Source organism: Furipterus horrens, unplaced genomic scaffold, assembly GCF_987537825.1.
Source record: "Furipterus horrens unplaced genomic scaffold, mFurHor1.1.pri manual_scaffold_7, whole genome shotgun sequence".
Taxonomy (NCBI): domain Eukaryota; kingdom Metazoa; phylum Chordata; class Mammalia; order Chiroptera; family Furipteridae; genus Furipterus; species Furipterus horrens.
The window spans coordinates 137279660-137411335 of NW_028327177.1; the positions used below are offsets into that span (position 1 = coordinate 137279660).

Consider the following 131676-nt stretch of genomic DNA (forward strand, 5'->3'; position numbering starts at 1 on the left):
TCAACCCAAGAACTTCAAGGAGAAAACATGCTAGAATATGGGGAAGACTAAAGGTAGATGCTATTAGGATACTGTGTGATCGGCGTGCAAAGACAATGTTAAGGATTGTTTAATAGGAAGCCCAATGGCACTTTTGCAAAAATAAAAGTATACTTAGAGAAAGAGCTTTGATCTTTATTGTTGTATTTGCAAAATGGGATGGTGTATATTTTCTGGTAGATGGAAAAATGTCATAAGACAATATAGTGCTTGTCTATGTGTTTCAAAAGAAAGTTTGCAGGAAACAGTCATCTGATAACCCAAGTGCTATTAATGGGAGCCTCAAAATAGGAGCATTAGCAATGGTGCTGGCTTCCATTTAACCAAAAACTCTGCTATGGATCCGTAAAGGAATTGCAAAGAGCCCCAGAACACACATCACATACAATGATTCATACTTGACCTGCAGTTCTCGTCTATAGAAACTAATGGCTCAGGACTGAAGGACATTTTTATCAGGCACACCTGAGAAGGAAGACGATCCAACCACTTAATAACTCTATTCTTTTACATTCCTACATAAGAGAGAAGAGGCACAGTTCCAGGTTAGCCATTTAGTGTGTGAATTATATATGATTTTAGATGAGACTCTTTAGACTAGAGACTCATCTCTGTATCTAACTGTTGGACAGGGTGCAATAAAAATACATTTAAGGCCCCGTGGTAACAGCAACGGTCATTAAAATTGTACTTACTACTACTTAAAGAAAAACTCATAATTGAATGAGATTGCTCTGGTCTCACTGTAGCACTCCTATATGGAGTTTGGAAAGGGCCAGCTCCTAGTGATATAAAATACATTTTGATTGCTTGTCTACATTTGGGTAGATGTCTGAAAGCTACTGATAACATCAGGGACTACCCAAGCAGGATTTCACTTAAGAGGACAAAGCATAGGATAGAGGAAAATGTAAAACGTCATAATGTTCTTGTCTCATTTCAATTTCAGCAATAAAACGTTTCAACACACGCTTGCAGGCTCAGCACTCTTGTGTGTGCACCTCGAGACTTCAGTGCATTAGAATCTGTGCACCCTAAGAACTGTGTAAAGATGTCAAGATAAAATGACTTACTGTCACTGTGGAACTGTTCCAGTTTGCTGAGGATGCGGTCGTCACACCCATCACACAAGCTCTGTAGATGAAAACCCAGAATTAGGCCAGGGGACAAAGGCAGGCAGGATGCGTTACAGGGGAGATATAGTGAACCAAGATGTGAAACATTCGTTTTGAATTGTTCTAGGGCAAGTGGGAGGGGGCGGGAGCAGGAGGCTAGGAGAAATCCCCAGCTCACTCCCAGAACTCTTCTTTCAAACCATTAGGCAAATTCTTACACTGCAGGGCAAAACTTCGCATTCTTTGGCAGTGAGTGTTCTGGTATAAAATAGCCTTTGGCATACTACCACCTAGTGGCAATGAGAAGAACTCAAAAGCTTTATTATTTTATTATTTTTTAATTTTTTTAAGTGCTTCCCAGACAAAGCAAAGCTAAAGGAGTTCATCATCACCAAGCCCTTATTATATGAAATGTTAAAGGAACTTTTTAAAGAAAAAGATCAAAACTATGAACCATTAAATGACAACAAACTAACAACTACCAACAACTGAATCTAAAAAAGAAAAACAAACTAAGCAAACCACCAGAACAGGAACAGAATCGTAGGTACAGGGATCATTTGGAGGGCTATCAGCTGGGAGGGGGAAGGGGAGAAAGGGCGAAACGGTGCAGGGATCAAGAAGCATAATTGGTAGGAATAAAATAGACAGAAGAATGTTAAGAATAGTATAGTAAAGGGAGAAACCAAAGAACTTACATGCATGACCCATGACATGAACTAAGGGGGAATTGCTGGAGGGAAGGAGGGTACTCAGTGGAGGGGAACAAAGGGAAAAAAATTGGGACAACTGTAACAGCATAATCAATAAAATATACTTTTTAAAAAAGTATTGGAAAGAGTGAAGCTAAAGAAGTTACATGCAGGACCCATGGACAAGAACTAATGAGGGCATTGTTGGAGGGAAGGGGGTTACGAGGTAGAGGAGGGCAAAGGGGGAAAATTGGGGCAACTGTGACAGCATAATAAAGTATACTTAAATTTTTTTTAACTCATTGGAGCAGAGGAAGAGAAGTTTATGCAGCCTGGGGACCTGTTTTCTTTGCATTCTAGACCCTCTCTGAGGAGGGGCACTCCACTGGACTTCAATAATGGCAGAGCAGACTGCCCTCATTTGAATGATCCTGCCCCCCTTCAAGATCTCAGGGGAGGATAACAGTACCTATTTCTAAGTTTGTCGTGAGGATAAAAGTGACCCATACGTGCTGTGACCGTGCCTGGTGCAGGTCAGCACTCAGATATCTTTGCCAACAACCAGTGCTACACATAAAAACTCAACTCCCCAGCTCATTAGAGCTAAACCCAGCCAGCCAGGCTCGTCTGGCTGCCTTTCCACAATTACCCACGAATGCAGGCAGCCAAAGCGGTGGGCAGAGGCAGCGCTTCCACTGGGCAACGGCAAAAAGTCGATGAAGAAAAAGCTCCCATTCTTTCCCCTATTTTTAAGACCATGATTCCTTCTCTGACCTCCAAATGGAATTACAATTTTAACCATTTTGGGTTTCACAAATACCTCTGGGAGGTAAAACAGGGTTCACCGGAAAAACACACACACGATCTTACATTTGATTTTGAGTGGTTCACTGACCCTCAAAGCTAATACTGCCTCATTTGGAGACTGTAGTGTTCTCTGGAAAAAAGTGACAGGGGACTTATCCTCTGTCCCCTTTCTTAAGCCCCTTGCTTCTGGCACTGGGGAAGGGTTGTTGGTGACTACGGGGCCTGCTCCTATGTGCCCTCTGCCCCAGGTAAATAGGCTTGCCACTCACTGGGAAAAGGTGACAGATAACCTTTCCGCTGCTGTAGCCATTTATGTGTTTTCTCAAGCTGGATTCTCTGTTCTCCAGACCAGGAAAAGATGCCTGGGGCTTCCCTTGGGCAGGATGACAGCTAGAAGCCAGTGAGAAACGGCCTAAGAAATACACTGACATTAAGACCCCAGGTAAGTGCAGATTTTAAACAGTAACATGAGCAATTGTCCAGGCTTGCCAGCAGGCCTGGCTAACCATATCTTCATGAAAACCACACCTTCTACTAAAGAACTGCCTAACTAAGGGTGACCAGAGCTGTCACCCACTGGAAACCATGGGGCTTTCCCCACCCCGTCAATACTTGTGGACCATGGCAGCTGTCAGGTTGCAGTATTCCTTCTACAAACTGAAGAGCTGAACATGTCTCACTGTGATTTTAGAGGTGTCCTTAAACGTAGTTTTATATAGTTCTGTAATTTTAGAGAGACATGATATGGTCTGGATAGGGGGTATGCATAAACAGTCTGTCCTTCCCTGGTCAAATACATCACATACCCACGAGACCGTAGCATGAAGCAAGAAGAAGAGAGTTGGTTTTAAGTGGAAGTCTTTTGAGTTTCCTTTTCTCTCAAGAGAAGCTAAAATTTCATTTTAAAAATTTGGTCTCAATTTTCCTAACTTATGAGCAAGCCAAAGAATACCTCTGTGGACATCATGCCACCCACTAAGTGTCTCCACCTCTCTAGTTGGCCGTAGTCCCCGCCTTTCCCGTTTGTCTCCCAGGCTTCAAAGCCATCCTTCGTAGCTGATGTTCTCTTTCATGATCTCTTTATACTTTGTTCCTTCTGTCTGCGCTTTCATCAATTCCTCCTTCGGTTACATCCACTGCTGTTTATTCTATAGATGTGCTCTTCAGCTGTACTTTTTCTCATGTTTCCGCTTGGGTCTTTGAGTTCTCACTCCTGCCTCATGCTGCTAACACCGTTTGTTACATCCAGTTCATTGATCCTCCCTATTGCAGGTCCTCGATCATCTGTTCCAATAGTTCTGTTTCAGAGGGTTTGTGTTCTTCACTTTCTGGTCTTTTAGCTAATGGTGCTCCTCCAGTGTCTCATCATGGAGGCTATGGGCTACTTCCTGGAAGGTGTCTGCCACCCTGCCTGTAAGAGGTTCTGGAGTGGGCTAAGAGTCAGGTTCTCCTCTGGTCCTCGTGAGCCTAAAGGATGGGCAAGGGAGGATCCCCAGGGACCACAGAACCACCTTGAGCTCCACCAGACAGTTCTCACCTTTAAATTTGTTGAAAGACATGGTCTTGGGGAAGAGGTGGAGGAGCAGATGCAGGACTGACCCTGGGTGGCTGGTCATCCCTCCCTTCACTTCAACTCCTCACACAAGCAGGGATTTTTGTCCGTTTGCTGCCTTCTCTGGGGACTGAGTGGCTGTTCCCAGTTCCAACAGGGAAGGAGCAGGCAGTGACTGCGCCCAGGCAATCTAAAAAACATGAAGAGAACCAAAAGGATTTCTTCTCACAACCATCCTCAGCCACCTCACATGTGACAGCTAGGGCCACCTCTCCCAGGGGTTCTCAATTGTTCTGTAAGTTCAGAGTCCACTCTTGCTTCTCACTTCTCTAGGGTTGATCTTTCTTAGGAGACCAACAGCCCACATTATGGATCTGGGTTTGACAGGAATCACCTACTATTTTTAAGGCAAGCCACACTTGCTACCTGCTTAACTCCTATCGATTTAGCTCTAGATGACTAAACAAAATCTTAAATAAAGGGCCTCAGTAAGAACTTATGGGGCAGTGGGGGACGGGGGAGCACCATCATTTCCTAAAGATAGTGAAAAAATGTATTTTTTTAATCTAGAAAAATGAGGCCTTGGCCATCCCACCTTGGCCATCCCACCTTGGCCCCAGGGTTGCTCTCCAAGGATTATAGAACTGAAGAACAGAGACGGGAGATGAGATACAAGGATGCTTATTCTAACCTATTTTCTTAGATTAGCACCTCGTATTGGAGAAATTGAGTGCCTAGGTGGTCAGCAGAGTGCAGAAAATAAATACCTACACACTATTTGCTGAAGAGGTGATTTGTATTTTGATCTAAAAACATTGAGAAAATCCGAAAATCTGAAGCATATAGGAACAATCTGACATTTTTGACATAAAATTTCAGTCACTGATAAATTCCCCAAATACCTTTTGGAGTCTCCAAAAAATTATTCGCATTTTCTAAGACATATGATGAGATTTAAGGAAGTCACAGACCAACAGTTGATAAGGTGACTGGATTGCTGGCTAGTTGTGATTCTCAACAGCCTGCCCACTGGACAGGAAGAAAGAATGTCACTTTCTACTCTCTGGCATCAGTGGCCAAACTTCACTGAAGGTTTCCTCTAGGACACAGGAGCCAGCAGTACATGACTACTTCCACACAGCAAATTTCTGTATCCTGGAGGTTTGCTGGGTACCAAAAAAGTGGTGTGGGTGCTATTGCTGGCAGAAGAGGAAAGAGAGGGGAAGGGAAAAAGAGTGAAGGAAGAGGGGAGTTGAATACACAACCTACTGCTGGGGTGTGCTTGCTTACAAATCTATCTCCCACAAGGCTATGAGATTCTTAGGGGCAAGGGAGTCTGAATTTCATAATTTCAGGCTCTGCCACAAAATACAGGGTGGGGCCAAAGTAGGTTTACAGTTGTGAGTACACGAATCACAGTTTATTCTCGTATTATTATTTATTATCATTTTCCATATGAACAACTGTAAACCTACTTTGGCCCCACCCTGTAAAAGCTCAGTATATGCTTGAGTAAAGGAGCCAACTAGTACATAATGAATTGGATCAGCAACTGGACAATTTGCTGCAAATTCTAGTGTCTCCCATGCCCTACACAGAAGATTCTAGTTTTGACCAGGTGACAAAACTCAAAGCTCACTGAACTTAAGGTCAATCTTGACCTTAATGGAACTTACAGCCTCTAAAATTCCATTGCAGGACCAATATAACCACAACCCAGGATTTTAAGTTTAGCTCTTAGGTGGATGGATCTCTAGTAAACTCAACTTTAAAACCAGTAACCCAACAGTATACCTCCCAAGTGAAGAAAAAGGACATAAATGGAAATTTTGGTTTCCATTTTATGTGCTACAGTAATAACCCAAAATTTTCCCATAATTGGTTTTAGAAATACAATAACTACTCATAGACAAAAACATAAATATATTACTTAGAAAAACACTGTTCCCAAAGGGATGCAATGAAAGGAATATGTGACTCTAGGTGATTTAAACGTCTTTGAGCCTTAATTGAGAAGACACTTCAGACAGGGTTGTAGTAATTAAAGAAAATGTGTCTAGTCTAGCACGGTCCCGGCAGAAAGTACTAAACGAAGAGCCCCCTTCCACAAATTGCCTCAGATAGTCTTATTACTCCTGATATTCAAAATAGCCTTCAGACATCTAGAAACAAATACCAAAAAAATCAGTCCAGTAAAAGGAAGGGTGGGGACCCAGTCATTAGCAGTTCTATGTTACAGAAAATTAGATGGAGAAAAATCATACATCTCACACATAGTGCCTGCCATCTTCATGGATGCATAATTCATAAGGTTATAATTAAAAGGTGATGGAGGTAGATTGCAGCTCCCCATAGAGGTGCCACTCAAAGCTCTAGCTTTAAGTGTGCCAACTGCTCTTGGGGACCAACGCCAAGAACGTGGTCGAATGCTTTCTGCCAAAAGCAATGATATTTTAATCATCATGGAAGGGCAAGCCAAGTGGGGCTCCTGAACCAACACAGCCTTTGGGATCATGAAGGAGTCCTCTTTTAGGGTGTTCTGAACCTGTGCCAGGTGGAGACAAGAGATAGATGGAGCCACGGCTGGAGAGTGGCCAGAAGGAAGTGACTACCTCTGAAAGAGGAGACTATTTGGAGAAATAACCCGGCCAGTTGGGTCCCTACCAGCTGTATCTATACATGAAACATCTGATTGTTAAAATAGCAAAGAGTACACACACTAAGAATTGGAAATAAAATCGAAAGAGGTCTGTTTCCTCAGTCCAAGCTAGCAATCTCCTGAAGGAAGGTGTGAAGTATTGAGTTGGCCAAAACATTCTTTGTTTTTTTCTGTACAATGGCTCTAGTGGTGCTTAGTTGTCTTAACTTCATTCAAAATACTTTTGTTAAATTGTATTGTGATGGCTGTCATATCAGCGTGCATTTTTTTAAAACTTATCAAAACTGGTGAATTTTTGTGCAACCATTTTAATACTGAAGATGGAAGAATATACGCAACATTTTCAGCATATTATGCTTTATTATTTCAAGAAAGGTAAAAATGCAACTGAAAGGCAAAAAAAGATTTGTGCAGTATATGGAGAAGATGCTGTGATGGATCAAATGTGTCAAAAGTGATTTGCAAGCTTTCTTGGTACCATTGACATTTTGGCCAAATAATTGGAAGATGTTTAGCAGCACCCCTGACCTCTACCCACTACAAGTAAATAGTGGGAGATAGCTGGCATACTCAAAATATCCAAATCAATAAAGTTATTGGTGAAAATAAAAAATATGTTTTTTAGTTTATAGAAAAAAACTAAATGGACTTTTTGGCCAACCCAGTAAATAAGCTGAACCATTCCATGAACTCACCACAGCCATCTCTGTCACAGGCAAGTGGTTGAGATGGCATGGAGAATGTAATCATTATCAGACCAGATCCCCCGATACCACCCTACCATTAATAGTTATGGGAAAGTCTAACAGCTGAACTTCAGTTGTAGAGTCTGTAAAGAGTATTCTTATTAATTTGTGAAAGCCCAAGAGTGGTAAGCTAAACCAGGTTATCAGAAAGTCCTTTTCAGCTCAATTTCTCCAGCACCTCCAGCACCTGGTACCTTAGGTCTAACTTAGTTTCCCTTCAGTACAGATCATACATGGTCTACATATTTGCTGTAGTACTCATCGTTGATTAGGGGCCTCTCACAAGCATATCTGGAATTATCTGAAGACTTTCAAATGCCAGAGGACCTGCATTTCATTTTTAACCAACACTGAGTTGCTACTGGGTTGGCCAAAAAGTCCATTTAGTTTTTTCTGTAAAATGATAGACATATTTTTCATTTTCACCAATAACTTTATTGATTTGGATATTTTGAGTATGTCAGCTATCTTTCGCTATTGGCTTCTAATGGGTAGAGACAAGGGGTGCTGCTAAAGATCTTCCAATGCATAAGACAGCCCTACAGCAAAGAATTATTTGGCCAAAATATCAATAGTAACGAGAAACTTCACAAACCACTTTTGACATGTTCAATCAATCACAGCAACTTCTCCATACACTGTACAAATATTTTTTGTGTTTCAGTTGTGTTTTTACCTTTCTTGAAATAGTAAAACATAATATGCCGAAAATGTTGCATACATTCTTCCGTCTTCAATATTACAATGGCTGCACAAAAATTTACTAATTCTGGTAAGTTTTTTAAAATGCATGCTGATATGACAGCCATCACAATACAGCCTAACAAAACTATTTCAAATGAAGTTAAAGACAATTAAGCACTACTAGACCCATTATATGGAAAAAACCTAAATGAACTTTTTAGCCAACCCAGTACCTTACAGAAGGCACTCAGTTAACTCAGTGTGAGTTATGAGAATGTATGACTTGCTTTCTGCTGTCAATGTGTTTGGCCATCTGAAGGGAGAGGAGTCACAGTAAAGGAATTAACTGTAGCTGAAAAACTATACTAAAAACATAATTCCCTTTATCAAAAATAGAATTTGGCATTAAAGACTTTTGATACACATCTGAAGCAAACACGGGAAAAACCAAGTTCTCTGGCTGTTTCATTCCCACCCACCTCTTCTGAGGTTGGATACAGTCTCATAAGCCAACCCAAATACTAGGGAGGAAGTACAAGGACATCTCCAGGTTTAACGTCAATGGGGTTCTCTCACTGAAAATTGTCTTTAGAGTAGCAGTGGCCTCCCATAGAAGGGAAAGAGAAACAGCCAGTGAGGTCTTGATGTGCAGGTGGAGTCGTGAGGCAGGACTTAGACTAGGCACTGTATCATTTTGGTTTGGATGCTTTGAGAGGCTGCATTAATGGCATCGGCTTGGTGGCCAGTAAGAGGTGACTTGAAGCCAGCGCTAACAAACCAGAGCAGGTGCCCAAAGAAGCACTACCTTTTTTTATTTAGTAATGTTCTCATTTGACAGGTCTCAGTCTTGGCTTGTCTCCAAATACATTACAGCCTTGAAACAGAATTAAAATCCAACACCTGAGCTGAGTTGAAAACAGAAACCCAGGAGTTTACTGTCAACTAAAATAGCAACCATCTGGCCTCTTCATAGCCATGACCAAAATTAAAATGACTGGGTGGTGTTGCCATGGTGATTCAGGTGCTACCATTGCAGACTGGCCTGTTCCCTTGCATAGGGCAACAAGGTTCCCAAGAGCCCCACAGGATACTGCACTTCTCTTCTTTTTTCTGATCATTACAATTCAATTCCAAACTTCTGTTTCTAACCAAAGCCTCGCGACCCATGAAATATACTAATGGCCCAAGCTCCTTTCAATGGCCATTGTACTGGACAGGCAGCATGATTTAAATAACCCCAGGCCCTGTGCCCTTCTAGGGATGATTCTAATTTTAGATGCAGAGTTCCCCCTGTTTAGGACTTCAAAACAAAGCTAAAATTCAACTTCTTAGTAATTTTAGAAAAGCCATAAAGCTAAAATACAAAAGAATAGCTTGGAACTAAAAGTTACTCCACTGAGGCAATTGCAAATTACCGATGACCTAAGGAGAGGCTTTTCAAACATGTCACAGAAACAATAGTTGGCTTAGAACCCTGCTCTTTCCCCTCATAACTGCATAGGACCCCATGATTCTTTAGAGCAAAGTTTGGATGGTTAAGGCAGTGGCTGGACTCTGCATTCACAGAGCAGATTAAATGCAGAGTTCATTTCTATGGAGACAGGGAGACCCACAGCTGACCTTAGCTCTCCTCCACTCTTGGGCACTCAGCTTTTTCTACACACCTGTTTGCTTAGCCTGGGCTTACCTTCTGAAGGTCATAAAGCTCTGATCACAGCTTCCGAGGCAGCAGGTTTTAAAAAGGACTCTAGGCATAGGCTGGGTTGCCCTATGACCCATGAAGGCAGAGGCTGCCGGCTCAGCGAGAGCTTTCACAGCCTCTAACTAAATTTCTTGCTCGGGAACACCTGAGAAGGAGGGGAACCCATAATTCCACTCAGCTGCTCCACACAAGGGAGGCTTCGTTTGAGCAACAGTGCACTGTTTCTAATAAGCAATCAACACTTTCACGGTTACAAAGAATATGTAGGTGGGTTCTTAAGAAAACTGGAGTGGCTGTCTGTGCTTTTCAGGAAGTATAGGGTCATTTCCCGGAGTCTAATGTGCCATGGGGTGAAACTACTGCCCAAACAGCACTTGGAAGCATGGGTTAAGTATGTGATACTCAGGCCTCATTGTACACGGGTCACAGCTGGGGAGCTTAGTAAGCTGCAAGTTGCTGGGCTATTAAAGTACCTGCTGGAATAGCTTCTTGCTCTGCCAATATTCACATATATACAGCAAATCATTAAAGTCAGAGAGAATGGAGAGAGCATATGGAAAAGTAAGCTGTCTTCAGTAATCATTTTGGTGGTGGTAGCAGCATTGATTTTGTAGCTCGGAGGGTTTAGTGTGTGTGACATGGGAGGGCAAATATGTAATTCTGAGATATTCTAATCTATCATCCCCTGTATCCTTGAGAACCAGGATTATCTATATGGGAGAAAAGAAATCACAGAGATAAGATGAAAGAAGTGGGAATCCTGCAGACATGAATTTGAAATAGAAGTGTTAGTATGAATTTGAAGTATTTTTATTTACCTTCCTAACTCTGTCTGCTGAAGAGGCCTAGAAACAATGATGAACCTGTCAGCATAAGGACCCATAGCACTCAGACTATGGTCTTGAAATATTATTTCCTATTAAAAGAAACCAAGCCTTCTTGGCCAAATGGATGATCCCAGGGGCAGGATAGGAAATGTATGAGATAAGCCTGGAACATAATATTACATGTCACATTATATATCATATATTATTGTGCTATATTATATTATTATAACTTGTAACTTCAGGGGATACATACTTGATTACCTCTTCGTTTGACAATAAGTAGCTTTGTAATATTTTTCTAGAGAGAATAAAGAATCTCGTCTTCCCTTGAGCATGGTCAATTATAACTTGTTCATAACTGATAGTTTGGAAGTATAAACATAATAATAGCATAATAATATATATAATGAGAAATTATAAATATAATAATGTTACATTACTTTTATAGATTTTATAATGTTTGTGTTGTCAGCTTTATAAACCTGTAATCTCATTTGATATTGAAGTTTCATTTCAGTATCTGGGAAGGAAACCAATTTCCAAGGAACTAAGGAGCAAGAGTATGGGTAGGTAGACTCAGAGGCATTTGGCAGGTAAAAGGAAGAAAGGTATGAGAGTTTGGCAAGTGGGGCTGTATGATGTTCAGATCACCAGTGTACGGATCAGCCTTGGAAAAACAGGGGAAGAGAGGCTCATTCTCTGAGACAGGAGAAAAGAAGTGAGAGACTAAATATGCAAACAGACTATAGGCAGACGCTAGTATGAAAATAGAACTCTGACCCACAACCTGAAGCAACCTGTCCAGGAAACTAACCCCTTTATCTACAGTAAATGGCCCAGGAAGCCAGCCTGCTATAAATCAGATGTGAGAGAAGTCAGACTGCTATCTAGTAACAATCCAGGAAGCTTACCAATAACTTCTGTAACCATCAGCCCCAAAGGACCGGGACTTGATTAAGAACCAACAACTTACCTAATTTTTTGTCTCCGCTTCCAACTTAGGATCAGCCAGAAAAAGCTTTTAGCTTAAAATAATCTTTATGTTAAAGAGGCATATCATGGGAGAACATACTCTGGTTTCCTTCAGGAGATACTCATTTCATTTTACTGTTGAGGAAACAGGCTCAGAGTGAACTTGGAATGAATATGTAGCCTGACATCCTTAAAATACCTTTTTTTCTAAATTCTCCTATTCTTAAACTTGTTTCCCTTTTCCTGTGGCTACTTACAAGCAGAAAGAAACAGAGACGGTTTCTAGATCCTTTGCACCTGCTGTTTTATTTTACAAAAGCTCGCTTAAACTGCTCGTCCAAGCTGCATCATTCTGCCTGCATCACGCGAATGCATAACATACGTTGTGTTCAAAATCCACAAGCTCCTCTTTAAACACACGAAATGCAAAGACTACCAGAAGCTATGTGCCCCGAGGGAGACACACAAGAAGGCAGGAGAAAGCGGAGGAGAAAGGCAGGGAAGAGTTTCCAAGACTAGCCTGTGAAGGGGCAAAGGCGCGACAGAGCATATGAAATCGGGGGCACTCCAGCAGTCACCCTGTGCGGTTTAAGGGAAGGGTGTGTGTAGTGTTCCAAGGTAGTTTTCTCCCCCCCCCCCAAAAAAAAAGATAAAATCATGACTCTCCTATAGACGTAAAAATGGGCGTGTGTTACAGATTTTATGTCTGTCATCAGGCAGACTTTAGAGCCACCAGCTCAGAGGGGAAGTCCAAAGAACGGGCGCGTGAACGACTCAGGAACCTTGAAATGCACGTGCAGATGGCTGCGAGCTGGCTTCTCCCCATGCGGGGGCGCGGGAAGTCAGCTGAAACTCTACGGGGCCGAATTTGCACGGCGATAGGTCGCCGTTTTGCACTGCTACCACCGACCGCTCACGTCATTGTAAAAACGTTGTAAAACAGGCCCCGCAGGATCAGAATCAGTTCGTGCAAAAGGGCGACTCCTACCGCATCGTTATCCGCGGAAGCCCAGCGTTCCCCCTACAAGGGCAGTGAGACAAAACATGGCCAACGCTCAGGAACCGCACCACAGAGCGGGAGATAGCACACGGAAGGGTCTGCACTTGGTTAGCTTTTAGTCTTCGAGCAAAGGGGGTTGTTGTGGTCCCACCGGGAAACGCCAGGATACCGCCTCCCACGGGGCACGGCCCGGCAGCGGCTGGGAGCGAGGCCCAACCAGCACAAAGATGGAGGGATGCACACGCGTCGGGAGGCTGATGCCGTCCGTCCGTCAGTCTGAGGGCCGGCGCCAACGCCGTGGCCGACGAACACGGAAAGTGGCATCAGAGATGACGTGGGTGAGGGGATGAGGTGGTGAGGCGCGTTGTCTCTGAGCGTTTGTCGGCTCCCGGCTCAGCCCGCTGGGGGATGGCGGTGCCCCCTCAGCTCACGAGGAGCGAGCTGTGAGGAGAGAGGCCGCGTTTTGCACATCCGGGCACTGCGGTGCCTACGGAACAGCCGAGGGAACACCCCGGAAGGGCAGAGGGAACGGGACCGCCGGAGGCTCAGGGTGGGGCTGGGAGCCACTGGCTGGCGGTGGTGTTCGTGAGCGGCCAGGCACACGGGGCAGCAGTGGGATAAGAGCCCCGAAAGGCCCCGAAAGGCCCCGAAACGTTCAGGCCAAGCTGAAGGCGCCTCAGGGACCTCAGGCAGCACCTGCTGAAATGAAGCCCAAGAGGACACTGACGGCTCTTCCGCACGTTGTGCCCCCCACCGTTGCCCCACCCCGGCCCGGCTGCCCACTTCCGCTTCCGGTCGGCCCTAGGCGGTGGATGATGCGGAGCATGCAGAAGGGCGTCCGTGCCCGGACGGCGAGAGCAGCCCTCGCGCGGGCGGTGGGCTCCTCAGCCGGCCGGGCGGAGGGCAGGGGGCGGATGCGGCGGCCACGGCCCTCAGTCCCCACGACGTCCTCTGGGCATGAAGGCGGTGCGCGAGGCCTGAGGAAGCGAGGGCGGCGGCCAGAGCCAGGCGAGGCGGGAGTCTGCGGCCCTGAAGCCGGGGGCCGTGAGGAGAGCAGACAAAAGAGGAGAATGGTGTCCCGAGCGTCAGAGGGAGAGGCAGTGGAAAGTGACACGTCAGGTGAGGTGTCCGGGGCTGGGAAGGCCGCAGCGAGGTGGGGTGTGGCAGTGCAAGTAGGCGGGGAGGGCCTTTGCACCTGCGGGATCAGGACGGCTTAGAAGCAGAGAAGGAGGGGGAGCTCCCCTTGCAATCGGGAAGACAGAAAGAAAGCACCCCTGGGTGCCTTTGCACCTCCGCGCCCTCCATCTTTGTTTTACCATTAGTGCTGAACTTCGGACAGCGTGGGCTTTAGTGATGACCCAGAGAGAGGTAAAAACAGGCGGTTGCCCCGTTAGGAGCTCCTGGTCGGGATTCCCGTAAAAGGGATTCCTATTAGTAATCCGTTTGGGCTCATGTGAAATGACCATGATGCTAGAGGCTTATTCAGGTTATTAAACTGGCTTAGAATTTATACATGTTCGTGTGCAGTTTCTTAACAGAAATGAGGGAAGTTTCAGGGAAATAAAAATGAATGGCATAATGTTTTTAAATTTTAAGTGGCATTGCTTTTTCCTCCTCAACATAAACTCTTTTCTGGTATGTTTTGTTGTTTTTGATCAGTCAAGGAAAAAAGAAAAGTTACTGGAGGCTCAAGTGATGATCCACAGCCAGGGACTGACCTGGTAAGAAAGGAATCTTTAACCAGTTCGGAATCTTTTCAGACAGTGGAGTGCGGTGAATTTCGAAGTGCAGCTGTCTTGCAGTCTTTGGGTAAGGAAGTTTTGGTAGATGGTATTAAAAGAAGAACTCGAATTAAAAAACTCAAAAACTTAGAAAGTCCACCTTTCAGAATAACTGAAAATCAGGCTACACAAAATACAAAGGTTGAATGCCAAGATGAACTGTACAAGAATACATGGAAATATTCTTGTAACAGCTTGTCACCTGAAGCAGAAAATAATTCCATTTTAAAATTACATGATTACAGTTGTTACCCCCATGTCAAGGATTGTAATGAGGAAAATAACTTTACATGTAAACCTGATGCTGGATGTGTTCATGTACCAGAAGATTTCTCGGAGTTAAAGAAAGAAACCCCTAGGAGTCTTTCGCATAAGAGTGACGCAAATAATATTCCTCAGCTTTCAAAAACTGAAGAAAACCTAATGGGAGTAAACAAATTATTCCTTGAAGAAACTGATTTATACCAAAGTAAAAGTAATGGCTTGCTTCTCTACCTTCAAAGTGAAAAAAATGAATACTCAGTAGAGGAGAGCAATGTCAGGAGAAAACCCAGGAAAAGAATGAAGATGTTTGAAAAAGGAGGTGAAATGGTTATCAAGATGAACTTCTCTAATGTGTGTAACAAGTCTGAGTTGCTGTTACAAGAAAACCAAATGGGTGCTGAAGGTAGAGAAGCAGAAACTTTAAAAATTTTGAGAGAAGTAAACCATGATACATTCTCTCCAATGGATCATTTATCAAATCTCCCAGAAACTGAAGGAAAAAACAAAAGTCCTGAGCATCATGTAAATACTGTGTTTCAGAAAACCCTTGAGCCACATTTGAAAGAAGAAACAAAGAATGTTTTCGAGCTCTTAGGATGTGTAAGCATGGAGCCAGAAGAATATTTTAAGTCAGTGAAAAGTTCAACAGTGAAATCACCTAGTGATTGCCATTCTATTGAAAAGAGATCATGGGAGGACTTAAGAAATGAAGCTGAAGAATCAGAGTTCAGCTGCCACAGAACAATTCCAATGACGGGTAAAAGAACTTGGCCTTGTTATTCATGTGCTAGAGTATCTGCTGAGTGTTGGAAAAAGACTTCCAAGCCAAAATCAAATTACTCTCTTCCTGGGTCTGGGGAAAGTTTTAGGCAAGATGATTTTCTTAAACACCGAACAAATCAAATTCACTTAACTGACTCCAGATTATTACAAAATGTCATGAAAGAAACAAACAGTGACTCTTCAAGTGAAGAAAAATTGGATTCTAATTTAAATTGGTTGTCTTCAGTCTCTGAAGTAGTCTCTACTATAGAACCTACTTTAAAGGTTATAAAGGAACCTATAATCAAAGATGATAAAAAGATGAAGTCCGAGGAACAGAGCAGAAGTGGGTCAGAGGTAGTTTCTAATACAACTGAAGATACCCAGTTAAATAATGTGACTCAAAACTTAATAGGAAGTAAAAAAAAGGATAGAGAAACTTTAACAAAAGTTAGTTTGACAGTGGCTTCCCATCATGGCCAGAAAGCAAATAACTCTACAGGCAGAACTATTCACCGAAAACCATGTATTGCTAAGCCGACACCTGTGGTTCCAGACTTGGTTAAAATATTGAACACAGGACGGCTGACTAATTTTAAAATTCCTTTACTTAAGAATAAAACAGAAAAAGGAACAGAAATAAATGCCAAGTCATCGGAGAGAAACGGATGTAGTAGTCCCTTGGAGATTCTTGACAAATTATCTGGGGCAGAGATAAGACAGAATAGGAGTAAAGAGAACATCTCTACAATAACTTCAGGACCTCAATCTTTGAACATACAAAATAGTGTCACTCCAGTGCAAGGTAGTTCTGACTCATATTGCAATAAAAATTCCTGTAATTTTTCTTCAAGTTTCTTAAAGCAAGGTAATAATAATAAACCTTCTAACCACATCTCTGAACCAGGCAATATTGTTTCTAATAAGAAAGCTGTTTCTCTCACAGTTGAAAATAATACGTTTTTTTGTGATCCTGGGTGTATAGAGAAAAGTCCTGCCTTCTGCTCTAATGAACAAGAAACATTCAAACAAGTTTCCTCTGAAGTTAGTGGTGGAAAAACAACTAAGAACTTTTCAGATATTAAAGTTATTCCAGATATCCTTAAAGCATATGAAGATGATGTCCTCTTAATTGATGTAATTCAAGATGACCCAGACCTCTTTGGAGTCTCCAATGAAGGTGAGCTCTCGTTTACTTCAGAGGTCCCCCTGATAAGCCAGGAGCCCAGTCTTGCTGAAGAGCACCAATCAACAGACTCCAAGCCCGTGGAACTTCCTGAAAAAAAAGAACTAAGAGATAACTTAAGGTATGCATGTTCAAGTATGCCTCTTGGTACTTGAGGGGGTTTCAAAAGTACTTTCTGCTCTTAGGTGTCACTAATTTATTTAGTGATCATTGAAGCTCCATTATGTTTTTAACCCACTTATTAAATATAACATAACATACTATTGCTGGGAAATTTCATTATGCTAAAACTTATAGTTTAAATAAAAGTTACATATGTGTTAGAAATTATAATGGAGCAGATTAACTGTCAAAAATTAAAATGGTGATTTAGTAAATGGCTTTTTAAATTACAGAGATTGCTTCCTTCAAAGTCAAATTTATTTTCATGTGTTCTTTAATTATTGTCAATATGCAGATATACTTTTATTTCAGCCAAGTTACTTATTAAGAATAGTGCTGTGTATTTTAACCCATTTTCTGTGACTTCTTTGTTAGATAAAAAATTTACTTTTGAGGGAACAGAGAAGTCTTGCAAAAGTCTTGGAAAAGTTTATTTGAAGTAATTCGAACTTGAAAGTAGAATTGGAAGTTAAACTAATTTTCAGAAAAGAGAATAAAATTTAAAGTCATGGTTTTAAATGATTATTTAGTCCCTGATGAGGGCAGGTTTGCCTGGTACAACTTTAAATGGAGGCAGGTAGTAGTCTTGAGCTACTCTGAGTTGGCCCAAATATTCTTTTATAATATGTTATATTTTACTAAATTTATATAATTCTTCAAGCTCTACGTTATATTTGTATATTACAATAGTTGAGTATTGTAATGTTCTGTCAACAGACTCAAAAGGAAATATGAAACACTTTCCACGAAGTTCAGTGGTACATGACTTAAATTTCTCTGGTATTCATAAAGTTTAGTTATTTTTATGATACCATATTCTTCTTGATGTTCTTAGTGTTACAAGAATTTGTAATTTATCACCACATAGAGTACTTTCTATGTGTCAAATGGAGGTCTAGGAGCTTTATCTATTCATTATTTTTAATGATGTAAGGAAGTAGGATGATAATCTGCCCATTTTGAAAATGGAAAAATGAAAATGAGTGATTAAGAGCTTGACCATTGTAGTCTAACCTAGGTTTTTGAATCTTTTCTTTGCCACTTTACAGCTATATGATCTTTTTATACTCTGGTTTCTCTTCAGATCGTATAAATCTTTCGCCTTTTAATAGATATGTGATCTTTTAGGCAGATTATTTTACCTTATCTGTAAAAAGGGAAGCTACTTGCTTCAGGACTGTGAGGATTAAATAAAAGAATGAATGGGAACTTTTTTTTAATATGGCACGGGTGAATAGTAACGGCTCAATAAACGGTCTTGAAGATTATTTTAACTCTTATATACCATGTTTCCTTTGAGGAATACAAAGGGAAATTAGAGTAAATCCTGCATTCAAGAGCAAACATTTCTGTTAGCTAACAAGATGTCAACAATGAGCTGTAGTCAAAGATACAGAAATGTCATGAATTGGGCAGGTAGTTTGTTTTTTATTCTCTTGTTGTTTTAGAATAATGGCTGATTTTGTAAAAATGATACATGTTCATTACATTAAATTGTAAAAGGGACAGAATTCCACCACCCCAAATTAATTGCTAACAATTTGTGTGCACCATTCCAAACATCTGTCTAGGCATATACCTGAATATAATTTTAGAACAATTGGATCGTGCTATTTTTTAGTAATAGCATTTAATTTTATTTACACTTAACTGGGTGGAGGGGAGATTGAAATGAAACTAAAGGAATTCCTGAATCAATACACTTCTCTTTTTTTTCTGAGAGTTTAGTCTTTTTTAAAAAGATTTTACTTATTTATTTTTAGAGAGAAGAAAAAGGAGAAAGAAAGAGAGGGAGAGAAACATCGATGTGTGTGTTTCCCTCTCGTGCACCCCCAACTGGGGACCTGGTTCACAGGCTGGCACTCAAATCCGCTGAGCCACACCAGCCAGAGCTCAATATACTTTTTTACCACAAGAAGTTAGTTCCTAAAAGGCTCTCTCAAGTTAATAAAAAGTTTATAAGTTTGAGTTTTGTTACGACTTTTAAAAATTATGTTCTAACTTCAGACAGCAGCATTTGCTTTCCTGATATGAAAAAATAAACATGCAATACACATTCAGTTTTTCTCCCAGTCTTGCCCCCCACATTTTTGTTAAAGTATTTTGTTTCATATTGGTAAACCTTGTGCCAATTACATTATCTTCAATAATCTGAGTTTCCAAAGACACTTACTCTTAGTTCTGTATTTAAATTGATTTAATCCTTGCCACCAGTCCTTTTTACTGTCCTTTAATCATGACTATTTTAATTCATTTCTTAGTTGGCTAGATTTCAGAGCAATTTTTTTTTTTTTCAAGAATGGTTCATGATTGCTGCGTTCCCTAGGATCTTGGCTACATAGAATGACTCTTGTCTAAGAGCAAATTGAGTATAACTTTCTTAGTTTACATTTTTCCTCCTTGCTGTTTCCACAATATGTCATGTATCCTTTTGCATATGTTTCTTTATCTAGAAGTCCTTTTCTCTTCATTAAGTTATCCTTCAAATCACATCTGAGATGTTTTTCTGCAAACTTGTTCCAATAGTTCTCTTGGCATGTATCTCAGTATATTTTGTCTGCTTGCATGTGAGCCGCCCACTATACTGGAAGTTCCTAGAGAAGTGAGGCATCTTCATTTGGGTCTCCCTCATGTCTAGCCAGGAGGATGGTAAATACTGAGTATATGGAAAGCAACTAGACGTACATGGGCCTTGTTCTCACAGCGCTTTTAGTCTATCAAGGGAGGCAAATAACTAAGCAACTATAATAAAATATGATACAAGTGCAAGATACTAAAGGTGTCCTGGTCAAAGTGTCATTTAAGATGAACACTAAATGATAGGTAGAACTGTGCTAATAGGTGAAGAAAAGTGAGTAGAATTTTGTCATAGAAGGAGTAGCCTGTAATGAAGACCGACAGGGAAGAGCAGGTCACAACTGAAAAACAGAAGTAACAAGCAATGAAGCTACAGAATGTGCAGAAATCTCAGCCATGGAGGGTTTTACAAATAGAATGACCATAGAATGTATCTTCTGAATTGAAAAACTTTTGAGATGGAAATGAGGAGGTATTAATAATTAATGTACTAGGATAACAGGCATAAACAGACCATCCTAGATAAACTAGAATTCGTGGCGAGTTTGAACTTTATCCTAAGAGATATAGGGACTCACTGAAGGACTTTTAAGTGGTGAGAGAATCTGGTTAGATTTACATTTTAAAACTCATAGCTCTGTTTTGGAGACAAAATTGGCAGGGAGCTATTGTAATGTTTAAATCAAAAGGACATGATGATTTCAAACAGAAGTGGGAGTGGATTTGGGAGCTTTAGGAAGTATAGATTGATTAATTACATAGGGTGAGGCCAGAGATAGGAGTTAGGGATGATAACCTGGTTTCTTTTATTTCAAAAAGGGGTATTACAATTCTCTGGTGCAAAGGGACAGGATTGGGGAAAGGGTGCCAGTCATGGGGTCAAATTTAGACATGTTGAGTTGGAGAGACCTTTGAAATAATGAAATGAAATGTTCAAATAGACAGATATGAGTCTGAAGAGGTATGAGTTAGGAAAGAACATACATTGAGGGAAAAATATTTCGTGTTTTCCGAAGACCTTGAAGAATGGTGCATATAAAATGTTCAGTTTTTCTTTTTCTTGGCTATTTAGGATAGGTTTAATAAAACCCATTTATTAAATGAATAAATGGTGAGATTATGGGTGTCTGTTATGTTTTATTCTATGTACTTTTACATATTTTGATGTAAATTTTCAAAAATGGAATAGTATTTGGCCATTTGTTTTTGAGTGGCTCCTATAGATGTGGTTTTCATTTGCTGAGCCTGTGCTATTGGCTTTAAGAACATTTTATCTCATTTAATCCTCACAGTAACCTCGTGAGTAGGTGGTATTCTCATTTTACAGATATGATTAGACTCAAAGAAGTGAAATAATTTTGCCACAGTTAACAGAAAGTGGTAGAACAATATCTAAACCCGGGTTGGTCTAACTCTGATCTTCATAGCTTTAACCTTAGGACCACACGTTGTCTTCAGAGACCACAAAAATAAAACAAAATAAAAAATAACCTCAAAACTGTTCTCAAACCACCTTTCTTTCACATTGGCAATAAGACATACATGCACATACTTGAGAGTAGAAGTTGAACATGAGCTTGTATTGGTGCAATACTTGAAAAAAAATTTTAATGCTTGGTATAAGTCATCAGATTCTCTCTGAGTGACAAAGTTTGAATGGCAGCATCGCTAACAACTGAAGCACATGGAATTAAAGAACCAAATTAGGAATCTACTTGCTTGTACTGGGTTCTGAGTCCCTGTATAGTTCTCTGTCCTTGGAGGACCTGAGCCTGATGTTCACCAGCTGCTAAAGCAGTATTATATCATGTTTAGAGAAGTAGATAGTTCTGCATAGACTATGTTAAAGCTCTGTTTGCTTTATAATAGAGTAATCCTTGTTCTGGATCCTGGATCGACAAAGTCAGAGATTTGTGCTTCCTTGCCAGCAGGTAAAATTTCACATTTTCAGAATATACAATATCAAAGTATCTGTTCATACCTTCATTCGGGCCTAATCAAAATAAATTCATTAAGATATGAAGCTTTTCATTTTAGTCTGTTAAACATATGTTTTATAATTTGTCAATTTTTTTCACTTTTAATTGCCTGGTTGGCAGATTAGATTTTGAAAAATTTTTTTTGATCATTTAATAAACTTTGTTAGACATTATCTACAAAATATAAATAATTGACTTTAGCAACTTTTCTAGTCTTATTTTGAAATTAAATCTGAGTTCTTTTTAAAAATTTTTATAATTAACCTCTAAGTTATAGGTTTAAATACCTAGGTCTTTAGAGGAAATAATTGAATTTGAAAGTTAATTTTACTTTGACTTCCAAGTTTTAAAAATATACTAAAAATAGATGTGATTAAGAAAGATTCTTAAATTTATCTTGATATGTCTCAATTTTGTTTTACTGCCTGTTCTTTTTATACCATATAATAGAGTTATTTAATAAAGAGGAATAATTGTTAATTTGATGAAAACTCTACTTCATATTTTTTCACATTGGACTTTTTTAAAAGACTCTCAATTCTAACTCATTTTTAGAATAATCTTTGAATGACTTGGTTATTTTGTCGTTTGTAGTTTGTACAGTTGGATATTATTTCTTTTCAGCAAATGAGATAAAACATGATTTTAAAGATGCAAACACTTCCTTACGAGAAGTTATTAATAAGACCTCTCAAAATGAAAAACTGGGAGACTTCAGTGAACACATCAAAACTTCAGACTTGGATGAAAAGGTACTAGGGGATCTTTGGCATTTTCTTTTTTATCTAAACAGTAGTACAATAATACAGAAATTCATCATAACAGTGTCATCAGATGACAAGTGTAACTGCTTTTTATTGACTAAAAGAATCATATTATTCTGGCCGTGGGATATATTGCTTAATGTTTTGCATAAGCTCAGTAATGCGGTTTTGGGAACTTTAGAGTATAAATAGGTTGATTTATAGGACATAGGACTGACTTACCACTTTTCTGCCTTTATATATGGTTTTCTGTGTATTTTTAGAAATGCTTTCTTACTAGTTTTATACTTACATATGTATACGAGGAAGAACCCCAAAATAATAGGAATTATGTTCTGAAGTGCAGGCCTCTTGTAGTACAGGCTTCCCCCGCTGACTGTGTGTTCTAGGAACCCATCTGTATCAATGTACCATCTGGCGTTGTTGTGAGAGGCTTCATTCAGCCTCAGTGAAATTTTTTTTGAAGACTCAAAGCGTTTGTCCATTTCATGATGGGTGATTTAAGAATGCACTTGCCGATACCCCACTGAGTGGCCATTTTTGACCAAAAAACGGCCTGACCCCTGTGCCCCACCCTCCTGTTCACCCAGTCTCATCCCAGGCGACTGTTTCTTTGTTTGTTTCCTGGGGTGAAAAAAGCCCTCAAAGGGAAATGTTTTGCCAGTGTGGAAGAGGTGAAACAAAAAATGGCAGAAGCACTAAAATGCATCAAAATCAAAGTTCAAAAACTGTTTTGAGCACTGGGAAAAAGCCTTGATAGATGTGTTGCATCAAATGGAGAGTACTTTGAAGGTAACTGAAGTTTAAACATGTAAGAATAAATATACAGTTGTTTTATAAATAAATTCCATTTTGGGGTGTCCCTCCTTGTATATATTTTATTTATGTATATAAGTACATATGAATACATACATATATACAAACATATATATACACTCATATAGTCTTTTCCAGAGACTTTGTTTTTCCTTTTTTCTGTGTATCAGTTGTAGTCTGAATTCATATGTAACAATTTTTAGGTTTACCGTGGTAGCAATTTCTTAATGATTCTAGTTTTGAGCCCTAGATAGTTAAAATGCTAGTGTACTTTATATTTTTAACTTTTCATTTTGAAATAATTATAGATTCACAGGAAGTTGCAAAAGTAATACAGAGAGGATCTCTCTACCCTTCACATAGTTTTCCCATGATTACATCTTAAAGTAAAATACCAAAAACAAGAATTTGATAGTGCAGTGAGTGTGTGTGTATATAGTTCTGTGTATTTTATTAAGTGTGCAGATTTTTTATAGCTACCACTGCAATCAAGATAATTATTTCATCATTGCAAAGATCTCCCATATGTTATCCCTTAGTTACACCTCCCTTACTACCCCTTACATCCCTACCATTAACATGTTTTCCATCTCTGTAATTTTGGTATTTTGCTATTTTTGACAACCACTAATTCGTTCTCCATTTCTGTAATTTTGTCATTTCAAAAATATTTTATAAATGGAATCATACAGTATAGAACCTCTTTAGATGGGTTTTTTTTTCACCCAGTGTAATCCTCTGGATATTCACTACGTTTGTTGTATGCATCAATAGTTTGTTCATTTTTCCTGGCTGCTGTGGCTCAGTGCAAACCAAGTGTCACTGGTTCAATTCCCGGTCAGCGCACATGACTAGGTTGCACGCCAGGTCCCCAGTTAGGGTGCGTGAGAGGCAACTGCACATTGATGTTTCTCTTCGTCTCTTTTTCCTTTCCCCTCTCTCTTAAAACAGATAAATAAAGTAAAGTAAAAAAAAAAAATAGTTCATTGTTATTGCTTAATAAGAGTCCATGATATGGCTTACCACAGTTGATTTAGCTATACACTCTTTAAAGGCTATCCGAGCTGTTTCCAGTTTGGGGCTATTACAAATAAAACTGATAAACATTTGTGTATGAGTTTTTGTGTGAACCTAATTTTTAATTACTTTGGGATAGATGCCCAGGTCTGCAGTTGCTGGACTGTATGATAATTGCATGCTTAGGTTTTAACTTGGGTGCATGCACTCACCCTCCAGATTACTCCCCTGTGGTAGCAGGCAGCTAAAGAATCTTTGCTCAGTTCTTTTAGCTGGGCTGTTCAGAGCCTCCCTCAAATACGTATAGTTCAGGGGTTAGCTAGAGATTTGGACTAAGTTTGTAAACAGATTTTAGGGTTTCCTATCTCCTTTCCAGAATTCTCAGCTTCACTTCCCAGTTTCTGACTTTGCTCTAACTCTGTGTTCTGGTTCTTTATGTCAGTAGGGCAAACTTTTGTACTTCCCAAGTAGTTCCAGCTAGGGCCTGCTTCAGAAATAAAGACATAAAAACAACATTTACCCAGTGCCAGTTCCTATTTCCAAGTGTAGACTTCCCTCCAGATTCTGCCTGTTTTCCTGCCTTTTCAGTGTTTTCAGACAGATTTTTAAAATATTTTATTCAGGGTTTATAGTTGTTACCTTCAGTAGGATTAGCCCAGTGAGAGATACTCTGCTATTTCTCAGAGTGGACCTATTGTGTATTCTTTTTAATTTTATACAAAGAGTAGTATACCATTCTTTATCTTGCTTTTTGAAACTTAATATATAGTAAAGATTATTTCTTTTCAATGTACGTAATGATGCCTTATTTTTATAATAGTATAATTATCCACTGTGTGAATATACTTTATTCAGTGAGTCCCACTATATCATGATGGACACTGGTTTGTTCCCATTTTTTGCAATTTAAATATTACTACAATATGGTGTTTTACATAAGTGCAGGAATTTTGGGATTAATTTTTAGAAGTAGGATTGTCAGTAGTTTGCTTCGATTTATACTTCCAACACCACTGAATGAGAATGCCAGTTTTCTCCCTACACACTCGCCAACACAGTATTAAATTTTTCTCTTTTGTTTGTCTTTCTATATTTACAACTGAGTTTTAGTTTTATTTCTTTTTCTCTTATGTGTCTAAGTATCTTTTAGTATGTTCAAAAGCCATTTATGGTTTTTTTCTGTGAACTTTATGTCCTTTGCCATTTTTCTTCTGGGATTGTGATTTTTTTTTTTATTGATAGGAACTCTTTATATATTAAACATATTGTTCTTTGTCTTATGTGGCCATAATTTTTTCTGTTTTTCATTAGTGTTTTGACTTGGTTTAGGAGCTTTTCACCTTGAAGAAGCTGTTTATTTTTATTTGGTCAAATTATCATTTTAAGATGTATTATAAATCTAAAACATTTCTGGCTGTTCTTATATTCTAAGAGTACTTTAAGCTCCCATTGTAGTTGTTTAAATGTGTAAATTAATTTGAGAGGAATTAACATCTTTACATGTAGTATTCTCATCCAGGAATATGGTATGTCTTTCTGTTTGTTAATGTTTTATATTTCTCAGATGACTTTTATGGTTTTTTTTCTAAGGGTTCTGGTAGCATATACAGTATAGCACCATTGTAAAATATGATTATGTACCTTAAAAAAGACTAGTTGTTGGGGAATAAATCCTAAGAATGCTCATCACAAGGAGAAACCTTTTTTCTCCTTTCTTTTTATTGTTTCTATATCAGAAGATGGATATTAGTTGAATGTATTATAATCATTGCACAATATACAGGGTTTGGCAAAAGTAGTTTTACAGTTGTTCATATGGAAAATAATAAAATAATAAATAATACAAGAATAAACTGTGTTTCTCATACAACTGTAGGCCTACTTCTGCCAACTCTGGTATCTAATTCAGACCATGATGCTGTATGCCGTAAACTTATACAATGATGTATGTCAATTATTTCTCAATAAAACTATTAAAAGTTTCAGTAAGAAATAATAAAATTTAAAGACTTTAGAAAGATGTAAGTAAGATATTATAAGTGGTTATTTCTGCTCAAGTAATGGGTGATTTGGGAGGCTATTTTCTTGGTACCTGTTTTATCAAAAGATTAATATTTGAGCATTTATAACTTTCTTACAGTAATTAGAAAATCACAATTCCCAAAACACTAATTGTGAAATATTTTAAGTGTAGTATTGTTTTAATACATATAAATACTTCTTTTTTATATTTTATGTGTTTGTATTACACTGTTTTCATGTGGCTCAAAAATTACCTAGGAAAAGGTTTTAGAAAGTATACAGATAATTAAGGGAAAGCACAAATAAATTTTAGCACAGACAGGGGCTGGAGGCTATTTTGTGTACTCATGCACTCTATTGCCTGTCATAGAGGAGGTGGTCAAATTTTGATAAGATAAAAATTTAAAACAAAACAAAAAATATTCACGCTGAATCTCCTCTTACTAGTCCAGGCACTGTCTTCTACCCAGCTTCTTGCCCCGTCATCTAGCTCTTCTACACATACAGTCTTACACTTTCCCAACAAGTATTTATTATTAGTTAAGCCATGATTCAGGATCCCAGAGTGGAAGGTACTCAGGTCCCCCTTCACCTCCGTGGGAGAAGAATGGAGGAGGACAGGTGGGGTGCAGCCAGTTACATCTTCCCAGGAAACGTGCCTTCTGCCCAACGGTCATCTCAGGCCGACGCCCAGGATGCAGGGCAAAGGGACTTGTATACCGACCAGTACCATTCGCACACGGATACATCACCCCCCTTCAGCAGTCATTGCCTTCTCAAAGCAGTGGAAGTCCAGGTCGTTCTGCCGACAGCTCCTGGTCTGGTTCTGGCTGGGGAAGCAGCTTTCAAAAGGGGCAGCCTGGTAGTTCTTGATTTTGGTCTTGATGTCTTCTACCACATCGCTAATCCCCAAAGATACCCCTGAAGCTGCTTGCAGCTCAATGTGACCCTCAGCAAAGATGCCTCCATCTGACCAGAAGCTGAATTAAGACCTAAATACATATAAATACTTCTAATGAAAAATAAATGTATGTTCATAAGTACCACCTAAAAGTAAAAATTGTTCAAAGTGTTTTTCTTAATGAAAAGAAGCATGACTTTAATTGTTTGTAATAAATTGAAATGTTGGCTTGTACAATTAAAAGCAAAATCAAAAGCTGAGAAATACATTGATTTATATTAGTTTTTCTCTTAAGTAACAGTGAAAATTCTTAAGTCAGTATTCAGTATTTTAAATAATGTGGAGTAGAATTGTTTTCCAGGTTGGCTATAAGCCATTTGTTTAATTAGCACCTAAAACATTCTAATAAATCTGGTAAGCTGCATAACTTAATATGGAATACAGTAGTCCCTCTATATCACAGTTCACTTATCGCGGCCTCACTGTATTGCGGGATTATTAAAAAATATTATATTTAATTATTTATTGCAGATTTTTTGTTATATCATGGGATTTTGCGGTACTTTATATGTATGTTAAAGTTACATAGGTTTAAGAGTGTAGAATATGTTTAAGAACATAAGTAGTGTTTATACGTATGGAAAAGGTTAATAAGGGAGTGGGAAAGTTTAATAAGGGACTGGGAACTGTTTGTAAGTGTGTGGGAAGGGTTTATAAAGCCTTAAAATATATATAAATACTAAAGTAAATGTAACGTTCCTACTTCATGGATTTTCACCTATCTTGGGGTGGGGGAGGTGGCGTCTAGAACGTAATACCTGTGATAAGTCAGGGAATACTGTACAGATTTTTTTCACTTGTACTTTTTGACCATATCTTCACAGTGTAAATTTTCAGACAAAGTGATTCCTAAAGAAGAAAAAGAAAATATGCATGAAGTTTGCAAAAGGTCTGTAACATAATTTTTAATTATATAACTTTAAAACAGTCATTCGTATAATTTGTATCTTGAGTGTGTTTTTCATTCTCTACTGTATATGCTTGGACTACTATGCCATAAGCCTTAATTAATGTCAGTTATACCTAGATATCAGGGATATTGTACAGTACCTTAAAGCTGTCACTAAGGTTCTTGAGCCCTTAAAATCTTTTTGAGGAAAGCATAAGGAATAATGATAAAATAAAAGAATAAAGAGTGTGTATATGACTTTGATGAAGGTAAGAGGGACAGAAAGCAGATGAACATTGCAGTTTCCAGGTGTTTTACGTGACTGCCATGGTTAGTACTGAGAGTTATAGGATACTTACTAGAACATATACAAATACCAAATTTAGAGTTGGAGGACATCTTGGAGACCATCTGATCCATCTTCCACCCCCAGTTTGCCGTTAGACAAAGCACACTCAGATCAAGTGATGAATACATTCAAGTCTTTTATGTTAAGCCACTGGTTTGCAAAGTGTGATCCTTGGAGCAGCAGCAGCATGTGGGAACGTGTCAGAAATGCAAATTATTGGATCTCACCCCCAACCTACTGAATCCTAAACTCTGGCGTCAGGGCCCATGAACCTGTGTATCATCAAAACCACTAGCTGACCTAGATACATGTTGAAGTATGGGAACCATTGCATTAAGGAAAAGCCTAGATAAGAATTAGATTGACACACTAGCCCAGTATGGTTCATGACCATTCGGAGATCAGATCTTAAAGAAAGTGACAGGGTTAACTTTTTTTTTCTATTGAAAGCATTTTGCTAAACTAAAAAGTGTCATTGCAGCCTAAAGTTTTATCATCACTTTGGCTCTACCGTAATGACCAGAAATGTGACACTGGACAAGTCACTCCATCACCCTGGGCTTCAGTCATCCAACCAAAAATAAAAGAATTTTACCAGAGAATCTTTACCGTCTATAAAATGTCATAATTCCTATTTCTTTATGTTACTGCTTTTATTTTATTTGGAAGGACATTATATTGATTGCGTATATCAATGATGTCCCAATATAGTCAAAGCTGTTTAAATCAACAGTCAAGAACAATACATTTTTCACCTTCTTTCCAAAGGAAGCTCTCAAGTACATGTATAAATTTATTATATATACTTGTCCTGGAGAATAATTTATAATTATTTTATTGCACTATCAGTAGAGTAATTGAATGATCTTTTCTGGATTGGAATGCTAGGCCAGTTCTTCTTCAGACCTTTTGTCTGGCATGAGCAAAAATATTTTGCTCTAGTTTTAACCCCACCGCTTCATTCCTGCCCTTATCTCAGTCATTTAACAAGCTTTGACTTTCTAGTTAAGAAGGCAGAAGCATCCTGTTAAAAATACTGAATAATCATAGTGTGATAATAGTGTACAGCATAATCTATAGTATATGCATAGCGTTAGTCGTGTTTCCACTTAATTTAGTTATCATCACTTTGATGTTTTTGAAATAAAGTTAAATTCTGACTCTGGTTTTTCTGCTCACACAGCAGAGTTTCTAAAAATGCAGAGGTCATGGTTGGTGAATGGCAATTAGCATCAATGGGCCCAAAACCTCTGTGCTCATCGCTACCACATGTGAATCTTCGTGCTTATCAAGAAGACACATTACTGAAGCCGTGGATAAATGGTACTATTTTCTTAATAAAACTCTCGCCCTGGGTGGTATGCTCAGTGGATTGAGTGCCGATCTGCAAACTGAAGGCTTGCTGGTTCGATTTCCGATAAGGACACATGCCTGGGTTGTGGGCCGGGTCCTAGTTGGGGGTGTACAAGAGGCAACCAATCGATGTTTCTCTCCCTCTTTCTCCCTCCCTTCCCCTCTCTCTGAAAATAAATAAAATCTTTTTAAAAATAAAATAAAATTCTGTTGGCTTTTGATAATATAGGTAGGAACTAGGAGATTTTTCTACCAAAAACAAAAAAGTAAAAAATATCAAAATAAGCATAGAATATGTTAAAATTAAAAGATTTTTGTATCTTAGTTCTTTTGATAGAATAATTTCTGAAGTATCTGTATTTATGTGATAATGGTAATACAAGTAAAATAGTTATACCTAAAATTTCATATTTTAGTTGAGTATTTAGAATGTATTTTAGAATTTGTGTCAGTTCTTTTGATAATTTATAATGCTTTGATAAAAATTAGCTAGATTGGGGAATGAATTTAGAAACAATAAAATCTGTGTAGCTCACACCTAACTCTTCATTACCTTCCCGCTACTGACCTCATGCCACTTGATGTTATGTACTGTAGCGACAAAGCCACGATGCGCACATGTTTTATCCTGAAAATCCATATGTGTTTCATAATGAAAATTACTGCAAAGCTATGCAGCAAAAACTTTAGCTTGCTCCAAATTATATCTGATCCTGCCAAAGTAAAAATGAAATAATTTGAAATTTTAAAAATGTGTTTTATCTTTAGAAGAAAGTTTTTAACATCCTAATTCTATTTTAAAAGACCATCATGAAGAGATATGATGCCCGGTATATTCATCAGCTCAGACTGCAATAATAAAATACCACAGTGTGGGTGGCTTAGACAACAGAAATTTCACATGATTTTGAAGGTTAGAAGCCCAAGATCGAGGCTCTAGCAGGGTTTGGTTTCTGGCTCTCTTCCTGGCTTATATTTGCTTGCCTCTTGCTCAGTCCTCACAGTGCCTTTGCTTTGGTGCATGTGTGTAGACAGAAGAAAGCTAGCTCTCTGTTGTCTTTTCTTATAAAGACACTCATTCAGTCAGATCAGGGCCTCGCCCTTTTGATCCTATTAAACCTTAATACCTCTATAAAAAGCCCTATTACAAAAGAAAGTCACATTAGTGGTTAGGGCTTGAACGTATGAATTTAAAGGGGCACAGTTCAGCCGAAGCACCTGGGCTTGTGTCAGTATCTTCCCTTGGGAGAGTTTATTATGAGTAATACTTATCTGTTTAACTTAGAGACAGTCATTTGAATGCAGTGTTCAGTGCTGCTCTGTAAGGCTCTTAAGACAGTATCTTCAGCAGGTAATATTAAAAATACCTAAGGAGCACCTAATATGTAAATTATTCTGTATTTCCCAGGAACACCCCATGGCATCACAGTCCGTGAACTGAGCGTGAATAGTCCAAAGTGAAACTTTAAAGCGCATAGTAGTGGTCATTTGTATGAAAGAAGTTGTGTGGAATGTCATTCTCGATCATTTTTAGATTTCAGGTTTCCAGGAAAACATAGTGTCCTAAAGTTGCAGAATCCTGAAACCTGTGAAATATTTGAGAGAGAAAAGATTGTAAGGGTAAGACCTCATTTTAAAAAATAATAATCTTATAAAGCACATACTTTGGGACTTTCTGGTTGTATTTCCCGATCATTTTTTAAGCATTTCCGGGCATGATATAGATTTTGAATTGGGATTGACGGCAAAAGGAAGAGAATGCATAGTGATTCAGAGGGTACTCACAAATAACATTAGAAGTTATAAGCAGAAGAGGGGTTCAATATCCAAAACAGAAAATACAGGATGAATATTCCCTGTGATGAAAGAGAATCATGATGTAGAGCAATTTATAGGAAAAATTTGTTGTAAAAAGCTTTGATTCTGTTGTTCGCCTTCTATTAATCCGAAAAGCTAAAATTTTGGTTCCAATAAATGCATTTGAAATATGCATATTATAATAGAATTAACTTTTTGCGAAAGCAAAAAAGGCACAGGTACACAAGAAGGAAGAGGGAATATATAAGCTTTTTTTAAAGGTGCACAGTAAATAATAACTTTGACAGAATATTTTTCACTAAAGTAAACTGCAAAAATTCAGACAACGCATTTTAATTGATTTCTCATTTTTTTTTAATGTAAATTGAAGTTTGTTTTTTTTTAATCAAGTCAGCAAGCAATTTATCTTGATACTGTTTTGGGTATGTGTTTCTGATTGCTTCAAATGCTTTCTCACTTGAGTATAGTGTTTTACATTTAACACAGAAAGGGAATTTTTCCTCTATTCTAGGTGTTTCAGAAGCCCCTTGGGTTGATGATACCCCGTGGATATTGCAAATTTCATTTTAATACTTTACGTGGCTGTGAGCGATTACAGTGCAAGTTTGCTCACGTGCCTGAGCAAGGGGATGAAAAGGTAAAGTATGTAAAGTCTTTGAAGTAGAGAATGTTTCAATAACCATCTATGTCATATGTTTTAATTTAGATTTTCATTGACTCCTAATAGATGAGCTTTGCCTGATTTTGAACTTTTCTTGCTCATTCCTATATAGTATTGAAGTTCCATTGTGAGTATATCAAAATACATCTGTTGGTAAATATACATTTGATTGCCATTTGGGTAGTTTCTAAATTTGGTAACTACAATAGTAATGCTGTCAGTGTTCTATCTGCCTTTGGTGAACGCATGTACGTATTATGATGGGTTATATTTAAAACTGGAATTGCTGGGTCATAGGGTCTGTATAGATTCAACTCTAGTAGATAATGCCACATGTTTCTACAGTGGTTTACCAGATGATACTGTCACCAGCAATTTCTTAGAGTTGTGGTTGCTTCATATCCTCCTCAGCTCTGGTATTATTGACCTTTTCATTGTAGCCATTCTGGTGGGTGGGGAGTGATGGTTCGTGAAGCTGAGCAGCTTTCAAAATATTTATTGGCCCTGGATAACGTGGTTCAGCTGGTTGGAGCGTCATCCTGTAACCAAAGGGTTGCGGGTTTTGTCCCTGGTCTGGGTGCATTTGATCCCCGGTCTGGGCATGTACTGGAGACAGCCAATCAATTCTTCTCTCTTGCATCAATATTTCTCTTTCCCTTCCCCTCTCTCTCTCTCTCTCTCTCTCTCTCTCTCTCTCTCTCTCTCTAAAAGCAATGAAAAAAATGTCCTTGGGTGAGGATTTTAAAAAAATTTATTTTAATTAATAAATCTTTATTGGACATGTGGTTATCCCCTTTTTGGAAATTCTAAATATTTTGCCTATATTCCGTGGAATTGTCTTTTTTTATCCATTTTAAGAATTCTTTACATATTCTGGATATAAGTTCCTTCTTGGATATATTCATTATATTCCACATACCTTTTACTACTTTGCAGGTTACCTTTTTTCTTTCTTAAAAGTGTGTTTTAATAGAATTTCTTAATGTTTTTGCTCAATTTTGTCATTTTTTCTTCTTTTATGGTGTTAACTTTTTGCATCCTATTAAAAAAATCTTTGCCCAGATCATCAAGATATTTGTTTTTCCTTTAAAAGTTTTATTGTTTTATCTTTTGAATTTAAAACTCTTAAGCCATGCAGAATTGATTTTTATATATGATGTGAAGTCAAGATACATATTTTTTTCCCATGTGGATCACCAGATTATCTAACATCATTACTAAGAAGACCATTTTTTCCCAATGCACTGCAGTGTCCCGTGTCATAAATCAGACGATTATATATGAGTAGGTCTGTTTCTAGGTGCTCTGTTCTAATCCACTGGTGAGTGTGTTTTTCCTTGAGTCAGTAAATGGTTATTTTTTTAATGACTTAAATAAGGTGTTTTTATTATAATGTTCAAGGATTACAATTGCTTGTAATTTTGACTTTCTTTCCTTGACTCTTTCTTTGACAGAGACTCTCTAATTAGGGTTTTTGTAATAAATTCAGTATACATTTCAAATTAACATCAGCTTCTTTATTCCTTTGCTTTGAGTTCACTTTAAAAAACTGGAATAAGCATAAAGATAGAATTGAACTTTGTGTAACTTCTACGAAAAATAAAAAGGTAGTTTTACATTTTTTGCAACTTTTGCAGGTTTGCATGGATGTGTTTAAGAAATATATAAGTATCAACGATCTGTGTTTGCTACAGCGTGCAGGTATGAGACAATGGAATGATTACTGTAAATTCACTAATGTGTTTCAAACAATGTGCTATTGTGTTTTATAGTTTGAAAGTAGTGTAGTACTTTTAAGTATGAAAAACAAATGTTTCACCCACCTGCTAAAGTGACTTCCAGAGAATTTAAAGAACTAATACCTTTCTTCCCTTCCCCTTCCTTTTTCTCTTTTTCACCTTTGGGAGCCAGGCATTTAAGATTGGGACATTCAAAACAATTGCATATACGGGGAAAATTTTTAAGTGACCACACATGCCCAGGGAAAGGCTCAGAAAAGACCTGAGAAAACCTTAAGTTTCCACTTCAGGCCAATTCTCCCACAGATACAGCCTGCAATAATGAAAAAATCTTTATTTCCATGACAAACTGACAGCAACCAGAGGGGAGGGAAGAGGGGGGAAATGGGGAAAAGAAGGAGAAGGGCCTAGTCAAGGAACAAATATAAAGGACCCATGGACATGGACAACGGGGTGGGGATAAACTGCGAGCAGGGGGGCAGGGCAGTGGAGAGCAACGGTGACGGGGGAGGAATTGGGACAACTCTAACTGAACAAAAATAAAGTAATATATATTTAAATTTTTTTTTAAGTTTAAAAACAATAATAAAAAACAAAACAGCAAACCCTGAGGAAGGAAGAAAATCTGAGCGCTATAGGTACCACAATAGTAAATTCAAATTGCCACTTCTACAAAACGTCACAAGCATACAAATAAACAGAAAAAGTATGGTCCATTCAAAGGAAAACATAAGTCAATAGGAATTATCCCTCTAAAAAATCTAATAACAGATAAATTAGACAATGACTTCAAAACAACTGTCTTAAAGATGCTTAAAGAACTAAGGAAGATGTGGAGAAATTCAAGAAAACAATGTATGAACCAAACGGAAATATCAACAAAAGATAAGACTATGGAAATTACCTTAGTCTGAAGAACAGAAAGAAGAAACAGTGAAAAAAAAGTGATCACAGCTTGAGGGTTCTGTGGGACGCCATTAAACAGATTTTATATATATAAAGGAGAAAGGGGCAGAGACAATATTTGAACAAATAACAGCTGAAAATGTACCAAATTTGATGAAAGTCATGAATATAAATATCCAAGAAGCTCAACAAACTCCAAGTAAGATGAACTCAAAGAGACCCTCACTGAGACAAATTATAATCAAACTTGCAAAAGACAAAGACAGAGAATCTTGAAAAACAAGCAAATCATCACACTCAAGGGCTCCTCAGTAAGATTATAAGCTGGTTTCTCATCGGAAACTTTGAAGGGCAGAAGGCAGTGAGCCAATATTCAATGCAATTCCTATCGAGATTCCAATTATGTATTTCACAGAACTAGAACAAATATTTCAAAAATTTATATGGAACCACAAAAGGCCCCACATAGCAACAGCAATGCTGAGAAAGAAAAAGTTGGAGGAATCACACTACCTAATATCAAACTATACTAAGGCCATAGTAATCAAAACAGCATGGTACTGGCATAAAAACAGGCATATAGATCAATGGAACAGAATAGCAAGCCCAGAAATAAACCCACACCTGTATAGTCAATTAATATTCTACAGAGAAAGCAAGCACATATAATGGATAAAAGATAGTTAATTTAATAAATGGTGTTGGGAAAATTGGACAGATACATGCAGAAAAATGAAACTAGACCACCTTCTTATACCACACACAAGAATAAATTCAAAATGGATCAAAGACTTAAATGTTAGACCCCAAACCATAAAAATCATAGAAGAAAGAAAACATAGGCAGCAAAATCTGGGACATTGTTTTTGTACCCATATTTGATTAGATATAACTTCCCAGGAAAGGGAAATGAAAGAAAAAATAAATAAATGGGACCACATCAAGATAGCAGCATCTTGAAAGATATTTGTACACCCGTAATCATAGCAGCATTATGCACAACTAAAATGTGAATCAACCCATGTCCATTGACAGAAGAATGGATAAGGAAATGTAGTATATACAGACAACAGAATATTACTCAGCCTTGAAAAGGAAGGAAATTCTGATCTGTGCTACAACATGATGAACCTTGAAGACATGCTAAATGAAAAAAGCCAGTCAACAAGAAAATACACTGTATGATTCCACTTATGTATGGTACTTAGGCTAGTCAAATCAAAATAGTGGTTGCTGGGGAGAAAGGGAAAAGGGAGTTCTGTTCACTGGGTATGGTTTCAGTTTTACAAGATGAATAGAGTTATGGAGATGTATGGACAATACTATGAATTATTTAATACCACTGAACTGTAACACTTAAAAATAATTATGGTAGTAAATTTTATGTACATTTTACCACAATAAAAAATTTGGGGAAAGAAAAGGGATGTAGCAGTGCATATCAAAAACTGTTAAAATATTCATTCCTTTTTCACCCAATAGTTTAACCAGAGGAGATTGTTTTAAAAGGAGAGATTATATTAATATTTTAATAACTTAAACTTATATTAATATTTTAACTTAAATTTTAAAAGTACTTAATGACTAAAAGAAGGAGGGATGCATGTCACTTAGTAGACTACAACACTAGCTAACATAAATTATTTGCAACTGTACCTTCTTTTTAAAACATCTACAGTTTCACTTTTATTAATAAGTTATAGTAGCAGACACTGAATTTCCCGTGTCATCATGGGATCTGCTTCTTATATAGGCAACTATATAGATACTGCAAAGTGAATAGCCACAAGAATTTTTCTGTATGTGCTCAGGAAAAAGATTGTAGTATATAAAGAAACTTTGGAACAAAGCTGAATATTATTATAACGTGTTGTTAAAGTTGTTAAAAGTTATTTTTGCATCAACGTTAATTTTTCTATTATGCTATTGAATTTTATCAGTAGCTACTGACTTTCCCAAGCACCACCAAGTAATCCAGAGAGTAATAAGTATTTTGGACAGAAATAATTAACACAAAAATAAAACCTGAAGTAATTTTTACTTAAGTAGTAAAGGATATATAAGGAGATATATCTCTCTCCTTATGTTGGTGGAGTTAAAACAAGAGGGGAATATGTCAAAATAAGTCTGCATCTATCCCCAAATTATACAGTTTCTCATACATAGCGAGGCCACTTCCTGAAGGGAAGGGGGCTTCTTGGGAGTTCATATTGAGACCATGATGTAGGAGGCAGTTTGGACCTATTTTTTGTGTAGAGCACATGAGTTAGCTTCCAGTCTTGTTCCTAACATGCCTGGTTTACTTCAGATGTCATTGTCATTAACTTTTGCTTTAAATTATTTTCATCAAATATTTCTGATACTAGAAATGTACCTTTTAAGAAAATGAATTTCCACTGCTCAGTCTTTAAATAGAGAAAAATTGTCCAATTTAGAAAAGATGAATCTTAAAAGTAGTAAATATCTTTATATATTTTTCATTTTCAGTCAACGTGTTTATGGAGTACTACAGGAAGTTTCCTCCTGGTATACACTTTGATTTACAAGTGATAAATGACCTTCTGAATTCTTTACTCAAGCATTGTTTATTGAAAGAAGTATTTCAGGTAGTGAACCTCAGCATAATGGTTAAAATGCTGGTAAGTAACCTGAAAATATAGAATTTTTAATATTTTAAGTTAATTCCTCTATTACAGTTCTTGTTTTCATATTTTAGCAGTTAAATTTCCATGTTTGTTGAATACTTCCTAGAGAACACATGTGTTTTTCAGCATAAACAAATTTGAAATACTTAAAGCGTACTGAAAGAAAACATGAAAATGTAATTTTTTTTTTAATTTATCCAGCCTCCTGTGAAAATATTACTAGAAATATTTGAGTGTGTGGCAACTATGAAATTAAGGAATGCTGTACCTGCTTTAATTGATATTCTTTGCAAGGTATGACTTTATTTTATCTCTTTTATTCTCTGATAGTGAATAATCAATGGAAAGAAAATGATTTAGAAATTATTTTCAAGAAAATAATGATTTCCACTTATACTCTTAAACTACCTTTCATTCACATTCTTAATGCCAAAGAATTCTATTTTCAGAAATGTTTGTTTTCTCCTGAAATGGAGTTTATAAACAGACTCTAGTGACTGACAGGCCTTCCCCTTAAATAAATAATTCCAGGCACTCCAGAGGGCTTCTTTCTGATTCATGAACTGTCCTCATATCTGCACTGTAAGGATGATTATAGGAAACTCTCCTCTTACAAATGGTTTGAGGTCATTTCTAACAAAAATAAATATATAAAGAGAAAATCTTGACCAAAACAAAGAAAGTAAATAGGAAATGGTGGCGAGGAATTAATTTTATATTTGGCAGAAACAAAAAAATTATGGCTCTCTAAAAACTATTAAAATTTTTACTTTTGTTGAATACTTCTTATTATTTCATACTACCCAGCCATCCATTTCACAATCAGCCTAATAGCAGGAAAACCCCTCGTTTTCTTTAGGAAGCAGCATTGGAACTACTCCAGCAGATGGGCAGATATTTCAGTGAATACTTCTAGTTCCATATGACAAAACTTAACAGGCTTACTTGCCTGGAAACTTTTTGAATCAGAAATTACTGATCACCTCTAGTAGCTGTAGAAAACCTCAGTTTGGTACTCCTCGGGAAGTTTACAATCAGGGATAAAGTGTACATCACTGCTATACTAAAGACGGAATGAGTACCAAACAGGAGGTAAAGTGACAAAATTGTAGATAACTTGGAGAACAGGAAAAATATGCAAGTTTCATGTTCAAATTATTTTTATTGCTTTAAATTCTTAAAGTAGGGTGTCTTATTGTGGTTCTCAAATATTTGAAGAAAATTTGGTTTAACTTTTTTAAGGAGTTTTAATTCTACTTGTCTGTTTCACTTCTTCCTTCAGTCTCTTAGTTATTTCACACACATTGGTTTTCAACTCTTCCATATTTTTATAAGAATGACTACTGCAAGACTAAAGAAAAAATGGTTTTTTCTCTTCTGCAGCTTGTTAAAGCTGGCATGGTGCTTGATCCAGAACACTTTGACTATATTGTTAAGCTTTTATACCAAGTACAGGCTTCCAACCAAGAAATAAGTGCAGTTCTAAAAATGAAACCCAGGTAAGAAAAATTGTTATAATGAAGGCTGTATATACACATGGGGACTTACAAAGGGTGAAGGAGAGCACTTACCGCTGTTCACAGGTCCAAACCTCTGGGTACCCGCTCTGAGCCTTTCTGTGTCCTTTCATCATGTTCTCTTCAGTTTCCTACCACGTCCGTATGGTTTCGGAGCAACAGAGTTGTTCAAGTCTCATCTTCTGTTTTCCCTGCCCCAGCATCGGCAACGACCACTTCTGCAGGGAGCTCTTGTTCCTTTTACTGGGGAATGGTATTTAAAAACCAAGGTCCGAATATGCTCATTGCGGCTGGAGTGTCATTGCAGCCAGGTCTTGTCAGTGCGCAAGGCTAGGAAACAGCTGTGTGCATATGAAAATATGTAAATAAAATTATATGTAGGGGAAATATATATAAAACACATACATACATAAGATATTTCTCTACTTATATGCATATTTTAAAAACACTAGTTCATACTGATAGCTTGATTCTAATCCAACACCACAGGTACATTTAGTCTTCACATTTTTTATTTATAACTTTTTCTCTGACAGTAGGAAACCTCGCTCTCATTATCTACAGTATGTTTACTCATTTATTCAGTCTTCCTATCCACATAAAGCAGTTTCAGAACTGCTAACCCATACCCTGTGGGGAAAAAATGTTTACTATCTGGAGAACAGTATTAGTAAAAGCTGTTTTTTCCTTTAACCTCACAGTATTCAGCCAAAATACTATTTCCTAAGTTAATAAAGTAGTTCTTTTTCTCCCACTCTCATTCATTGTGGTTATGTGTAGAGCATTTAGGTTTATTTGTTACTGTTTGTACTGTATTTTGAGTTCTTCCACATCCTAGTTGGTTTTAATGATTTATTTAGGGAGGTATATGAAACATTACTGTCTATTGCTTACAAAGCTATGCTAAGAAGTATGTAATGAGAAGAATTGGTCCTCCTTAGCCCTACTCCCCATTTTCATTCCCTCCTCTCTACTCCTTTTCTATGTATGCATTAGAAGCAACCAGTCTTTTGTTTCTGATTAATCCTTCTTATAATGACCAGATAAGTATATATTGGGTTGACCAAGAAGTTCATTTCGTTTTTTCCGTAAAATGAAGGACACGTTTTTCATTTTCACCAATAACGTGCTTGATTTGGATACTTTGAGTATACCACCCTACCTCCCACTATTGGCTTCTAGTGGGCAGAGGCCAGGGGGCTGCTGAACATCTTCCAATGCATCAGACAGCCCCACAGAAAAGAATTACTTGGCCAAAATGTCAATAGTACCAAGAAACTTTGTAGACCACTTTTGACATGTTTGACCAGTCACAGCACCTTCTCCATACCCTGCACGAGTCTTGTGTTTCAGTTGCCTTTTTACCTTTCTTGACATAATGAAGCAGAATGCACTGAAAATGTTGCGTATTTTCTTCCATCTTCAGTATTAAAATGGCTGCACAAAAATTCACCAATTTTGATAAGTTTTTTTTTTTAAATGCACACTGTTGTGACAGCTGTCACAGTACAATCTAACAAAATTGTTTTGAATGAAGTTAAAGATAACTAAGTGCCACTAGACACATTGTACGGAAAAAACTAAATGAAATTTTTAGCCAACCCAATGTTTTTTTCTATGTACTTCTTTCTTACATAAAGTATAGCATGCAGAAGTATTCTTTTCAACTTTGCTTTTTTCTCTCAAACAGTATATCTTGGAAATCAATCTAAATCAATTCATAGAGAGAGTCATCGTTTTTAAAATTAATGTGAAGTCATTGTGTGGATGTACTATAAATCATGGGTATTTCAGCTCCCTCCAGTATGTTGCAGTAAAGACAATGTTGTATTGAATAACCTTGGGTATATGTATTTTTGTATTGTTGGAGGTGTATTTCCAGGGTACATTTCTAGAACTGGGATTGCTGCATCAAAGGTAAGTGCACTAGAACAACCACTAAAACACTATACAAAAAGAGATACTCTAAATACTATAGATAATTAAAATGGAATTCTAAAAATATTCCGGTAACCCCAAAGGGAGATAAGCAAGGAGAAACAAAGGAAACAGAAAACAGATAATAAAATGTTAGACCTAAGCCCTAACTTATCAATAATTACTTTAAATGTAAATGTTCTAATTGCAACAATTAACGGACAATGATTTTTGGTTCTTTGTTTCTTAAGTTTTATGAGTTCTTAGTAAATTATGAGTGTTAGGCCTTTGTATATATTATAAACATACCTTACCAGTTTGTCAGTTGTCTTTTGAATTAGTTTATAGTATTTTTGCCTGAAAACATTTTATTTTTATTCAACCTAATGTATCAATCTTTTTTTGATTGCTTCAGTTATTTTTTATTGCAGCTGGATTTTGACTCTAAATTTCCCTATACCAAGGTTTTAAAGGAATTCACCCATGTTTTCTTTATGGTCCGGTTTCATGTTTACAGTGAGGTTCCTGATCTGTTTGGTGTGAAATATGGATCTAATTTTATCTTTTTTTCCCAGTGGTTGTCTACTTTTATTCAGCACCTTTTATTAAAAAGTTCATCGTTACCTCCAGTGATTGAAGATGCTTCCTTTATCATATACTAAATTTCGTCTGGACTTGAGTCTGTTTCTGTGTTCTCCTCCACTGGACTAATTGTCTTTTCCTGCACAAGTACCGTACTATTTCCATTAGAGAGGCTTTAGGAGTGTGTTTTAATATTAAAAGGAATAATCCCCGGCAAAGTTTTTCTTTTCAGTGTTTTTCTTGCTATTGCTGCATTTATGTTTTACCACATGAACTTGAGTATCAACTTCTAACCCCATTGTAGTAGCTTGTTATGTTTATTGGAATTGCATTAAATTTATGAATTAATTTAGTAAGAACTAACATCTTTATAATGTTGAGTTGTCCTAAAGAACAGGAAACGTCTTTTTGTATTTGTTCACATTTACTTTGGTGTCTTTCAGGAGTGTTTTAGAAATTTTTCCATATAAGTATTTAATCTATGTTGCTATTGTAAATGAGGTTTCCTGTACCATTATGTACTCTTATTTCTTTCTTTAGTTTTTGTATATTTAAGGGGTATTGAATCTGGTTTTTAAGTCTTATGTTCTGCTACTTCTGAAGTTTTTATTGTTTGAGTTAATTTCATCCTTGAATCTGTGGGGTTTTCCAGGTATACTGTTATATGCATAAATAGAGATAATTTTACTTCTTTACTATGATTATGTCTCTCAGTGATTTGTCTGATTGCATTGGCTCATATTGCTAATAGAATGTTGATAAAGCCATCTTAACCATTTTTAAGTGTACAGTTCAGTGGTATTAAATACATTCACATTGTTCTGCAATTAATCACCACATTTATCCCCATAACTCTTCCATCTTACAAAACTGGTCTGCTTGTTAATAGTTTATCAATATTTTAACATCACCATTATGAATGATATTGTTCTATAGTTTTTTTGTCCTGTCTGTCTACTTTAGGTATCAATGTTATACTTGCTTTACGAAAGGAATTAGGAAGTGCTTCTTCCTTTTTAATGATCTGTAAAAAAAGAACATTGGGACTAATTACCAAATTGACCCCACAGTTGGCTGTAATACCTTTTTCTTTTCCTTTTTTCCTCTTTTCAGTTTCCAAAGGGTGCTTCTCCTTTTCATTTTTGTCTTTTAGTCTCTCCCAGAAGCGATGCATTTCAGATTACCTTCTTTAAATTATATAAATCTTTAGTTCCTTCTGTGTGGGTCTGTGTCCTACCTACCCAGACCCCCCCCCACCCCCTTTTTTTTCCTTCTTTTCTCTTTCTTAGCATTTTCAAACTTAGTGTGGACATAGTCTTTTTAGTGATATTTTTAAAAAATCATTGTTCAGTTCCTCTGGTAGTTTCCCTTTGTGGTTCTCCTCCACAGGTTTTTTTTTTGCTTTGTTTTTGTTTTGGTCTGACTTTGCTTATTGGAGCAGTGAGGGTGGAGTGGGAACTAGAGATCAAGTTTGGCTTTCTCTGTCTTCAAGTTAGGCTAAATCTGTGGTTTTGTGTGGGATCTGCTTTCTTCTCCTTGTTGCCTTGTTTGGGGAGGAAATAATGTGAGGTAAGTACCTAAGAAGTTAACATTTTTTTAACTCTAAAGAATTTTTATAGTATATTAATGCATTCTTTTTCCTCCAGTCTCTTAGGTGTAAACTGTAAAATAAAAGAATTAGGAACAATAATGACTTTGTGGGTGCTGAATTAATTAACAGTTTTCCTATTGTTAAAGGTTACAAATGAGGCAATTTAAAAAAAACTGGACCTGTGATTTAGATTCAGCCTTGAACGAAATAGAGGTATCGCACTTAATTTTTAAATAACTTGCTGGGATCTTTGCTCAGAAACATTGAACATTAAGCACATTTTAGGAAAAGTTTTAGAAATGGGGTTGTTATACAGAGAAAAAATGATCAAGGAAAAGAAGTTTAATTTTTTTTTTTAGTACTGTGAAATACAAACATAATTTCTAGAATTGTGGACTCTCCTAAAGATAATTCTGGAAATAATTAGTGTCAAAATTAACTTAGGTTAAGGTGTAATAACCTAAAGCATAGCCTTTAATTCTTGTCACTGGGCAGACTCAGTACACAAGACAGTCGGCTTACTTGTCATGATACATGGACAGCGACAGTGTGTGAAATGACAGTGCACTCACCCATCGTTTAGAGTAAAGAAATGCAGGACTTCCAGGATGATTTTTCTTTTTAATTTAAGATCATTTTGTACTCATCTAGTACTTGCTGGTCTAATCTTAATTAGTATTTATATCCTTGAAACAAGTTTTGTTGGTTGACGTGAAAAACTATTCCTTAGTTTATAATAGAAAATAATAGTAAGTTTACTGAAATTTACTTCGTAGCCCCTTTTGTAGAAGAAATACCATAAAATCTTGTCTCAACTGTCTAGTTCAGGTTTGGGGGTGACATCAGTAAGTACATTAGGAACTAGATAAAAATAAATGTACATTGCCATCTAGAACTTGCTGCTCTGCTGTAGTCAGAAAAGCAAATTGTACAATAGCATGTTATTGATATAACACTTGTTAATAAGATTTGCAGAGATTAGGTCACGTTAATTTCTGTTTATCTAATGACTGCATATGCCTACTACATAATATATTTGCATAAATGACAACTTTCTTTCTTTTTTCTGTTTTGTTTTTAATAATTCTGATAGCATTATAAAGAAAAAGGTGACTGGACCAAATTGGGAAATTTATACCATAGGGTGAAAATAGACTGTGAAAAATTTGCAGATTTCCAGAGATTTTGTACTTGTATTGCTGAAACACTAACAAAAGACTATAAAGAAGAAAGATCAGGTGTTCCATTTTGTGAATTTGCTGAAACAGGTAAAATGACAGTGTTCTAGTCTGTGTCTTACGTGTTAGGGTGATACACTGTTCTTAACAGGACTGTAAAGCTCTTAATATTTTCCATGTTGAGGATTAGTTAATATTTCAGGTTTCAGATACTTCTTCTGTTTATAAATGTTTCCAGTTATTTATAAGTTAGGTTAATGATATGAGGTCAGGTATTGGTATTTTAATATCAAATGTTTCATGTTTCTTATTTTTCTTTTTATTCAAATTGGTAAAACTGTTGCTAGCAAATTATATTGGAGCACCTGAATTTTTAAATCATTAAAGTTGTTACAATATTCACTATTACAAGTTACTAAACTTTGTATATTTTTGAGACCCTTTTTTGACATGAGCTCTTCACTGCTATATTCTTTTATCAGGGGTCGGCAAACTTTTTCCGTAAAGAACCAGGTACTTAAGGCTTTACACACATCACATATGATCTGTGTCACATAGTTTTGTTTTTCTTCCTTTTCAAACAACCCTATTAAAAAATTATTTTAAATCTGCGTTCACAGGTTATATCTAAAAACAGGCCATGGGCCATATTTGGCCTGTGGACTGTAGTTTGCCGACACCTGGTGTTTGTGGCAGTATCAATGATTCCATATTAACTTGCCTTTTTCATCATTTTAAGTGACTGTAACTTTCTTCCATATGCCTGCTTTGTGTTCCAGTTAGCAAAGATCCACAAAATAGTGAAGTAGATAAAACTTTGCTGGGAAGAATTGGAATCAGTGCTATGTACTTCTATCACAAGCTGTTGCAATGGCCCAAGGTACATCATAAAATTTTTGCTTTGGCTGGGTATAGAAAGTATTAGTTCAGTACTTTTTTTAGTACTTTTTATGTGGTAGGCCTGGAATGGGCACAGTGTACCTTGTCCCTGGCCTCACAATCTAACTTAAAGTTGGTCAGAACATTAACATCTTGATTATTCATTCAATGCTTGAGAAATTAAGGGATACCTAACAAGAAGATCCTTTTTAAAAACACAGATTGAATTTCTCAAATTTTTAGAGTATATTTTAATTTTATTAAGTTATTATTATTTCTTAAGAGGCTAGTAAATTTGTATTTGTATTTTAATTAAAAATGTTCACTATTGTCTTGGCTGGTGTGTCTTGATTGGAGTGTTGCCTATGACCAAAAGACTGTGGGTTCAGTCCCCAGTCAGGGCACATACCTAGGTTGCAGGTTCAATCCTCGATCCCCACTCCCCATCTGGGCACATATGATCCCCAGTCTGGCAGGTACAGGAAGCAACCAATCGATGCTTCTGTCTCACATTGATGTTTCTCTCACTTCCCTCCTCTCTCTCTAAAGCAATGAACACATGTCCTCAGGTGAAGATTTTTTAAAATTGCTATCTTTATAATATTTTATCTTAGTGTTTTTAATGAAACCTATTCCTTTTTAACATAAAAGTAAAACCATTGCAATTAAACTAAAGGAACTCTTGAAAAATATACTATTTATATAGTCATAATATGCATCTGACTCAAAATAGAATAAAATATAATATAAAACAAGGGTCTGCAAACTAAGGGCCAAATCTGACCCACAGCCTGTTTTTGTACATCCCAAGAACTAAGAGTGTTTTTTATATTTTTGAAGAGTTAGAAATTAAAAACAACCACCAAAAAAGAATGTACAACTAACCAAATGTGACCTGCAAAGCCTAGAGTATTGATTATCTGTTCATAGAAAAAGTTTGCTGACCCCTGATACAAAATAATAATATATGTTCAATTTCTGAAATCCAAACTAGAAACAGTCTTTATGTAGAGGGTGTGAAATAATCTGTTGAATCAAAGAAACAGTTTTTAGCTAACAATCTTACCCGTTTTTTCACTATCATTCTTTATTTAAATTCATTTTTGCTTTCTCACTCCTGGATCTCAGGGTAGTCAACAGAAAAACTACAAAAACTTGCAACCAATAATTTTCCACACCAAGGCATGAAATCCTTTTACCAAATGAAATATTTAGGGTGAGCACATGTATAAAACACATGACAGGAGAAACTGCTGAGGGGGGGCCCAGTTGGGGGCAGGGGGTAACTGTCCATCTAGAATGATGATTCAAAATGGGTGATTGGTGTCTCTGTAATTATCAGTGTGACTTTGTATCTTTGATACTCTAAATGATTTGATACTCAATTAGTGCTCTTTATTTTTACTCCAGGGAAGGAAGGTCATAGATAAACTGTATGAATTAAAAATAGATTTCACAAGTTTAAAAGGACTTACAGGGCCTGAGAAGTTAGCACCAAGATGCCAAATTGTGAATATTGCAGTAGAAATTTTTCTAAAATGCGGAAGCCTAGATGGTGCCATTTGGGTATTAAGAGGTAAGTTCTGATATATGCAAGCTTAAAATAATTTGTTATAAATTCTTGTCTGTGTAATAAATTACCTCAAGTTTGTGATTCTTAACCTTTTCCATTTCATGGCACATATAAATTAATTATTAAACTGTTGCACACCGAAAAATATATTTTTGCCAATCTTACCAAAAATATGTGTAATTTTGATTCATTCACACTGGAAGGCTATTTTTGTGTTGGGTGTTGTCATTTTTTTATTTGAAAATCTAAGGGAAAAGAGGTCGGTGAGTCTTGACTAAATACTCAGGTACTGCATATTTTTAAAATTCTTGCAGCCCATCCATTGCAAATCACTGCCTTAATGTGACATTGAATTTTGGGGGATAATTTGGTCTAAACCATAGTGGTCGTATGGATAGGAAAGGTAGTTGTTGTAGAAAAGGAGAAAGTTAACCTTGCTTTAAAAAAGAAATTGTATGAACCTTTGTTGAAAAGCTAGTTCTTACTTTGGCATAGGCACCATACTCAATTTTTTACCTGGATTATTTCAATTGATCTTCATGGAAACCTTATGAGTTTGAAATTATTACAATCCCCATTTTATGGATTAAAAAAAAAAATGTTATCAGAGACATTAAGCAACTTGCCCCGAATGATGTAGCAAGTAAGGAATGGAGGCCAGATTCAAACCCATATAGTCCAGGTTTAGAGCCCAGGCTTCAGCTGTGACCTGCGACAGGGAAATTCTGACTGCAGTCTGCATCCATTCTATCTTCGCGTGTACAGGCGAACATGACTTCCAAAAAAGGCAAGTAAAGCTTACTTTCCCTAGAAAGTCAGTGCACTCAGTAGAAGTTAAAATGAAATGAAGCCAGCAATACAGTTAAGGTTTGTTTGGTATGAAGTAGATAAGAAGACCGAGAACACAGTGGCAGCACGGCATGGTGTCTGACGGTGAGCCTGGCTGCTTGGACCATCAGGCAGATCTTATTTGATAGAATGGGATAAGAATGAAGAAACCTCAAGAATCTCCAGAGTTTAGGTGGGAAGATGGAATATATGCACAAGTGAAGCAAATAGATAACCTTTACACCAACACATAAACACATGGGCACACGTACACATTCATGTTGGTGTTTGTTCAGTGCAAGAGTGTGTGGGGTACAGGTGTTGTGGGGAGGCATCATAACCAAAAGCTTGTTGGAAGAGGCTTTCTTCAGCTTAACAAACCCAACAGTGAGGTTTGCTAAGTGGGAAAGAGTAACCAAGATACAAAAATAGAAATTAATAAAATGCAAGCCCAGACTCACAAGCTCTGTTAGAAAGAAGTGATGTGGCAAGAAATGGAAAGATTGAAATAGTTGATAAGACAGGCCTCGGGTCCTTCTGTGATAGGAAACTTCCACCTGACACTTTCTGGCACAACTAGTCGTTCTCAAACCAGAGAATGAGGGGAAGTTTGTGGGAGGCATGTGGAATGGTCTGAGGAGATTTAAATTTTTTACAATTTTGATGTTTTAATTTTGAGATTATCTTTAAATTTTCTGTAAGTTCTAAGCACAGGATTCTCTTTTGCAGTGAGTGTTCCAATTGAAAGTAACTTTCATAAGTAAAATTGTATTTCTTCAAAAGAAGGGCCCATCGAAGTATTAACTAAGTTCTCCCCAGAACCTTTTTTGTTCTTGAAAGGGTTCTGCAGTGAAAAGGCCATTCTCAACACAGGAAATACAAATGGTTGAACATCACTTGCAGAGAGAGTAATACTCATAAGAGAAGTATACATTAAAATAACAAAACATCTGTCAGAATAGCAAAGATCAGAGTTCGGTGATTTGTTTTTTGTGAGGGTATAGAGAAACAGGCCTTCACATACATTGTCTTTAGGGGCTTTTTGGCAAAATATCTGTCAAAACTGAAAATGTATATTTCACTTAATCTGTTAACTCCATGGCTTGGAATTTCTCCTACAAACATATTTATATCTCTATACAAGGGTATGTGTGGTTCGTTACCTGTTATATTTTTTTACCATCACCAATGATAACAACAGAGGATTCAAGATAATCAGGTGTTCATTAACAGCATACCAGTTAATTAAACTGTGTGATTAGCTATGTGCTAGAGTGGAATGAGGCAGATCTATAGATATTTATTTGGAATGATTTCCAGGATCCATTGCCAAGTGCAAAAATGAATGTGCAGAACAGTACATATAGTATGCTATTATTTGTGTAAAAATAAAATAAAATGGATACATACATATGTGCTTATATACCCTTAGAATATTTGTAGGAAATAAGTAGTAGTGGTTGCTTCTGAAAGAAATTTAGTGCTTGGGGACAGGGATGAGAGGCAGGTTAACCTTTTATAAAAGGCTTTTCCCTATATTTTTTCCTTTTAAAAAGGTGCATTTATTGCCTACTATACTTTTTAAAGAAGGGGTTACATACAATACTCGTGTTTGTTTTAGTGGGTGACAGACTTTATGATTAAGGAAATCTGTTGTTTTGACTTTTCACTTTGACGCTTAAAACTCTTAGCACTGGTAGTGTATATCCTGGTAAACGAACAACAAGTTCTTACCCCGCCTTCTTCCCTTTACCAACACACAAAAAAGCCTTAAACTCATAATTCTATAATCATCATTTGGAGGCTGAAAACTCTCTAGAATATAAATTTTGTGAAAAGTTAGCTGCCTTTTATTGAGAAACTGCCCTTAAATTTTAAAATAACTTTATTGCCTTAATATAAGTAATACATATTCATTATCGAGAAATAGGAAAAGGTGGATAAGCAAAACTGATGATAAAAACTCCATATTCAGTCACCCAGAAATGATTATTATCCACTTTTATGGTACTCTTTTTGTACCTTGCATTTTTTTTCAGGAAACAGTCTTTCTGTGGACATCCTTCTATGAAAAGGAATATTCTCCTGCATCATCACTTATTGGGCTGCATGGTTTTCTATCTTAGGAATAAATAAATAAAATATGTATCTATAAATATAAATCCATAGATATATCCATGAATCTGTTTTTCTTAAACCAGCTTATTTTCAAATGTCTGTGATAAACATCCTTTTATAGAAATATTTATTATGTCCATAGGATAAATTCCAATAGAATTGCTGCATTAATAGATAAGGGCAGTTTAGTTAAAGTTTTTTGGTAAATGTTGGCGAATTTGCCCTTATTCTCATTCAGATTTGCAGCAGCTTACTTTGAGTTTATCAGAAAGCCTCTCTTTATGAGAAAAATCCCAGAGAAATATTACATAGGTGTGTATGCCATATAGACATTGTCCTTTTAGAGATCACAGGTGCGTATAAACAGTCCAGGTGTTAGTGCCTAATATTCTGGTTGTCAGTCGTCAGACAGGCTGGTGCAGTCCAGTTTATGCAAACCCTAATCTGGCTATTCAGTATAATCCATTCCAGGTCCTATCTCTGTGAATAGAAACAAAATACACCTTTAGAAAGGGTGTACTGATTACAGTCTTCTTACTAGTGTGAGAAGGTGCATGTTATGAAACACCCTTGCTAACTTTGAATATTATTCTTTATCTCTGCTAGTTTATAGGGCAAAAACGATGCTCACTGCTTTACTTTGCATTTAATTACTTATTAGAAAATATAACTTTTTTTCATTTGTTCTTATTCTTTTAGGAATTACCAGTTTATATTCTTGGTTCGTTTTCAAATTGTAATATTTATTTTCATTATTGATTTAGTAATGTGAACATTTGTTACATAGCAAGCAAGCTTTGTGCTAAGGGCATTGCTGTGTCACTTCATTGAATCAGTGCCAACCTCATGAGCTAGGTGATCCGTATCCCACAAAGAGGACACTAAGATTCAGAGAAAACCACACCGCAAATAGTGTGAGCAAGAATTCCAGTTTAGGTCTTTCCATTTACAAAGCTCATATTTTTAAGTGTTACACCATTGTTTACATAGTCTTTCCTTTAAATGGACTCTGTGACATTGCAACTACAGCAGAAGCGCAAATCAAATGACCCAGACTAAGCTGGTCAACTGCTGAGCAAAATGGTGATTCTGGTCTTGTTTTCAAACTTGAGCACCAGGATACCCTGCACCACCCCAAGATTTTCAGTTTCATTAAGTCTGGGTTAGCTCCTGAGAATTTGCATTTCTCACAAGTTCTCAGATATGGCTGATGACCCTGCTGGTCTGGGGACCTCACTTTGAAGACCACTGACCTACAGCGCACTCACATGGTGACTTCTCACATCTCACAGGTGTCCCCAAACCATACTTCCTCAAGTCACTCCCCCCGTTTATTAACCATTGCACAGCCACCACAGAGAGGCACTGAGAATCTTTGCTTCTAACGCTGTCCCACCTCCAGCTGACTGCGCAGCACAACACAGGCCTTCGCAGTCCCCTGACTTTCTCCATCCTGTTCTCATGTTTCTTTCTCTGTTTTCTTGAGGTCTTCTTGTCATGCAGGCCATGTCGTGCAAGACTATGTTTCGGTTCATTTTTCTTTGCATAATCCAAGGAATCATAACTCATGCCAAAGCCAGTTGTTTTGCCACCCCCAAAATGGGTTCTGAATCCAAATACAAAGATGACATCTGATGTACTCATATATTTTGGCTAGTTTTTCCCGAATTTCTGTCTTGGGTACCATTTCCTTCCCAGGGTGAAGGATATCAATAACCATTTGTTTTCGCTGAGGTAGTCTGTTGGCCAAGAACTTACTGGTCTGATAGTTACCATGTCGTTCATGATGGCGGCCAATCTTCAAGGAGCCAGAGCTAAACATTAACTTCTGGATCAATAACTAATATACTAAGAAAAATAAAACTTCAAAAATAATAAGCTATCACAATCATCACTGTGTAAGTTTCTAATAAATTTGAGCCATGGTTACCTTTTCTGAGTACATATATTTAAGTTTTGTCACTTTCCAAAAGATATTTAAAAACACGAGTTGTGACCATACTAAATGTAATTTTCAGAGTGTAAAGTATTAGTACTTTTTTCTTTTTGAAAGAGTCAGAATGGATAATCAATACACCACTATGGCCTTGTGATAGACTGGATGTACTCAATCGACATAATCTGCTCTGTACAATTGCACATGAGATCTTAGCCAAGAGCCTTTACAGACAGACTTTTGAAGTTTTACAGAATCTACCAGGTTTTCAAAATTCTCAAGGTATGATTTTTAAAAGCCTAGCTCAATTATTTCTTGTCCATCTGGTATTTATTAATAAGATACAGTGTTCCACCTGATTTGGTTGAAGTTTATATTCTTGCATATATTTTTAATGAAGTTGTTTTCTGTAAAATGTGTTTTCTGCAAATTGAATATGCTTTCCTGATGACGTAAAAAAATAATAATAAAGCAGAGATGCTTGTCCTTGGGTTATTTGTCAGCAGTTCCTAATAGAAACCTTTTCATCATTTCCCTTTCCCTACCTCAGTCAAGCATCAGCGAACAATACATTAAGTGCCCCCAGCAAGCTTTATATCTGAAAAGAATTCATTGCATTGGAATGATGTAGAATACTTTTTCTCTTATTAAATATAGAACTTGGTTTCCCTTTATAACACAGGTAAACATGGAATAAGTAGAGGAAATTAAGTGGATGACAAGTTCAAAGAAAGAATACGAGTGTGGGCAATGGCATGCAGTGGTCTTGAATGCTAAAGCTCAGGTCATGCGTGGACGGGAAGCTGGGGTCCATGTTAAGGGAAAAAAGCAGAGGGTTTGGGTGGTGGGTTCACAGTGACTGGTTAACATCTAATGGAAACATTAACCTGGGGGCCTCTCCTCACTGCTCTATCAATCAAAGTTGGGAAATTTCTTCTGGTGGTAATGTTTATTAAGAGACTAAAAGGTAAGGAGATTAATCTCCTGATAACGGCCAGGACCACTAAAAAGACCCTAAAGTGATTAAGTGCCTAGAGTCTAGGTAATGGATTGAACTGACTGAATATAGGGAACAAAAGACTTGGGAGTCCCCAGTGTGACTTCACTTTCTTCTAAGAGAAGAATAGAAAGGAATAGAAATACCCAATAATGAGTTCTTTCATTTGATAGTCAGTATTTATAAGGGGATGATCTTAGTTGTGGGAAATACACGTCTGAGGTGTGACCAGCAGGTAGAATGCAGTCATCCGTCTGAGACACGGCAGTGTGGTCACATGTGGGGTCATAGGCAGAGGTGTTCATGCAGCTTCTGAAATCATCCTCGGGCTTCCTTTCCTGCTCTTCACTCTCTGCTGCTGTTGAACGCTTTCTGTTTGTTACTTAGAGAACATGTAAGATGATCGACTGCATTTCCATGGCTGTGGCTCCTGAAGGGCCAAGGGGAGCAGAGGGAAAAGGAAAGTGGTGCGAGAGGTTTGAGAGGCCAAGGTAGATCCATTTCATTGTGTCAATTATGTTTTTCTTTTCAGAAACTGTGGAGGTCTCACAGTATAGCCCTCTTTTTAATGAGCTCCTAGATGCCTGTATAGAAAGCAACAGTCTTGGTATTTCATCCTCCGTAGCAGAATTCATGATTTCAAAGAGCATCCCTATTGATTTTCCCTTTCTTAGAAGATTAATTACTTCTTTAGGAAGGAGTTGCTTATGGCTAAAAGCCAGAGCCCACTACAAAAGTAAGTTACATTTAAAATTTTCTAATTTGGTATATTGATTTTGACCTTGATTTTCTAGCCCTGAATCTTGGCATAATATTTACAGCTTCAAGTATGTACAAAGGGGAGTTGATAACACATTCAAAGATAGTGATCTAAACCATATGTGCTGTTTTGAAACTTATTTCTCTTATTTCCAGTTACTGTATCTTTATTTCCTGCACATTATCAGTATGTCCACTGCACGGTACTCAAAGGAAATAAGTGGCAGGATTTGAACCAATTAGGCATATCTTAAAAATACATAGGAGTAAAACAACTGGGGACTGACATTGAAGAAATATTTATGTATTTGATTGATCCCTGCTCTATCCCTAATTTTTAAAACTTAGAATACTTTATAGCAGACCACATAGGAAGCACAGAGGCTGTCATTACAATGAACATGATTCATAACAGTTTTCACATGGCTCCTAGTAATAAACTTTGTTAATCTATCTATAGCTGGTTCTCTCTCATCAATAAACCTGGAAAACTAATGCTTTCTCTAGTCCCAGCCACCTCGCAGGTATATCAATTAGAAAGTAATTCAGTGTCGAATCTAGATCTAGAAAGCAATTCTCTTCTGCCTTCCTGCAGTAATTTGTCGTATACTTCCATTTCTCTCATTGTCATGTGTATAACAAACATCTGAATGCCTAACATTTGTCACTGTGCCACATGTGTCAAATGTCCCAGCCACCCTTATTTGCACAAAAAACTTCTCTGAACTTGGAAATATTTTTAACACTAACAGCTGTGATCAGTTGAGCAGGGGGTAACTTGTTTCCCCAATGAAATGGGAAAGAAAATATATATTAGTATGAATACAAGCAGGAAGGTTAAGTATTATTTGATAAAATTTTCATTTCAGCCACATGTATTCATATATGTATGTATACTGGGTCATTATGTAAAATGTATTTCTTATAGTAGGTTACAATAAAAAAAAAGTTTGGGGCCCTGACTAGTGTGGCTCAGTTGGTTGGGCAGCATCCCACAAAGCGGAAGGTCGCCAATTTGGTCCCTGGTCAGAGCGTTTAAGAGAGGCAACCAATCGATGTTACTCTCCCTCTCTTTTTCCTTCCTTTCCCCTCTCTCTCTACTTAATTAATTTAAAAATAAAGTTTTGAAAGCTAATGAGTGGATAGTTTGTTAGTCCTGGAAGTGACCAAGGGAGCTCGACTACCCAGTGGTTAGAATTCCAAAATCTGGAGTCAGAAGGCCAGAGTGCGTTACCCAAAGCCCTTCATCTGTAATATGGGAGGTTTTTGTACATACCTTATCTCAAAGGTAGTAAATTGCCAGGTTAAAATTAGATAAAGCCTATGTCTTTAGCACAGGTACCTGGCACACAGTAGATCCTCCAAGATTAGCCATCATCCACAGTGGAAAGATTTCTTAAACTTAACAAAACATTTTAAACAAATTATACACACAGATTTAAATGGCTTTCAGTAAAAGATAACAACATAGTTAATATTGCCTGTATACATTTTGGTTGTCCTTGGGCTTAAGAGGACTTCTCTATGTGTCTGTGTCCCTGTAGTGAGCACCTAACCAGTTTGAAAGTTAAATCTCTTTTCATATAGGTAAAATTTACGGAACATGAATTGATGAGTATAGCTACAACACACTGAGCACCTCCAGGATAAAAATGTATTTTATTCATTTTTTTATGTAGTGTTTAGCTCAGTGTCAAATATTTATTTCATAGACTACAGTTGATCCTTGAACAATATGGGCGTTAGAGGTGCCAACCCCACACACATAGTAAAAAAATCTGGGGATAACTTTTGACTCTCTAAAAACTTCACTGTAAAAGCGCTATAAATAAGTGTCCTCAAACGTACTATAATACGTGTAGTCCGGGCTGGTGTGGCTTGGTGGATTTGAACACCGGCCTGCAGACCAAAGGCTCGTATTCCCAGTCAGGACACAGGCCTGGGTTGTAGGCCAGGTCCCTAGTTGGGGGCGTGTGAGAGGCAACCACACATTGATGTTTCTCTCCCTCTCTTTCTCCCTCCCGTCCCCTCTCTAAAAATAAAAAAAATCTTTTAAAAAATAAAATAACTCATCTGAATTTGTTTTTTTAATACTATAATAAGAGCCCTGGTTGGGTAGTTCAGTTGGTGAGAGCATCGTCCCAATATGCCAGAATTGTGGGTTCGGTCCCCAGTCAGGACACATACAAGAATCAACCAATGAATGCATGAATAAGTGGAACAACAAAATCAGTGTTTCTCACCACCACCCACCCCACCACCACCACGCACCACCACTAAAAAAAAAGAAAAAAATATCAATGTTTCTCTTTGTAAGTCAATAAATAAAAAATACTATAATTGATAAAAAATAAAAGCTAGTTGTAATTTATGTTTTCTACATTTTAGGTTCATAATTCAAGATAGGCAATAATTATAAATACATATAGTTGCTATTAGGCTATTTCCCATTAAAACAAAACCCAAGTAGCTATTCTGGTTTTTTAGTTATTCTGAAATTATGTTCCATTGACTATGGTTTCAAATAAATGATTGTCATGATGAGACTCAAAAGTCACTTTTCATAGTTTTTAAACAGACTTCTCAATTCATAATTAAGGTTTCAAAAACATTTTACAAAGAATTTTAAATTACCAGGATATCCTCTCTACTATATAATTTGTGTAATAAATCTAATGTGGAGAATTATTCTGCACTATAAGTAATTATCATCTATGCATATTTTGGAAGTCTAGGTTTTCACCTATTAAAGAGTTTTAGTAAAGTTTGATCTATTTGATTTTCAGGTGCTCTTTCACTGGGTTGCTATCCACCATTAGAAGGAAATTTATATCGAAAACTTCTACGGATTCCTTCTTATTTATCTGAGATTGAAATGCTTTTAACTATGGAAATCTTCCTGGTATCTAATGCTAGTAGTATTCAGAGTCCTGGTACTTCTACACAGACGCTGCAGATAGTATTGAAAAGGTTGGTTGATAACTTAATTGCATCCTGAAAGCAAGTCATGACTCCCTATACCTGCCCTAGGTTGTAAATGTTTTATATATTTACATATGTATATATATGCTTAAATATGTTTATATAATACTGCAGTGTATATTTGCAAACTTCAGTAACAGTTAAATTGAGAAAGAATGTGGCCTGTTGAGACTTAAAACCGAACAAATGACTAGCATTCAATAAAGATTTTTAATATCTTGTTACAATAACCTCTATGAAAGAGAATTTTATTCATTTTTAGAGTGAAAAACTGTACATAGTTGGCACATGTCCAATCTACCAGATTCTAGGCACCAGTTTCTAAGCCAGAAGGTCCTAGAAGGCACCTGACCAGTCTCTCCTCCCTGCGACCACTAGCTGCTGTTCCACTCCCACCCCTCCGGACCACACTGTGCGGTTCATGCAGGTGGGCTCATTCTTGGCCCTTGCCGCTGGACCCCATTGACGCCAAGATCAGGGTGCGCTGAACACAAAAGAAAAAGTGACGCTTAATATAACAGCCACATCCCTATTTTAAACACTTTCCACTCCCTACTCCCTACAGAAAGCAGCCACTAGGTATAAATTTTATGAAATTCGGAGACTATTAGAAAAGTTATTAGAAAAGTAAATTCCAGCACTTTGTGAAGACGTTAAATCAGGACTGAAGAAAAATAATCAAAAATTTAGTATAGGAATATAGCTACAATTTCTGTTACCAAATGTTAGCTACATAGTATATGTTTACAATTCAAAATAGCCAATACCAAGGTAAAACATGTAACTCCAAACTTGATTAAATTCAATATCCTTTTATGCATTATAATGAAAAACTATGTGATCATTAACTTTGAATATACAAAGATTGAGGCTGTTATCAGTGTTCTAGATCAATGTTTTTTTAATGGCAGGTTATAGTCCATTTGGTGAAATCAATTTAGGGGGTTGCAACCATTTTATTAAAAATGAGACAATAAATAGAGTACGTTGTCATAGGGTACGTCTTGCTTTCTGAAACTTTTTCAGTTTTTATGTATGAGGGTGTATACTGGTCACAATACCAAATAACTTATTGTGTCATGGGCAAGAAGTCTGAAAGCCACTGGTAGGAGAATATAGTAAAAAGTCTGTCATAACTAGTACTAATAAATGTAGATATCTTTTGAAGAAATTATATCACTTCTTTTTAGACTTTCTGACTTTGTGAGGTCTTTACTTTGTAGATGTGAAGAAAACAAATATCGGAGCAAGGATGATTATCAAGCTGCAGTGGAAAGATTAATGACAGCTGCTCGTTTATCAGACCCAAAGCTCTTTGTTAAGCACATGACGGTCAACATTAATAAGGAACAGGTGTATAGTTTGGAACATTGTTCTGCCCTGAAGTGGCTGAAAGAGAACATGAAGTGGGCTGGAAAGGTTTGGCTTTTCAGTAACCATTAGTTAATAGACTGTTTTTTAAGTTCAAGTAATCATTGTTGAAAATAAAAGGCAATAAAAATAAAGTTGGTTTTCAGTCTAGTCAGCTTTTGCCCTTCATTTACAGTAAATTACTAGTTTTCAAACACTAAAAATTTTGATTGATGTATACAATTTATTATGGTTTTTCCGCACTGAAGTGATTTTTCAAGTCACTTTTTTTCTTTCTAAGTAAACCGAAGTATGGTAAACCCCTATTTATTCTGAAATTCAAACACTGAAAAACCACACACTGGGTATGGTGCAGTATTTAATAAGAGGGAGACAAAAAAGAGGAAATGTGCTAGCAGGTAACTGGATCATTCAGAAAAACTGTTAGGGGTATGAAGTAGGTTGAGTGTACACTCAATCCAATTTCTAAAGCCTATTCCATATCTGTAACATACAATAGTAAAGTAATACTGAAAAATGATCCAAACACTGCAATGCCAGAGTCCTTCTGAATTAGACCAATTTTTTTTTAGATTTAGAGAGAGAGGAAGGAAGAGGAGGCAGAGGGTGGGGGACATGAACTTGTCCCACTTATTGATACATCCATTGTTTCATTCTTGGATGTTCCCTGACCAGGGATGGAACCCACAATCTTGGCGTTATCCGGCTGTTGCTCTAGCAACTCAGCTACCTGACAAGGGCCTATACCCAAAAAGTTTAAATTACCCTGTGAATAGTTTTCCTTTAATGTACCTTAGAATACTATACGTATTTTGAAAATACACTGGGTAATGACTAAAGAAAACAGCATTTTAAACAAATACACCAGAACTTAAATTTCCAAACAAGGATTGTCCCTTCCAAACCACCTTAGAAAGTTAAAAACTACTTTTCTGAAGTCATCTTTAGAATCTGTACCACAGTCATTCTCTAAAGTGGTCACCCTCAATCCTTAATTTGATACTTTAGATTTAATACTTTAAACCATAATTTAAATTTTTTTGGAGAAAAAAAAAATCTGACTAAGGTAATAAAAAAGTAAGTCGTGACTACAGGGGCTGAAAGTACTTCTTAAAGGCGTTCCCAAAATGTGGTAATGGCAGCATCACTGGAATAAGTCTGTAACCTCACGCAGCTTCAAGTTAAATCCTAGCACTTAGCAAAACGACTTGCCATGATGAAATGTGGCACGAATAAATACTATTAGGAATGCGAGACGGGAGATGCAAGAACAAACTGGTGACTGTAACTGCCATTATTTAAATGTGGCCCCTAGGAAATAAAGTAAGTTTGGGTATTACTACCATCAGTTTGAGGTGCCTTTGAGGACAAGTGAAGAATGGTAAATGGGCAATTATAAATTCTTTTCTATAGGAGGTAACGGAAACCCAAACAAAGGAATTAGAGAAGTATGAGACAGTTTAGATGCCGACAGCCAAGGAGCGTTTGAAAGGATGAAGACGCGAGAGCGGATAAATTAAGCTTTTAGAAAAAGGAGATTGGGTGGAATAGATCACAAGTGACCAGGTTATTTCTAATGAGAAGTCAAGAGTCTTTAGGGTTTGAACAAACGGAGGCTTTTTTCCCCCCTCAGTCAACAATGCGAACACGTAGGAAAGGGAACATATAGGTTATTGTTATTTGCCTGATTTCACCTGTGGCCGTTTCTAGGGGGAATCAAAGTCATAGGAGCGAACTACAGCTAATAGTAAGAAACCAAGCTGGAGGCGGAGGAGGGTGCTTAAGGTATGAAAATAGCCAGATATTGAAAGAGCCAAAATGAAAAGGAAATGCAAACCGGAGAAGAGAAATTTTAAAAAATTAGCAACATTTGGGACTGGCATCATCCCAAAGCGTCAGCTCCGAAAGCTCCGCGGGCGGATCTGCGGAGGCAGCCTTGCCCCTTCTCCGGGTGCCGGGGTTGACGGTTGGGAAGGTGGGGGCTCTGGGGGGGAGGGGACGCATGCGCGCGCCCTGTAGCGCGCCCGCCCGCCCTGCAGCGCGTGCTCAGTCGCTCCACCGACCCCTGGGCCAGGCCCCGCCACCTGCCGCCCAATCATTTCCGACTCCCCCCGGCCCAGTCCTTCCTATGCGGAGCGCTCGCTCATGCGTCCTAAAGCTCTCCGCGGGCGCGAGCAGCTCCCTGCGGCCGGGCGGTAAGGAGGACAGGCCGAGGGAGTTGAAGGCGGCGGGGAAGGCGGGGCGGTCACCTGGGCGCTGACGTCAGCGCAGGATCGAGTACCGCCGAAGCTTGCACCCCGAGTGTCGGGCTGCGCGCAGGCGCTCCAGGCTAGAAGGCCTGGCACGCGTCAGCCAATGAGGGCGCGCCGTGCGGCCCCGTCCCTCGCCGCGTCTCACCTCCTGGGACACGCCGGGTCGGGCACCCGGGTGGAGCAGGGCGCGCCCAGCTGAGATTTTAGGGGTGCGGGCTCAGAGCGCACGGAGGGCAGGAGCCTATCAGGGCTGTGGTCTAGTGGGCGAGGGCAGGCGGGAGCCAGGCCCTGCGGCGCGCGCTCGTGGGCCGGACCGGCGCCCCGGTGCGCATGCGCCCGGCGCGGCCGCGCGCGCCCCCGCACATCTCACTGGTACCGGGTGGGAGGTGACACAGGTCGGAGGTGAGACAGTTCGGAGGAAGCCCGCCTGGCGGACACTTGCCGGAACTGTAAGGAGCAGGAGGGGAGGGGCTCCAGTTGTTCCTTCGGGCTACTCAGGGCAGAAAGGGGGGTCGCGGTGGGCAGCGCGCAGTCACCTTAGCTCGGCGGGCTCACTGGAACTGAGGCATTGCCGGGGGCCGGAGTGTCCGCACCGCTTCTGTTTTCACTTGTTTTGAAATGAGAAACCAAAGACGTTTTATTTGGGCCTCATTGCTTCCGACTGGGCTACTTACCCGAAGTCTTTGACTTAGCCTAGGAAATTGTGATGATTCAAATATCATAGCAAAAGATTAGAAACGGGAGCTAAAGAATCTAGATACTTGGCTTTTGCCACAATTCATTAATTTATCTAATAGGACTTATTACTTTTGCTTTTTCTTTGCCTTTTTTTTCCCGTTCCCAGAGAAGCATTCAGCTGAAAAGCAATGAAAAATGCCCGTTTTTGTCCCTCCTTGATGGAAAAAACTCCTTTTAAAAACCGAGTAAGGTAGTTACTAATGAAATCACAGCTTAAATGAGACTAGCCTGAGGATATGAACTTTGTCGAAATAAACTACCGTCAAATAAAAGTGCCAAATGGCCAAAGATCAATCGGAGGACCTCTGTTTGGCAAACACGTTACTGTTTCTGTATCAAAAATGATTTAAGCAAAATGAAAATTTTTCTTAGACTATCCAAATTGGACTTTTCCCACCAACTTAGGGATCTCTACGAAATTTTACTTGAACGTGAACAGAATATTTAATGCCTTACTTCACAGCACAGAACTGAGGTTAAAATAAGAATTTTTCATTTTATGAAATAGAAGCTAATACCACTATTAAGTGGATTATAGCAGTCATTTACGTTGGTTTCTAAATGGGTTGTGCCCTTTCCTATCTTCCGCCCTCATTCAGAGAGGAGGACACCATCTCCTTGGAAAAGACCTTCCACAGCCCCGAATTCCAGGTGTAGCTCTTGAGAGTTTCCCATAATACTCTGCACGTGGCTGATATTTCATTTGCTGCATTCTTTTATCTGCTTGTGTCTGTTTTTCCACTCCCACCCTCTCTCCTAGGGCTGTAGTACAGTTTTGGGAGAGGTGACATTGCCTTAATGTTTTTCTGTTCCCAATACTTTGCACAGAACCTGACATCATAAGTGCTTGGTAAATGCCTGTTGATGAATTGGGTACCCAGACTGCCTTTTGAGTCTGGTAAGACGGTGTGAGCTTTGTAGTTATTTTGCAGCGTGCTTGAGGCTTTTCCCAGTGGAAGGATAGTGAGCCCCATAGGGTACATACAAGAACCACCCATGTAAGAATTTGTCTGAAGACAAGAGCCCTGCGATTGGCCTGGGTGCCCTCGACTTTCAAAGTGCTTCTCACTAGCAAAGGAGAGCCCCCAGCTCTCCTCTGAAGCAGCGTATATTCAATCTGCTGATAGTAATTTGATTTTCTGTGTGGCTAGTCCAGTAAGGGAAAGAACCGCTGATCTGAATCTTCTAGTCTTCTTAGCAGTTACATTCCTCATAGTAAATTAAGAAGTTGACATTGTACTTCTCAGTCAGATCCCTTATGCTTTGTTTTCCGGGGACCTGTTACTTCTGGCGGAAGTGATAAAATTGGCTTTTTGGTCTTGCAAAGATGAGGACGACCCCAGGTCTGCGCCACAGGAAAAGCAAGCAGCCGGGCTCTAACCTTACTGCCACTTAGATTTTTTTTTTAAATCTCAAGAAGAGGGTACACCATACAGGAAACAAAGAACTGATTCAAGCAAAACTTTTAGTAGCCTCACACTGTATGTTTTAAGATTTTTGGACATTGATCCCTTATTTTGATAATTCTGAATTTTCCAGTCAAAATGTATTTTACTGCATGTTCTAGCAACATGTAAGACTTTATTAGAAGGGAATTATATACTAATAATAGTTGCCACTTTTATGAATTTTTATTTGCCAGATGTTGCTAATTATATATAATTTTACTTAAGTTTCACAAAAATCCTATATCTGTCCCCTACCTTCACACATAATGTACTCCTAAAAACACTTACAATTATGTGATGCAGGATTCCATATTCAGAGAGTTAAAACATAATTACAATGTTCTGGATTACATTTCACCTTTTAGAAAATCTTTAATGAATATTTCCAGCATTTTACAGGTGTCTTTCAACATTTTTTCCTAAACACACAATGAAGATAACTTCAGTCTAGTGAATATCAGCTAAAGGCCAATGATGCATATATTTACTATTGTTTCACTTATGTTAAATTTGTTAATCCTTATTGCTAGTATTAGAATGGTAATTTTTCCTTTTTTAATTAAATAAAGACAAAATTCCTTAAAGTTTTCACTAACTGTACAAACATTTTCTACAACAAAGATAGTTTCTGGCTAAAATTACTGCCTAGCAGACTCAGATTGTTAGCTCAATATATTCTCTCACTTAATGAAATGTTTTAAAGTTGAAATTGAAGAACAGTTTGGAGCAATAGTACATAGTGTTTTCACTGTGATAACATACACTGTGATATTTAGAAATCCTGACATTCTGCAAAACAATACACTAAAGTAGGCACTATGGAAAAAAAATTCACACCACTCAAAACTAGCTTTTTCATCTGTATCAGCAGCTTCCCAGATTGCTTGATGTCATGGAAAATGCAGAGATACCTGAAGCCACTAACCATCTGTTTCTTGAACCAAAGGAAGGAACTACTAGGGGATTTTCAGGTTTTTCTCCTTAAGTCTTTCCATGTAGCTAAAGTGTTCTTAATTGTAGAAAGCCCCCCGGTGATCATTCCAAACCATTAACATGCTGGAGGGAAAACTGCACATGATATAACGTCTTTCCTGGTTTACCAACTGCACATAATCTAATTCACGTCACGGAAGCTTCTTTGTAGAGGAACAGACTGATCTTGGACCACCCGTATTATTTACTAGTTGACTCGGGAAGGTGAGCTAACTTGCCCTTGCTCGCTCAGCCAGTCAGTGCTAGAGTCAAGGTTTGCGTACAGATCTCAGACCTTCCAGCCTCCCTCCCCTCACTGCCAGGCACACTGCCTTCTCTGGCAGCAGCATGTTAGCTTTAAGCGCTTTTGCCCGGCGTGGACTTAGATCGGCACAGTCCAGTAGAAATTCAACATGAGCCACGGATGTCGTTTTAACTTTTCTGTTAGTAAATTGCAAAAGACAATTCAAACCAGGTTGTGTTTTGCTTTTAAAACAAAAACAAGTGAAATTAATTTTACTAAGTTATTTCAACATAAAAAAGTATTAATGAAATACTTTGCATTTTTTGTACTAAATCTTTAAAATCTAATGTGTACTTTAACTTAAGACACTTCAGTTCAGGTGCTCAGTAGCCATATGTAGCAAGTAGCTACCTTATTATCCAGCACAGGCCTAGATCCCAATTCTCTTAAGCTTCTTAAGCTACTGCAGCGTGAACCATTTTAATAAATAGCCTACTCACAGAGAAAGCAGGCTAGACACACCTCACTCTTAACCCATAACAGCTTTTATTTTAAGTTTTTCTTTTTATAAATCTAGAGACAATGATTTAATGTTCATACTTGTATTTGAAAACATTTTATTTTCGTTGTGAGAATCTGTTGTCACGTTTCCAAGTTTTAATGTCCTTTATTAGTCATTGCCCAGTAGTTGTTTAGTTATACCCTATGATTACAAAGTGAACGGTGAATGAATAATTTTTCTGGACAACTGAAGACCAGTACTTTAAGTACAGGAACTTTTTTTTTTCTGCTTTGATTGTTATTTTTTTAATCCTCACCCGAGGATATTTTAGAGAGAGAAAAACATCGATTGCCTCCTGTACAGTCCCCAACGAAGGACTGAACCCACAACCTAGGTATGTGCCCTGACTGGGAATTTAAACCCACAACATTTTTTACGGCTCCAGCAAACTGAGCCACCTGGCCAGGGTTCTTCTTTGATTATTTTTGATGGAAACACTTCCAAAACATGCTAAACAATTCTCTCCAAACAGACTTTGGGTTCCATTCCATGTTTGAAAGCCATTAAGGATATAGTCTCCAATTTTTGCAATTTTGCCGTAGGTCATTCTTTGGAGATTAATTCTGAACTCTTTAAACAAACCCTTCAAGCTGTTTTCCTGGCTAAATCAGCTGCTGCTTCTATCAGTTCTTACTCATAAATGTGTACATTTGTAAATTCCCGAATAGTGACTTGTCGGCCTCCTGTGAAATTCTGGATGCATCAAATTTGAAGCAGCTAGTCTTTTCTAAATTGAGGTCAAAATGTTTTATTGTCTGTATTATGCTTTAACTTTCTGATTTCAAAACCGTTTATTTTCAGTGGTTTGTTTGTGTTGATGTCTTGCGTTTGCAAATGAGCAGAGCATGTCACTTGGATCACCTGCATAGTTCGTCAGATGGAGGCGTTCTGATTTTATGAACTTGTAGGGCTCCGCTGGAGGGAACAATCAGAACGGGGTGCATTGTTGCGGTCGTAGGCCTAGGTGCTTTGCATTGTTTAGTAATTCTGCTTTGCAAGGCTGCTTCTAGGATCCTTTTATGCTGAATAACAGATGTTGGTTGGAGCTTTGCTGCATATTGTTTAACCTACTTCCTGTTCATATTTTTAGATGATCATATATATGCCTCCCAAGCATTAGTCCTCATTTCTTATCTACAGTTTTATCTCACGTATTAGTATCTTTATCAGTATCTTTGTCATTATGTGTGAGTGTGGAGAGCTGTTCTTGAGCTAGATTGGGACCACCGTCCAGGAGTGTCTTTGGACAGACAGGTTTCCCAGGTCTAGGGACCTGTCTTAAATACTGAATGAACAATGCTCATTTCTGTTATCATCATTTTCTTCATTTAATTTGTATGCTAAAGCCATTGTTTTTTTTTTAAGGACACATGTCACATGGCCATTGTTAATAAACTAAGAAATAAGAAAATTAAAGCACTTAATATCCTACCAATAGCTAACTAGAGATAGCTAGTTATAGATTGCATATGTATGTCCTTCTAGTCTCTTCTTTGCAAGCTCTGAGCCTTGTACCTTTGCTGTCTCAACTAAGTCTGGTTTTGATTTTTTAAAGGTCGTGTGTATTTTGTGTAACAGTCTTCCAGATATGTATGTCTTTAGCACATATTTCTCTCCCAGTCTGTGCCTTGTCTCCTCATGCTCCACGTTGTTTTTCAGAGAGCACAAGTCTTTAACTTTAATGAAGTAGTTTATCGGTTCTTTCACCAGTACCATGCTATCTGATTCCTGTAGCTTTACAGTAAGTCTTGACGTTGGGCAGTGTCAGTCCCACCACGTGTTCTTCCTCAGTATTGAGTTGGCTGTTCTGTGTCATTTGCTTTTCCATATAAACTTTAGAATGAGCTTGTCATTGCTGGGCTTTTGACTGGAATTGCATTGACTCTGTAGATCAGGTTGGAAAGAACTGACATCATGGCAACACTGACTCTTCTATCCATGAACATGGACTTTCTCCCCGCTTAGTTCTTTTTTGACTCCTTTTATCAGAGTTTTATAGATCTTCTCATAGAGACCTTGTACATATTTTGTTAGATTTACAGCTAAGTATTTCGTTTGGGTGAGTGCTGATGTAAATGGTAGTTTTTCACCTGTTCATTACTGATACCTGCTTATCTTTTCAGCAATTGATGGATGCGTGGAAGGCGACGTACATATATATTCAGAAATGTTTTGCTACCTGAGACCTGTGAGGAGGTAAGTAAGCCTCTTGATCCAATCTATAGTTAGTATGGGGGGAGGGGGGATCTGTTCTACATTTGGCTAATTTTAACTTATTGTTATTTTCCAAATTCTAAAGTTATATTGTAGAGGACAAGAAAAGAAAAAGAAAATTCATATGAACAGTCAGGGCCTGCAAGAGTCTATCCAGAGCAGAAGGTAAAAAGAATGCCATTGTTCAGGGTAGTGCAGTGCGAGCAGCGTAGGACGGAAAAAGATGGAGTCTGTCCTCGGCGCAATTTTTATCTTACTGCCCTCAAGCCTACTGCTGTCATTTGGAAAACCACTCCTGGCCTTTAAATTGAATACTAAGGTCATTTGGCTGCTGTATTCGCTTTTTATGTGTGTATAATATAAATCCTAAGTCGGAATCTTTCCAGCAAGACACAGGACTCCTCCAGCGGGTGACTTTGGCTCAAGGACTCCCCCTTGGCATGGCTGAGCCCTTCTTGGCATTGTGCTGCACCCCAAGACTTCCTACCCAACACGCCCTCCTTCCCGCTCTCCTTCTACAAGTGTCAGACCTGGATCGTGGTCTGAAAGTACTCCCTACCTCTTTCTTCCCTTCCCAGTAGTTGTCTTGCCTATCTAATCCTGTCTGGCCTCGGTTTTTAGCAGATCAAAACTAACACAGCAAATGACAACACATACATAAAACATATTTACCGCCTTCAAGAATACAGTGATAGTTGAGGGTGGGTAGGAGGAAGGAAAGAAGAACAAGTGAAAATATATCATTTACATATTATAGTATTATGTTCCAACTAGCTTTTGTTTGTTTGCTTTTTGAGTTTACAAGAGGGAACGGCTATTTATAATGAGGATTTAAAAGGGAAGGTTCTGGGGAAAACGGGCACATTGCCTCCTGGCACAGAGCGGGCATACAGTTTGGCTCGGTGGCAGTGAGGGGCAGGGAGGAGGTATCAGCTCAGCCGGCAAGCTGAAGGCAGGGGAGAAGGAGGCTGACAGTCGGGCGCTGGGACTGGGGGTGTCTCTAAGGGGTGGCTGGAGACCGTGTTTGAGAGACAGACTGGAAATGGTTATAGAGGACGTACTGACGAGACGAAGAGTGGCTTGATTCTGCAGGCGGTGGAAGACCGTAAGTGGTGCTTTAGGGGGGAACACAGTGACAGTGGGACTCCCGGAAAATCAGCCAACATACGGTCCGTTAGGGAAAAGCAGACCGATGATGAAGCCGTGCAGCCCGGTTCTGTGCTGACCGCTGGTAGCAGGACAGCGGGAAGAAGGAATGACTCCAAGGGGCACTGCCAAGTGAGAAGGAAGGAGACCAACTGGAAACGGGGGACGGCCGGCTCGTGCGCGCGGCAGGGAATCTGAGGCTTTGGGCTTTGGCGACGTGGAGAAAGGTGGGGCCGCAGTGACAGGAATGATCGCGGACCGAGCTGCCTGCCCCTCTGCCTCCGGCATCCAGGCTGAGCTTGCCGGGCGAGCAGTGCCCGCTGCTGCGTTCTGCAGACGTGTAAACTTCGGGCCGCCAGCAGGACAGCTACGGGGCTGCGGGCTGTCTGGCGTTTGGACACGGGACGGACGCTTGGACGGGAATGGATGGCGGCGGCGCTCACGTTTACGTTAACTGCCTCGTTCGAGGACGTCACACCCGGCTCACCGTTTCCTCTGCTGCTCAAACCCCAGTTATAACCCCCAACGCACAGCCTATACGTTGACCTTAGGAACGGACCAGATACATGTAAAACCAGACCAGACCGAAGGGAATCTGAAAATGTGTCGGCGGCGTCTAGACTGTTGGAAAAAACCTGCAGAAATCATTCTATAGTCCTACCGTTTTAAAAATAGAAAACTTTTTAAAAGACTCAGAACACATAGCATATGAGACACAAATGTGTCCAATATTTAGAGACTTCTTTATGAAGTCGGTTATAGAATGGAGGAGGTAAATTTTAACATGCAAAAATAGGTGTCAGGGAAGTGCTTACTTAAAATTGCAAATGATTTCATTTAGATTTAAAACTGGACTTAAAACAAAACAATCTCAGGTGAGTTATGCCAAATTTTAAAACTGAAATGTCAGGTTATCCAACTAGAATAATATCAGCGCACCAGTAATGAGGAAATGAACGGAGAGAGGTCTGTATCTTCTTTTTAAGCATTATATCATAATTCTCAAAATATTTTCACTTATAAAAAAATGACACTATTGGATATTAAAGGTTTTTTAATCTGAAGAAAAAAATGGCATAGAAAATTGTCATCATTTGCTGCAAAACCAGTTAACATTTCCAAGTGGGTTTTTGAGGGGAAATTGTATTATTATTATTATTTAATATTACTTCTCATATTGTATCAGAGGAATTTATATATACTGTTTTTAGAAACTATATGGCACTCCTTGCTCATTACAACTTGGCAGATACCAGAAAAGCACAAAGTTTTGAATTTTCGTTGCTTTCTTGTTTTTGTGACATTTTCCGTGCATAGTAATTTCAGTGTGGCCGTCACTTTCTACGTTGGGGATTTGCTTTTACACCAGGGCCCCAATGATTAATCAGTCCCCATCTCTTTGAAAGGTTATGTCTGGAGAAGGTATTTCCACGCCAGTTTTCCTATGCGAGAGCTTTCTCGGGAGCTGAGGCAGTCAATGCTTTGAGGCCGTTCTATTTTGCGGTGCATCCAGATTTCTTTGGCCAGCACCCCCGAGAAAGGGTAAACATTTACTATTTTAACCTTTAGTCTGCGCTTCTGTTTGGTTTATTTACCTTGGCCACAGTAGAATGCTGTGGGTTCTATAAATTTGCAGTTCTGTCATGGTGACGTATAATCAGTACTTTGACCCGATTTTAAATGTAGATACTACCAATGGAAAATGCATTTTTTTTAATGAAGTCTGACGTACTTTATGCAGGTAATAAAGCTATAGACTCTTAAGAGTATTATTAATTGTGTTTTCTGTACCAGTTTTTTTTGTTTGTTTGTTTTTGAGTAAAGTTGAAGGTGTAAAGGAATATTGAACGCCTCTCTTCCCATGATCAGTCCTTTTCCAAGGATGACCCAGAAGGGTCTTTCAATGCCCTGACGGTTGTCCCTCCTGCGCATCCTGCCGATCCACGTCCCTGCAGCTCATTCAGTGTGAGCTCAGGAACGCAGCCTGACATGGAAAATAACTCAGGATCAACTTAGCTACGAAGGCCAATATTTTTTAACATTAGATAATATATTACAAAAGTAAATGCTTTGGAATTTTTTTCATTGGTTCCTTTTATCTTCATTACGAACATTGACACCTGACCAAACATGAAAAGGAATTTAAAACTCTTGAAAATTAGAACATTATTATATTACATTTTTCTATTTGCAATTGAAAACAAATCAGTTTTCTTCTTTGCTTTAGGAAAATATTCTGATTGTGATATCTGATAGACGTTGGTTAGCCAAGTTTTTAAATCCAACACGTATGGAAAAATTAAACCTAGTAGTAGGTGAACATTTTTCTTCCTCTACCAATGCTGTGAAATCCCAACACCTTTTAATACTGATTCATTTAATATGTGTTAAACCTACAATATGTGTTAAAAAGGTCAGGACATAGTTTATGTTGTTTCCTCGTTCTATTTTGTGTGTAAATGCACCTTAATAATTATTTTCCAGGAAGTCAATGAAAATTCTCTTCAGAGATTAAGTGTCTACTTAGAAAACCTCCAGAAACCAGGCTTCAGGTCTTTGAAACCAACTCAGCTCACATTTTATGTAAGAGAAACAGACCAAAATCTCTCTGATGGCCAGGAGACCTTTAGTACTTTTGGTACGTTTTCTTATTTCTAGTTTGTTCTTTGCAAGCTTCCTATTAAATAGGTTCATTCAGTCTGACATTGCCAGAATACCTTTGGGTTGAAGCCTTGGTCATAGAAAAATAATATCATTTAATTGATTTGTTTTCCTAGAATTAGATCCTATTCCTAGCCACATGTATTTCAATAAGCCATTTTTTGTGTTTAAACTTTTTGTCTGTAAAATTGAACTATTCCTATTTGTCCCCTTCCTATTTTAGTGCTGGTTTAAGTGTCAAACTGTGTAACAATTTATATTTTTGTAAAGTGCAGCTCACATTCTCTTCCTTAATCCTCTAAATTCCCTGCGAGGTAGGCAGTGTTTGCCCAGTTGTAATTCAGCAGTGTCCACTGACTTTCCCAGGGCCATGGAGACAGAACATGGGTCTTGAACTTAGCCAGATGTTTTAAATCTAATCATTCCTAATATATAGCCTTCTGTTTGGTCCTCTGTCACTGCTTTAAAACTAAGGGGAAATATGGTTCTGTTATTTCTCTACGTATATAGCCTTTCAGTTATCCTTGAGGAAATTACTATTTTTAGAATGAACTTGAAAACAACTTAAACATTTACTAAGAGCTTTCTGGGAATTAATGCTAAAACAATTACAAAATACACAGTAGTCCTGACCCGTGTGGCTCAGTTGGTTAGAGTGTCATCCCATAGCCGAGAGGTTGCAGGTTCAATTCCCTGTCCGGGCAGGTAGGAGGCAACCAATCAACGCTTCTCTCTCACATTGATGTTTCTCTCTCTCCCCCCTTTTTCTAAAAAAGCAATGAAAAAAAAAAAAAAGTCTTTGGGTAGGATAAAAAGCAGGGGTGGATACACAATAATTCTTAAAAACAAACTATTAATGAAAGTCAAAATTTGATAGGCCTTTTGAGAGCTAAAATCTATTTCTAGCTCTTCTGATGACGAGCTGTGTGACCTTAACTTCCGGTCCTTCACTGTGAAAATGAAAGAGGTGAAATGCTGTGTGTGTGAGCTTGGTCTGAAAAGCACTAAAACGGTGTTTATGTTTGAGACAGCACCCCACCCAGCCTCTTCAGACCTGCATTTGGTCACATGGGTCACATGGCTTCTCCTACCTGTCACTCTCTCGTGGTTGCATGCGGGAGATCAGGAATCACAGGGTCCTCCCTTGGCTGTTTCTCCATCTCCATCTGATCTGGAGTTTTATTTAAGACAGACTCTAATCTTTAGTATTCAGAAACAAAAGTCAGCTCATAACCCTATTGTGAAGGAAAGGAACAGCTCTACTGAAGAATGCTATGCATATGCATATATATCATATGTAACACACACAAGCACATAGAAGACGTCTAGAGCGGGGCAATGATGTAGATGCTCTGTATCTGCACAAACATAACAGGCGCTAGCCCCGTGTGGCTGTTGAGTATTTGAAATGTGCCTAGTGTCATCAAGGAATTGAATATTAACACGTTGCATTCGGGTGGCGAGAATTCTCGTCATTTGATCGTGTAATTAAATAAGGTTATTTAGACATTCAGTAGTAATTTTTCATTTGCTTTTTTAAAAAATTTGTTTATTTGTAGGGAGAGGGGAAAGGAGAAAGAGAGGGAGAGAAACATCACTGTGTGTGGTTGCCTCTCACTCACGCCCCCAACTGGGGACCTGACATGCAACCTAGTCATGTGCCCTGACTCGGAATCGAACCAGCGACACTTGACTCGCAGGCCAATGTTCAATCCACTGAGCCACAGCAGCCAGGCTGCTTTCTTTAATTAATTAAGGATAGTAATAGCTTAATTGTTAATTTCATGAAGTCATTTCATTAATATTAGCCATATAACCATATTTAAATCTTAAAACCTGTAGGAACAGAAGATTAAAAAGCATTTAAATACCCCGGTACGGAACGTGTTAAATGTTATGTAATTTTAAACCGCCACCCATGGTTAGTAGCTGCCATATTAGACAGTACAAGTCCAAAAGCACACATACCTCCCTGTTAATAGGGGTTCTGTCTAGCAGAGGTGCAAGGTTGTATGCCTGTGAACAGGAGACTTGTATTTTCACTATATATCTCTCTAATTTCACAATAAGGATATACTTTTGTAATATTGATAAAATTTTCAAAACCACTTGCAATACTCCTAAAAAAAAGAAAAAAGAACATGTTGCAGTGGAGAAAATACTTGGGGTGGTGTCAGCTTAGACTTAAGCCCTTGCTGCAGTCTTTCTAACCTCCTTGAGTCTTTGTTCATATTTGGAAGGAGAGATAATGATGATGCAGTTGGTTGAAAAGTTATGTAATTTAACTAAGCACCACGCATAACACCCAATAAAGGGGGGAAAAAACAGTGGATTTCCTGTTGATGATTTAGCAAGTTAGGTAACTAACCTTAACTCAATGACTGCCCAGTATCAAAATCAGTTTGTGAGGCACAATTAAACAATTAGGGAATTTTAAGTCACTTCTCAAAAGTGCTGAGTTACTGAGCTAGTTGGGTGGGCAAGTACGAGGACAGTCTCTTTCAATCACGGAGAAAACTCTCGATGGGTTTCTGTCACCACTGAGACTAGGCTGTCTGACTCCTCTTCTGAACCAGTCACGGGGCAGCCCCCCCTACACCTCCCTCCGCCTTCTTCTTAGAAACTGCTTTTAGTGGACCCTTGCTCGTAGTAGAGTTTTACCATCTCTTAGACCATAGAAACCAAATTTATAGGCAGCATTGAAAATACTCTGAATCCCCTTCTTGGGCTGGGGTAGGTTGAGTCACTGGTGCCAAACTCGTAAAGGGACCTGCCAGGAAGAGGGATTGAGGAAGGCAGGGATAGTGTCAGCACAGAGCTGGAGAAGGGAAGTAATGCTCCATGACAGACGGATGAATTTTAATTGGTAATGGAATGTTTTAAAGGGTTTTGATTTTATGAATTTTATATGAAAAAAAAGTTAAATAAAGCAAATAATCATCTGTCTTCATTGTTTGGGGGAATTATATTCTCTAGGATTTCGAGCAGTCAAATTTACTTTGCACACCAGAGATCTGCTAAGCACAGTATTATATATTCTCAACTCCTGCAGTTTATCAGTTGAACACGTCCAAAGCTCGAACAGCAGAGTGCATCCCCCGCCTCTCAAAGAGGCGAAAAGGGTGCCTGACAGGCCCATCAAATGGGACAAGTCATATTACTCCTTTACTGGATTCAAGGACCCAGATGAAGACCTCGAACAAGTCTCGAGAGTGGAAACAACTCTAACGTACGTACAAGTTTGTACTTAAGTATTTGTAGTTCACGTTTAAAATTAAAGTCTAATTTTTTCAGGAAAAATAATCCTGTCAGTGCAGTTAACCCAGTAACCATATGTAAAAGACATTTCATGTTTCTTAAAGTTGTCAGAATACTTCCAAGTGTGTTAAATATTTTTATCTTTTCATACCAAACACATACAGGAGACTGTTTTAAGTTTTTGAAATTCTACTCCTCGAGTTACCCCTAGTATATAAAGAAAGAATATTATCTACATCTACTTTAAAAATATAAGCTTCTTCATATGTTAAACATTTTCATTTTCTTTGGAGACTTCAATAGTAAGATCTTTACTGTAATAAGCCATACATAATAAACATACATGGAGTCAACATTTAATATCAGATGGAACAGATTGATAAAATTTTTAATTATAAAAACCATATATAAACATTTCTCTATCATTTGCCTGTAAGTCACCATTGATGGGTTTTGAGTCAGTCTTTTTTGGCGGTAAAGACCAGCCACATAGTCTGGCCCTGTGATTGTATCTAAAGAGCCTGTGGCTTACCAGGGATCTTCGCTCCCTATAGCGTGGTAAATTACCCTTAATTATCCACTGGCAGAGCGTTTGCTTTGTGGATTGTCTGTGCTAACTCAGGAATTCCTCCCCTTGTTATCTAGCTGGATCCCAAATAAGGCTGAAGAGTGCTGCCTAGTCAGGGGTTTAGACTATCAGCAACTGGGCCAAAACTTGTTAGCCACCATGGTCATTTTGGCCATGTACCGTTTAAACTTTTATTTTTATTCTTGTATTGTTTAATTCATCTTCATTTTACATGTAGATTACAGAAGAGGAATCATAAGGAACATGTCCTGAATTATATATTTCAGAAGTAGCATTAAAGTAAATCAGCTTTACATCAAATTGATCTTTACGTGATTTGTAAATTGCAGTCACCTGATCAGAATTTATTCCTGAAAGCATGTTAAGGTATTTCTAATATTTCAGGACATAATATGAGAAAATATAACAGTATTATTTAGTGTGGACTTTTAATTCTTTAAATAATTTTGTTTTTGTTGAGAAATACAAGCTGAAATAGTCTCTTACTATTGTGAAATAAAACACAAAATATTTGAAAATGAATCAGTTGGGTTTTTTAAAAGACAGAATAGAATTATCAGATCATAAAAGCTCCATTTAATCTATTTTCACAATACATCTGGTAATTACATTCCAATCTAGATTTTTGGACATGCTGTGTAATTTTTAATTTCTCAGCAAATTGTTCTTAATCTTACTTCAAAATCATTTTACTATATGCCATATAAAAAAGGATATAATGAAAATTTTAATACCTAAGGAATTTTTTAAATTATGTACTATAATAAAAGGAATTTACCAGTCTAAAAAACATTAAGAAATGCTACTCTTTATATAAATTTTAGTATTCCCTTATTTTGGAAATATTCTGATTATCAAATAATATAACAAAAAATATTTTAATTATATAAAATTGAATTTGGAAGGAGCCAAGAAGCCCCATTTCTGTCTAAACAAAATAATCCCTAATGTTCTGTCTTTCCCACTGAAGTGTAGAAAAATCACTGAAAGCTATTCTGTTAGCTACTAAGATATCAGTTAATATGAGACTTCTATTTTTTCTATTTGAATTTTGGTCAGATGATTATATTTCACTTTCAGTATCTAAGTTCTGAACCAGTCTTGGTGTCCATAAAAGGCCGCCTTGGACAACTGTACCATTGGAACTTTTTCTGTAGAATGTTTAAAAACTGGATAGTCATGATTTAACTCATAATGCATTTATTTACTTTTTCTGTTGATTATAGGCTGAGTCAGTGTTTTTCAAATTGAAGATCATAACACAATTTATTGTCTTGGGACCAGCAAAGTTGTTTTGCTTCGTTCCTTTTTTAAATTTCTTAAATACATTTTGTCAGTAAGTTTAAATATTGTTTTTCAGAATACACGTTTCAGTTATATTTCAATATATAAGTAAGTGTGTGTGTGTGCCCACGCGCGTACTCAGTCACCATTTACAATATTCCTCACCGTGGGTTGCCACCAAAGAAGTACCATCCGGTGGTGCTGGTCACACTGAAAGGGCAGTGCGTCCGGATAAGGCACTCGCAGGGGTTACTTTATGGACTCTAGCTGGGGAGACCTCAATGGCTTTCTTTATTTTAATCTTGCTCGTTAGTACCCAGAGCTCGCAGTGTTTATTCCCTCATCTCTACCCAAGTCGCTCCCTTCATCAGACTCACCAGTCTAGTCTTTTTACCACCAAGTGCCCTGAACCACCTGCTTCTGACAGGCTGGTGTGGTTACCACCCTGATGTCCTTCCCACCTGCATTCCCTCCCCCCAACCCAGTGCCCCGCTGGCCGCATCTCAGCCACTTCCACCTACACTCGCCTCGCCCCTCCTCTATTTTTCACGTGTAATTTGGTAAAGGTTTACCATTGGGACCGCTTCCAAGTAATGCATTTGTCTGTTCATAGTAGGCACGTCTGCACTGCAATTAAAATGTGTGTATCTTTTTTTCGTTCTAGATCCTGGTTAGATAACAACGGGAAACGTGCTGTTAAAAAGCTGGAGAACAGTTTGCCACTTAGAAAAGAACTAGATCGTTTAAAAGAGGAGCTGTCTCATCAGTTGCAGCTCTCAGATATCAGGTAACTACAGCGAGCCTGGTTTACAGACTAGTGGGAACATGCGTTACCTAGACGTAGGGTTTTCCAGCAGTTAAATATTTGCGTCTTTTACTTTAATTACTTGGACAACTAAATATTCTTCAATTATCTTTTTATGAAGGTAATTAGATGTTCATCTATGTAAGAAAACTCTCAATTTATTGTTTAAAATAGTGAAGTAAGATTTAGATACTGAGATATCTGTAGCTAGCTAGTTGAACTTTTTTACATAATGAGTTTGTAATAAAAATATCCTTTTTCAGCCCTGGCTGGTGTGGCTTGGTGGATGAGCGCCAGCCTGCAAACCGAAAGGTTGAAGGTTCAGTTCCCAGTCGGGGCACATGCCTGAGTTACAGGCTGGGTTCCCCACTTGGGGGCGTGAAAGGCAGCTGATCCATGGATCTTTCCCACACTGATGTTTCTCTCCCTCTCTTTCTCCCTCCTTTCCCCTCTCTCTAAAAGTAAATAAATAAAATTAAAAAAAAAAAATTTCTTCATCATGTAAGGTTGGTATCGAGTTTAAAAGAGGAAAGGAGAGAAAAAAATGAATATTGTTCTTGGTTTTGTTTACATGAAAATAACTTTTTCTAGTATAAGTTTAAAAAGATTTGTCAAAGCAGACTGGGATTAGTAAAATGAAAGGATTTCTTAAACACAAAAAGAAATAAGCATTATTTTACAATACTGCAGAGGAACTCCTCGGCTTTCATTCCTACTATAGTAAGTGTGGGTGGGTATAACCCCATAAACAAAGGTTTCCTGGTATTCGCGGGTTCTGAATGCAGCAGCATCCTGAGACCAAAGCATTTGAGGCCCATGAACATGACTGCTCCCCCACTTACCAGAAAATCAGCCAAGTCACCAACAGATGGAAGCATTGTGACTAATGACATCATTCCTAATTCTAAGGAGCCTACATGGAAGACCATTTCTTAATAAGAATAGCACTTAGTAGCTTTATCACAATGTTATTCATTAAAATTATATCTACATTTTTCAATTGTAAGTTAAAGGAAAAAAATTTTAAACCAATTTCATTTTGTCACAAATGGCGTTCATCAGATTCAGTGTTCAGATGAAGGAGGAACCTAAGCTTTTCAAGAGCCTGTGTGGAGTGCCTCGCTCCTTCCCGTTTATTCACCTTTGATTAGACTCCCGGGGCAGTAGGAAAGGGCCGCGCTCACAGGTATGAAAGAGGAACTTTAGGAAGGCTACAAGCAACTAGTTCAAGGTCACAGCTAGTGAACTCCAGAATTAGATTCAAAGGTGGGCGTTCTCATGCCGCAGGAGACCTGTGCTCTTCGTGCTTATAGAGCGGCACCGTTGTGACGTCACGTGAACGTCAGGTTCTACTTTGTCACTCAGATCTAATGTTCATGCATAAAATGAGCAGATTACATGGTGTCGTAAAAATCACTTTCTGGACAATAAGAAAAAAGGATCTGATAAACCTAACTGGAATTCCTAATTGGCACTTAAATCGAAAACAAAATCACCATTGAGCAAGGTGGAGAAAGAAAAAATCTTTTCAAAATCTTTCCCATTTCTCCCTCTTATTTTAAAATAGAAACTTATTTGCTTGTTTTAAATCTTTAGATGCCTAAGCATGAGTAATAATATTTTTACCCTCTAGTACACAATTCATTTTTCATTTGGTTGCTTCTTGAAAGCTGTGCTGGTCTGGAAGCACGCGCGTCCTTGAGCATTTGGGGTGACTACATGCCTCCGTGTTCAGAGGTGCCAGGTGTTAATCACTGTGTACTCTCTGTTGGACCAGGTGGCAGCGGAGCTGGGGCATTGCCCATCGCTGTAGCCAGCTGCATAGTTTAGGCCGCTTAGCACAGCAGAACTTGGAAACACTTAAAAATGCAAAAGGTAAATAATTTCCATCTTCTTTTAAAATAGCTGCTGTACACATCTGTAAAGTGTAGAGGAAAACTAAGTGTTAAAAGTCTTTCCAGAGGTGACTTTTATCAGAGCTGAATTTTTAAATGTTCTTTTGAATAAATCAACAACATAAAATTAGCCTTTACACTTCTACTGAATTTAAACCTGAACTTATACACTAAATTTAAGTAATTATGTGCTCAATGCTAACAGAATGAGACATCTCAGGACAGTAACCACAGAGTTTGTTCCATCATCAGGATGTACGGTGCTATTCACAGACCGTTCCGGGGTGAGCGCAGTGGGCCATGTGATGCTGGGGACAATGGACGTCCACCATCACTGGACCAAGGTAAGGAGGAGCTGAAATGTGAAACCACTCATTTGTCATTGACATACTTTTGTTTCAAACTATGCTACTATGTCAATGAAATAAAAAAATTTTTAATCATACTTACATTTCTTTTCAGAGCAGGTGCTAAGTATCCTGTACTTAAAATACTACCTAGAAGACTGCATTTTTAAGTCAGTGTTTATTTGGAAATTTTATAGTCTTTTCTGAAGCATTCTGTTGTTTTGTTTTGATTTTAACAGATTTATTGTGGTATAATTGACATACAACAAACTGTGTGTATATTGTGTGTGTGATTTAATGAGATCGGACATATGTGAATGTCCATGAAACCATTACCACAGTCAAGACAGTGAACGTATCCATCCATCACCCACAGAAGTACGCTCAGACCCTAGGCCAGCCCTCTCTTCCCTCCCAGAACACCTCCCAGCCAATCACTGGTGTGCTTTCCATCACTCTAGATAGTTTGTATGTCTAGAGCTTTATATAATGAGAATCACAGAATACATAATTTGGGGGGCGGGGTGGTCTGATTTCTTTCACTTAACGTGACCATGTTGAGATTCATCTATGCTGTTTGCATGTATCAGGAAAGTCATTTTTTTTTATTGCCATGTAGTATTTCATCATATGGATATATCACAGCTTGTTTATCCAGTCACCTATTGACAGACATTAGGTCATATCAGTTTTTAGGTATTAGAAACAAAGCTTCTATGGACATTATCTACAAATGTTCCTGTGGGCATATATTTCCCTTACTGTTGGATAAATACCTAAAAGTGGAATGGCTGACTACATTTGGGTAGTTTAACTTTTTAAGAAACTGCTGGCACTTGCTACAGTCACCTTTTCCATTTAATCCATCCTAATAAGTGTGCGGTACTGTCTCGCCGCAGGTTTACTTTGCATTTCACTAATGACGGATGATGGTGAGCATCTTTTCATGAGCTTATTTGCCATCCACAGACCTGCTTTGGTGAAGTATCTGTTCAAATCAATATTTGCAAACCACAAGTCTGACAAAGTCTTCGTATCTAAATATATAAAGAAGTCTCAAAACTCAACAGTAAAAAAAAGGATCCATCTAGAAAATGGGCAAAAGATATGAACAGACGTGTCACAGAGGAGGACAGACAGATGACAATAAGCACATGCAAAGACAATGCTCATGATGAACCCCAGAGAAGTGCAGATTAAAGGCACGCGATGTCACTACACACCTGTCATGGCTAGCGAGAAAGATAATGACGCCACCAAATGCTTGCGAGGACGCAGAAAACGCCTCCCTCCCGCGTGGCTGGTAGGAGCGTAAAATGGCGCGCGCCCCCTGGGAAAGAGCGTGGCCGCTTCTCCAACCTTCGACACGGACTGCCCAGGGGGCCCCTTGGGCATTTATACTATAGAAATGAAAAATTATGCCCACACAGAAACCGGTACACAACCGTTCATGGGAGCCAAAAACTAGGAAGAGACCCTGATGCCCCTCAGTGTCCAAGTGGTTATTCAAAGCGTGGCATAGCCACACGCGAGCGCTGCTCCACTGGGGGCGTTTGGGGGGGAGGGCTGTGCTGCCGATGCACGCAGCGCGGGGTGGGGGGCGCTGAGCTGAGAACATCGGCCTCAAAGGGTCACCTGCACTAAAAGTCTCCAAACCATAAAATTATAGAGAGAACAGAGTTGTGGTTGCCAGGGGCTGAGGGGTGGGGAGCCACCCCGTGGTATCCTGACTGCGGTCGGTCATGTCCCACGAACCTACCCGTGGGCGTGCACCCGTGCACACTGTTAAATACACGCACAAAGAAGCGCAGATGAAACAGCACGTCTGATAAGGTTAGTAGCTTGTGTCACTCCGGTTTCCGGGTTGTGGCAGGATACTTTCGTTCTCCAAGATGCTGCCTTGGGGGAAACTGGGGGAAGGGTCTACAAATCTAGAGTGATCGCCAAATAAAGGTTTTTTACAATGTAGTTGCCACTTATAAATAACCCCTTGAGAGGAAAACTGAAAAAGTAGTAAAATTATGTTTGGCCAAGTGTTAGAAGTACATTGTAAGTCACGTGTAGGAATTTTATACTGTCGTTGCTTGTACTGTAGCGGTTTTCAATGCCTTTCAACTGCCCTGAGAGTTGGCATGACCACAGCTTTCTGTGTAAAATCCAAGCCCTTAATGTGGCACACGGAGCCGGCCCTGCCCCGGCCCAGCTGCCTCCGCAGCTCCGCCTGTGCCCTTGCAGGTGCGCCTCCTGCCGGCGGGCACACCAGACCCCTGGTGTGTGAGAGGCAGCCCCTGCCGGGCTAGCTGCGCTCTCTGCTTCCCTTCTGCCCCCTTCTGAGTCCTACTTCTCTTGCCCGATTGGTCGCGTCGGACTTCCTTAGGAACCTCTGCTTGACCCTCCTGTGTCCGTTCCCCCTGCCCAGGCACCTCACCTGCTGAATTCTGATCATTATTTTGTTTCCTTGTCCCCGGACTGAGCCCCTGGCCAGCAGGGACAAGCTTATAACCTGTAGTCCAGTTTAGTGCTCAAGTACATGGTAGGTACTGAGCAGTGTTTATTGCATTAAATTTAAGTGGATTAAAGTAAATTCTGAAGAAATAGAATTGAAATACATAGATTTTATTTCTAAAGCCCTTCTTTATTATACCACTTAATCTTTCTAAACTAAGTTGAGATTCTTCCTAAATATCTGTCAGTACATGGGACTTATTTTTATTTGGAACGTATTTCTTTTTTTTCTGCAATGTCTTCAATTCCTATCTAAAAATTCCTAAGATCCCAATGTGGTTTGTTTTGAATATTAATGTTTCCAGCATTACATTCAATCTCTTGCTTATTGCTCACTGGAACTGTCCTTCTAGGAAAATACCGGTAATTATCCTGTTAAAATATCTCAATGCCATTTTTTGGAAACCTAAAATTGAGTTATAATGCAAAACTAAATATTTCTCTTTTTTTAATCCTGTAGCTTTTTGAAAGGCTACCAAGTTACTTTGACCTTCAGAGGAGGCTGATGCTTTTAGAAGACCAAATTAGCTACCTCCTAGGTGGCATACAGGTTGTTTATATCGAAGAATTACAGCCAGTATTGACGCTGGAAGAATATTACTCTCTTGTTGATGTGTTCTATAACCGACTATTGAAAAACAGAATACCTTTTCACCCTCGGAGTCTGCGTGGTTTACAAATGATTCTCAGCAGGTAAATACCTAACACAAGAATGACTTTTATTTATTCACATAGATGGGCTGCGTGAGTCAGTCGATGGCTTGTATTTCAGTGCGTGGTTCTTAGGAATTAAAGAATGTTACTGCATCTGTTAGCAGCACTCTTTACACATTAGAGAAGCCAACAAGAGAGAACCAAAGGATTGAATCTCTAGAACATTCTGTAAATATATTGCCACTACAGGGCAGAGTCAATCCTGTGGAAAGCTTGACAGGATTACACTAATGTTAAATCAATAGCCAGTGTTTTTTTGTGCATATACTACGTACATTGTTTTCCGGGCACTGTGCTTGGAGCTGAAGTGTGTTCCCTTTCACTCTCACCCCTTCACCGTGAAATGGGTCCCAGGCCCCTTTTCACAGATGGGGAAGGTCACAGGGCTTGGAAGGGTGTGGTCATCCTGATACAGTGCCTCTTTGGGCACAGCAGGACTGCATGTCATTTTGGCTATACTTTTAGGGTGGATTTCCTTGATGATTCCTTCTCCACGTATCAGCCTCATACAATATTTTCTTTGGGGTGGAGTGGGGGGTGGAGGGGATTGATGGCCTTCCTTTCATGTGTGTCATTCCAGTGACCGATATGCTCCAAGCTTGCATGATCTCGGGCACTTTAACATCCCAACCCTCTGCGACCCAGCAAACCTGCAGTGGTTTATTCTCACCAGAGCCCAGCAGGCCAGAGAGAACTTGAAGAGGAGAGACGAGTGAGTGCTGTCAGCCCTCTGTGAGGTCTTATCATTCAGTGTAACCTTCACAAAGGCAGGTCTTCAGAACTCAGAACTGTGACACAGTAACACTGCACTTCACTTAGGCAACGGACTAGCGGGTGGGTGTCCCATAGTTCCTCGTTCTGCCAGGGATTGGCTGTGGCTTTTTCTACACCATGGACTTCAATTTAAGAAGCAGGGCTTGTTAAAATAAAAGGCACCTCAGGAGCCCTGGCCAGGTGGCTCAGTTTGGAGCGTCATCCTGTGCACCAGAAAGTTGCGGGCTTGATGCCCGGTCCGGGTGCGTGCAGGAGGCAGCCGATTGATGTTTCTATCTCACACTGGTGTTCCTCGCTCTCTCTCCCTACCCCCTTCCTCTCTCTAAAATGAATAAAATATCCTTGGGTGAGGATTTTAGAAAATAGGCATAATTTGTGTCACGGGAGGGAAATTCCAGCCCGGCTTTCAGCATCGGAAGAGAAGGGAGGGAGCGCCCACCAGCCCCGCTCTAGGCACAGAGCTTCCCGTTTCCTTTTTCCTTTTGGTGTGAGTGTGATAAACCAGAGAATTATAAGGAGAGGCAAAAAACAGTTTTTGTAAAAGTGTTTAAAATTAGTCTGCTACAGACATTAGAGGCACCCGGGCACAGCCCCGGAGAGACCTCGGCAAGGGCTGCCCCTGGGGACCCGAAGCCCCTCTGAGACGACACCCCAGAAGGACCGACGGGCCCTACTGATTACGGAGGTTGTGGCCCAGGAAACCCTAGGATGAGACCAGAGGCTTCTCTTGGAAGCAGTGGGAAAACGGGGGTCCTGCCCAGAGAGGTGTAGAGGGCTGTGTGGTTGGAGAACCACTTTCTGGCGCCCAGGATGACGCTCCAAACTGAGCGACCCAGCCATCCTGCAAGGCTTCCCCTTTCTTAGGCAGACTCTTCGAATCTCTTAAAGCAAGTGAGGAAGGCCACGTACAGAAAACGCTGGCCACCCCTGCTGTCGCTGGCACCTGAGAGTGCTTCCGCCCGGTCCTGCACAGAGTACACATCCTGAAAGCCCTGGCGACCCTAGCCCTGTCCACCGTGTCAAACCTCTGGCAGCCCTGTCTAGAAGGAGTCACCTCACAGAAAAAGGAACAGCACTTGAGAAAGTGCTCTGGGTCTGTGGCAGGAAGGGATTCAGTAACGACCGACCAGCACGAGTAACTGCCGACCAGCCACAGCGACCACTTCTGTTTCCTCCCATTTCCTAGCTTCCGGGTACCTTACCGCACATCCGCTGCTCCTGCGTCGGAGCTGGAGATTGGGCAAAAGAGGAGGCTTGGCTATTTTTAACCATCACGGTGCCCGATTAGTCCCGTTCGGAAGCCAGGGCAGCGGCAGCTCGGGCTTCCCCGCCTTCGGCCCGGGGCTCCCCAGCGCCGTCCACCCATGAGGCCGGCTGAGCTCTTCCTGCCTTGAGCTGCTCACTTCCTAGGCCTCAGGTCAAACCCCTGATGGGACAGACACAAGGTGGCCTTAGCGAAGGGGAGGGCGGGGCGGGCCGGGAAGAGAGCCTGGGCGCAGGTGCCTGGTGGCTGTGAGCCTGCTGTTCACCCGGGCATCTCCAGAAGTCAGTACTGCCCGAGGGCCAGACGCGAGGTGCGGTACTCACTGAGCTAACAGCTACTGGGTGAGGCAGGGCGAGAGCTTTTTAATGGGGTGGTAATTACTTTTAGCCCATTGCTGCTACAGAGATTTAAGAAACACTTTCAGAGATGTGTGGAGAAATCAGAGGTGCTGCATGACAGCCACGGGTGTGTCTTCCAGAAGCACACAGCTTGCCTTTTGTGGACACCATTTCCAGGGCTGTGAGCATATATTGACATTGTACGTTCTTTTATTTGCTGGTGGCAATATTATTTTTATTTTTGATATAACAGGTTAAAGGTTATTGAAAAGGAATTGATACAGGCTTCAACGAAGAAATTTTCCCTGGAAAAGTTTTATAAGGAGCCCAGCGTGTCTAGTATCCAGATGGTGGACTGTTGTAAGAGGCTTCTGGAACAGTCGCTGCCCTACCTACAGGGGATGCACCTCTGCGTTTCGCATTTTTACTCTGTTATGCAAGATGGCGACCTCTGCATCCCTTGGAACTGGAAAAGCGGAGAAGCCATTAAATAACCCAGAAATCTGTATTATTTTTAAAGAGTTAAGAAAGAAACTGTTAAATTAAACTTATTTAAATCCATAATTTGCTATATTTACCTACTCCAAGAACAGAATTTCTGCTACTTTAAAAGTAGACCTTTTTAAAAAAATTAATTTCTGCTGGGAAACTTGTTTTTAAAAAGGGTTAACTCTCTTGCCCTGGCTGGTGTGACTCAGTGGATTGAGCACCGGCCTCTGAATCAAAGGGTCACTGGTTGAACTCCCAGTCAGGGCACATGCCTGAGTTGTGGGCCAGGTGCCCAAGTTGGGGGCACGTGAGAGGCAGCCATGAATCGGTGTTTCTCTCCCTCTTTCTCCCTCCCTTCCCCTCTCTCTAAAAAAAGGGAGAGGAGTTAACTCCCAGGCTTATCTGATTGGCAAGATTAGGTAAAAAGCTGTTTGGACAAAAGAACATACTGATGGTATGTAAGTGAGGGGTTACAGAGTTACAGATGTATATTTTTATATGTGCGAATATGGGTGAGTATGTAGCCCAATTCCACATGGACCTTCATAGTCATGTCTCATGCATGACTACACACACATATTTTGCAGCCAGCATAGATAGCTGATGTCCAAAACAGATGATGGATGGGTAGCAAACACTAGATAACCAAATTTTACGTGACAGGAAGAATAGAAGGAAAAAAGCAATTGAACGGATAGATGATATTGACATTGTCATAAGCAGTAAGCTTACCAGTTTGTTAAAACATCTTCGGTGACAGAGAATTTTGTTTTAAATCGGTAAGTTTTCCTTCCCATTGGAATAGTGTTAACTGTAGCACAAAACCAACAGACAGTGAATTTTCCGGACCCGTTTAATGAGGTGACTCATTTGTTGCCATGGAAAAAGCTGTCCAGAAAAATGCTTGTTTGTTTCCCAAAGAGTCCAGCAAGTAGGGTCAAGTGCAGCATGGTTCCAGCCATTCAGGGCTGCTGTCACCCTCTCAGCCTGTCCTCCCGCTCCCACCATGGACCAGAGGGGTGGTTAAACCCTCTGAGGCCCCTGGTCCATCGCCATGTGGACATCCCCATGGTAACAACACAGCCCAGCCCCAAGTGGTGTGGTGTGGCCACTCTGTAGACACTTCTCTCTCTGCAGATATTTCTCTTAGGATATTTTTAACCAGACCCTAAACCTCTTCAGCTTGTTTAAGAGGACAAGCTGGCCTCTACCTTGGGACACCATTTTTGTGGCTCTTAGTGCTGAAGGAATGAGACAGGAACTTTTTTCCGTAGTACATTAGAAAAATCTTTAAAACCATTCTGAAGTATGTTTTAAATTACTCTAAAACACTGTGTTATTTAAACTAAATGTGTGTTCAAAAGAAATTGATTTGCAATTTTTACAGTGTGTGTACATATGCACATCATCACTTTGGGCCTGGGCCTAACAGCTGTACCTAACATTTTTTTTCTAATGTAACAAATGTCACTTCAAGAGCCAAATGACAGGGGTGAAAAATTCCTTAAAGGTTACAGAAGGAAATGTATTGGAAAAATAGATTTGGATTATGCCATTTCTAAAACCAACTAATATGGGATCCTCAGTAATATGTTTCGAATTGGAGTTTGCCTCAGAACTAATTGTTGCATAATAAATAATTATGAGATCGTTGTTTTCTCTTTTTATTCAGTTATTAGTAGTTTTATAAATATTTAAATGTGATAGGAAATTATAGGAAATTCGTGGCCTGTACATGCCGGTTTGACTTCCTCTCCTAATCTTAACTTAAAAGAGAAAATTCTGTCCCAGTGCCGATCAGGCCCTCGAACCAAGAAGCTTCGGGTCAGAAACCGGCTCCTGAGAGACCCAAGCTCCAGCCCGCCCTCCCTACCAGCTCTGAACACCAAGCCCGCGTGATGGTGAGCTTTCTCAGGAGAGGACGCTAGAGGGGCACTGCAGGAGGAAGGGCCCCTGCTGGCCTGGAAGCTGCTCTGTCTGTCACAAGGGTGGGCATGGTGGCGTCTGGTGGAAACCTGCTCCAGCCGTGGGCCCAGGCCACGTGGCCCTGGCCGGGCCTGGTGGCCTTCCCAACACTAAAAGTTTGGGCCTCTTGCTGCAGCGATGCCCTGGCTCCTGTGCTTGTCCACAGGCCCCACTGTCTGCTGACCTGCCTGTACCCCACTGTGGCCCGGAGGATTGCCTCTGCTTACCCAGTGACTGGAGAGTCATGGCTGGGCAGCCCCACGACCCCCCTGCCATCCAGGGGGTGCAGCCCCACCTTTTCCACTGAGGCCTGAACACCAGCCCTCCAGAGGGGACCCCTTCCAGCCTTTTCTTCCCTGAGAGCCTGCCCTCAGCCCTTAGAGTACCATAAAGTTTTATTCCATCTTATAGGCATTCTTTTTTTTTTTAAGTATATTTTATTGATTGTATTGTTACAATAGTTCCAATTTTTTCCCCTTTGCTCCCCTCCACCCAGCACCCCCCTCCCCCAACAATCCCTCCCCCAAGTCCACACCCATGGGTCATACATACAAGCTCTCCTGCCTCACCCTTTCATATATTTTTTTTAATTAATTATTTTAACAATAAAAAATAACAATCCCTCTCAGACTTAAGACCCTTTATAATCTTATAAAGGACAATGGGTGAAGGTCTCAAGCTCCTCTAGCTGCTTCAAGCTGGACATGGTCGTCGTCCTACCTACCCTTGGGTCCAGAAATCCCTAATAAGAGTGGGGGTGTGGAGGGGAGGGTGGCCTTCCCACATGGGGAAGGATTGTGCAGACTCCAGGTTGGTTGGCTGTCCCTGGACAATGGCATGCTTGACTTAACAGGCTGGCATCCCTGTTGTACTCTGGAGGCAACAGATTTGGCAACAGGGTTAAAGGACATCATTCAATCCATAACCACTAGATGACAAAAGACAGGTATTAATTTTTCAATGTCCCACATTAGGAAAAAAAGGGCTTCTTTGGAGGAAGGTGTGCCAGGTACATCTCACCTGTCCAAAACCCTTTTGCCCATTATACTTAGTTTGGGCTGAGGGAAATATTTTAGGTTTCCCCCCTCTCAGGCCTCTGGGCTCTTTCTGTCCAAGCCATTAGGATAGAAAAGAGAAACCAGTTTTAAAGTGAAGCCCACAGACCACCCCATTCTTCACCAACCCAGCCGCTTAGTTCAGCCAAACCATTGAGTCTCAGGAGGCAGCAATGCAGACAGGATTAAGTGAAGCCTATACATACAGACAATCATTCAGGTAATGAGATCGTAGGCTTATGCCCTTTGAAAACAGAAAACACATGTTAATTTATGTAACATAACCGACATGCAAGTCTCTAAAGCTGTAGGACTGTCTTATCGGAAAGACATCCAGTTGCAAGGCATTTGACATTCTTCTTGCCTGTAAATTAAACATCTTTGATAATGCTACATAGTTTAACTTTCAAATGAAAACAAATTTTAAATGAAAAAACTTTAAAGCTGGTTAGCTGCACTACTTTATAGTCTACCACTGAGTCTTTTGATTTTCCTTGAATTGTGATTTTTCTCCCTAAGATTACCCTCCTTGTCATTAAAGGGACTGCATTAAGTCCATTTTTAATTTATCCTGTTCATTTACATAAACACAACAAGAGCAGAAAATGATCACTTATGATCTTTAGTTCTGCTTTGCTTGAACCTATGCAAGGAACATTTAGGGTGACCTTCAGTCTGCCCTTCAAGGCATAGAAGCAGAACCACATACCTGGCATTCAGCCTTGCTTGTAAACACCTGTCTTTTCCAAGTCCTTCTGGTTTTTCATTGTGCCTTAAGGTCCTATCTAGCCATCTTTCAGGAAAACAACCTTCATTCCTTCCCTGGAAAGATTGCCATGGACCGTGCATCTATCCAAGGTACCAGGCCTTTTATCTCGTGGACTTTTATTACCTTTGAAACTCAATCCCAGTTCCTCAGGGCTTTTTGGTAACAACCAGAGCCCAAGCATGTCTCCTTTAGGCATGACATTCCAGTCAAAGTCTTAGTCAAAAAAAACCTCTATTAACAACTGGTCTTATTAGTTTTATGCAAAGAAACCTATGTCATTACTTACTTGTTTAGAATGCCAAACTCTGGAGGGATCAGATAGGGAGAAAAATATACAGTGTGAAGGAAAATCCTTGTCTCTCCAACATTCACTGAACTTGCATTTCCATTCTTTATATTTTTATTTTTTCCCCCACTAAAAATTTTTGGTTGTTTTTCCATTACAGTTGTTCCACTTTTTTCCCCCTCTTGCTTCCCTGCACCCTGCCCCCACTTCTCCCACATTCATTCCCCACCCAGTTGTCCATGTCCATGGGTCATTTATACATGTTCTTTGACTAGACCCTTCCTCTTCTTACCCCCTTCTCTCCCTCCCATCTCCCCCTTTGTTACTGTTAGTTTATTCCTTGTTTACATACCTCTGGTTCAATTTTGCTCATTTGTTTGTGTTGTTCATTAGTTCCCGTAATAGGTGATAGCATAAGGAATTTTTCTTTCGTTGCCTGGCTTATTTCGCTAAGCATAATTCTCTCTAGTTCCATCCATGTTGTTGCAAATGGTAAAAGTTCCTTCTTTCTTTCAGTACTTATTTATTGTCATTTCTCCCCTTTGTACTCGTGTTCCTCTCTGTCTGTCTCTGTTTCTTCAACTTCTTAAAGCAGACCCTTTAGCATCTCTTGCAATGCTGGTTTGGTGGAGATGTATTCTTTTAGCCTTCTTTTATCTTGGAAACTCCTTATTTCACCTTCCATTTTGAATGAGAGCCTTGCTGGGTAGAGTATTCTTGGTTGTAGGCCTTTGTTTTTCATTACTTGGAATATTTTTTGCCATTCCCTTCTGGCTTGTAGTGTTTCTGCTGAGAAATCTGATGATAGCCTTATTGGAGCTCCCTTGTATGTTATTAGTTGTTTCTCTCTTGCTGCTTTTAGGATTCTCTCTTTGTCTTTGGATGTTGCCATTTTAATTATGATGTGTCTTGAGGTGGGCCTGTTGGGGTTCATCTTCATTGGGACCCTCTGTGCTTCCTGGACTTGCATGATACTTTCTCTCGTCATGTTAGGGAAGTTTTCTGTCATTAGTTTTTCAAAGAGGTTTTCTATCCCTTGCTCTTCTTCTTCTCCTTCTGGAATTCCTATGATACGGATATTATTACGTTTCATGTTATCCTGCAGCTGTCTTAGAGCCTCTTCAGTCTTGTTCAGTCTTTTTTCATTTTGTTGCACTGTCTGGGAGTTTTTGTCTAAGTTGTCCTCCAGCTCACTGATCCGATCTTCTGCTTCCTCTAGCCTGCTTTGAATTCCTTCAACTGTGTTCTTCAATTCAGAGATTGTATTCTTCATTTCCTCCTGGCTCTTATTGATAGCTTCTATGTCCTTTTTCATGCTGGTGTAATTTTCAGTAAGTTCCTTGTAGTTTTTCTGGAGTTCCCTGTAGTTTCCGCTGAGCTCATTCAGCTTCTCCATAATCCATGTTTTGAGTTCCATATCTGATAGTTTGCTCCCCTCTATTTCATTTAGCACTCTTTCTGGGGATTCTACCTTTCCTTTCGATGGGGGGTTCTCTGTTTTTCCATTTTTGTGACTCCTATTGTTTGTTGGTGCTTCTTAGAATGATCTGCACTTCCTGGATCTGCCCCTGGTGGCGTCAGATCCTGTACCAGTCTGGGCCTAGGCAGCCTGTTGGAGACTTCCAGGGATCTACAGCCTTTGTCTGTCTCCTTTAATTGTTAATCTAGTCAATCTGTGATTAGCCATCAGGCTTAAGGACCGTGGGTGTGGCAGCTTAATTCCTGTAGGCAGGGCTTTTGCTTCCCCTCAGGCTGACGCCACTTGGAGGGGAATGGTCTGCCTGCAGTACTGGGGATGAGTCAGCACTGGGACCCGGCCGGCCGCCTCCACAGCTCTCCCCTCAAAGCCACCACACCAAACTCACCCCAAGCATCTCTAGTCCTCTCTGCCTTCCCTCTGCTTGAGCCCAGGGTAAGTGGGGGCCAAAATATTTTCATATGTGATCCGCTTAAGAGCTCTTTTTCTCCAGCTGTTTCTCTCTGGCTAGCAAGAAACCCTGTGGCTTTTCGCTTTTCTCAGCTGATACTATTTTACTTTCCACTCTGTTGCTGTAGGCTGGGAAGCTCAGCTGGGGGTTTAGACCCTGACCTTCTCTGGGGGAACCCCCGGCTGCTGAGCTGTTTCTCAGTCCCTTCAGCTGCCAACCGTGTGGGCCCAGCCAGCCCTTCCCCGTCTCCGCACTCCCTACCGGTCACGTTGTGATGTAGCGGCCTTTTCTGTCTCTCCGTGGTTATAAGACTTCTCTCCAGCTAGTGTTTGGTTGGTTATTCCAGATGATTTCTCTAAAATTAAGTTGTAAATACAGACTAGTTCTGGGAGGAGTTTAGTGTAGCTTCCACTATAGGCATTCTTTTATCCAAGCTTACCGGTTTTTATATTAAGTGTCCTGTTTAAATTGGCACGTGGTTTCTGTCTCCCGCTGGGCCCCAGGCTGATGCACTGAGCCAGGCTGGCTCCTGGAAGTGCCCAGCCGGAGGCCGGCTGCACCAGCCTGCTGAGTCCTGCTAGCAAACTGCTCGTGGCATTTAAAAAAACAGAAGTTACTGAGTACATCCTTAGTGCTAAGGTAGCAGCCCACCTCTTCCTCCAAGTATAGCGCATGGGCTTTGCGACATGTTTCTCCCTGGTGGGGCAGCCTGGGTGTGTTCTGGAGAGAAGAGCCCCCACGGTCCCCTTACCTGCATGGTTGGGGCCTCAGTACTACCAACTGGCAGGAGAGGGCCACTCCGGCTACACAAGGGTGGGCACCGTGAAGCCACAGGAGGGAGTGAGCGCACAGGTGGACTGGGGTGTTGGGGCTTTTAGGACCTGGGAGCCCTGGAGGGCTGCACGCAGGTGCGTGGGAGCCCCAGCCGCTCCCCTGTACCTTGCCCTGCGCATCCCCTCCATCCAGCTGCTCCCGAGTCACATGCTTTTCTATAACCAGGGGTCTCGTAAGTAAAACTAATCGAACCCAAGCAGGAGGGCATGGGAACCTCTGGCCTGTGGCCGGTAGGTCAGAGGCACAGGTAGCAGCCTGGGCGTGGGCTTGTTCTAGCTCAGCAGGGGAGGTCTCCCGGGGGCTCTGGCGAGGAAGCAAACGTATTGCGTGACCCTGCCGTAAGAACCGAATTACTGAACCCCGAAGAGTTCAGAGTGAAATACCAAGCAGCCTTGGGAGGCAAAGGAAGTCTAAAAAACGTTGTGTGTCAAAATCTAAGTTAAATTTATTTGGCGTTTGGAAGCATTTGGCAGATTCCTGTAAGAATTTCGCGGAGAGTCCAGGCCGGCCACCAGGGGCGGCAGACGCGTGCCCCCAGCGCGCGCAGGTGTGTCGCCCGCAGGCTGCTCTGGCTCAGAAACGCCCCCGGGGCGTGGCCAGGCAAATGCTCCCCTGTTCAAACGGAAAACCAGTCATTCCCAGTACGGACATCTTTCAGATTGCAGGTGTAGGCCCGGAGAAACGAAGCGCGGGAAGGACGGGTAGAGGCTAGGGACGGAGGGGCTGGTCCGAGGGGGCCTGATACTGACGGAGCGCGTCGTGGCAGTGAGGCCGTGACAGGAGTCGCTGAGACCCGCGAGGGGCTCCTGGCCCCAGCGTCGGCCAGGTGGTGGTGGGTCCGCGTGGATGGGAGGGAGTTTCTCGAGCGTCTGCATCTCAGCGAAGTCGTAGGAGGGGATGGGAGAGCCCTCGGGGCAGGAGAGCCAGCCAGGCCCTGGAGGAGCCACCTGGGCGCTCCCACGCTGAGATTCTCTTGCGGCTCCTCTAGAGGCGCTGCTGTGGGCGGGGCGTAGGTGACTTCTCCAGTTATCTCGTTTAACCAGAAAAACGTGCAGAGAGGTTTCGCCCCCTGGTCAAAGGGACTGGTAGACATGGCTACAAGGCAGAAGACTGAGCACAGCTGCAGCCCTGCGCTTCTGCAGGGAGACCCCTCCTGATGCTCCAGAAGTCTTTCCGGAAGCCCTGGCCGGTGGCTCAGTTAGATAGATTGAGCATCGGCTGAATACGCCAAGGTTGCAGGTTCGATCCCCGGTCAGGGCACATACAAGAAAACAACCAATAAATGCATCAATTAAGTGGAACAGCAAATCAATCAATCTCCCTCTCTCTCGCTCTTGCTCCCCTTCCTCCTCTCTCCCCTTCCTCTCTAAAAAAAAAAAAAAAAAAAAATCAATAAAATTAAAAAATTTCTTCCCAGGACCAGGCACAACCCTAACTGGAGGCTGCTGGTGAAGTCTGGGGTTAATGTCTTTTCAAATGTTTAAATCTTAACCAGGCATACTAAGACGTGTACCTTACTCCTGGACCTAATTCTGGCATGTGTGGTGTGTAAACTAGCAATTTCATGGCACATAAATGGTTATGTGCAACATTTTCTATGCAACTCAATTCTGCAATATCCATTAAGCAAATGCTGGTTGCCACTCCTTAAACTCATTTCGTAAAGGAAGCAACAATGATTAATGAACTATAGCTAGGAAGACCCTTTCTTAGGTTAAGAGGAGAATGGAGAATGCTGAATCATATTACAAATAATAATAATAATAATAATAATAATAATAATAATAATAATAATAATAATAATATAATAACTCTTGTAAATTTTACAAAAACATGACTGTGTGGTCAGCAGAATGGTCCCCCAAAGATGGCCATGCCCTCCCTCATCCCTGGAAGCTGGGACTATGCTTCCTCACATGGCAGAGGGACATTGCAGACATGATTAAAATCACAGCTCTTACACTAGGGACACTAGCCTGTATGATCCAGGTGCCCCAGTCTAAGCAGTTGAGCCCTGGGAACCAGAGAGCTTTTTCTGGCTGGGGTACGAGAGACACAGTAGAGGAGTGAGAGGTTCTAAGTGTGAGGAGGACTGTCCTGCCATTGTTGGTGACGACGGCAGGGACCAAGGGCAAGCCATGAGAAGGATATAAGTTCTGTCAACAAAATGAATGAGCCTGGGGGTGGGTTTTCCCCGAAGCCTCCGGATAAGAGCTCAGGATGGACAAGACGTTCATGTCTGTCTTGTGAGACCCTCAGCAGAGCACCAAGCCACACACGCTGGACTCAGGACGCACAACTCTGGGAGATGGGTGGCTCATTCCAAGCAGCTGAATTTGTGGTCGTGAGTCACAGCAGCAACAGGAAACTCACACACTACGTGAGCACTTTTCCAGCACCCGTGCAGACAGGGCTGCAAAGCTCAGGGTCTGCCCACCTTTGGTGTGGACCCATTAGCAGGTCTGGGGAACCTGCCCTACCTTCTGTCATGTTTGGTTACTGCTTCATTTTCTTTAGAATGGACAGTGACTGCCACCTCTTGAAAAGTGTCAAGGCACATGACCTAGACTATCCACCAAGTCAACCAGCCGGCAAGGTCCTGACACCTGCATCCTATGCAAAGCTCTGATTTGCCCTCAGGTGGAGAGGGTTTGCCCACCATCCCCTGGGGCTCCACAAGGTCATGGGGAGGTCAGCACATCCTTCAGGGGTGTCCAGAATTGGGGTGGTTGATAGCAAGGATACAGTGGGTCCAACAAGTGGCCAAGAGTTGGGGGGTGGAAAGGTATGAAGAGTTTGAAGCTCACCTGTCTGAAAGGTCTAGGGTGCAAGAGTCATTGGAGGGAACTTCAGAGCGGAGGAGGAGCCTTAGAGGTGGGGGTCTCCTAGCAACCTGACCTTTATTGTGTAAAGCATTTCCCACCCTATCCCAGCCCTCTCCAGCATAGCCACAGCCCCCACCCCCACCCTCCTCCAGTCCCTCCTGTCCCAGGGCCCAATGGCCCCAGCGCATCCCTGCCATCAGCTCTTCTCCTTCCACAGCTCAGTCTGGACAGTCTCACTACATGGCTCCCAGGCAGCATCTGTTTTTTTCTAGAACCCCTGACCTGGGGTTGCTTCACCCTCGGCCTCCCACCGACTGCCGAGCCTTGTCTCCCTGAGAAGCAGCCTGTTCCCTGTGTTACCATCGCAGATGATGCCCCAGCCCAGGCCCACCTTGAATCCTCCCTAAGCCGCCTCTGACCCAGGGTCGCCTCCCTCTTATCTACCCAGCAGCTGCCAGGTGTCACACGGTTCTGGCCCATCTTCCTGACAAGAGATGGAAAGGCCATCCCCCTGTCCTGGTCCCAGGTCATCCAGCCAGGCTTTTCTCGCCCTCGCCCGAGGTGAGGCCGACCTGATGCGGGGCAGTTGGTAGCACTAGGACTCTAAGTGATGAGTAGTCTCTGCCACGCCCCCCTCTGTTCACCCAGCAGCCTTCCACCTGCAACTTGCCTCCATTGGCATCTGTGGCCTTGAACCTTGCCAGGGACTGCTGAGGGCCTATGCCTAGCACAAGGCCATTGCTGATGAGAGAGAAAAGCCCTTTGTCTCTCCCTCCATGGCTCTGCTTGGCCCTCCTTGCTATTCGTCTGGGTCCCTCCTCCCCCAGCACCTCCATCTCTGTCCACAGGAGGGCAGGTCCCCAGGAATGTTACCGCATTCCATCACCTCATCCCACCTGACCCTGGAAACTCAGCTTGTGTGAATGTCACCAGGCTCTTGAAAAACATGCTCTAAGGGCTTTGTCTTTGCCCCACCCCCACCTTGAAAACTTGACTGATGAGGATTGGCCTTTGACAGACTCCCAAACGAGTCACTTGGGCACCAGCCTATGACACACAGCCACTTCTCTGAGGCCTCTCCCACCTAAAATTCTGCCTCTTTCAGACCAAACACCTGCTTCCCGTGTGTTTCCTCATTGATGCTAATGCCTGCGCCTGTCTGACTGGTTCAGTGTCACCAGGTGGAGAGCATGAACACAGTCCCTCATGGAAAATGGCTTTTTTATACCCAAATTAGTAGAGGTTCCTTTCGGTCATCAAGTTATTCTGTTACTCTCAGTACTTCTGGCACGCTCTTCAATAGTCTTGTTAGTGAGTTGGATAGCTCTGGCCTAACTTTCTCTGTTCATATTTTTTAAATAATATCCCAGAAGTAAATTCACCCTTAAGAGATCACTTCCAAAAATTAAAAATTTTCCCCAGAACTTAGTTCCCATGACTGAAATAGTTACCCTCATGCAGACTGGCACACACTGAGAGATACTTATACTGGTGGTGAAGGTGCTTTGTCCACTGATGGCCTTGGCGGGCCCACTGTGACAGCAGAGAGTGGGTGCTGTGATTGGCCAGGGACTTTGATGTCATAAAGGCCTGGGGTTGTTGCCAGAGAATAAAAGGAGAGAGCCGCGGGGGGAGGGGACTGACGGTCCTCAGCTGCTCCTCCTTGGGGTTCTTCCCTTCACAGCCTTCCTTCCTTAAACTCACTCAACAAGGCCTTGAGCACATGCACTTCTCCCGGCTGCTCCATCAGACCCACCTTCTCGCCCCAGCATCAAACACAGAAGGCAAGGGCTGCCAGATGTCCCCGGGAAGAGTCATCACTTCATACCAAGAAAAGCAACAGAACCTGCAAGTTCAAATGCGGCTGTCAGTTACACAGAGTCAGAGTGGACTCAAGAGATGGCCCAGTGTCTCTCTTACTGAACATTAACTTGTGATAGCTTATTAGACCGCTCATGTTCCTGGAAAGCTGATGTCTGAGCAAAGCTGTGCCCCAGGGGGGCAGGGGTTAGTCCGTTCACTGAAGCCCATGAACTGTGAGGGTTCTTGGAACCCATGCTCGGTGAGGGATGGATGGAGAACTCTTAGGTTTTCTGTCCTCTCCATTAGACATCTCGAAGTCAGCTGGAGTCAAGCAACAGGGTTCTACCTCCATTTACATGGGGAAATGAAGTCCCAGCCCAGATCGCCTTCCCACAAGGAATACAGATGCCTCTGCACCCTCTCTTGCTTCTCTGCGGAGCCTGGAATGTGCACCCTTCTCTAGGGGCCTACAGTGGAGTTGGAACTCTGCAATCCACACCTCTGCACTGCCAGCTGGGTCCCTGGTAGTACTGCCATCGAGGAATAGAAGGGGAAGTGCCATGCTGGAGGGGCGTAATGATGATTTTGTGTCAATTTGCCTGGGCCAAGGTGTGAAGAGGCTGTGACAGCTGTTTTGACCTGCGAACTGGACCTGGGACATGAACTCCCACGGAGACTGCCTGCTGTTAGCCAGCACCCCCCTGCCGCCGCCCCCTGGAATGTGCTGGGTCTGGAAAACATTCCAGTTGCCCTGACCCGGTCAAGCACATTAGCAATTTCCCATGCATGGGAACACCCACCTGTTAGTACATGGGACCATTCCTTCTCCCTCCTTTTTGCTCTATACAATTTTCTGGTGCCAACTAAGCCATGTGGGGACTCATCTTGGAAATGCCCAAAACGTGCTTCAAATTCAAGTTTCCCTTAATAATAACCCTTACCAGTCACCGTACCAGAGTGGCGGCCCGTCTCTCCCCAGCCCTCTGTTTAGAGGCAGATTTTCAGTCCCAGGACCTACCTTCCCCTTAGTCTGCGTGTCCTCACACATGGGGTGCCCGGCTCCTCCGTCAATTATTCTTTTTTTTTTCTGTGAGGGTGTTTTTTTGGGTGAGATTAATGTTTAAACTGGTGGACTGAGTAAAGCAGATTGCTCCCCATAATCTGGGTGGGACTCATCCAATCAGTTGAAGGCCTGAATGGAATAAAAAGACTGGTCCTCCTCAGACCAGAGACTCAGCAGACCGGTCTGGATGGAACACGGTCACCCGAGACTCCAGCGTGCAGGCCCACCCTGCAGATTTTGCCACCATCACGAGCCAATTCCTTATGATCAAGCTCTTCCTGTGTATACACATACATCCTACTGAGTATGTTTCTCTGGAGACTCCCAATACAAGGAGGAAGAGGGGTCTTTTTCCTTCCTGTTTTGTGGGCATTGCTTCCTATTCCCAAGCCTCCTTCACCCCAGCAGGAGCAGCTTCTTCTGGTAGCAGCACTTGAGTCCGGCTCGTAGCCTGGCCAACACGGGGCCCTTCTCGAGTCCAAACACCCGCACCTGCCCCGCGGTGCTCTCCTGTCACGGTCTGCGCCCGCAGGACTTCCCTTCCGATGCCCGAAGTCCTACCTTGGAACAATTCTAAGCCCTTCTCTCTCTTCCTACTTCGTAGCTGGCGCTGTAGAGCTGGTATGAATAGTCTCTCACCACCCCACACTGGTTCAGATGCCAAGACTAACGACATCACGCACATCAAGAGGTTACAGAAACATGTATTATTCACATAACTGAGGGTCTCTGGGGAAAGGACAGGGCCCATTCCGGTTGGTTTGCCTTCGCTGAAAGGAGGGGTGAGTGACTCTGGTTTTTACTTCGGTTAAGGGTGTGGGTTTCAGGATTTGCATAAATTCCCTGGAGCTGAGAAGGGGCACCTGGCTTTCTAGAAGCTTGCCCAGGTGTAAGGAATAGGGTTTGCAAGTTAACAGGTCATCTGGAGTCAAGCATCAAAAACAGGGTCACTTATTCCACGGCTCGCCCAGGGTCAGGGTGGCAGCTGCTTCTCCCAGTTACCAACTCCCTGATGCCTTCCCATTTTCTTCCTGCCTTTTTACTTACATAAATCTACGAACACTTCTTTATACACTTTTTTTTTTAATAATTGGTATGGTTTCTGGCTCCTGATAAGAACCTGGATGATACAAAACCTCTTCCCTCCTCGTAGCAGGGTTAGCATGACTTAAACGCTGTGGTGGTTGGTATGGGTACCTTTCCTCACCTACCTAAAAAGGCGAAATGAATGACTACGCATCTCCGTCCACAGAGCGCATTTCATCATTAAACTTAGGAGTCTGTAGCTTCTGGCTTTTCTTAGCATTATTAGGCAAAGAGGAATGAAGAAAAGAAAGCTTACAATTTCCTGTGAACTGCCCATCTTGGAGATCACATGCTACACACAGAGAACACCCTCATCTTCAACTGTCGCGCGATACCCCGCCCAGATGCGTCAGACCTGCTTAACGGTCCTTTCCCAGGAGCCGTTCGTGTGGCTCCAGATTTCTGCAGGTGAGGAACCTGCAACCTGGAGGGATTAAGTGACTCATCCTAGGTCATATCACATAAAGGGCAAAGCCACGATTTCTATAAAATCAGAAGACGTTAGAGCCCATGATTTAAAAAGATTTTATTTTTTTAAGTATTTAAAGCAAACAGTTAAAAAAAGAAGAAAAGAACCCACCACACAGTGCTGTTAAATCAACATGCTGAACCATCTGTGTCTATTTTTAAAAATATACACACTGCAGCCTCCAGGTACGCTCCCCGATTTTACCATCAACTCCTACCCTGGGGGGGGGGGGGCAGAGCAGGACTTCCGTACATCATTCCAATACATGATTTGATACTCTGACGTCACATAATTTGAATCCACAGGAAATATATTAACGCGCACAACAGTGACAACACGGTTTGCTCTACGCCAACAATACTTACATGCCAGCCACTAGTCTAATCACTTTACACAATTTTCCATTAACCATCCTCCCACCCCGTCACCCTGTGAGGTTGGCACCGTTTCATTTTAGAGAAAAAGTGAAACACAATGTACCCACAGATACGGTGTTAACTTTACAGAAATGGTCTTTGTGCGTGACCTCTGCCACTTTCTCAGCATCGTTTTTATCTGAGAAAGATGTAACTCTAGCTTTTCGTATTCACTTCCGAAAGTAGCAAAAAAAACCCCACCGACTTCTCTGTTCTGCTGATGGAAACTCAGGCTCTTCCCAGTCTTGCTACCTCAACAATACTGCAATGAACCGTAGTGCAACGCGCGGTCCTGTACGCGTCTCCTCCACGTGGAATGGGTTATTCTGTGGTTTATGCAGCAGCAGAATCACTGGGTTAGAGTGCCCACGACTTGACAAGATTCTGCAAATTGCTTCACGCAAAGTGGCAACAATTTCCACTCGCACAGCAGTGAGTTTCCACTGGTCCACACACTCACACTGGGGCTTTTAAGAATCTGCCAAGCCGAGGAGTGTGGGATGGTCTGAATTAACTTCCGTTTCTGTGCCTGCTTCTCTGCACGCGACTGTCCGGGCTGCTGGCCCCGGCCAACGAGGGTGGGGCTCACCACACTGACGCCCAGCTCCCAGTGGAGGCCCAGCCCACCTGGCTCTCCAGCCTGGCTTCGGTTCCCCCTGGTAGTGAGAGAAGGTGGGGAGGGTTGGAAAAGGGGGTGTGTCCCCCAGGCCAGAGTTGGGTGCAAGGTGAGAGCTGTGGCTGGGGCACTCAGGAACTGTCCACTGGTGCCCCACAGCTCAGAACCAAGCAGAGCTGGGCTCTTCATTAGCACGAGTGCCCTCGTGGGTGGCCTCCCACCAACATTGCACTCAAGGGAGGACCCTTTCAAAACACTCCCATCATGACTTAGCTCAACTAAAGTCAGCTCTCCAGTCCATAACAGAGGTAACTACGTGCAAAATCTGTGTGCCACGCAGATAAACAAGCACCCGACCCTGGCCTCACTCCGGCTGCAGAGGGGGAAACCCACACAGCACAGGTACCAGGAGAGGTGGGGTCAGGGGAGAGGGCTGAGAGAGAAAAGGACCAGGGAAAGCCGAGCCAGCGTGGGGAGCCGGGGACTGCACGGGGAGGGGGTCAGCACCCGGCAGTCACGACAGCTGCTCACATCTGCTGAGAGCTGCAGGTCTGGCAGAACATTCAGACAACTGCAGGTCGGGGTGTCCGCTTGTGGAAACTGGCAGCAGGGATAACTGTGTAAAGACTTTGCGGCTCTATCATTTTACTGAGTCCTTGGGTCTGTGGTTAACACGTAAAATAGAACTCACATTCAGACCACAACACTCCTCAGCTCAAACCGTCCAAGAGCATCCCGGCCCAGGGAGCACCCGCCGCGCAAAGGCTTGGCCCAGCGCCTCTCTGGGCCCCTCCCCCAGCTGGCTCACTCCACTCTGGAGCAGGGGCCCCCAGTCATTCCCTGAGGACCCCAGCCAAGAGCCTGCCTCCTGGCCTGGTTCTAAGACCCACAGGGCTCCCTCCATGACTCCTTCAGGTCTTCGCTCCAATTTCATCTTCTCAGTTGCGGCCCTTCGTGAGCAGCCTATTTAAAATAGCAACCCACCTCTCTACCCAGCACACCCTCTCCCTCTTCTAGCTCATATGTTTATTGTCTGTAAAGATCCAAGATGATAGCTTTTCTTTTCTGCCTGTTGAGGTCCCTGCCGGGTCTCTAGCACGTGGGAGGAGCTCAGCATGTTGCTGCCCGTGCCCACCTGCGGGATGGAGATGGTGACAGTGACGAGGCACGGGAGCACTCCCTCCTCCTGGGATGAGGCCCCGCACTGTGCTCTCCTCTGGTCGCTGCTCACAGTAGATGTTCCAAGCCGGCTGTGCAGGCTGAGGCCACAGGCAGAACCCCCCCAGGAGGGTGTGGGAAACCCGGAGGAGTTCCCACTGCTGCTCACAAGGTCAAACAGAGCAGGCACTGTAACAGTTCAAACTCAGGGAAACCTAGGACCCAGCTGGCCCCTTTCCAGAAGCCACAGCTCATCACGCCACAGACACTGTGTCAAACCAAAAGGGCAATGGTGTCCCCCTTTAGTTAAGGTAGGAGACCTGGCTGGGGGAGCTCTAGCCACCCAACAAAGGCCACTCCTGAGGTCCCCAGTCTCCAGAAGGTCACCAAAGAGAACTCACTCCCCAGTGGGGAGGATGGCGGCCACCCCGAGTGTCTGAATCCTCAGGATGCTCTGCGACTCGCTTCCGAAAGAGAAAGGGCTGGGCTGGGCGCCCTGCGGAGGTTTCGCCCTCACCGCCTCCCAGTGCGGCCCCTCCAGCAAGGCCGCAGGAGCCCCGCCCCTGCCATCGCGGGTCCCGCTAGTCCCCAGTGTGCCTTTTCATGTGCCGAGCCAGGTTGGAAGACCACCGGAACGTCTTCCCACACTCCCGGCACTTGTAGGGCCTCTCCCGCGTGTGAAACCGCTTGTGGCTGATGAGCTGGGACGTCTTGCTGAACGTCTTCCCGCACGTGCTGCACTTGTGACATTTCTTGCCCACGGGCGCGCTCGGGAGCGCGGCGGGCCTGGCGTCCTTCTGGCGGGCGCCCTCGCGGGTTTCCAGGGGCGCCTCCGCACTGGGCTTCACTGCCTGTGAGGTCACCCCCGCGTCCCCCTCGGCCGCCGCCGCCCGCGTGTGTTTCCTCTGGTGGATGCAGAGCGTGTGTCTCCCGATGAAGTCCTTCCCGCACCACTGGCACTTGAACGGCTTCTCCTTGGTGTGGATTCTCTGGTGGTTCACCAGGCGGTAGTTTCTGTCGTACGACTTCTCGCACAGGTTACATTTGTAGCGCTTCTCCCCGCTGTGGATGCCCTTGTGATCGAGAAGGCTCCTCTTGCGAGTGAAGGTTTTCCCACACTCCTGGCACCAGAACGGCTTCTCCGCCGTGACGACCTGGGGCCGCACGTCCGGGGCGCTGGCCCCCTCGCGGTACACGTACAGCTTCCCCAGGGAGTGGCTGCGCTGGTGGCGGGAGAGGTTGGAGCTCCACCGGAAGGCCTTCCCGCAGTCCCTGCACGCGTACGGCTTCTCGCGGGTGTGCACGCGCTGGTGGATGAGCAGGAACGAGTGGTTGCGGAAGGCTTTGCCGCAGTGGCCGCACTTGAAGCGCTCCGCCGCGGGCTGGCTGCCCTGCGGGGCTGGCGGCCCCGCGGCCGGGGCTCTGCCCTTCGCCGAGTGCTGCCGCGCGTGGACAAGGAAGGCCGCCCTGTGTGTGAACTCTTCCGCACACTCGCTGCAGCGGTACGGCTCCTCGCCTGTGTGCATCCTCTGGTGGGCGAGGAGAGACTTCTTCCCGGGGAAGGCCTTCCCGCACTGCTGGCACGGGAGGACGTCCCCCGCGGGGCAGCCGCTCTGGGGCTGACTGCAGCCGGGGCTCTCCCGGAGGTCCTCCCGGCGTTTTTCTTGGCTACAGAACTTTTCTTCCTGGTGCCTCCTCAGATGGCGAGAAAAGTTGGACCGCCACCTGAAGGTCTTCCTACACTTGGTACACTTATAGGGCTTCTCCTGGGTGTGGATCCTCTGATGCTGGAGGACGTACGCCTTACAGTGGAAGGACTTCCTGCACTGGCTGCAGTCGAAGAGACTCTCCCCGCTCTGGTCTGGCAAGTGATCCAACCCCGAGCCACACGCGAGAACTTCCTTACACCGACGAGACTCAAGGAATTTCTGATCGGCGTGGCTTTCCTGGTGCAGGTGGTAGGCAAACATGCGCTGGAACGCTTTGTCACACAACCCGCACTTGTACGGTTTCAGCCCCGTGTGGATCCTCTCGTGGCGCGCGCGGTTAGAGCTCCACCTGAAGGCCTTCCCGCACACCCGACACTTAAACGGTTTCTCCTGCGTGTGCAGTCTCTGGTGGTGTGCGAGGTGGGAGCGGTGGCTGAAGGTCCTGCCGCAGTCGCCGCACCTGTACAGAGTCACCGTCACGGCCATATGAAGGCGCTGCTGGTGATGGGAGCTGATGCGGTCTCTCCCGAGCGCATCCCTCGCGGCCCCTCGCAGCCCCGCGTGAAGCCTCTGGCGCCGGCCGAACCCGCCCAGCAGGCGCCGGAGGCCCGTGCGGCCCTTCCCGTACTCCTTGCAGTCGTGGAGGTACGCGCCCCCCCGGAAGTGATGGCCACAGCCGCGCTTCAGGGCGCGCCTCCTTCTGGGGACTCGCAAATGCGCCACGTGGTTGAGGATGAGACTGTCACCGCCTCCTGGTTCTTCCGAGCCTTCCGCTGTCTTGTGACTGAAACTGGTCTCTGTCTTCGCACTCACTGGTGTGGGATTTCCACATGCCTCCTGTAAGCTGTCCTTCTGTTCCAGAGGTTCCCCGAGCCCCGAGTCCTCAGAAACTCGCATCACACGACATCCTGACGACACAGCTAAGGTCTCTGCTTCTTCCAAAGGCTCGTGATTTAAGATGAGCTTGTTTGTTTTAATCTGGAGCTCACCTCCTGACACAAAATAAAACACAAGAGAATGTACTCTCTGCCCATCCTTGCAGCTGCCAAAAGCACCAGGGGACAAAAAAGTGCCATGAACTTAGGCGGTGTGGCTTTTGCCTGGCGGCCAACACCTTTACAAAAGAGTCGGGGACAAGGCAAAGCCTAGGAGGGTACCCCAGAGGCAGAGAAGAGGGGAGGAGAAGCAAGAAGGGCACAGCAGCAAGACGTCTGCAGAAACCACATGCAGTTAGAACAGAGAAAGCGGGGCGAGGCTGGTGTCAGGCAGCAAGAGGGGAGAGGAGCCACAGCAGACAGAGCCAGGGCTGGGGCTCTGAGGGGGGCTGGCCGCAGGCCCGGGGCAAGGGAGCAGGAGCGGAAGGAGGGCTCAGAGCAGGAAGGAGCAGACACTGGGACTCAATGGGAGGACAGCACAGTGCTCCTCGAGGAGCATCAGTGAATGGAAGAGGCGTCTAGGGGAAGCCCTCCGGTGGGTAAGAATGTTACTGAAAGGGCTTCCCGCAGGGGGCCAGAAACAAATGTCTAATAGGTCAGTCTGGAGGGGAGAAGCCCAGAGCATGGGACTCCTTAGCAACACTGATAAGGATCTTCCTTCAAGCCAACAATCGGGTAAGTTCCCCATGATTTGCTTGGTGTGAAAGACCTTAAGAAAGAAAAGACTAGATGCTGGAGGAGCAGGATTTGGAAGGTTCTCTGGAACTCACCTGCAGGGGCAGCAGCTGGATTGTCCTTAGGCTGAGCTCCCTGGACATTCAGGCCCCACGGCTCCCTGGCCTCCAACCAGGAGATCAGAGCAGGCTTCGAGAACGGCCCCACTGCAGAAGGGTAGGGCGGGGAAGGCAGGGAAGGCAGATGAGTCACACACTACCACTCTCCTGGGCCCTTGCGGGCCTGGGGTTTGGTAGGGAGGAGGGAGGGCCAGGGTGGCAGGTGGAGGAAGCTGAGGCAGGAGGCCCAGAGAGCCACTTCCAACAGCCCTGAGCAGAGGGGAGACAGGCTGAGAGAAGGGACAGCCAAAAGGATCACTAGGATTCTCTGGAGGTGGGAACCACATGACGATTCAATCAGTTAAATCTGCTGACACATTTTGGATGCCTGAATGGAGCAGGAACTTGACCCATAGGACTTTTAATCTTTACAATAACCCAGCATGCCAGGCACTCTTACCCCCATTTTTCAAGAGAAGAGACCGGATGACAGGTTCAGTAATTTGTTATTAAATTACAGAGCTGGGATCTAAACCCAGGTGAGGCCCCTTTGTGCACACCGCAATGGAAACAGAGGAGGAAGAAATAAAGGGAGGCAGGAGCAGGGGCCAGCAAGGCCTCACCCAGAGCAGCCAGGTTCCCGTAGTTCTCCAGCATCACATCCCTGTACAGGTTCCTCTGAGCAGGGACCAGCCAGCCCCACTCATCCTGGGAGAAGGTCACCTCCACGTCCTTGAAAGTCAGAGCCTCCTAAGAAAAACACATCCTGTCCCTTACAGCCAGTCCACAGCTCCTGGCTTTCTGGAGGCCGGGGGCTGGGGCTGGCTCTCTGTGAGTTCAGGATGGAGCTGGTAAGGGTGAAAGAGAAGATCACCACCCAGCAGAAGAGCTCTGGGCCTGAGTGGGACAATCTGGTCTCTGGGACATGGGTCTCTGATGTGAGGTCACAGGACAGAGACACAGGATACCCCATCAGGCAGCAAAACACTGGGGTGTCACAAAGGACTACAGGTCCTGTGGCTCACCTGAGGTTGGGCTGTCTCCCCATCTTCCGGGCACCCCTCTCTCTGGGAAAAGGCAGGCACCTGAGCAGCCAGAGGATCTGAAGAAGAAAGAACCCTGAGACCACAGCCCAACTCTTGGCACCCCACTGAGAAGCCCATTCTCCCCCCACACAGAGCTCTCCTGGGCCCACGAGCAGGCATGGCCTCTTGTCAAACACCCATTTCCCCAGTGTCTGCTGGGAGCCGGAGAGTGGGGGGCACAGTGGGAGGAGGGACCAGGCAGACATGGGTCACGGAAGCGGCAGGAAAGACACAGAGCTAAGGGCCGGGATAGGCAGGGGCTCCCGTGAAAGGACAGACAGTGGAAAGGGAACAGCACGGGAAAGCTGGGGCGTGGGGCACAGGGCTGGGCCTCAGGGCCAGGCGGTGTGAGTACCGGGTTGCCCAGCCAGGAAGTCACGCACTCCTACTGCAGAGGGAGACTCCAAGTGGTCCCCCAGAGGAGAGCCGATCCCGAGAGGTGTGGCAGGCGGCTCTGTCTGCGCGGCCCGCAGGCCTCCGGTGCCCATCCACCGCACGTCTGGGCTCTGGGCAGGGGCCCGGTCCTGGCAGGAAGAAAATTCGAGAAGTTCCCATGGGAATCAGAAAGTAGCTCAGAGGGGAGAGCCAGGCCCGTGATTACCTAAAGGCAGAGGGGAGAGGAGGAGAAAGCCCAGGGAGGACCCCTAACCTCTCAGCCTCCCTGGGCTCTAGTGTGGTCCACGGGGGTGACTGGTGGAGCCAGAGTCCAGCTCAACATCAGAAAGTACCTGGCAAGGGGTCAGGCCTCAGGGGCCGCACTACTAATTCTCAGCTCCCACCCATGGCCTGGAACTCAGAAATGAAGAACTTCGTCCTGGGGAGTTAAACTGATAATGACTCACAGCAGAGATGCAGATGGATCATGTCTACCAAGCCCTGGGCACTTATGTGCAATGTGACCCCGAAGAGGCAGGACGGCTCCCAGACTGTACACCCAGCTGAAGTAGTAACACTGACAGAGGCAAAGCCACGGGGCGGGGCGGCCATGGAGCCACAGAAGGAAACGTCTCAGGTGCAAAAAAACCATGGCAGTGACCACCCACGCAGGAAGAGGCTCCCTGTGCTCTGGGCCTTCAGTCGCTCTGGCGTCTGAGGCCTGGTTACCCCGACGTAAAAACGAGTGCAGGAAACTACAGTCAGTGAGTGAGCTTCGCGTTCCCTGGTCCTGGGGCCACGGCATTCTCTCCACGGACTCAGCTGTCACGAAGGCTGAGGCCACATCGGACACCAAGCGACACACTAACGAAGACCCACCAGTCCCCGTCACCTCCTGCTCCTCCCACATCCTGCCTAGGGAGGGACGGGAAGCAGTGAGACTTGGGAAGCTCAGCCAGGTGAGTCTGAGGATACACGTTCTCAGACGCTGGTTCCTCCCACTACGGCCCTCGGGAGGAACCCCAGGACGGCTCTGTGACGTCACACGCATCCTGAGCATTTCTGTTCTGAGAGGCTTTCTCCCAGCCTGGTTTTCGTTTTCCCATTTCTAGCTAACTTTCAACCAGGCAGGCCTTACTGCTCACTTGGCGATGTTTTCATGGATTTTAAAACCTTACATCTAAATCTAAATGAGTTGAATACAACCAAGCCACAATTTTATACTTGCTGTGTACCTTATTTGCTTTAATAGATCTCTTTTAGGTACCTTTGACATCACTATTGTTGTAAAAATAATAACTGTTCTTTTAGATTTTTAAAAACAGTACCCAATATTGAGCAAAGAGGTTTTCTTTTCTCAATAGTCATACCTTGGATTGACTTATTACCATTTACAGCTGGTGGACCACATTCAGATGTGTTATTTGATTGACTTAATTTTTTATTAAATGTGGGGGAGAAGTATGTCAAATATGTTTCCAAAATCTTAAAAGTAACTTTTTTCCCAAAGGTTTTATTTATTTATTCTTAGAGAGAAACATTAAGGTGTGGATGCCCCTCCCACACCCCTACCTGGGGGCCTGGCCCACAACCCAGGCATGTGCCCTGACTGGGAATCGAACCAGCGACCCTTTGGTTTGCAGGCCAGCGCTCAATCCATTGAGTAGAATGACACGTATTTTTTATATAAATAAGAAGTTTTAAAGAAGCCCACAAATATGACGAATGCTCTTTTTAAAAAACATCCAAAGACATGGGAAGCTCTGAGAAGCCTGCCTGTCAGGGGTGGGAATGGGGGGCGGGGGCGGGGGCGGGAGCAGAGTGCGCTTGCACTGACCTGCTGCTCTGCCGCCAGCACTGGGACTGGCAGCTCCGTTTCCGGCACCTAGGCCAGCGTCAAGGGCATGGTAGGCACTCAAATACATACTGAACAATTTCTCATCTCTAGATCAGTTTCGCACTTTCTTTTCAATAAACTGGGGCTCTGGAAGGGAGAACAATGTGGACAAGAACACTGAGGTCGTGGAAGGAAGTCGCATCCTGCACAGCACATATCCTCAAAAGGCTGAGAAAAAAGCAAAATGGTACATGCAGACTGCTCTTCCAGGTCCTAACATGTGCTCAGAAGCTACGAGTCCAGACTCGAAGCGTCCCCCTTACAAGCAACTCCAATAGACAATATGTGGAGTGGACTCAGCATACCCTAAGTAACTGTGTCCAGAAATGTGCTGATGTTCCTTATGGATACTCATGGGCCCTCTTCCCGCAGCTGACCATCCTCTGGGAAGGTGGGAAGGGCTGCCTAATAGAAGGTCCTCAGCTCGGGGCCCAGTGCTCTGCTGCTCAGGTGCCATGGGAATGAGAAGGGAAGACGTGCCCTGCGTCCCTCCACGCTGAAGGTTCAAGGACCGAGCCCACCCCAGACTGGCTGGCTCACTGGACACTGCGCATGTGCTCACACTCACCGCCCATGGTGTGCCACTGAAGTCTCTCTGCAGGTCCTCCAGCAGGGCCGCAGCCTCCCCGCCGCTCTCGGGGTGATGCAGCTGCACCCAGGCCCGGAGCTCCCCGGGCAGGATGCTCAGGAACTGCTCCAGCACCAGCAGCTCCAGGATCTGCTCCTTGGAGAGGACGTCGGGCCTCAGCCACCAGCGGCAGAGCTCCCGGAGCCGACTCAGGGTCTCAAGGGGCCCAGAAGACTCATGGTAGCGAAGCTGTCTGAAGAGCTGGCGGAACAGCTCCTGGCCAGGACGGTTGAGGGTCTGGGGCCTAGGAGCCTGCACTGAAGTGTAGCCGTCATCTTCTTCCTCCTTCTTTACCACCTGAAGGCGCCCTCGCTCCCTTGAAGCCTGGGCCTGAGCTGGATGGACAGCATACCACCTGCCTGGAGGCATCACTCCTCGTTGGGTCCACACAGCAGAGCGCACACCAAGCCTGTGTCAGCCGCGTCGCTGCTGGGACCTTGGGAGTGCCTTTTCAGCACCGCAGTGGACAATGCCATTTGCTGGGACATCAGATGTCACTGGCAAGAGACTGAAATAACCAATATTAGTGTTCAGGGGGATGTGAGGATGATGGTGGGGCTTGACCCTCTTAGTTCAGTTCATCTTTGGATAGATGAGAAAAAGGCCCATGAGCATTTGCACAGCAGTGCCTGCCAGTATCAAGTAGGGCTAGATTGTAACGTGTTGGGGTAAACTGAAAAAATACCCCAGAATACAGTACAATATGGACAGGGCTTTATCTATGTGTCTAAATATCTATATCTATATCTACACATACACACACAGATATCAACACAACAACTTAACCTTGCACCTTAAAACACTCAGAATAGAGCAGAAATAAAAAAAAAGAGATTAAAAGAGAAAAACCAATGACGTAAAAAGTTGATTCACTGAAATAAATCAACAAAATTGATAAACCTTTTAGCTAGCGTGACAAAGGAAAAAAAGACTCAAATTACATAAATCAGAAGTGAAAGAGGAACTATACTACTGACTTTAAAGAAATAATAAGAATTACTTAGAGGACATCCGGCTAAGGTGGAGGCATAGGTAGACACACTTCGCCTCCCTCCACAACAATAAAAAGAACTACAACCACCGGTTCGATTCCCAGTCAGGGCACATAACTAGGTTGCACATCAGGTCCCCAGTTGGGGGCACAAGTGAGAGGCAACCACACAGTGTATTTCTCTTCCTCTTTCTCCTTTCCCCTCTCTCTAAAAATAATTTTAAAAAGTACCAATTCATTATTTAAAAAAAAAAAAAGAAAACTACAACCTCCACAAAACTAAAAGCAACCAGAACTATCAGAAAATCGAACTGCAAGGCACAGGGGGTTCAGTGGATGGAAAATTACTAGACGTGGGTCTTCTGGCCAAGATGAAAGCATAGGTAGACATGCTGCATCTCCCTCTACAACTAAGAAGGAATACAACTACCTCAAAACTAGAGACAACCAGAAGTTCCAGAAAATCAAGCTGTATGAAGTCTAACAAACAAAAATATAAAGAATACTCAACCAGACAGGCAGGAAGGGTGGAGCCGGGGGGAGAGGACGTGGTGTGGAGTCATCAGTGATAGCAGCTGTGGCAGTGGCAGGCTGGCAGAAACTAGTCACACAATTAAAAAAAGTAGGGAGGGAAACCTAGGGAACTCTCCCAGCACCAGACCAGACCATGCAGCTCACGGTCCCAGCGCCAGGGAAAATAAAGCCTCATTGCTTCTGACTGTGCAAACCAGTGGGGTTGGGGGGTAGGAAGAAACTGCCGGTCTCTCAGCAGAGTCCGCTTGTTTAAAGGACCCCCATGGGCCTAGAGTGTCCGCAGACCCACCCACTCTGGGAACAACGGCCAGGGCAACAGCTAGAGGGACGCCAGTCCCGTACGGAAGTGGGAGAAGTACCTGGAAAAGGGGTGAGTACTGAGCAAGCGGCATTGTTCCCTCTCAGGCCTCTCCTCCACATACACCACCACCACATGGTGAATAGATCACCCTGCACTGAGGGATACCTAAGGCTCCGCCCCTTACAATGTAACAGGTGTGATAGCTCTAACTAAGACAGAGGCAAACACAGGAGCCTGTCAAATTGAGGAGACAGAAAAGTATGGCCCAAGAGAGGGAGCAGATCAAGGTTCCAGTGGGAGAACTAAGCGATGAGGAGATAATCAACCTAACAGATGCAGAGTTCAAAACACTGGTGATAAAGATGCTCAGAGGCTTGACAGATATGCTTGAGTACGGCAAACACATAAGGGAAGAAGTGAAGGCTATGCTAAGTGAAATGAAGGAAAACCTACACAAAACCAATGGTCAAGGGAAGGGTGCCAGGGTTCAAAGCAATGATTTGGAATATAAAGAAGAAATAAACAGTCAACCAGTACAGAATGAAGAAACAAGAATTGAAAGAAAAAAAAAAAATGAGAGGCTTAGGAACCACTGGGATAACTTTTAAACATGCCAACATCCAAATCATAGGGGTGCCAGAAGAAGAAGAGTAAGAAATTAAAAACTTATGTGAAAAAAAATGAAGGAAAACTTCCATAATTTGGCGAAGGAAATGGACATACAAGTCCAGGAAGCAGAGTCCCAAACAAGCTAGACCCAAAGAGGACCACACCAAGACACATCATAATTAAAATGCCACAGGTTAAAGACAGACTCACAAAGCAGCAAGGGAAAATAATAAGAGAGTTGCCTACAAAGGGGTTCCCAGAGACTCTCAGCTGATTTCTCAAATGAAACTCTGCAGGCAAGAAGGGACTGGCAAGAAGTATTCAATGTGATGAAGAGCAAGGGCCTGCAACCAAGATTACTCTATCCAGCAAGGCTATAATTAGAATGGAAGGGCAGATAAAGTGCTTCCCAGACAAGGTAAAGCTAAAGGCGTTCATCATCACCAAGCCCTTATTATATGAAATGTCAAAGGGACATACTTAAGAAAGAGAAGATCAAAACTATGAACACTAAAATGACTACAAACTCACAACTATCACAACTGAATCTAAAAAATAAAAACAAAAACAAAATCCAACTAAGCAAACCAGTATAGGAACAGAATCCTAGGTATGCGGGTCACTTGGAGGGCTATCAGCTGGGAGGAGGAAGGGGGAGAAATGGGGAAATGGTGCAGGGACTAAGAAGCATAACTGGTAGAAACAAAATAAACAGGGGGACGTTAAGAATAGTATAGGAAAGGGAGAAGCTGAAGAACATATAGGCACGACCCACGGACATGAACTGGGGGCGGGAGGGAGGGACGGATTGCTGGAGGGAAGGGAAGCGAGGCAAAGAAGAAAAGAGCAAACTGCGGCTTCCAAACCCAACATGCCGAAGAAATAACAAACTAGGCAGGTAACAGACTGGCAGTTACCAGAGGGGCAGAGGGAGGTGGAAAGAAGGAAGGCGGTCAGAGGCATGTGACAGATGGAAACCAGATTCTGGTGGTGAGCGTGACATAGTAGATACAGATGTCAAATGATCACGTTGCACACATGGGACATAATGCTAGAAACCAATGCTACCTCAATACAAATGAAATTTCTTTTAAAAGAAAGAATGAAAGATGATGTTAAAACAAAGCAAAAGTCTACAAAGAAAGGTGAGATGGAGAAGCAGGACTTGGGCACCTGAAGCAAAGCGCGCAAGTCCCAGATGATGGTCATCTCCCCTGAAACGGTGGCACCCTCCACCCCTCTCGACCGCGAAGGAAATTTAAAGGAACCACCGCCTTCACCCATGGTACTAAAACAAAAGCCACCCTCTCCTACATTCATCATAAAACAATACCTGGTCATCGTCCCCTGGTCTCAGCGGGTGCTGCTAGGACCCACCAGGAAGAAATGACTATAACGGAGACAGGAAGAAGGCTGACCCAGGAAGCATGCCACCATCCCGCTACAAGGAGAAACTCCAGCCTGCTTCAGGGCAGAGGTCACTGAAACCTTGCTCTGAAAAAAAAGGGGAAGAGGAGGAGTGAGAAGTATTCAGAGGAAACAAAAGCAAAGGAAAATGAGAGGAATGTTAAGGTAAATAGCTGAAGGCCTACAAACTGGAGGACACACCCTCACAAAGAAGGCAGAAGAGGAAAGGGAGCTTAGGATGCAAACGGGGCGGGCCCCAGCCCTGCTACGCTCCAGCAGCGCCAACAGGAAGCAGAAGCACTGCTCAGCCGGAAGCCGAGTCAGAGAAAGCCAAAGTCGCCCCCCAACAGGGGGAAAACGGAAGACTGAAAAGACCCAGAGGGATCCTAAAGGTGAAGAGAAATCTGGCGGTGAGGCCAGAGAAGTTATTTTGAAGAAATGCAACCAGCATGAAATATACATGAAATATACAAAGCAATGACCAACAGTGAAATCAGCACCAAAAATAAGCCTCCAAATTGGCTGGGTCAGAAGCAGAACAGTCCAGTGTCTAAAACGGCCGGAGTAGTATCTGTCAAGAGCCGAGGAGAAAACTGACAAAGGGGAAGGTGAGGGTGACTGCCTAGTAATGTGGCAAAGGGTTCCAGGTCTTCCAAGAAAGGGGGAGCCCACCCTCTACAGCCAGGGACGTGGTGAAACAAGGGATAAAAGGGCCAGAAGTGGGCCTTTCAAACACTGAATGGAAGACCCAGAGCAGAGGAGAGATGGCGGCCACTGAGCTGACCCTGCCCAGTTAAATCCGATACCCTAATGCGGCAGGGCCCACGCTTGTCCCAGCTAGCCTCTGGGGACAGAAGAAGAGCTTCATCCCTCACCTCGCTGAGCTTCTGTCACAAATGAGAGCCGGCAGGGCCCATGAAACGTGAGCTGGGTCAGGCACCTTCTCCGCAATGACAATACACACTTTAAAAAGAACAGGGAAAATCCCACGCAATCATCTGGCCATTTTTCAAGAACATTTTCTTCTTTGTCATTTTGCTCCTCAACTCATATGCAATGTAATTTTATTTGTTTTCCTTAAAAACTCCCATTAAGTGGTCTCTATTCTCACGTTTTTCTTATCAGAGTGAGGGTACACAGGCTGAACCTACACCCGGATAATAAGCAAATAAGTTTCTCAGTAATCACGCCTGAAGAAAGATTTCCCTTCCACTACGTTTTTAAAATGGTAAGATAATACACAAATACCTCGATTAAGAAAGAAACTCAAGCCTAGAGCCCAAAACTTGACACCTACATACCGTTCTCTGATACAGCGCCACGGCCCTTGGAGAAGCGGTTGATTCCAGGGCCGGGACAGAGAAGATACAAGAGGAGTCATTTCTGAGGCCAGAAAGTCAGGGAAGGACACAAGAAGCGACGGGGCACTTCCAGGGGACGCAAGCCAACCTGAAGGGGCTCCCAGTGGCCGAGGCTGGGATAAATTAGGCAACAAAATAAACAACAACAGCACTGCATTGTAAGCCAAGGGATAAATTACACATCCAGCGTCACACGCTTATATCGCTCATCGAACAAATCAACAAAAGGGGGCGAAGGCACAGCTCTTCCTCGCAGAGAATTCCAGTTAATAAGTGGAGATGGAGTAGCAGAAACGGAAGTCACCACCAGACCACTGCCGTAGTAACTGCTGCAGGCGAGAGCCACCCAAGAATGCTAACTGATTGGTGAACACTGGGGAGGAACAGGATATCCCCATGCCAAGCCTCAAACTCTCTTCCCCCAAATACTTCACCTGTTACAAAGGGGAAAAACACTATCTTTACCATGGTGACACCTGGCAGACACCACAGGATAAGACTAATGTCACCAGTAATAGGACTCAACGTCATTCTTAATCTAAACAGGAGAGAACATATAAAAAACCAAATTGATGGTCATTCTAAAAGTACAAATATGAAATACTTCAAAAGTGTCAACGGCATGAAAAACAAAGAAGACTGAGGAACTGGCACATATAGACTAAGAAGACAAGACGACTAAATAAATGGGGGATTCCAGACCCCACAAAGGGCACTTGTTGAGCATTTACAGCCTCGTGCCATAGGTACTACAGGAAATAAACAGCGAACAAATGTTTCCTTTTAATTATACTTAAGAACATGTTTTAGTGGTATCATAATGCCAGCACCAAAATTAACAAGCATTCTGCAAACTGAAGATATTAAAATTTTCCAATAATCAACAGTATGAATGTACTTCATGCCACTGAATCATACACCTTAAAATGGTTAAAATATTAAATTTTATGTACCACATGGTAAATGTCATGTATGTGCTAGAGCTTGAACTAGAGTGGAAATTTTTTTGCAAAACCCCGTGGTGACAGTTGCCCCCAAACAAGTGATGCATCGGACATGGTGACAGCTGCCCCCAAACAAGTGATGCGTGGCCAAGCGCCGGTAGCACCTGTAGAATAACTACCCCACGCCTGCTTCACAACGGATGTTCTGCTCTGTGGTTGTTACTCGCGTTGCCCACGTGTTATAACGGTTGTATTCTAACTCCCAGCTGGCAGCCCGGAAGGTGGGTTTATGCTCTGTAAGCAGCTTCGTACTGAGGCTCGGGGCTACTCCCTTGAATCCCTGTGAGGCGTGGAAGTGGGCAGTCGCCCGCCGGCTAATTACGGCTCTTTAAATTCTGCCTCGGCTGTCTCCCCGACCGTTTGGTTCTCGCACATGGTCCATAACAATGTATATTACATCACAGCACTGTTCTGTCACAATACGTTTTTTTAAAAGCAATGGTATGATCTCATTTCATAATACACACGTGTATAAGTCTGCACAATCATGCGTGAATTTAAAAATATCGGGCAGCCTCCCGAAGAAAGCGTCGGCGGATTGCGGCTACTTTTACTCTTCTTACACTCACCCGCGTCGCCTAATCGTCCGTAAAGACTACGCTTTGTTTGCATAATTGGGAGAACAGAGAAAACACGGAAACCGTTTCTCCAAACCCTCTCCTCCCGGCGCCCCGGGCAGCGGAGCGCTCCCAGGTCCGCCCTCAGCGCGGCGGGGACGGGACCGCGGCCACCGCCCCCCACTGCACCCCGCCCCGGGCCTCCGCCGCCGCCCGGCTCCGCGCAGGGCCCCGCGCCCCGCCCCCGCCACCGCCCGCGCCCGCCCGCAACCCCGCGCGGCACGGCAGCCCCGGGCGCGCCCGCGCTCAGCCCGCCGCTCACCGACTCCCGCGGCGCCTCCGCTACACCCTCCGGCCGCGCCGCACCCCCACGCCGGCCTCGCGGCCAAGCGGGTCGCGCACGCGCGTCACCGCCCCGGGCCTCGGAGGCCTCTCTAGGAAACTGGGAGGGCCGACGTCTCGGCTTCTCCGCGGTTCCTGGGCAGTGCTGGCCGGCCTCTGAGCCATGGGGGCTCGTCCTCAGCACACCCCACTGTCCCCACAGCACGCCAGCCCCCCACGCGCCTCCAAGGCCCATTCGGGCCCCACGGCTCTATCCGCCTTGGCCTGGGTTCCCATTTTCCTCCCGAAGTATGTGCAGGACTGCCCCCGCCCGCCCAGGGGAGGACAGAATCCGAAGCTGGGGGTCAAAGCCGAGATCAGTAAGATCTACCCGACCGCCAACCAGTCCTGGCGGGGAGGGGCTGTTAAGGGGTCCCTCATACCCGCTGGGGCGCCCTCCAACGAGGGGAGCCAGGTGCTAGCTCCCAGGACTAGCCTCTCCTTCCCTAATCATCACCACAAAAGGGGGTGGGGTGAAGGGTGCTTTCTCTTCCCGGCCACAGGCACACAAAACTCGACCTTTGCACACCTCCAGCAGCTTTCTCCTGTTAAAGAACAAGATTCAACGGAGTAAAATTTTAAAATCTCGTAGGAGGTGACAGAACTTATTCAGGCAGATTACCTAACTAATGCTGATTAGGAAACTCTTTAATCACTTTTTTATTTTTTAATTGATTTTAGAGAGCGAGAGGAAAGGAGAAACATCATTTGTTGTTCCGCTTATTTATGCATTCATTGGTTGCTTCTTGTATGTGCCCTGACCTAGGATAAGAGGGAACCCTCAACCTGCGAGTATCTGTCGGAAGCCGCCAGGGTCTTGAATGGCCTCTGAAAGACAGCAGGCGCTAGAGTTGCTTATGCTAAGCCCTGTGCCACCAAATTGACACTTAACTTACAGTACTGGCTTTCCCCAAAATGAAATCTTAATCCATCAGGCATTTCCTGGTGAGCATTAGTTAGGTCCTCGGCCTGATCAACACTTGCCATCCATATAGGGAAAGTCGTCGTCGTCGGCAGCCGTCCGTCTCGAGAGACGATGGTGTAGCTTCTTAAGAGTCTATCTGCACCGCCGAGAATGGCTGTGCAGTCCGACTCGGGAGTGACACGGTATCTGTCTCCTCCCGTGTTGAATCGACATCTTGCGATGTCGCTGGAGTGTCCTCTCCAGTGAAGCTGAAGCTACAGAGCCTGGGCAGGGTGATATGGAGGGTCTGCTGTTGCCCATGCAGCAGACCCCCCCTCTCTTCGCAGCTGAAGGATCCAAGGGAAAGACGGAGTCAATACAGCTTGGCTTCAGGTGCGCCGCAGGAGTTGCCGGTGTTGACTACAACGTCAAACCGCCTTAGGGACTCCGGCTCCGGATTTTCTGTCGGGGTTTACTCCCTTAGCCTTTCCCCTGAAGAGGTATGCCGCAAGGCAGCGGAGGTTTTTTGGAGTCAGAGTTTTCCTTCTCTGATGTGCCCTGACTGGAAGATCGAACCAGCGACACTTAGCTCGCAGGCCGACGCTCAATCCACTGAGCCAAACCAGCCAGGGCATAGGGAAAGTAACCTTGCAATAAGCCATCTGCCCTTTTGCCTAGTGTAACTTTCTTGATTTTGCTCCCTCTGCTTGTAAGGCCCCTTCCTTCTTTGTATCGTATTTTGAAGCTCCTTGTATCTGCTAGACTGGATGTAACCCACTTTATGAATCACTGAATTTCAAGTTTTTAACTGTGAATTTTGTTCTTTTAACCGTCAGAAAGGCCAAAGGTACTACCTTACACCAAGGAAGCCCAGCAGTTTCTGGGAGTTTAGAGACTGGGTTTTCTGAGGGTCGGTAAAGGCCCCAAAAACCCCCACCCAATAAGTTGCTTAGCAGGAAATAAAAACCACAACCAATGATGCGTCCAGTGGAAAGTACCTAAAATCTTGCAAAACACCAATAGGGGGTAGGACATTTTTTACTTCCTTATTCTATTCTTCTCCCCAGCGACATGCCCAACCAATCACCAAGTGCCCCGTTATTCCCGCCATTGTTCCCGCCGTTACCCCCAGGCCCAACCAATCACTAGGTGCCCCGTTACCTTGTTCCCACCGTTTCCCTACCCCTCCCTTAAAAACCTCGTCAGCCTGCAGGCCAGTTGCTGTTCTCTCTTTCGAGACAGCCCGGCAGGTTACTCTTAATAAACCTTATATCTGAGCGTCCTTGATTTCGGTCTTTATTTCTAACAGGTTTAAGAATTCCCTTTGTTCTTTAGACTTTGCTTGACGACTGAGGGTGGCAAGGAGCAACGATAATTCCAAGAAGTTTGCAAGCTTTTAGTTAAAGTTCAGACGATTTTCCCAGTGAAAATCCCAATGGGTGCTTCCGTCTCTAGATATTGTGAAGGGCACACCCCAAGTGGGAAACACATTTTCCAACAGCCTTTGCCACTGTGAAGGTGTCAGCCTCGTGGCAAGGGAACGCTTCAACAAATCCAGAAAACACACAGTAACAAGAACATATTGGTGACCCATGTTAGATGGCATTTGAGTGAAGTCCAGTTGCAGGCACACAAATGGTCCACAGGGAGAATGTTTGAGGCCTCTGGAAACAAATATAATTTTTCCAGGATTATGAACATGAAAGGTGACAATCGGTTTTCACCATTTTATAGAAGTCTCCACACCAATATTTATAATTTGAGTCATGTTCACTGCACAATTGTTGGTTAATGAATGGAAAAGACGGGGTTTGCCAGGAAGCTTGGAAGAACCAAGCAGCCATGTTGGGTCTTCCACAGCCCTGACTAAACTTAAAACCACCGTTTGCCCATTGTGATTTCTCTGTTCAGGAGATGACTGTGGCCATGTCGCAATGACGTCAGGGTGACAAAAGGCAAAGTCTGGCAACAAGGGATCACTTTTTCAAAAGCAGAAAGGACTCCACTCATAACGAGGCATTTCCCTGATACTCAGTCTCAATCCTCTTAGTATGAGCCTCAATTCTGATAACAACTTCTGAAAGTAAGAGAAAAGCAGCAAGGTCATTTACTTGCTGTCTGTTCACTGGAGTCCCACGGCCCGTGAAAACGTGGCACTTCTTACAGTTCATCTGGTACCAGAGTACATGTTTTTGTAGGTCTTATGTCCCTTGCTGACTTTGAGAGATCCTGGGCTGAAAGGACTAATTCTGATATTTTTTTAAAAGAGGGATTTCATGCATCCACTTTTATTTTTAATTAAAGATTTTATTTGTTTTTAGAGGGGAAAGAAGGGAGAAAGAGAGAAACATTAATGTGCGCGAGAAACATCGATCGGTTGCTTCTCTCATGTCCCCAACTAGGGACCTAGCCCACAAGCTAGGCATGTGCCCTGACCAGAAATTGAACCAGCAACCTTTGGTCCTCAGACCAGCACTCAATCCACTGAGCCACACCAGCCAGGGCCCAACTCTGATTTTTATCTTTACATGTCCAAATTGAGTGTTCACACCATTCTCCAAGGAACGCCAGATGTCTCACTAAAATACTAAGTGTATTTCCACTAGAAGTACATGATGGCTTTCATGTCCCTTTAATATCACCAACACCATGTACTCTTAAATGATCAATTGCAGCACACTTAATCTGAGCAAATATCAGTTCAAGCCAGGTTGTGCCAAACTGGAGTTGGCTAGGAGTACACCATCAACAGAAGCTAGGGACCAGGTTTTTTATAGAGATGAGGAAACAAAGCAAATTATTTAATTTGCTATACCTTAAGAAACCTGCATTATTTGGGAAAGCCCAGTTGGCTGTTGTGATTGGTTATTCTTAACCCTGCGGCACTTACAGGAATTGGCTTCAGCTTAGCTTTCATTTTGCTTAGGCAGAAGTATTAGCACCATCTCAGTCTAAAGGCCTCTTTCATTACTTTAACAATTCTCCCCTTTTTGTCATCTCATACATAGGACAGTGACCAAAATTTTGGCATTCGCATCATTCTCAGTCACCTTGATGGTTCAGCGATTCTTGTCTCATAGTGAAACTCATGAAACTTGGAGGTTTTAATACCAGCTTTGGAGGAGCCTTGTTTTTACTGTTCATTTCATGGCTCATTTTGTTTCTCTTTCTCCAAGCACAGTGAGACTGTTTGATGCACTGCTGATATCTGCCAACGTGTTATTTAGACCACTAAGAGAACACAGGACACCTGAAGTGTTGAATATGGTCGTGGACGCTGAGATAATTCCAGCAAGCAGGATGAATGGCCAGTACACACGGAGGACTGTGGCTCGCTCAGACCATCAGCCCTGAGCAGGGCAAGCACCTTCCTTTTATTGGATTTTGCAGATATGCTAATTAACAGGGAGGGTCCAGGAATGAGCTCACAGGCACATTCCAGGAATGATTACAATGTACTTGAAACTTACAACAGAGGAAGCTTAAAAGGTCAACTGAAGAGAACACTTCCTGACAAACAAGTCTATATAGCATTCATAGAAAAACAGGAAAACAGAAATCCAATCACTTACTCTTTTAAGGCTAAGGAAGGATGCACTGTTCAGAAAGCAATTAAGGTTAAACACCATTTGTACTTAGTTTTGTTTGATTTCCTTATCAACATCAGGGAAGATGAAATACTCAGCAAAATTCTTTTTAAGTCACAGGATGTCTTTAAATCCTGAGGCCTGAGCAGTCAGAGACTGTCGGCACCAGCAATCCAGCTCGCTGCTCGGATCATGAAACACCTGGACCGAGAGGCAGGTAAACATACCTCAAATCAGAAGTTTTGATTTCCAACATCAGACACCAGGGAGGCTGCGGTGATGTCTAAGAGGAGCATGATACCAAGAGACTAAAGCATCATCCATCAAGGGCCCCATTGGCCAAACCAGTGCATAACAAATAATGTACCCGAAGAGGCAGCGATCTGCGTTAGCTAAGTGGTTAGTTAATTTCCTGTATTTGCTATAGTACCAGAGATGTAGAGCTGTAACAGAACCCCTGGGCTGCTCCGATTGAAACAGAACCCACGGGCTGTTTAGTTAGGGGTTCGATTGCCCGCCGCCAGAATCATAACTCTGAATACCAGAGTTTAGTGAAAAGAAAAAGAATTGTTTATTTACACATAGTCCTGCCTCCCCCTCCCAGACCTGGCCAGTCTTAGGAAAGTCAGAAACACCATTTCCCTACTTCGTAGGCACAGTTCAGCTTTACCAGTAGCTGCCAATCACTCAGTTCTGATTGGGGAGGTCCGTTCTGTGCTGTGGTGCCCTCCAGCTCTCAATGCAGGAACGCCTTGATTCTCAGCCTCCTTGCAAACTGCCTTCTTCCTGCAAAGCGCATGGATCTCCTCTCCTCCAAGCAGCCTGGCAAGAGCCTCTTCTTAAAGCCGCCTGAAGACCCCTGCTCCAAGCCAGATGGAGGGAGCCCACAAGAGCCAGAGAGAGCCTGAGAGAGAGAGCCTCCTAGAGCCAGAGCCAGCCCAAAATGTCCGCAGCTGCTTCTCTTTTCCTCCCTGCCTCCTCTCTCCCCCTGCGCACTCTCACTCAGTGGGTGTTGCAAACAGTTCTGACCATTCACAGAACCCTACGTAGGCTCTCTCTGCTTCTTCGTACCAGCCCACAGTCCAAGATCCCTCCCATCTTCCTGAGTCTTGGAAGTGAAGCGGATCTTTGCAACAATGTTTCCAGCCACTATCTCCAGGCATGCAAGGGCATCCTGAAAGCTGCTTCCTGCTGCCTATCTCCCAGCCGAAAACTCTGGGGTTTGTTTTTTGGACTCCCCTGTTTCAGTAACAGAGCCACATACAGCAGGGCATACTTGCTATGGCACAGACTCCTTGTTCAGCCAATAAGTAATTTAAAGCAATTTTATTCTCTAAAATCACCTGAGCAAGAAAACCTCATGCATTAACAAAGAGAAAAAGCAAGTAGCAAAAACAGGCAAAATAAATAAAAGGTTTCGTAATAGAGATGAAGATCTTGATCAGTGAACTTGGAAGAGTTGTCCACCTCAAGATATCCTCTGCTTCAGGGAAGGAACCTTCCTCGCCCATTTTAATTTTAGATCTCCAGCTCATGTGCAGGTCCAAGAGTCTGCAGGAGCCCTTTTTAATTGGAAGATGTGGACCCAAGGTCCAAGGCTTTGAAGTTTGGCTGTTGTTAAGGTTGTGAGGAGGATCTAGTACAGTCCCTTTCAATGAGGTTCAAGGGCAATCTTTCTTATTAATGATTTCAAGTCAGAAGACTGGGAGGAAGTAGAAAAATTCAAGATCCAGTTGGGTTTACAGGTAGATAAAACCTCAAAGACCATGAGTTGGACTAGAATCTGATTTTTCTGAGGGTATGTTATAGTTTTTTACAGAAATATAATTTTTCTCTTTAAAATTTTAGCAAAGATAATCACAGTTAAGACCAATTTCTTAGCAAAATAAGTCTAGGCTTATTCTACTTGGTTTGGTTATATTAAATAAGTGCAACAAGAGTAGTGATTGACCATAGAGGCTTTTTAAAAGTCTGCTTTGGTGACACTTTTCATAAGGAGTCTTAGACTGGACTTTTAAAAGCCTCTTTAGGCTAGGAAACCAAGCCAAGGACTTGCCAGATGTTGCCTGAAATACCTATAAATTTAAGTGAATTCTTCGTTCCTTGAAGTTCCAAAATATTTTGATATTCCTGGGGCTGCCAGAAAGTATTAGAACCCAGTAAGAAAGATACCAGGAGGTCTTTCCAAGGATTTTATTGGCTCCATAAAGTCAACCTTAGTATCTTAAAACTGTATGGTCATATCTGATTTTATGCACATCATTTTAAAATGATATTCCAAAGTACTGGTAATAAAAACAATGTTTCCAATTGTGTGCTAAGAAGAGATTTTACTGAATTCATGCAAACAACTATATTCCATAGAAATAAAATGCTTCATAAGTTTCATAATTCTGGAGGGATGAGACAAGGGAAAAACATAAATGTTTTAATTCTGTTTACAAAGGTATAATTAATGAAGTTGCTATAAGTCATATATAGCTTAAGAGAATAAAGAAAGATTTTCTTAAGTCTGGAAAACAAAACATTAAAGAACTAGCATGTTTCAAAAAAAAGTCATAAAAATTATAATCATCCTTATCAGTTCATTTAATCCCATGTCATTTATTCTTGCTCTGCTTGAATCCAATTTTTCCATTAGAACTTTGGAAATTCTTACCCAGTTTAGTTAAAGTGATCTTAAAGTTATCTATATCTTGTATTCCAGACTACTTATCAGAGACCTTTTCATTAATCTCTGAAGATTAGGCACTTTTGCAAAAGCATCAGAATAAAATAGTAACTGTAAATGGCTAGGACTTTTTAAAATGTCCATGGTTAAAAATATTATTCCATGTATAAGAAATTTAGTTATTTTCATAGCATACAAAAATTTAACAATGAAAATATTGACAAGTTTCTATGAACTTCAATTTCCAGATTACCTATATTAGTAACATTTATCCATACCCATATAACCTAAGGTTAACTATCATTTAATTTCACAATGCTTCCCATGTAATTTGACATGCCAAATAAAGCTAGTTTCCCATCTTTTTTTGTCACTCCTCCATAAACATTATTTCTAATCTTGTCTGAGATGCCTCCCCCAGAATCACATTAAATTCTGATTTTGAGCCTCAACTCTTTTCCCTTTCTTCTTCACTGTCTCTGAGACTTAAGTCACAGTTCACGAAAACTCTTCCCTCCAGGTTACATAACATTGTACCTCTAACTTCTTTCTCCTCCTTTGACACATTGTCAATTCTTTTGTCCTGCTAAGAGGAAGGGGGTGAACACCAGATGGCAGAGGTCTCCCAGCACTGGGGCCTTACTGCAAGGAAGAAAGAACTTGTTCAAGGTAATGTCTTATATGTGACTGTAGAAGGATAAGAAATCCTCTGAAAAGATTTGTTGTCTCTATGCCCTTGGAAATGAAAGATGGTCCAGAAGATGATGACCATAAATAAGAGTATACTTCTCACCCTAAATTTAGATGGCAGCTGCAGTAGGCAGAACCAGGTGATAAGGAAATCAGATTAATTTAAATCTACTGTCTTGCAACAAACTGAATCATGTGAATTACCATCTTCCAAGGATGTTTCTAAGTAGGATTTTATTTAAATATTTTACTTATTTTTTTAGAGAGAGGGGAAAGGAGGAAGGGAAAGAAACATCAACGTGTGAGAGAAACAGCTATCGATCAGCTGCCTCTCGCACAGCCCCAGCTGGGACCTGGCCCACAACCCAGGCCCAGGCCCTGACTGGGAATCAGACAGGTGACCCTTCACTCCTCAGGCCGCCACTCAATCCACTGAGCCACACCAGCCAGGGCTAACTGGGATTTTCAACCATCTTAGCCACAGCCAGGAAAGTCAGGTCTTCTTTGCAATAAATTTTGAGGCAGTTCTTAACTTATTTACTTAGGCATCAGAGTGGAGCCAGCTAGTTCAGAACTAAAGTCAGTGAGCAGGGAAAAGTATGTTTTAATGGAGCATGATTGCTTTTTGAGGCTGAGATACAGTAGTTAAGACTCCCAGGAATTCCAGGCATGTCCTCAAAATGTTGGCTCAAATAAATGTTATGAAAACTTTTTTAAAAAGAGTCCCAAGGGTACATGTAGAATATGTGATTGAAGCTTTTGTATGTGATATCTTGTAATAGCCATCTTTAATTTTTTTCATCCAGTGGTAAGAGGAAAGTTCATGCCTAGTTTAAGCATGGTTCATTTGGAGAGTTTAGTTTTTAAAAATTATTTAACAACTAGTATATGCAAATTATTATCTATATGCTGAAGAAAGTAGATGCCCTACACGACCTCAGGGAGCCTACATTAAGTTGGTATGGAAGTATCCACATCCGCATTAAGTTGCAAATCATCGACAAGACAATTTAACAAACTGCACATTGTAGCACAGGCTAGTTCAGAGTCCTAAGGTAAAGTTAATAGTTTAGGAGCAAGGAAGAAGCATTTCAAGAAAGTCTCTCACAGATGAACTGGATCTTAAAGGTTGTGAGGGGAAGAGATGAGCCAACAGGAAGAAGAAAAGGTTTTCTGGGTTGTGAACAAGATATAAGGGTCTAGATTAAAATAAAAGTTTTGAAAAGGCCGAAGAGGAGAAAAAAAGGGCATTTGAGATCTTGTTTCTGTCATGTCGTCTGCCTGGCTCAAGTAATGCATAAAAATCCAAAGGAAAAACAAAAGAATGAGTCAGTCTTGGAGAAGGACTTCCTATAACGTGGAAAATGAATGAGGTGAAATAAAATGATGAAGATATAATCTCTGTCACTCAGAAACACACAATCTGATTATGGGGTCTATCTTATTTCTTTGTTTTGCATCCCATAAACAGAAAATAAGAGAAAAAGAAAAGCCTACAAGTATGTGAAACGTGAAGTCTGTTCTTCCCCAGTGGTTCCTCCCACTCTCCCACCCTCCTGACCCAGCAGACAGCACTGAGGGGACAGCCCACTTTCATTAGTGGTTCCTAAGGGGGGATCCGGGCAAACACCTTTCTTATAAAGAAAGCTTAATTCCAAGTTTCTTGCTCTCTGTCTTGGAAACTTATGCCTTATGAAACTGACCGGGCCGGCCCTGAGTGCTTCTCTCCGGTGTGAGTTCGCTGGTGGTGATTAAAAGTGGAACGCTGACTGAAGGCCTTCCCACACTCAGTACACTCGTAGGGCTTCTCGCCAGTGTGAACTCTCTGGTGCACGATGAGCTGTGAGCTGTCACTAAAGGCTTTCCCACAATCACGGCATTTATACGGTTTCTCCCCAGTATGAGTTCTCTGATGTACCATTAGACTGGAGCTGTAACTGAAGACCTTCCCACATTCATTACATTCATAAGGCTTCTCGCCGGTGTGAATCCTCTGGTGTATGATGAGGTGTGAGTTTTGATTGAAGGATTTTCCACACTCATTGCATGTATAGGGCTTTTCACCTGTGTGAAGTCTCTGATGTCGAATAAGACATTTACTCAGGCCAAATGCCTTCCCACACTCATGACATTCAAAAGGTTTTTCTCCAGTATGAATTCGCTCATGGTCGACAAGCTGAGAGTTCTGACTGAAGGCTTTCCCACACTCCCTACATTTGTAGGGCTTTTCCCCAGTGTGGAGGCTTTGATGTCGAATAAGACATTTATTCCAACTGAAGGCTTTGCCACATTCAATACACTCATAAGGCTTCTCCCCAGTGTGGATTCTCTGATGGTCCATAAGATTTCTATTAGAACAGAAAGCTTTCCCGCATTCATTACACTTGTAGAGTTTCTCACCACTGTGAAGTACCTGATGTTGGACGAGACTTTTACTCCGAATGAAGGTCTCCCCACACTCACTGCATTCATAAGGTTTCTCCCCAGTATGGGTTCTCTGGTGGTCAATGAGTTGGGAGCTCTGAGTGAAGGCTTTTCCACATTTATTACATTCATACGGTTTCTCCCCATTATGGTGTCTCTGGTGTTGAATGAGATGGGAGCTGTGCCGGTAGGTCTTCCCACACTTGCTGCATTCATAGGGCTTTTCCCCTGTGTGGGTTCTGAGATGAACTATGAGCTGAGAGGTCTGCCTGAAAGTCTTACCACACTCGTTACACTCATAGGGCTTCTCTCCAGTGTGGATTCTCTGGTGGCCGATGAGGTGTGAGCTCCAACTGAAAGCTTTGCCGCATTCATCACACTGATGGAATTTCTGTGACTTCAGAACTTGATGTTCTGCAGGACTGGAAGACAGAGTCTGATGTTCCCCAAGTTCCTTAGATTCATCACATCCGTCTTCTGTGGATCTCTTTTTATCCTCACGTGTTACTTCCAGGAAATCGCTTTGCAGTCGGCCGCCTTCCTCCTCGGAGGGGTGTGCTTCTCGCTTCCCTAAAGCATCTTCACAGGCATTTCCAGCTCCTGGTCCCCCGGGAACCACCCCATATAGGCCTCCTGATGTCCCATCAGATGACTCTAATTCTTTAGAAATTTCCTGCCTTCCAGGCAACTCTGAATTCTCCATCCTAGTCTCACCTGAGGCCAAAAGAAAGAAGAAAAAAGCTTTACTCCCTTCTTGTCCTACTGAGAAAACAGAATCATCAGGAGTCTACGCACCTGGAAAAGCCTTCACGTTACAGGTAAACAGGAGGTGACACACTGAGAACAAGAGAGAAATGACTCCAATTTTTCTTCCTGGACAGAAAGACAAAGAGGGGAACGGTCAGTGGAGGAGAGTGGGTGAAGAGTCATTAGGACAGGTAATAGGTCAGCACAGCCAAGTGAAGTGGGCGATTGGAAGGTACGAGAAGGACCAGATGTAAAGCATGTTTGATCTCCCATAAGTTACTGTGACGCTCTGTGTCCTTTGTAAATGATAACCTCTTAAGATCTTTTCCAACCATGACATTGAACAGTGCTATGATTCTCAGCAAAGATGTTGGGGGGGAGAGAGAGTGAGGGCAAACACCTCATACAAATATGAAAAAAAGCATGGGCAAACATGAGCATCAAAGGGAGATTTCCATTATGAGAGTATAATTAGAAAAAACATATTTAAAAGGAGTGATTCTGATATGACAGGACAGTGACAGGAATTTGAGAAACCATGGGTTCAGAAGCACTGATGGTGAGACCGCGGCTCGGGGACCGCGGATCCTGCGGATCCTGAAGAACTGGACTTGTGAAGGCTGCTCCGCACTCCCTGCGTGCATAAGTTTTCTCCGAGTATGAATTAAATAATTTAAAATATAAATAAAAATATAGCTTTGGCATATTAATAATCTGGAATCATAAGGATACTGAACAGATGGATATTTGCTTTTGAATTCTGTAATTTTTAAATATAAAAGCTGGTAGAAGGCAGAACCTCACAGTCATCTAAATGCAAAAGTTTTGGTCTGTATCATCTTTAACAGGGCCATAGGCTTCATGCCCTTTTTTGTGTTTTTTTTTTCCCATTCTTCACGCCATTTTAGCATATGGAAAGTTAGAGCTACATGGTCCCTTGCCTGAAATCAAAGTGACTCCTAAGCCCACCTCTCCAGAGTTGGCTACTGTCATTCAAAGAACCTAACCCCCAAAATCCCCTTCCAGAAAATTATCAAACCCCAGTCTTTGCTCACAGGGAAGATGAGGCAACCATGCTTTGTGCCAAGGTTCACAGCTAGTCTCATGATGGACCACCATCAATAAAAAGAGAAAACAGATATGCAGGGAGCAGCTGAGGTACATTCCCAGAACAACGCTAGCATAAAAATTCATTTCCCTTTGTTGCTGAGGCTCCCAGGCTCCCCTGTTTCAATGAGGCCCTGCTTCCCGAAGTCTGGTCTAGCCGGTCAGTCGGTACAGGATGCCCGTTCCTTTAGCCTTATTCTAAGTAACTTAGCTCGTTACTTACAATAACTGGAGCGGGTCTCTACTCCGTATAAACACAAACTCTAACTAAACCACCCCAGCTCAATTCATAACGAAGTAAAGAGAATGCTGCTAACTGTTAAAGCTGGGTGATGGGCGCAGAGGACCATTATACTGTTAGGCTTTACGTGTGCGATTTTTCATAATAAAAAGTTAGGAAAGAAGAGAAATACGGCAAAGACAACGTGAAGGATGCAGCTGCTGAGTTCCGGGGCGCAGACGCATTACCCAGGGAGGCCACGCCGCGGTGCGTTCCCGGCACGACGTTCCGGCACAGGCCTCTCTGACTCGGCGCCGGGCCCTGCCTCCTCTTCCCCGTGTGGTCCGCAGACGGGAGCTCGGGCGCTGCAGAGCCCTGCAAGGACAAGCCCGGGCTGCCCAGAGCTGCTCCCCCACCTGAAGGGCGGTCCTCACAGACCCCACGAGCCCAGGTAAGGGCCCTGGTGCGCACAGGGGTGGAGGAGGAGAAGCCGGGACGACACAAGGGGACAGGTCTGGGGCCAGAGAGCGTCCACGGACACAGCCCCCGGGGAAGCAAGAGGACAGGAGGCCACAGGCGCGGTCACAGAACCGGCCAGCACCCCGGGGACGAGCCCTCGCTATTCCGGGGCCCGGGGCTCAGGAGCTCGGGAGAGGCACAAAGAGCCAGGCTCACCTGCGGCCGGGCCATCCGAAGCACAGCTGCCGCCGCCTGGTCTCCTGGGTTCCCCTCCTGGGGCAGGGCAGGCCCCGGGGAGGCAGGGCGAGCTGAGGGAGGAGAAAGATCTATGAGTGGCCCAGCCCTGCCCTTGGCTCCAGTAAGGCTGTGCCCCACTGAGAGGATTCAAGAGAACCATGGCACATCCCCACCCCCACCCCGCCAGACTCTCAGCGCTCGTCCTCACAGGCGCTACCCTACGTGTGCCGTGAATTTCCCACGGAGGGCGCAGCAGGAGGTCCCTGGTCAAACAGAAAACTCGTAAGCGTTCGATGCCCAGGTTGCAGATTTGATTCCCCAGTCAGGGTGCCTGCAGAAGACAACGATGGATGTTTCTTTCTGTCTTTTTCTCCTCTCTCCTCTCTCTCCCTCTCTTCTCCTCTGTCTTGAATAAGAATAAAATAAACCTTAAAAAAAAAAGTGAGCGCAGCCTCCATAACCATGAACATTGATAAAAAACTCAAGACCTCCTGGACCTTGCATCTGAATGAAAGACCCAGAGCAGAGGAGAGATGGGGGCCAATGAGCTGACCCTGCCCAGTTAAATCGGGGCACCCTAATGCGGCAGGGTCCACTCAAGTCCCAACTAGTTTTGAGGACAGAAGAGCTTCATTCCTCACCTTACTGAGCTTCTGTCACAAGTGTGAGCCTGCAGGGCCTCTGAAAGCACGAGAGCTGGGTCAGGCGCCTTCTCTGCAAGAGCAGTACCTTCACCCACTCTCATTCCCACAATGAAACTAAACGCCTTAAATTAAATAGGGAAAATCCCACGCAATCATCTGGCCATTTATCAGGAACATTTTCTTCTTTGTCATTTTGCTCCTCAACTCATATGCAATGCAATTTTGTTTTCCTGAAAGACCCTCACTAAGTGGTCTCTATTCTCATGTTTTTCCTACCAGGGTGAGGGTACACAGGCTGAACCTACACCCGGATAATAAGCAAACAAGTTTCTCAGTAATCACGCCTGAAGAAAGATTTCCCTTCCAATACGTTTTTAAAATGGTAAGATAATACACAAATATCTCGATTAAGAAAGGAACTCAAGCCTAGAGCCCAAAACTTGACACCTACATACCGTTCTCTGATAGACAGCACCAGGGCCCTTGGAGAAGCGGTTGATTCCAGGGCCGGGACAGAGAAGATACAAGAGGAGTCGTTTCTGAGGCCAGAAAGTCAGGGAAGGACACAAGAAGCGACGGGGCACTTCCAGGGGACGCAAGCCAACCTGAAGGGGCTCCCAGTGGCCGAGGCTGGGATAAATTAGGCAACAAAATAAACAACAGAACTGCATTGTAAGCTAAGGGATAAATTATACATCCAACGTCACACGCTGATATCGCTCATCGAACAAATCAACAAAAGGGGGCGAAGGCACAGCTCTTCCACGCAGGGAATTCCAGTGAATAAGTGGAGACGGAGTAGCAGAAACGGAAGTCACCACCAGACCACTGCCGTAGTAACTGCTGCAGGCGAGAGCCACCCAAGAATGCTAACTGATTGGTGAACACTGGGGAGGAACAGGATATCCCCATGCCAAGCCTCAAACTCTCTTCCCCCAAATACTTCACCTGTTACAAAGGGGAAAAACACTATCTTTACCGTGGTGACACCTGGCAGACACCACAGGATAAGACTAATGTCACCAGTAATAGGACTCAACGTCATTCTCAATCTAAACAGGAGAGAACGTATAAAAAACCAAATTGATGGTCATTCTAAAAATACAAAGACGAAATACTTCAAAAGTGTCAACGGAGGCCCTGGTTGCTGTGGCTCAGTGGATTGAGCGTCGGCCTGCGAGCCAAGTGTCACTGGTTCGATTCCCAGTCAGGGCACGTGACTAGGTTGCATGTCAGGTCCCCAGTTGGGGGCGCGAGTGAGAGGCAACCACATGGTGATGTTTCTCTCCCTCTCTTTCTCCTTTCCCCTCTCTCTAAAAATAAATAACTAAACAAACAAAGAAGTAATTTTTTTTTTTTTTTAAGATTGGTACTATCTTCCCTTTAAAAAAGAAAAAAAAAACTGTCAACGGCATGAAAAACAAGGAAGACTGAGGAACTGGCACAGATAGGAAGAGAATAAGGAGACCTGACAACTAAATAAATGAGGGATTTTGGACTGAATCCTGGCACACAAAGGGTCAATAGTCAGAAACCGATGAGCTCTGATTAAAGCCAACAGTTTCAGTAATCATATTGTCGTCGTCGGCGGCGGCAGCCGTCCGTCTCGAGAGACGATGGTGTAGCTTCTTAAGAGTCTGTCTGCACCGCCGAGAATGGCTGTGCAGTCCGACTCGGGAGTGACACGGTATCTGTCTCCTCCCGTGTTGAATCGACATCTTGCGATGACGCTGGAGTGTCCTCTCCAGTGAAGCTGAAGCTACAGAGCCTGGGCAGGGTGATATGGAGGGTCTGCTGTTGCCCATGCAGCAGACCCCCCCTCTCTTCGCAGCTGAAGGGTCCAAGGGAAAGACGGAGTCAATACAGCTTGGCTTCAGGTGCGCCGCAGGAGTTGCCGGTGTTGACTACAACGTCAAACCGCCTTAGGGACTCCGGCTCCGGATTTTCTGTCGGGGTTTACTCCCTTAGCCTTTCCCCTGAAGAGGTATGCCGCAAGGCAGCGGAGGTTTTTTGGAGTCAGAGTTTTCCTTCTCTGACTATACTACAGTTATGCAAGATATTAACTTAAGACAAACTGGGTAAAGAGGGTAAGGGAACTCTGTACAGTTCTGCAACCCGCTGTTAAATCTACAATTATTCAAAATTAAAATGTTTTAAATTTAGGAAATTTACATTGTTACTGTTTTTTTCTGACTTATTTCTATCTTAAATAAAGGGTGGGGCAAAAGTGGGTTTTTAGTTGTTCACATGGAAAATAATACAATAATTAATAAAGAATAAAAGGAGACTAAACTCTGTGTTTTGCATACTCTCAGCTGTAAGCCTACTTTTGCCCCACCCTGTATTTAGGATTAACTGGGCAATCAAAGACATTAAATACTGACAATTGTTATCTCCAACTGGGATTCATTCTTTCATTAGTTTAACAAACAATTTGATGAGCAACTACTACATCTCAGGCACTAAGGTCATACCACTGAATACAGCAGAGATAAAGCAATGCCTGGAGGACCTTATGGGAAGACAGACAATGAAATAAATAAAACATATGGTACGTCAGACAGTGATGGGTGGTAAGTAGCATAAAACAAGGAAGGAAGATGGTAAGAGGTTTAAGATCAGGAAAGGGAAAGTGTAAGCTCAAAAATTCAATCCTGTGGAGCCCGTCATAATTCACCTGAGAGAGCACTTTCAGGTTGCTTCTGATACAAAAGGCTAAGGGAGTAAACCCCGACAGAAAATCCGGAGCCGGAGTCCCTAAGGCGGTTTGACGTTGTAGTCAACACCGGCAACTCCTGCGGCGCACCTGAAGCCAAGCTGTATTGACTCCGTCTTTCCCTTGGACCCTTCAGCTGCGAAGAGAGTGGGGGTCTGCTGCATGGGCAACAGCAGACCCTCCATATCACCCTGCCCAGGCTCTGTAGCTTCAGCTCCACTGGAGAGGACACTCCAGCATCATCGCAAGATGTCGATTCAACACGGGAGGAGACAGA

General features: G+C 42.4%; 4 protein-coding genes and 1 pseudogene across 8 annotated transcripts; 2 read left to right on the forward strand and 3 right to left on the reverse strand.

The window, feature by feature from the left end:
* The first annotated feature begins 13709 nt into the window (after positions 1 to 13709).
* On the forward strand, positions 13710 to 57746 carry TOPAZ1 (testis and ovary specific TOPAZ 1). Its single transcript, XM_090284579.1, is given in 21 exon segments — positions 13710 to 13949; positions 13952 to 14063; positions 14455 to 16909; positions 21397 to 21458; positions 22131 to 22258; positions 27911 to 27975; positions 29508 to 29647; positions 31212 to 31297; positions 32007 to 32132; positions 33794 to 33857; positions 37289 to 37440; positions 37648 to 37740; positions 38830 to 38945; positions 43200 to 43266; positions 44147 to 44321; positions 45011 to 45111; positions 46521 to 46686; positions 51683 to 51847; positions 53095 to 53298; positions 56108 to 56291; positions 57527 to 57746. Coding segments are annotated over 21 exon segments (5121 nt in total).
* LOC150005331 (cytochrome c oxidase subunit 6B1 pseudogene) lies at positions 26762 to 27900 on the reverse strand (annotated as a pseudogene).
* A 2046-nt stretch (positions 57747 to 59792) lies between the features above and the next one.
* Positions 59793 to 84248, forward strand: TCAIM (T cell activation inhibitor, mitochondrial). Of its 5 annotated transcripts, none has more exons than XM_090284590.1 (11): positions 59793 to 59869; positions 66014 to 66086; positions 68657 to 68792; positions 69735 to 69888; positions 72888 to 73140; positions 75707 to 75829; positions 77625 to 77722; positions 77995 to 78086; positions 81055 to 81287; positions 81889 to 82020; positions 83938 to 84248. In XM_090284590.1, the coding sequence occupies exons 1-11, from the start codon at positions 59803 to 59805 to the stop codon at positions 84176 to 84178; spliced, it is 1602 nt and encodes a 533-aa protein (XP_090140716.1). In that variant the 5' UTR covers positions 59793 to 59802; the 3' UTR covers positions 84179 to 84248. The 5 variants fall into 5 exon arrangements, with proteins under 5 accessions (XP_090140716.1, XP_090140720.1, XP_090140719.1 ...); XM_090284591.1 differs by lacking the exon at positions 59793 to 59869 and adding an exon at positions 60277 to 60375; XM_090284593.1 differs by lacking the exon at positions 68657 to 68792 and having other exon boundaries at positions 59804 to 59869.
* Positions 84249 to 100750: 16502 nt separating this feature from the next.
* ZNF445 (zinc finger protein 445) lies at positions 100751 to 115000 on the reverse strand. The gene is made up of 7 exons (XM_090284610.1): positions 114935 to 115000; positions 107789 to 108356; positions 105304 to 105472; positions 104889 to 104965; positions 104487 to 104613; positions 103861 to 103971; positions 100751 to 103147 (listed from the first exon to the last, which is right to left on the reverse strand). The coding sequence occupies exons 2-7, from the start codon at positions 108215 to 108217 to the stop codon at positions 101028 to 101030; spliced, it is 3033 nt and encodes a 1010-aa protein (XP_090140736.1). The 5' UTR covers positions 108218 to 108356; positions 114935 to 115000; the 3' UTR covers positions 100751 to 101027.
* Positions 115001 to 124398: 9398 nt separating this feature from the next.
* LOC150005334 (uncharacterized) lies at positions 124399 to 128104 on the reverse strand. Its single transcript, XM_090284595.1, has 3 exons — positions 128019 to 128104; positions 127592 to 127718; positions 124399 to 125983 (listed from the first exon to the last, which is right to left on the reverse strand). Exons 1-3 carry the CDS (start codon positions 128031 to 128033, stop codon positions 124536 to 124538), a joined length of 1590 nt encoding a protein of 529 aa, XP_090140721.1. The 5' UTR covers positions 128034 to 128104; the 3' UTR covers positions 124399 to 124535.
* Between the last annotated feature and the right edge of the window lie 3572 nt (positions 128105 to 131676).

Coding starts and splice junctions, on each gene's coding strand:
- TCAIM (XM_090284590.1), top strand. CDS start 59,803: ATGCGGAGCGCTCGCTCATGCGTCCTAAAGCTCTCCGCGGGCGCGAGC. Junction 66,087..68,656: donor TACCTGAGACCTGTGAGGAG/GTAAGTAAGCCT, acceptor TCTCTTTGAAAG/GTTATGTCTGGAGAAGGTAT. Junction 77,723..77,994: donor AACACTTAAAAATGCAAAAG/GTAAATAATTTC, acceptor TTCCATCATCAG/GATGTACGGTGCTATTCACA.
- LOC150005334 (XM_090284595.1), bottom strand. Junction 125,984..127,591: donor CCGCGGCGTGGCCTCCCTGG/GTAATGCGTCTG, acceptor TTTTGGCCTCAG/GTGAGACTAGGATGGAGAAT.
- ZNF445 (XM_090284610.1), bottom strand. CDS start 108,217: ATGCCTCCAGGCAGGTGGTATGCTGTCCATCCAGCTCAGGCCCAGGCT. Junction 104,966..105,303: donor CTTCCTGGCTGGGCAACCCG/GTACTCACACCG, acceptor TTTCTTCTTCAG/ATCCTCTGGCTGCTCAGGTG. Junction 103,972..104,486: donor CGGGAACCTGGCTGCTCTGG/GTGAGGCCTTGC, acceptor ACCCTTCTGCAG/TGGGGCCGTTCTCGAAGCCT.